This window comes from Euprymna scolopes, chromosome 4, assembly GCF_053919585.1.
Source record: "Euprymna scolopes isolate OS-2025 chromosome 4, ASM5391958v1, whole genome shotgun sequence".
NCBI classification, from domain to species: domain Eukaryota; kingdom Metazoa; phylum Mollusca; class Cephalopoda; order Sepiida; family Sepiolidae; genus Euprymna; species Euprymna scolopes.
In genome coordinates this window covers 138787300-138931478 of record NC_136485.1, presented here as the reverse complement: position 1 = coordinate 138931478, position 144179 = coordinate 138787300, and the positions used below count along the sequence as shown (strand labels likewise).

Genomic DNA, 144179 nt, shown 5'->3' with positions numbered 1-144179 from the left:
GATAACAATGCAGATCAATTGAGTCAATCAGTTTATTTATGCGAGAAACTGTTTCTGACAATGCTATTCTCGTATCATCATCGGCTTTCAAGTGATTTCTGGCCTTTGTTTTTATTGCTACTAAACTTGATTCGCATGAGTACGTAGTAACAAAAGGAAAAAGCACTTGGAAGGCACACAATAACCAAGTCAAAGCCATATTGAACATATTGTTGATATATATTCAATTGCTATAGGGTTATCTGCCCCTTTCCAAAACCCTTTTACTGTGGGGATTGAACATATAAATTCAGGTACGTTTCAAAGAAACATGACACAATCTGAACAAAAAAAGTATTATTTTTAAATTATCAGGTACTTCAATTATTTACCTCCCGACTATATAATTTTTTTACTCCCTTAGGGTAAATTTACCTCTGGTTAAAAACCGCTGCACTAAATATTATGTTCTGATTATAAACAAACTACTACTACTACTACTACTACTACTACTATTATTATTATTATTATTATTATTATTATTATTATAATAATAATAATAAGAAGAAGAAGAAGAAGAAGAAGAAGAAGCAGAAGAAGAAGAAGAAGAAGAAGAAGAAGAAGAAGAAGAAGAAGGCATTTCATGTTTGTCTCTACGTTATTAGCTTTCGAACATATTTTTAATGAAAATCAGCTCAGTGGTAACTGGTTATTAATCTGATAAAAAATAATCTGTAAAAAAAAATTCCATATCTACTTTAAAATAAGTTGTTACAAAATCAAATTATGTCATCCCATCGACTAAAGAAGTACAATTTTAAATTATTCGTATTATTTCGATATTTTCACAACGTTTCGGTCGATGTAACTTCCGGCCTTCTACAGGTGTATCTTGTCAAACTCGGGAATGTTTCTGCTGAACTCGAAATTTCGAACGGAACCCCTTATTTACTTCATGAGGATAGCATGTTCTTGTTCCGTCAGCCATGACTGGATAGAGGTCCTAAATAATTCACAATTGTATTTTTCGGTCATCCACATTGAGAAGTTAACTTTCAACTTTCAGGAGAATATCACTTGTACAATTGATTTTTCCAAGTATTGTAACCACTGCACTATAGGCCCTTGCAGACACTCAACAGTAGTCCGAAGAATCTAAATAATACAAATAACCAAGCCTCATCTAAAAAAATCAGAAACGTAATTGGAAATAAATGTGCTTAAAAAGGGGGTATTTGTCTTATTGACTTGAAGAATATTTTGCTGGCGATGATTTTTTTTATGGTAGAATAGTTAGCTGGAAATGACAATTATTTTTATGGAAGAAGAAAGAATGCTTTTTGTTGTTGTTATAATAGTATTGACAGACATTTTTTATTTCAAAAGAATTATTATTATTATTATTATTATTATTATTATTATTAACAGTTGCATGGAAAGAAATGATAAAAGAATGAGATGATTCACTTGTGATGTCTTAAAGCTCTGATGACCTCAGAGGAAGATCCAATCTGTACAGCATAGCAAGATACATGCAAAACAGGAGACTTTGATAGTATGGCCACGTTGAAAGAATGGATGAGAGTTCTTGGATTATATGAGGAGTAGTTAAGGTAGCATGTCCAGTTTACAGAGAGATTAATTTGGAAGTCAATTTTTAAAGCCATCCAGCACATGCCAGCATGCATAACGGATGCTAAACTGATGATAACGATAAATTAAGAAATATTCGTTACATTAATCGACGGAGTCAGACATAGCTTGAAGTTTATTTGTACCAAAAATAATTGGATTACAGAAAGGATTGTAGAATTTTATTAACGATTCTCTGGGTGGGTGACATTTAATTAGGATTCATGTTTCAGCATTAAATGAACTCAACAAATTATATATATACGACATAATCATGTTAATACACCGGTTCCCATCAGATCACCGAAGTTAAGCAACGATGACCCTGGTCATTACTAAAATAGGTGACCGATTTGGAAATTCCAGGCGCTGTATGTAAGAGGTCGTCAACGCCTCCCTACAAGAGTTGTAAAAACCTAACATCATCATCACCCCAAACGGGGATATACATGCGACTGGGGATCGCTTGTGAATTTCATACTTCCATGGAACTTCCTCCTTTGGAGGAAACCGGTTAAACCCAAAAAGGGTTCGTGCCATTTCAGACACAGACACAGACACACACACACACACAAACACACACGCATACACACACAACAAATTGATTTGTCCAAAAATCTATAGGTCAAATAAACCCTTAATTCTATGAGAAAATTAGAATCGCTCTGACTTCCATCCGGCCCTAATTGAAGTGAATGACTCTCATCTTGAGGAACCATCATGTCCTGACAAGCTTCTGAGACTGACCTTCACTCCTGATCTGAAATGGAACACATACATCAAATCTGTTGCCGAGATTGCTGGAAAAATAGTTGGATCATTCTATTGCTCCAGTAGGTATCTCTCTGCTTATGCAATTCTCTATCAGTATACAAGCAAAATATGTCCTAAAATGAAGTACTGTTGCCATACCTGGAAAGGAGCTGTTCAACATGACCCATCCTGCCTTGACAAAGTTCAAAACCGGCTTCAAAACATAGTAGGTGATGGCCTTTTCATACCCTGCAAATTTTTTTCCCCACAGAAGAGCCTGTCTCTGCACTGTCACTACCTTCATGGCAAGTGCTCTTGTCAAACTTTCACAAAAAACACTCGAGTACCTATAACCACTATCAATAATTTCGTCTACTCTCTATCTGCACTTAAATCTAAAAGCAGATTCCGTGAAGAAAGTTTCTGTTCCACTTGCCTGTTTCCGAATCGATTACAATATGGTAGCCTTCAAGTCCAATGTAAACAAGTTCCTGTTGAGCCGCCCCCTTAAATAATCCAAATTCTACCCAAATTTACACCATTAACGAATACTTCACTACAATCCTATATTCATTAACCTTTATCCTTGCGTGACCTTCGGGCTTTGATAAGTGGTGACTCTCAAGTAAAGAAAAAAAAAAGTAGTTCTAAATGCCACATTCAAAGAAAGAACATTAATTACATTGGTGGACAAGTCTGACATAGACTGGGGTTTATTTGTACCAAAAATGGTTGGATTGCAGAAAGTATTGTAGATTTTATTAACGCTTCCATGGGTGGCATTTTATTGGGGGGGGGGGGCTCTGTATGTTCCAAAATATTTTTGTCTCCTTTTCTTTTTTTAATACAGAGTGGCGAAAATGCTGAATAGAAACTACAACACAAATGATTTTTTTTCTTTTTTTGTTTTTCCTGCAAGCAAAATACGATTGTTTTATAGAAATAAGAAAGACAGGTTTCATATGTTTGTTTTAGTTTCCGTTTTAATTTACTTGGTTCCTATATTCTGCTGACTTTTTGACCAAAGTATCGACAAACCTAGAGTAAGACAGCCTGTTGTTGAAATCTATTTTTTTTCTTTTTCATTCTTCAATAACTCTGTTTTTTTTTTTTTTGCTTTTTTTTGTTTTTGTTTTTTTGTTATTGTTCTTCTGGTTGTCTATGTTCTCTTCAATATCGAATGTTTTTTTCCCCTGACTCCCTTGTGCTTTTTTGTTAATATCATTTGTTATTCAACGGGCAGCTGGTTCATTGTTATTTTCAATGACATGACAAGTATGGTGTTGCTGATTCATCATTAGACTCTATTCCTACCATGTCATCAGCGTCTTTAATTTTTTTTTTTTTTTTTTTACACAGTGATCACCACTTATCAAGGCCCGGAAGCCACTCAGGGATAAGGGTTATTGCAAGTACATTACGTTAGTGTGGAGATTTGATGAAGTGTTTAATTAAGGGGGCGGTTCATTAAGGAATTTGTTAACATTGTACTTGAAGCCATCCAAGTTGTAGTCCGGAGGGAAGCAGGCAGACGGAACAGAGTTCCACAGGCGTGCAGTTCTAAGAAAGAAGCTTTGTTCATGGAATCCGCGTTTTGATTTAGGCACAGATATAGAGTGGGGGAAATTTTTCACAGTGGATTCAGCTAGACGGGTGTTTTTCGTGAAAGATTGGCGAGGGGGGACCAGAGATTGGAGTTCAGACGAGCACCTGCCTTGAAAATAACAATAAAACAAGGATAGGCTCGCAACGTCTCTTCTGTGGGAGAGAGGTTGCAGGGTAGAGAATTTCTTGTGTTCTAAACAAAAATGAAGCGAGCCACAATTGAAACTGCTCTCTAGATATTTTTTGGTGCATATTCAGATTTGCACTCATAATGAAAATTTTAACTAATGAAAATACAGAAAAGTCTTTATGATTTACGTACCCGTCACCGAATGAAGATGGCATATTTCAAAAATCACATAATTTGATCAAGTAATTTTCTTTTTCTTTTTCTTTTTTTTTTGTTTACTTTTTTTGTTTTTTAATCAGATTTTATGAATTTCTCAATGCGAGAGAAACCAGTCGCCATATTTGATTGAATTCGAAATTCATCGCTGGTTACCTCCCCTTAACAACTTCTCCAGAATGAAGGGCTTGTCAATGACTGCTAAAATACTTAATCACTAAAAATCGTAAAATTTGATTTTCTGTAATAAGAATAAAACTACTTGACCAATTTTTGTGATTTTTGGAATATGACATCTTCATTCAGTGACAAGTAGGTACACCATAAAGGTGTTTTCTTTATTTTTGTTTTCCTAAATAAGTGTGAGTCTAAGCAACTACCCACTTTGCTTTCAGATCGGCTGGTACATCTACAAAGAACGAACCGACGACCATTTTCATCTTTTTTTTTCCTTTTATCTATCTATATAATAAAACGATCTCGCTTTTTCTTCTCTAAATTCAGAAATTATAAGAAAATAACCGACCAATTCCTATACACATTTTTCCACTTCTTATAACGTGTTTCACAAAAATATTGTTTAAAACATAATTTTACTAATGATAAAATGAAAAATATATGCTTTCAAATTCCCAGTAAAAACAAAATCTACAGATAGTCCCCTCAAAAGTGTTTTTTTTTATGTTTGTAAAAATATACGCACATATTACATGTGTTTTTACGGTAATCCGAAAAAAAAAACCCTATAGTTCAATATTTATAGATTTTAAAAGAATCGGAATCGGTAATTGTATCAGAATCGGGAAAAATACTGGAAATGTGCTATCATTAATTATTTCATTTATGATTTGCATGTTGTAATATTATGCGTTTTCCTTCTTTTACAGCTGAGTTATAAACTGCAAGAAATTCTACAGCACAATGGTATCTGTATAGCAAATAATATCATGATTCAGTCGGAACATTTTATCAAAGACCGTAAACCAATGTTCGATATGATTGCTTCACGTCTAGTTGAACATCCTTATGCCAGAGGTAAGAAAATCATCTTTATAGAATTGGACATTTTTCTTGTGTGTAGAATTCTTTTTTACTTTTTATATTCTTATATTTCTGAATTTCTGATATGAGGATCGATAATTCTCACCTTTTTTTTTTTTTTACAACGGAGGCACCACTTATCAAGGCCCAGAGGCCACTCGAGGATAAGAGTTAATGAGTGTACAGGGGTCAAGGGGAACATGTCAGTTATCGTTAGTAGTAGTAATTTGGTAAATTGGATTACTTAAGGGGATAGCTCATCAAAAATTTGTTCACATTGGACTTGAAGGCCACCATATTTTAGTCAGTTGGAAAGCAGGAAAATGGAACAGATTCTACAGGTGTGCAGTTCTAAGAAAGAAGATTTCTTCATGGAATCTATGTTTAGGTTTAAGCACAGATAAAGAATGGGGGAAATTATTGGTAGTGGTTTCAGATAGACGAGTGCGTTTCGTGAACGTCAGGCCAGGGGGGACCATAGATTGGAGCTCAGACGAGTACTTGCCATGAAAATAACGATAAAGCAGAGACAGGCTCACGCGTCTCTTCTGCGGGAAAGAGGTTGCAAGGAAGAGGAAACGGCATCCCCCACTAGGCTATAAAGTCTGTCAAAGCAGGATGAGCTGCTTATTTGCACAATGTTTCGGCCGATCTAACCTCCGATCTTTTTCAAGTCTATATTGTCCAACTTGGGAATTTTTATGTCAAACTCGAAAATCTGTCTGGTGAACTCGAGAATCTGCATGGAATTTCAAACAGGACCCTTTATTTAATCCATGGGAGTATATTGCTCTCATTCCATCAGCCATGACAAGGTAGAAGTCTTAGTAATTTGTAATTGCATTCTTCGTATCGCCTGCACCGAAGATTGGACTTTTAATCGCTATAAGAGTGCCATTTACAACCTAGCACTTTATCTGTTATGTCACAAGAGCATGAATTAAATTCTGTGCAGATTCCCTGAGTTCGACAGAAATATTCACGAGTTTGACAAAATATACCTGAGGAAGGTTGGAAGTTACATCGGCCGAAACGTTGTACAAATAATACCAAGAATAAAACAGTAATTCAAATGATACATATTCTATTCTTGTGTTGTTAAACTTCAAGATAAAGAGATTCTTTTATGCATTTCCTTTTTTTTGTGATTTTTCACCCCCAAAAAAGGCACAGTGCCACTTGGATGTAGAAGACTACTATTTGGGACAAAATTTGCAGGGATACAATGTGGGGAGTTGAACAGTAAGATGTCTGTTCACATTGCACTTAACCTTGTGCATGTCAGTACAGTCAGGGAAGCAGGGATCCGGAGGAAAATTCCAAAGTCTTGTAGTCCTGGGGAAGAAACTATTAGAATAGAAAGCTTTCTGGCATCTAGGGATTTCTATTGTGTAGGGGTGTAATTTTTATGCTTGTTGGGTTAGTCGTTAGGTTATTTACGTCAAGGATGTAGAAGGGATTAGAGTTCGTCAGAGCACCTTCCATTAAGATACTTGTAAAACAGGCACAGTAATGTAACATTTCATTGATGGGACAGAGGTTGGAGTTTGATCGACAGTGCGGAATCTATTTGGTTGGTGACTCTTTTCTGAATCCTGAGTTTATACATCCTTGAATAATTCATTTCTTTACTAAAAAGCCACAATTTATGAAGACCCAAAGGCCACTCGAGGATAAGGATCAGGAAGATGGTAAGGCAACATCGTAAGCATTGGTAACATTTGTGGAAATTGGACTGAATTTAATTATTTAAGAGGACAGTTCAACAAGAACTTGTTTACATTGGATTTGAAAACGACTACGTTGTTGTGATCTGAGAAATAGCTCTGCAGTACTGCGTTCCAGGACAGAAACTTTACTCATAAAAAGTCTGTTTAGTTTTGGGTACAAGAAGGGAGAAATGGAAATTATTGGGAGTGGTTATAGCTAGACGAGTTTCTGCCGTGAATGTATGACTTTCAAGTAAATAAAATGATAAAATAGATTGTTGCCATTTTAGTTTTACACCGATTCTACACAACTCATGGGAAATGGTTGTTTTACTTGATATTATTATTTGCAGCTAGTAGGACCCATGTATCAGCGTTGCCCGGTGGAAGTATGACACCAAACCAAAACAGATTTGGTAAAGGACTCCTCGAAAACAAATTAAACTACGGTTGTTAGTGATGTGAACAATTCTAAAAAGATTATTTGCAATAAGGGAAAATATTTTATGTGTTAAGTGTTAATCACATGCTTAACATGCACTGTTTTAAATACATGATACTTAACATGTAAATGGTATTCGTTTTTGTTTTATGATATTTTTTTAATGAATTCAATTATTTATACGAAAGTGCATTTTTACCTAAATGCAAGTTGATAATTAGTCGAAAGTTTTAGGCATACATACATACATACATACATACATACATACATACATTTAAAAAGACAGGTGAGATTTATATAATATTATTATCATTTTTTTTTTTCCATTTGCTCGTCAAATCTTATTTTCAAGATTTTCGTCCAATACATTGATAATAGTAATCGTTTGTAAATTTAAAAGCAGTTCCTCCCCCACCCCAATTGGTATTTATTTTCAATATCTGTAATTGATCAAAAGATAATATTTGATAAAATTATCTAGAACTAAAAAAGTTTTACATGAATGGTATGAAATATGGTTTGTTTTCTATGATTTTATTCATTTCTTTTCCAGGTGTGGTCATTGTAACAGAGAATGGTCGAACTGTATCGCAGCTTCTAGCAGCTATCAAACGAGTTGGAGGGAGCAGAAGGTTGGCATTTATTGGATTGGGTTGGGGAAGAAAAGTGAAATCGGATAAAATTGAAGAAGAGGTAATACACTTTGCTTCAAATCTTGGAAATATATAATCTCTGAGTACAGACACGTATGGACATGGCTACAACAAAAAGAACTGAACATCTTTTTTGTGTGAAATTTGTAAAGTTATAGGATTTATTTTTAACTAGCGGGGGGTACCCGGCGTTGCCCGGGTATTTAGAGGTGTGTGTGTGATCGGGCAGATGGGGGGGGGTAATCAAAACATAAGAATAAGCGAAGTAAATATTTTTAAATAGTAAAGAGTAAATTATTAAATATTTTATATAAAATAAATGTTAAAACTTTAAAAAATCGAAAAAAAACACAAAAAAAACTGACGTAAGGCAAACGAACGATGTTAAATGTAAAAATCGGAAAAACAAAAACAAAAAAAGAAAATGCGAATGTGATAGAAAAAAAACAGAAAAACGAACGTTAAAACTTAACCAAAAAAAAACATAGAACGTGAAAAATGGCTTAAATAACCCTGTTTCAATATTAAACCTTTAAAAATCGAAAAAAAAAGACATCTCACACCACGATTCGAACCCAAAACGTTTAGATAATGAGGCCGCGCTCTAATGAACTGGGCTAAGACGACGTTGACAAAATTAAGTTTGTTTTTTTTAACATTTAAACTAAATCATGTTCCGACGTCATTTGCGCATGCGTAGAAGCGAACTTGTCATGAGAGGACGGTTTTGTTGACCCCTCCCTGTAGAAAACTGATGATTTTAGGGTGAAGGAATTAATGTTTTGGGCCAATTTTTCGATATTTGTCGGGTGAATGATTGAACTTTAATATGGTACCAATCTCATGAAAATCCGTGACCCGTGTCGAACGTTTTTGCGAGACATACAAACACACATACATACATACATACATACACACATTATCGTTTTTATATATATAGATTAGATCTAACAGTCAAAATTATTTCCAAGTAAATGAAGTTGAGATTACACAATCATCATCATCATCATCATCATCATCATCATCATCATCATAATCATCAGTTTAACGTCCGTTTTACATACTGGCTTGCTTTGAACGTCTTTTAGAAATTGACTTCCAAACCAACCTATTTCTGACCAGGTATTTCTCTTTCTCTCAAGCCCATCCTTATCACTTCCTCCCATGTTTTCCTGCACCAGTATGGACTGACCTTGCTACCGCAATTGTTCTACATCTGCTAACCCATTAACATATCATTCTCATATCATTTCTATCCATGCAGCGCATATTCTAAAACATCACTGGCCAGGTTTCATTTCAATACATCATCACACTGTGTACAGATACCTGATAAATTCTTTTCTTGGTCAACAGTCGTAATGCTCCGTTAGTTAATAATACCGGAAGTTCCCTGAACTTGCTCCATTCACTCCTAATTCTTGCTATCATACTAGTACCTGATCTTATCTATGCTAGTATGGTATCATCAAGGTAAGAAAATATCTGACAAACCTCAATAACTTCACCATCCACATATACTCTCTCCACATCCGTCTTCATTGTCTTCCACTTCTTGCACACAAACTGACTATCATCTCTCAGCCCACCAGTAATTTCACTGTATTTCTTGTACACCTATTGCTTGAAAAAAGATGAATTGCCCCGAACTCGCTTTCCACAAACTGAGCAAAGGAACTTTTTCTTTAACATATTTTCAATGAAAATAGTTTTTAATTTAACATTTTAATGATTTGATTCTTTTTAACCGAAGACTACCAACTACGTCATTACATAAAATTATATATATATATATATATATATATATATATATATATATATATATATATATATATATATATATATATATATATATATATATATATATTAGTGCAAAATTTTGTTGAAAATTCAAAGACTCGCGTTTTCTTTTTTATAACCTTCGTTTATTTCCTGGATTTTTTCCATTACAGCTGTTTCATTGATGAGTTGGCAATTTTACGATTTATGTTTCCATAAAAATATCCTGTCCCCACCAACTTCTTCAGATGTTTATCCATTAGATTTTTACAACAAAAAGGTATATTTTTAACATGCTGGATATCGTATTAGGGTAAAAGGAATTCCACAGCCATGTTTCCTCACTTCCTTCATCTTTTGGTGTTATGTAAAGATAATTTTCCGTTTTAACCCGTACTTTCGTATTTTTATTTTTTATTTATTAATTATTTATTTTTGTTTTAATTATCCTTTTTTTGTCTATTTGTTTTTTTTCCAATTATCATATAATATATATATCCGAATGATGAGATAAGTTAAATCACAAATTAATTAATCTTGTGATTTGCAGTCTTATAAAATATTGTTGAGAGGAAATATTTTCATAAGACAATCCCAGCCAAATAAAATAGCTCAATATACAATATATACATATATTATAAGTTTTGGTTTCGGTTTTCATTAATGTTGATGCACCCAAGGCATATGGATATATTTTTTTTATTTTTGAAATCGCAACTTTATAATATATAAAAATCTATAGAACATTAACTCTATATACGAAATCTGCAAGAATTAAAATATCATATTTAAGCATATTTTATCCCGGCCGTCCCTGCTAACTTTGATAAATACTTTGGCAGTTTTAACAAAAGAGCTACAATAATATCAGAGTGTCTTCATTTACATTGAACATCTACAGAATGCTAACATCAATATATTACATATGAATAAGTCCCCTGTGAAATTTCCACAGGTCTTGCATTAAATATTAACCTATTAATATATGAAAGCTCTAATCAGTGTAACCTATTAATTATTGAGCTAATATTACTTGCAGTATTGAAACAACTTATATTAGAATAATATAGAGTCATTCACAGCTCTTGAGTGTGACTAGACAAGAACCCATCCCAAGCCCAGAATCGAACCAACAACCATCGAGTTAATAGTTAGTGGCTGTATCCGTCACTGAGACAGGCGCAGTCAGCAATGATATTTAACAATGTTTTGTACAAACATTACCTGCCACTAACACAGTGCTCTATTTGTTTATTTACAAAGAGTTTTGCATTATGCTAAAGCAATAACAGGCGATATCAATTATCAGGAGTGTTCAACTCGAGAAAGTATCGCTGTATCACAGCCTTTCAGTGTGGCCAGATTAGAACCTATTTCAAGCCCAAGATCGAACCAACAACCAACAAGTTGATAGTCAGTAGCTATATATATATATATATATATATATATATATATATATATATATATATATATATATATATATATATATATACTAGCTGTACCCGGCCACGCATTGCTGTGGCTTAGTTTGTTAAAATGGAACACATTCCTCACGAAAAATTGCATTATGTAGTTTATTTATTTTTATTATTTTTTGCAATTTTTTATCAATAAAAGTTTTTTCCCCCCAAGAAAAGATTAATTTTTGATCATAAATTGTTAGGTGAAAGTTTTTTTTTGTTTTTTTTTTTTCAGGAAAACTTGCATTTTTTTTTTAAGAAAGTTGGCAGTAAACGTTTCTTTTTGAAAACAGAATTTTTATTATAAAAAGAAAAGATGAATGTTTTATATGAACACTGTAAATAGTTAGGTGAAAGTAGAGAAAACTTTGATTTTTTTTTCAAGAGAATGTACAAATTATTTTTTTGTCAACAGATGTTAAGAAAATAAACAGAAAAAATACTCCCATCATTAATTAATTATGTAGAAAAATAAATAAAATGTTGATTTAGTGTTTCAACATTTGAACAATGCTCGGCTGAATCCGGTGATTGCCGGTCAAACCCTAACCATAATTGGAATCCGGGGGGGGGGGTTATATTCTGCATGAGTACCATTCTTTTAATTTAGTCTGTTGTTCAGTTTTTTGAGTGGGCTATCAGCGATTGCAAACTAACAAATTTAACCAAAATGCAAAAAATTCCACAATTAAATAATTTTAATAAGTGCTCAGCTTCTAATACAAATCCTAGTAAATCAATCCCCCTTATTGGAAACACTCAAGTGAATGACGAAACCAAATTACTGCCAGTATGTTTGGGAGAGGTTCTATTCTTTTTTTTTTCAATATTTTAAGCAGATTTGACACTTGGCTACCAGATTTTTATGGGTCGCTTGGTAACTCACGATAAAACTTGCGAAGTATGCGCTGCTTTATGGCTGTTGTAAAAATGGAACGAAAAATTAAATTTCGCTCCGTTATTGCCAGTATGTTTAGAAGATGTTCTTTGTTTTTTTGTTTTTGTTTTTTCAATATTTTAAGCAGATTTGAGAGCTACCAGATTTTTATGGATCGCTCGGTAACTTACGATAAAACTTGCGAAGTATGCACTGGTTTATGGTTTTTGTAAAAATGGAACGAAAAATTAAATTTCGCTCCGTTTTAATCTTTTTGTTTAATTGTGTCCCCCCCCTCAAACGAATATAATCAAAAGAATAACATTCAACAATTGTATTTTATATAATATAAAACACGAAATAAAAAAAAAAACGATTATTAATGAAAGGGAAATAATTCCATTTTTAAACGAAAAATGTCAGTTTGGTATATAAAAGTTCCTTTTAGTGATGTCACATGATGGCAGGCGGTGATAAATATATGTCCCTAAATAAAAAAAAAACGGCCAAATCTTTACGAAGAAATCCACTTATTTATTAAAGAAAGATTAAGTATAATGTTATAATTAAAAAGAGATATATAAAAACACGCATGGGTACAGTAAACATATTATACCAAAATGCTGAATATATCGGCCCAGTGGTTATTTAGACTATTAATAACGAACGAACGATGAATTACATGATTACATTTATATATATATATATATATATATATATATATATATATATATATATATATATATATATATATATATATCTTGGGAGATCAAAGAATATTTTTGCTTATTAACTTGAATAATTCCTAACACACACACACACACACACACACACATGCATACATATATATATATATATATATATATATATATATATATATATATATATATATATATATATCTCAAGTATCAAAAATAATTTTGGTTATGTGTTTTAGGGAAGGTGGAGTTTGATCAACACTGCTAGGAAGCCATGATTTAATACACGGCGTTATTTTTAAATTTCCAGAACAGTGTTTCATGGTAAACAACTGATGATCCCTTTAAGAACATTGGTACTCTAGTTAATTCATGTAAGTAAAATGATTCAGCGATGCAGGAAATTGATTTACTCACAAAATAATTTTTTAATGAAGGACATTATTTTAAAAATAGTTTTAAAGGTTTTAAAAAACTTCCAAGACTATATATATATATATATATATATATATATATATATATATATATATATATATATATATATATATATAAAACTGAATGTGTGTGTGTGTGTGTGTGTGTGTGTGTGTGTGTGGTCACGAATAGGCTCCTATATGGTTGACTATTTTAAAAAACTGATTACATATAATGATAGAAGATGCATCGAGACACAGGAATGGGTATGTTTGATCTGGCAGAACAGTGGTTCATTAAAATTGTGGGGTCTGCATTCGCGCCTGGTCTACAAAGTATGGAAATAAAAAAATTAAAAATTAAAAAAACAAACGTTTACAAGTGTTCTTGATATAGATGTACATAATAATACTTTGATAAGTATGTTTTAACTTGAATAGGGATGGTATAAGAAAATTGTGGGGTCTGCGTTCGCGCCTGGCCTCAATAGAATGAAATTAGGCACAAACTTTAATACAGACTTTTCACATCTATCTGCCTAAGTATTCTTTGATAATTATGTTTCAGTTTGAAGAAATATAGTATAATAAAATTATGCGATGTTCGTTCGCACCTGACCTCCATAGAATGGAAATATGTCACAAAGTTTAACACGGTTTTTTAATATAGATCCACAGAATATTGTGACAAGTGTTTCAGTGTGAACAGATATGGTATAAATTATAGGGTTTATGTATTTTACTTTCATTATATTTTGCTTTGGTTTTGATACCCCCAAATTCGAAGCTATCTCTTTACAACCCTTCCTTTTCATAATCTACCATACTTTCATAAATCAGAGTCCATTTTCTGTAGGCTGTTTTTTTAACCCACTAGTATATATATATATATATATATATATATATATATATATATATATATATATATATGTGTGTGATTACTTCATGTAATCACAGAACTTAATATATGAAGATATAATTTTATGTGTAAAATTTTAAGTATTTACTTCAACAGTGCTCAATACATAGGCTGAGTTAGGTTGTAAGCTATGAAAATATATATGGCAATTAAGCTACACAGAATATTTTGCGTTTCATTCTCGTGAGAATTCGTCAGGCTTATAAATCTGATGAATATATATATATATATATATATATATATATATATATATATATATATATATATAAGATTTGTTTGGGCGTTTTTTTAACGATGGTAACAACTTCGAAACGCTGTTATTTTTATTTAAAAACGCACGTGTCTATGGATGAATTTTACGCATGCAAAATATTTAATAGATATTTGAATGAAAAAATATATTCAAATGTTTAATAAATAAAAAAAACATTTTGTATATATATATATATATATATATATATATATATATATATATATAAATTAAGTTCAAGTATATTGATAATCTGTAATATAAATCTTACGTGCCTGTTTAAATGTATGCATGTATATGTAGATATGCGAATGAACTCTTTTTCTGTGTCAACGGCCAACTAGCACCGTGTATATTTGTGTGTGTGTATATGTGTATTGGGGTAGAGAGGGCTCCCGTAAGCCGTGGTGAAGGCAACCTTTCTAGGAGAAGCAAATCTCTGATTTAAAAAACCATAAAGCGGAAGACCAGTACCCGCATTAAGCTGGTCTGCAGTTTAATTTGTTGTTGGCTATCTTGCTCTTGCTTGTTGCTGGATCTCAACATTTTGAACCGAGAGAGAGACTTAGCTGTCGTACAAAGCTAAGACTCTGTAACATCATATTTGTATAGATACTCCGTCAGACATTTGGGCTCATGGATTTTAAATGTCTGAGGGAGTGGCACTCGTCTGATAAGACGTTGCAATCATCATGTAGATATGCATACCTAAAACTTTCAACAAAGCTGACAGATTTTCACAAGATCGGTATCATTTTGTTCGGACGACAAATATCGAAAAATTGTCCAAAAGCATTAATTCCTTCACCCTCAACTGGATACTTTTTTACAGGGAGGGGTCACTTTTTTCGCCCATATTTTCTAAAGTCATCTCCTCTTTTCGATTGTCTTGCCTTAATTTAAACATTCGTCACTTCCGGTTTCGCGTTGGGCCCAATAGCTAAGACGTCATGTTGTTGTTGTTGTTTTTTTTTGTTTTTTTTTTCACATTGTTTTCCTCCTTCATGGTATGGGTTCAAGCCTGCCTGCCTACTACCCCTTTTTTTTATTTTTGCTCAACACACACCGCCAAGCACCCGGCTAATGCTGGGCACCCAGGCTAGTATGAACTAACAAAAAACAATAAAAACCGGACTTTTTTCATTTCCTAGTTGCCGTTAGTCAACGGCGAATGCTGCCGACTGACGACGCGGGTTCTCTTGTTGTAAATGGAGATGGTTTTGATGTCTGTTTCAATTGGTTGAATTCTAAATAAGAACCCAATCTTCTGTTGACAGATGGAAGGCAGTTTGGTGCTACAACTAATCACCAGTAAAGTTGCCAGCCTCAGAGAATACATTATCCAGTTGACCCCAGCTAAAAATGAACGTAACCCTTGGTTTACGGAATTATGGGAGGAAATCTTCAATTGCAAAATGCCCACGTATGCCAACCAGACGCATCTGAACCTCACCCATACCGTCCGATTGTGCAGTGGAAAGGAAGACCTAAGCCAGTACATCACGTCTTTAAATGAAGATACGGAACACATCAGCAACGCTGTCATGGCGTTTGCACAAACGTTGCATGTAAGTTCTTTGCATTTTGAGGGAGAAGGAAATTGTTAGTGTTGGGACGATTAATCAGAATCGGAATTGGGAATCAGAAAAATCGTAACTTTTTAGGGGTATCGGAATTGGTATCAGAAACGGAAAAATGTGTGCCTATTTTCCGATGCCAAAAACGATTGCTTTTTTTTTTTAATTATTCTGTTGAAAAAAAATCTGTCACGCCTATTAGTAATAATAAAATAATAAATATTTATTGATTTTAATCTACCAATAAAGTTGAAATCTATAGATCACCCCCTTCCCACAAGTGTGTTTTTACATTTGAGAAAATATATGCCCATTTAACATATGTTTTTTTAAGGTAATCAGGTAAAAAATAACAATTTTATAGTTAAATATATACAGATTTATAAAAAAATAGGAATCGGGAATTTAGTATGGGTTCAGTAATTGTATTGGAACCAGGAAAAATATTGGAATCGTCCCACCACTAATAATTTTACAGTTTACGGATTGATAGGATTTTCAAGTTGAATTCAATGTTTACAGTATTATTAAATTGTTAAGTGAAAGTGCAGAATAGTTTAAAAAAAAAAAGCATCCCAAACAATTTTAAGAATCGCTTTCTAAATAATAAAGTTATTATTTCAGCACGATCTATAAACTGCACAAGTATCTATTTTTTAAAAATTATTTTTATGTTTTTTTAGAGTCACCACCTATCACTGTAGACCTTCTTCTGCTGTATATGGTTCTACTCGGGAATCTGCACAGAATTGCAAATGGAATTCTTTATTTAATTTACAGGATAAGCATGTTCTCATTCCGTCAGCCATAACCAGGTAAAAGTCCTAATAATTTGCAGTTGTATTCTTCGTATCAGCCGAACTGAGGATTGAGCCTTCACAACACAAATGAGTGTCACTTAAAACTGAATTACACCTAGTACTTTATCCGTTACGCCACGGGTCCTTGCAAATTAGTTCAGACTTCTACCCAATTATCGTTGATGGAACGATATTAAATAATATGGATTATGTAATGGATTTCACTCGAAATTTCGTGCAGGTTTCTGAATTTGACAAAATACACCAGAAAAAGGATGGAGGTTACATCGGTCGAAACGTTCTAAAATAATATTCAAGATTAGAACCGATTAGAATGTGTATGTCATATATATTCATCTCTATCTCTTCTCTTCCTTCTATATAATAAAACTAGCTGGACGTCCAGCATTGCCTAGTCGTACAATACGCTTAAACATGATGTTTTAATTCATGCAGATTGCATATGTATTATCATAGAATCAGTCCTCTATTGTATATTATGAGCAATAATTTGTCCGGTGGACTAATTTGCAAAAAAAAAAAATAAATAAATAAAAAAAATAAAAAAATAATAATGATAATATTGTTCATCAAATTCCGTCTGTCTTTGTTTACAATATCACGTCAGCTGATATTTGGGCAAAGGTTACACCGGTGTAACGTAAAATATTCCCCTGTAAAAATTCTTATTCATCTATAAGAGAAGAAAGACTATTTTTAAGATGGTTTTTTTTTTTCGATTTTCGATACTTATTGGATGAATTTCTGTACAAAACATATCTAAGAACACTGCCAGACATATAAATTATCTTTGTGTGAAATTTGCAAAAGATAGGCTCAGTCGTTTCGGAACCTATGAGGAAGGAATTCACACACACACACACACACACACACACACCCACACAGTAGAGATGGGAACATTTTCCTCTTTACAAAATGCAAGTACAGCTTTGCAAAACCTGCCTCTAAACATAAATCGAAAATGGTCACAGTACATGTCAGTACTCGATACTCGATGCATGTTTTCCGCCTATTATCATTAGATACCATTCGCTGTCACACATTGTTACATTATTTCCGCAAAGAATAACTATTCAAAATAATTGATATCGAACCGTAGTAGAAGGATAACTTACTCACATAATATTTTCTACTGTGAAAATAAAGAACGGATCCTTTCTAATTCAGTTCTGATTAAAACAACAATTTCATTTGCAGGTCATACATAAACCTTCATTCTCGAATTCGCATTAAGCGATCGTTACAGAATTACTTTATTTACAATAAACATAACGGGCAGTGTGTTCATGAGTTATCCATTTCCGTCTATTACAAATACCGTGTAATGCTGGAGTTAACAGCTTCTATGATGAAATAGAAGCTTAACAAGTTGTTTACTCTAACGACAAATGGCCCTTGCTGCTGTTGTTTTTTTAGACGTAGGGATGCATATCAAAAAAGTACAAGTTAAACATAAAAAGAAAAAATGTTAAAAGAAAAAATATTTGTTTACATTTTTTAATCGTATTTTTTTTCTTTTCTAACTGGATTGTGTCTACCTTTTGTCATTGAGAAAGTAGTATTTTTCAATGGAGAGCAATAACAGCTGTCCTCTTTATATAAATTTCTGAAACAGCTACATGGTAAACGGATGATGATCCCTGTTTTCTACTTAATAATTTAAGTTAAGGTTTATTATTTTTTGTTTTGTTTTTTTTTGCTTTTTTTTATACCGTTATATGGTTAAATCACATTTGGTAATTTTGAATTAACGGTAAGTCAGCTTATGCAAGTGATAAGTCTATGATATGTTGGACTTAGTATTAAGAATTTAAACTGCATTTTTTAATTTATTTATTTTTTTATTAAAGTACTCAAAGCTTCTTTTAGACTATATATATATATATATATATATATATATATATATATATATATATATATATATATACGAGAGTCGTTCCAAAAGTAAAGCTTCCTATTTTTTAACTAAAAATGTTGAAGGGCTATGAAGATATGCGTTATACCATTAAAACGAGCGGCTTTTTGTGCTACAGAATTTATTTTACTACATAGTCATCACCATTCTCAAGAATTCAATGACATTCTCAATGCATTTTGTCAAAAATTCAAGGATGCATCTCTACTTCTGACACATGTCCATACAAGGGGGTTCTTTCATAGAGTCTTACACTGTTAAGATCTGCAATAGAGAGCTGAACTTTCAGGTCATGAATGCATAATTTCAGTCATCATAACAATGAAAATTGAAATCCCCTCTGATCTATTCAGGCGGGATAAAAAAGGAAGCATTACTTTTGAAGCACCCTGTGTGTGTGTGTGTGTGTGTGTGTGTGTGTGTGTGTGTGTGTGTGTGTGTGTGTGTGTGTGTGTGTGTGTGTGTGTGTGTGTGCGGGCGCGCGCGCTTGTATAAAAACAGGTTTAACATTGGCAGAAGTATACATCTGGAATCATTTCTTATTGCTTTTGCTTTGTCATTTTTTTGTGTTTTCTTTTAGGACATCCACTGGAATTATTGCCGGGGCAAACCTGGTTTGTGTGATGCAATGACCGAAGTGACAGGTGAAGAACTAAGTCAACATTTGGAGAAAGTGCGCTTCAAATGTAAGCAACATAATTTAAGTATTCCTTAAAACCTTACAAAGAACTTATACCGATTTAAAAAAAAAAAAGAAACCAAAAATTAACAATAGTGAAACATTTGTTGAAATGGGGTTCCTATTTACAATGCCTCCCCACAGGACAGAGTTGGACACCAAGGTGGTTTTTTAACGTGAAGAAAATGATTTCTCGTCCACTGAAAGAGAACAAGAAATTAAAGTGCAACATCTGAAGAACAGATGGTATTTATTTGCTCCCCCACCGAGCAAATTAGGCACAAGGCCGATTTTTAATGTGAGGAGTGAAAGGAGGGGGAAGGGAAAAAGGGGACCAGCTCCCGAGAGATGGAAAATGGGAGCTGGTTAAAGGTCAGGCATGTGGGGTTGCCCCCACATCTGGTCTTTGCTAGTCATAGCTTGCAGCATCTGTCGGAACAGATACTACACTTTGATCTTGGCTTGAGGCCGAGTTCTGTGGCACAGCTTAGACTAAAAACCTATTGAAAATATTTGATTAATTGACCCCCAACCTCATATTTATTATATAGATGATTTCTTTTACTCTTATTCATCCAAGACAAAGCATAGTTTCACTTGAATGTAGAAGGGTTGCTATTTGGAACCATTGTTGTGGGATTTGAGTTCGTGTATGTGTCACTATTCTCTATCTAGTGGCTCTTCACTATCTGAACCCAACATTTGTGACCTATTGGAGCTCGTTCCGTGATCGTCTAAATGTTCATATGCAGGTGTGTGTGGGTGGGGGTGGTGCATCATACATGTATTCGACATACCTTTTCAACTGCGTCTTTGATCTTGCGGTCCACCTGGGTTTTATCTGTTCTTGTAGGGAAGCTGGAAACTGTTTAAACGAATGCATTTCACTCCAAGACGATGGCTGGTTTTATATTATTTTTTATTCACTTTCCAGGTGTCGAAAGCAGAAGAATGGAAAGTGAGAATCTTTGCTTGGGTGGTTAATTCTAACCTCCAAAGAAGAACTTGTTTATATATATATATATATATATATATATATATATATATATATATATATATATATATATATATATATATTTATATTTATATGTATATATGTGCATAGATCATCGTATAACGATTAGATCACTCTCTGACTGACGTAAATGAACATTTAAAATTAAAATGTTTAAATTCGACGTTATTTCACATGGTTAATGGTAGCCGAATGGATTAGGTCTTCGCTAATCGAGCCAGAGATGTCTCGTGATGCGGGGTTCGAATTGTTCGACTGGTATTAATCGTGACGCCCTGCACTGAAGATTCCCAAAAGGATGAAACACTAGTGTCTATAGGTATTTAATTATTATAGTAAAAAAAATAATTATATATATATGTATGTATGTATATATATATATATATATATATATATATATATATATATATATATATATATATATTATGTTAATTATTTGATATTTTCATTTTTCCCATTATTATTATGAGTTTGAATGTTTATGACGCATTTCGAGCGATTTTAGCACCTTCATCAGTTATTTGGTGATGGAAATTGGTTTAGAGAAGCTATTTAGAGAGCTGATGTTCCTCTCACATATATAAAACTAGCAGGACTTGTTAACCAGCGTTGCTCGGTGATAGCATCCCCCCCCCGTATAAAAAATTAAAGTACGACTTTTGTTGTTGTTGTTGTTGTTGTTGTTGTTGTCCAAACCTCAACCTCCTCATGTTAAGAACGGCTTTCGGAACCTCCCTACATTTAGAACGGCTTTTGGAATAGACACCCTATTTTGTGAATAGTGGTTGGGTTGTCACAAAATTTGCCCGAAATATAACTTTCATAATTGCTATCAGGATTCCCACGTACAAATACTATGAACGAACAACAAAATTTGGTGGTTGCAGTGTCAGTCGGTACGTGCATATTAATCTGGCGGGCAGGATATGGTTCAGGCTATGGTATTTTTATTGGCAAGACTAGAGTTTAGGTGACAAAATACTCTCGAATCCTCTATTACTTAAAAGGAACTAAATTCCTGCAGTCACCTGTACGTTACCATGTAAACATGTAAACGGTATTTTTTTATACATAAGAGTCACCACTTATCAAGGGCCAGAGGCTACTCGAGGATAAGGGTTAAAGAGTGTGCAGTAGCAAATGAGACAATATCGTAGTAATCGTTAGCAATGGAAACTTGTTAAATAAATGTAAATAGCAGCGAGTACCCATGCGAGCACAAAAGAAAAATAGCCGCAGTAGGCAAGCTTGAACGTGTAATGCTAAGAGGAAAATGAGGTGCAAAAATAGGAAACGCGTTAGTTGATTGGCCTACAATGAACTTAGGAAGTTATGTGCCTTTGAAATAACGCCCTTAAAATGTACTATCGTGAAACGTGAATGACGTCCAAGGATGGAATACTGTTGCCATATCTGGGCAGGAGCTGCTAAAAACAGCCTATCCTGCCTTGACAGAGTACAAAATAGACTTCGTGGCTTAGTGGGGGATGCCCTTTTCTCTACCCTGCAACCTCTCTCCCACAGAAGAGACGTTGCGAGCCTATCCTTGTTTTATCGTTATTTCCATGGCAGGTGCTCGTCTGAACTCCAATCTCTGGTCCCCCCTCGCCAATCTTTCACGAAAAACACCCGTCTAGCTGAATCCACTGTGAAAATTTTCCCCACTCTATATCTGTGCCTAAATCAAAATGCGGATTCCAGAACAAAGCTTCTTTCTTAGAACTGCACGCCTGTGGAACTCTGTTCCGTCTGCCTGCTTCCCACCGGACTACAACTTGGATGTCTTCAAGTCCAATGTCAACAAATTCCTAATGAACTGCCCCTTAAGTAAACACTTCATCAAATCTCCACACTAACGTAATGTACTTGCAATAACCCTTAACCTTGAGTGGCTTCCGGGCCTTGATAAGTGGTGATCACTGTGTAAAAAAAAAAAAATGACTTTGCAAAAATGTCAATGCATAAACTGCCCCCACTTTGCAAATAGCGCCCCAGTTGAGGGTGGAAGAAAACGATACCAATTTTGGCAGATTTGCCGCTTACTTGTACAAATATCCTCGAACTATGTAATCACTAAAACGGACTCGTTCGGTCGACACTGGTAACTCGATTAATGTAAACAGAAATTTATCTACTATAAACTTTTTATTTTTATTGTTCAATGTTTTTAAATTTGAATTATAAAATAAAACATATTTAATCATTGTAAAACTTATTGCATTATTTCTTTTCAAGAACAATATCTACTGTAAAATTAAACCAACATTTTATTTTAATTATGCAATGTGTTTACTTTTAAATTATAAAATAAAACACATTTAATCATTGTAAAACTTTATCTTGCGTTATTTCTTTTTATTTGTAAAACAACGTGGTTAATTTTAATTAAATTTGGATCACATAATTATATTTACAATAATCACGTAAATATAAACAAACTTCTGTTTACATTAAACGCGATAGCGGTGTCGACCAAATGAGCCCCTTCTAGAAATTACATGGTTCAAGGATATTTGTACAACTAAACGGCAAATGTGCCCCGATTTTGTCAGTGTATTGAAATCTGATTACACTGTATAAAGAAAAAGCTTTTAAAAATCAAACGTTTTAGACTGTTTAAAAGCTTCCAAAGCACACAAAATCCGGTTTTCAACAGTAATAATTGTGTAGTCAGTTTTTTTTTTGTTTTTTTTTTATTTAGCGTATGAAGAAGGAATTTTAGTCAGTCCTTAAAAAACAGAAAGTTTTGTATAAATGCTAGAAAAGAAAGAAGAAATCAAATGTTTTAAACGGTTTAAAGGCTTCTAAAGCACACACACACACAAAAAGTTTTATCTAGCTTTTAAAAAAAGGAAGAAGAAATAATGGTTACCAATATGGGACGATGTGTCGGCAAACAGTATGTACAGTGTATGTAAACACAGAAGATCTAGCACGGCAGCTAGATGTAATGTAAAAATAAAATCCGTCTTAACTTATGGACATCTTTCGATGTGTTAATATGTAGTAGTATTTAGGGTATTTTAAAGTTACATAATATAGTGGATAATAGTCTAAACATAATAAATTTGTATGTGGCATCTGTTGGAGCAAACCTAGTATACTTTGGTCCAGAGAGGAATTTCTGCAATTAAAATATTAGATATGGTGCATGTATTTTATTTTGAGAAATGGCCAAAAATAATTCATTATCATACTTAAAGGTGATTTAATTATTTTTAACTTGAATTTGTATTCATCAAAATGTCCTAAAGTTTGCCCTAAGTTTTCTGTGAATTAATTTCTATTCTTTTTATTATTCTTTGATTTCAGCTTTGAGCGGTCAAGAATTTGAGTTCCATTCTCAACGCGAACCAAAATCCTTTCACCGTCTTCTAAATTACCAGCAAACAGAACCAGGAGTTTGGCAATGGGTTAATCTTGGAATATCAAAACACCATTTTAAAAATGTTAGTTCCCTGCTATTCATACACTCATTTTTATGCACTTTATGAGTTTGCTTTCTGGTTGGAATTTTTATAAATTTTATTTTCATTGAAATTATTGATTTAAATAATAATGATCAATTCTTTGAATTTACATTTAATTTTTTAATTATTTTTTCATAAAAATCAGATAAAACGCCCCAATGCATTGTATAATTATTAATAATAATAATAATAATAATAATAATAATAATAATAATAATAATAATAATAATTTTCAATGATAAAAGCAACTGAAATATTATAGAAAAATCCTTGAATGCGGAAACCAACCTATATAATCAACAAACGTTTATTAGTTACATGTAAATAAAAGTTGAGGAAAAAATCACATGAGCGCAAAGGAAGTAAAACTGCTAGAAAATCCATAAACTAACTCCATGCTTAGAGAGGAAAGCGGTGGTGCAGAACCTCGGCTGATACTGCACAAAATAGTCACAAAGTGTCAAAGAGGAAAGAAGAGCACCAACCAACCCTCCACTAGAAATGTATGAGAGTATTGGAATCTTGCAGGGGCAAGATAATAAGATAATATAGATATAAGGGATAAATCTTGCAGGGGCTTATTGTCACTTAAATTCCAAAGAAAGATCAACGGTCATTACTCAGGGAAAATCAATGATAAATAGCTGTTGTGATAATGCAAGATTATTTGAAAAGGTTATTGAAAGAAGTGGAGAGGGCTAGGAATCTGAAGAGACTTATTGTCACTTTGAACTCAGGTGGATGCCACTTATTAGTGTCAGTGAGCACTCACTGATAATGACCTGTGTGAGAACTCCTAGTGAGTACAATAATAACAATAATAATAGCAGGAACCAACAAAGTAGAGGTAAGTTGAAATACAAATAGAAGGAAAAAATATAGAGGGTACATGGCATGAGTCCAAGGGTACTGAAACTGGCAGAAATCCCTTAATCTGGCATCCTTCTACAATAACAAAAAAAAAAAAAAAAAAACCCTAACCTCACCCTCCTACAACAAAACACACACACACACACACACACACACACACACACACACACACACACACACACACACACACATGTAATGTCAACAGTCACAGCTGATACCATAAAAAATAATTATCAAGGAGAGTAAAAAAAAAATGGAAAGACCAGGGACAGAGAAGACCATTCACACCTTTATTAGATAGACATAGAGAGTATTGAAACCAGGAGGAGTCTTAGAAGACTAATGGGCATTGCTAATGCAGAATCGATGGTAAATTGTTGCTGCGATAACATAAAATTACTTGGAAAGATTATCGAAAGGAGTGTGAATACTAACCAGACCTCTACTGAATGAGATTGAAGAGTATTGGGATCTTGGGAAAACTTATTGACACTCAGATTCCGGTGAGGGCCAATGGTCATTGTCAGCAAGAAATGAATAGTAAAACGTTTATGGCAATAATGAAAAGTCATTTACAAAGTTTATCAAAAGAAGCAGGGAACATTGGAAATTTGGGAAGTCTTGTTGTCACCCAAACTCCAGGGAAGACTACTAATCATTATCAGTGATTAACCTCCGATAATGACCTGTGTGAGAACTCCTATTGAGTACAAACAATAATAATATTAATAAAGAAGGAGAAAAAGAAGAAATTGCATAATCGTAAACAATTGTTGGTAATATCTATGTATTCATTTTTTCAATATAAAAAATTCTACCGATTTTTTCCATCTATATTTTTTTTGATATATGAAGTTACATTTCTTACACATTGGGTGTTCAGGTAGGCGGATTTACATCCCTTGAGATAGGATGTTTTAAAGTTCATAAATCAATAGAAAATTTTAGACGAGTTCAAATTCAAAGGTTTTCACATGATATATATATATATATATTTGTAGTCATTTGTATTCGTTGTATTATAACTCATCAGTGCCACTAGACTAGCACCTCTCCCAAGTCGAGGATTGAACTTAGAACCATCACGTTGATAATCAGCAGTTTTACTGATCGACCCACTGGAGCGGTACCCGCAAATAACCTTGTCAAATGTCTATTATAAACAAACATTCGTCCACCACTTTTATAGTGCTCAAACTGCTTATTTATAAACAAACAGCAAGCCTCGCATTTTTTTACCAAAACATGCTCATGACTGTGTAGCAGCATATTACTGCTTATGTAAAAGCAAATGAATAGTATATATATATATATATATATATATATATATATATATATATATATATATATATATATACTTCTTAATATAGGAAACTTAGTGTTGGTAGCATTGAACGTTACCATCCATTTTTGTCCCCATTCCACTACAGACTGGAGGTCTTCCTCTAGGGTTTCTGTCATTGCCTTGGATATGTGTTCATTCGTTTTCCCCTCATGTCTGTTATAGAGCATGGTGTCGGCAAATATGCCCATCTAAGAGACAATTTTATCAGGAAGATCTTTTATGAATATCAGAAATAATAACTTTTCTATATCCCATTCCTTGACACAGACGGTAACATTCCTGACCTGTCTCCTAAATCGTCAGGACCAGCAAGCCTCACTTCTGGACATATTTCTGACAACAGTTCCTGAGGATGGTGTAACAATGTCCATTGCCCACTCGGGAATGCTGATCATGCTGTGATAATCACTCTGACATCACTCTAAACTCTCGACCCCAAGTTGATGAGCCATTGCTCAAAACGACAAGGTATGAATGGCTGAATGGAATGCTATCAGAGATACCCTATAATGGCTGCACACATCAATTGAAATGCTGCCGATTTGTATGCTGTGTCTGCGGTGGAAAGGTGACACTGTCTATCTCAAACAAGCGATTATAGACATACATCTGATTCAACAAAGTGAACCGTGTCTGGATATGTAAATGATTTAATTTGCTGATCAATCAATAACATTTTAAGCTTAATACAAACAGGAGTATTTCGTCTATTCTGTTTCTTTTATTTTTAACTCTTATTTTTGTTTTGATAATGCTCCACTCTTGTCCCGAATTAGACAACAGATTGCTTGATTCGTCACAGATACAGGTTACCCTTTAAAATTTTCAAAAGAAGTTGTGGTTTTTATATTATTTGTATTGCTGTTCTCATCTTGAATGTTATTCACACGCCGTTTCAACCAATATAACTTCCAACCTTCTTCATCCGTATCATGTCTATTTTTCATCTAGAATCTGCACGGAACTTTGAATGGAATTCTTTATTTAATCTATGGAATAACATGCACTCATTCCATCAACCATGAACATGTAGAAGTCTTAAGTAATTTGCAATAGTATTCTTCATAGTGCCTGTACTGAAGATGGAACTTGCAACCCACAGAAGAGTGTCATTCACAACTAACTTTTACCTAGTACTTTATTACACCTTAGGATAATTCTAGTATAAATTTTGGGGAGCCTTAAACCTATTTTCGTTTTTCGACGTACAATTTTATTACTTATCACTAGAAATCTGTACTTATTACTATATATATATATATATATATATATATATATATATATATATATATATATATATATATATATATATATATATATATACACTAACAAAGGTACCCGTCGTTGACTGGGTTAAAAAACAGCCTACAGAAAATGGACTCTGATTTATGAAAGTATGATAGGTTATGAAAAGGAAGGGTTGTAAAGAGATAGCTTCGAATTTGGGGGTATCAAAACCAAAGCAAAATAGGATGAAAGTAAAAATAAAATAGATAAATTTATTATACCATACCTGTTCACACTAAAACACTTATCACAATATTCTGTGGATCTATATTAAAAAAACCTTGTTAAACTTTGTGACATATTTCCATTCTATGGAGGTCAGGCGCGAATGAACACCCCATAATTTTATTATACCATATTTCTTCAAACTGAAACATAATTATGAAAGTATACTTATGCAGATAGATATGAAAAGTCTTTATTAAAGTTTGTGCCTATTTCCATTCTATGGAGGCCAGGCGCGAATGCAAACCCCACAATTTTATTATACCATCCCTATTTAAGTTGAAACATAATTATCAAAGTATTATTGTGTACATCTATATAAAAAACACTTGTAAACGTTTTTTTTTTTAATTTTTTATTTTTTATTTTTATACTTTGTGGACAAGGCGTGTATGCAGACCCCACAATTTTAATGAATAATCATTATGCCAGATCAAACATACCTATTCCTGTGTCTCGATACATCTTCTATCATTATATGTGGTCAGTTTTCTATAATAGCCAACCATATAGGAGCCTATTCGTGACCAGACACACACACAGACGTTCAACTTTATATTATATATATATATATATATATATATATATATATATATATATATATATATATATATATATATATATATATAAAATAAGGGGGTAGTCACCAACAATGTGTAATTTTAACATTATTTTATTATTCCGTGTCTTGGTTTTTCATTGAGAATTATGTTTGGATCATTGTAACAATGTTTTTAAATCATTGAAATCGTTTTTACGCGTTTCAGACGTTCTGTGAAGCGTTCTAGTCAGAAATTATTTCTAAATGTGTTGAAGATGTAAAAATGGCATTTTCGTAGTTCATTTGAAGTGTTTCCAAGGGGTGGAGGCGTGAAAGTGTCTATTATTCATTGGCATGTTCAATTTTTATTACTCTTTTATTGGGCTTGTGGAGGCCAGCTGACCTCGGCTGTAGTCTCTCTCGTGTTGTGTTTCTCTCTCTCTCTCTCTCTCTCTCTCTCTCTCTCTCTCTCTCTCTCTCTCTTTCTGCTTTTGTTTTTTCCCTTTTCCTTTAGGGTAGGGTGTGTGTGTGTGTGTGTGTGTTTTCTTTTATTGGTTTGAGAATGTGTGTACTGTTTTATAGTATTATGAGATTATTTGCTTCCCTAGGAAGGTGACTGTGATACAAGGTCGTTACTAATGTGTATGTGAGGAGGGGGGGACCAACTCTTCTGAAATAAGGGTAGGGGTGCTTTCATTCTATTTTGATATTTATTTTTTGGATTCTTGGATTTTAGTATTGTGCTTTCAGTCTTTTCGGGTATTCTTTATATTATGTTTGTTTAGATAGAGGGGTGTATTTAAAAATATGTATAGGGGATTTTTTTCATGTTTCTATTTATTTGTCTCCCCATGTGGGTATGGCCAGACCCAGGATCGGTTCCTAGTGTGGGGAAGATTTTGTTCCCCAGAGGGAGGGGGCAATTGGAGGGGGTATAGGTATGGGAGGGGGATGATAGAAGGGATGATAGTTGTCTCAGTCATGAGGGGGTTCTCTTCCACTGACTGAGGAGGGAGCGAAGTGTTGGAACAGATATTATACTATGGTTCTAGGTGTTTCCTAGTGTTGTTGGTTTCGAGGTTAAGTAGGGTTGGTATTGTTCAGTGTGTTGTATTAGAGATAGGGGTGTTATGTCTGTGTGTGGTTGTATGCGCGCATGTGTGTTTTAATGTGTCGGTTGTGATTTATGTGTGGGTGTGTATATGCATATGTATATGGATGTGCATGCGAGTGTGCCTTGCATTTCATGTTTTTGTGTGTTGATATTAAGCTCTGTTCAGTTCAGGAGTGAATCTGGTGATGAAATTTTTTTCCTGTGTAAGTAAATAAAAATAATTGTCTGTTTGGAAGATTGGCATTATTTTGAAGCTGTTTCCACTGCATACTAAAATCCAAGAATCCAAAAAATAAATATCAAAATAGAATGAAAGCACCCCTGTCTCCTACCCTTATTTCAGAAGAGCTGGTCCCCCCTCCTCACACATACACATTAGTAACGACCTTGTATCACAGTCACCTTCCTAGGGAAGCAAATAATCTCATAATACTATAAAACAGTACACACATTCTCAAACCAATAAAAGAAAACACACACACACACACACACACCCTACCCTAAAGGAAAAGGGAAAAAACACAAGCAGAAAGAGAGAGTGAGAGAGAGAGAGAGAAACACAACACGAGAGTGACTACAGCCGAACGTCTGAAACGCGTAAAAACGATTTCAATGATTTAAAAACATTATTACAATGATCCAAACATAATTCTCAATGAAAAACCAAGACACGGAATAATAAAATAATGTTAAAAAATAAACATTGTTGGTGACTACCCCCTTATTTAAATATACATCTTTCTTTCGTTGGAATTTCTTAACCCATTTTATATATATATATATATATATATATATATATATATATATACATATATATAAAGCTGTGTGTGTGTGTGTGTGTGTGTGTGTGGTTACGAATAAGCTCCTATATGGTTGACTATTTTAAAAAACTGATTACATATAATGATAGAAGATGTATCGAGACACAGGAATGGGTATGTTTGATCTGGCAGAACGGTGGTTCATTAAAATTGTGGGGGTCTGCGTTCGCGTCTGGTCCACAAAGTATGGAAATAAAAAATTTAAAAATTTAAAAAAAAAACGTTTACAAGTGTTTTTGATAAAGATATATATAAGAATACTTTGATAAATATGTTTTAACTTAAATAGGGATGATATAATAAAAATTTTTTACGGCTGGCAAATCTGCATATCTGCCACATTTCCAGAAAAACTAACGTAAAAAAATTTTTCAGCATTGTAAATATTTCATCATTTTTATATATGAAATTTTTATTGCACAAACTCCTCATTGCATATGTCAAGTATGAATGCGGTATTTTGGTGAATGATAGTAATTTAGACAGCACGGTAATCGTTAGTAGTGAAAATTTGGTATAATTTGAATACTTAAATAGACGGTTCAATAAGAACTTGTTTACATTGGACTTGAAGACGACCATACTGTAGTCAGACGGAAAGCAGGCCAGCATAACAGAGTTCCACAGGCGGGCAGTTCTAGGAAAGAAGCTTTTTTCATGGAATCCACATTTAGGTTTAGGCACAGACAGGGAGTGTTGGAAACTATTGATAGTGGTTTCAGCTAGACGAGTATTTTTTCTTTGTGAAAGTTTAGCAAGAGATGGGAGGGAACCATAGATTGGAGCTCATGTAGTTGCACTCTGAATGGGACAAAAATTTAAAATGCCTCAGTCAAGAAGGATTTCTTATCCTCTGACTAAGGACAAAACAGGTAGTACACTTTGATTTATATATTTTATTTCGCAAAACAAAAAGTTTAACAAAACAAAACAAAATTAGGCACAAGGCCAATCAATAAAAAAGTAGGGAGGAGGAGTCTATGGTCATGCTTATCACTGGACCTTTGAATTGTCTACGCTACTCCTAGTTAGAGTTCACAGTCATCAGAATACCACAAACACACCAGGATTCACAAATCAAATCGGTTTTATATATATATATATATATATATATATATATATATATAAATGAAATAAATACTACACTTTGAGTTATATATTTTTTATTTTAAATAATGTATACAAAGCACCCAAAGAAAAACAAAAAATTAGGCACAAGGACACTCAAATATTGGGGAGGGGGTTTCTATGGTCATTCTCGTCACTGTACCTTTGCTAGTCTATGCTTGATTCCTCTGCCTTTTCTACAAGTATTTTAGTGATGAATGCTCTGACAAACTGCAATCACTTGTGCCCCCACGACGTGAGCACCCTCGTCAAACTCGACAGGCTTCTAAATCCCACCCCCACACTGTAGAGATCCCTAGATGTAAAAGATCTTTTTACTCCAATAATTTATTCCCCAGAACCGCTAGACTCTGGAATTCCATTCCAGGTCCTTGCTTCCCCAACAGTACTGACGTGCAGAAGTTCAAGTGTAACGTGAACCGACATCTTGCTGCCCAAATCCCTACATAGTACCCCCATTAGTTGTTGCCCCTGATAGCAGCCCTCTACACCAAAGTGGCAATTTGCCTTGTTTGGAGTGAAATGTAATAAAAAAAAAAAAAAGATAAAGTTCTTATTCAACACAATACCTCAAGCACACTGGGGGGTTGTCCTACTTGAGATTTCCAAATCAAATCGTTTTTTTTTTGTTTGTATTTATTTGTTTGTTTATTGTGTCTTTTTTTTTTTTGATACAATGTAAATATAGGATTTGAATAGAAATAAAATTATCTAATATAATCGTATGTTTATCTCATCGACGTATGCTACACTTTAATTCAGCTAATATTTCTCCCAACGTGAACCACAACTGTCACAATAACCAATTAAACTGCTAATGAACGACTCCTCTTACAGGTGATGGGGGAAAAAAACATTCAAATCAATTTATGTGGTTACAGATGGAGATGAAACCATCAATCATCGTATTGAATTTATTAACAGTTTGCAGTGTGTCACGCCGCATACTTTGAAGAAAGGGACACGAGCCATACTGCTTTAAAATATGAATGTATCATGTTCGTATGATAATTATAATAGATTGCTAGTCAAATATTTGACAATCTGACGTAAGTGATAATATTGACAGGCTATATATTACAGTAGAAGAGGCATCTATTCAAGAATATTTTTTTTTAAATATACACAAAAAGATGTGTAAATAAGAAACTCCAGTGCACGTTTGAACACACATCCGAGGAAGGGAAATACAGGGTGACCCAAAAAAAACGGGCCCCAACTCTAATTAGGCCCCGTTTCTTAGTGTTTTGTCCGAATGAAATGAAACTTTGATCATAACTAGTTTATTATATTCAAAACATCACATCAAAACACTAGGGCCTTTGGCCTTTTTTTTCTCCGTTGACTGTAAAATGCTCAGAAAAACAATTGAATGTCTTCTGTTTATTTTTGGGTCACCCTGTATTTTCCTGAAATATTTTGTTATAGAAAACCTCCATCGAATTTCACTGACGACAGTTAAGATTGTAATATAAAAAATTTGAAAACTATGTTTAAAGATGGAAACTTCAAAACTCATTCCACCGTTATACATCTTAAATTTTCTTCATATCGTTTTTATCCATTACCACCTTGCATTGAATTACCTTCTATAAGTTACTTTTCTATACAGATTAAGCAATGATTCAAGCGAACTATATACACCTGTTATATACACGCATAAACACATGTATATATGTAAGATAAATGACCGATTATAGTCAAGGGCAACCCGAAGGCTCTATTTTCATTAGTTGCCGCACTCAGGTGTAGGGGAAAGCATTACTCCATTCTCAGGATTACTTCAGTTACTCGTGATCCTCTCTTGTTTGGGAAGGGGACATCAAGTACTATTTTAAAGTCTTTAATATGATTTGACCGAAGATTGAACTTCAGTCTCCTGGCCTATTAGCTCATCATGATCAGGCAGTCCTTCATAACTGAAGATAACTAGTCAGGGTTTTGGTGCTTTATCCTATGGTGTTGTAGCATTCCACACTCAGTGTGGAAAGTTTCCCCACAAGTAATGCATGAGTAGTTGTTGCCTTTGGTAATGTTTTTGTTCAAACCTGGCCTTTATTTTTGCCTCTGTTTCTGCCTTTCCTTTGTGAAGACTACTGCGCCAGCAACTTCAGTCTACTGCTAATTCTTTCCAATTTTTTGTGTTCACATTTATTGCTTTTATGTGGCGCTTTATCACATCCTTGTAGCAGAGTTTCTGTCCACCAATCTTTCTGTATCGTATCTCCAATTCTTCATACAGTAGGAGTTTTTGGGATGCGATTGTTTTCCATTCTCGCTACATGTTCAGTTCCAATCCATCACAGTTGTGTGGTGGCGAGTACAGCTTCTATGCTGTCCATGTTAGCTTTTTTGAGTACTTCAACATGTGATATAAAATTATAATTTTTAAATTAATTGTGTTATGTTTGTGTGGATTGCTCTTTAATGCATGTAATTGATACATCTAGTTTGTAATTCTTTGTGAAATGAACTTTGACGACTATCTCTATGTCTGTAATATTTACAATATTGTTTTACAGAAGCTGGTTTAAAAAAAATGCTTGTGTGGGTCTCTAATTGTTGATTATGCGAAATTTGACAACCGTGTCTCTGTTTTAATTAGTGTTGATTAATAATAAGTATTAAATTAATAGGTTCAGTAATTAATGTTCTAATTGGCTGATTTGAATATAAATTAATTTATTTAACCTCTGTTAACCATTATAGTTTATTTTAATTATGTAACTAGATGATTTAGAAAACTGTACAATTTTGGATAAGAAAGATATATATATGTCTCCAGTTTATTAGCTTGTCTAATAAGTACTATTAAAACCCGTGAAAATTCCATGGAATTAGAAATACATTGAATCAACAAATATGATATAATAAATAACGAGAGGTAACGACCTCGAAACACGCGTGTACGTAGATTACCGTTTTAAAAATAATAAATAAATAAAAATGTTATATGCGTCCGAACAAATTAAAAAGGGCGACTTTCTAAGTAAATAAAAAAATGAGCTTCGAGGCGGAGCCAATATTAACCGTATGTATCGCTTGAAAAAAGCAACAATAACAAATCTAAATTTATAAGTGATAAAAATAAACAGTAAAAAATTAATCTAGGGTTTGTGGCCTAACGGTTAAGGCACCGGACTGTGGTAAACATGGCCTGAGGTTCGATCCCTAGAAACAGTTGAACTACGCTGACGAGAGGTAACGACCTCGAAACACACGTGTACGTAGATTACTGTTTTAAAAATAATAAATAAATATAATAAAGCTGATATTTTTCTAGATAGCGCAAAAATTAATTTTCTTTTTTTTTTCTTTTTTTTTGACGTTTTTGAATTTTTGAAATGAGGATTGGTTATTCATATTGTTCTCATCTTAAGTATGATTTTCACAACGTTTCGGTCGATGTAACCTCCGATCTTCTTCAGGTGTATCTTGTCGAACTTTGGAATGTTTTTGTCAAACTCGAGAATTTGGACAGAATTTCGAGCAGAACCTCTTATTTACTTCACGGGAGTAGCATGCTCTTGTTCTGTCAGCCATGACTGAATAGAGGTCCTAAGTAATTCGCAATTGTATTTTTTCGGTTGCCCACACTAAAGATTGAACCTTGAACCTTGAACCTTCAGGAGAATATCACTTTTACAGTTGATTTTTCCAAGTTTTTTTTTTTTTTTGCTGCACAGAAAAACAAATATGAGTTTATTAACATTTCTATTAAAATAACATCTGGGCCAATATTATGTAAATTAGTGCTTCCCAACGTAGAGCCTATGCTCTACAGGGAAAGAAACTTGAGTGTGACTGCAGAGGTCTGTGTTCAAATTTTCAATTTGTATTTTTGGAGATCTTCCGTTATTTTAATATTCTAATTCTAGCATTAGAATCTGTAGAAATTCCACGGAATGAGAAATATATTTAATCAACAAATATGTTTTGATAAAAATGATATTTTTCTGGATAGCACAAAAAAACATTTTTTTTTTTGCCAGAAGAACCAATAACAAGCAGCAAATATGAGTTTATTAATATTTCTATGAAAATAGTGTCCATTGTATTTTAAATATAAAACTGACCCAAATTAGATAAATTAATAAGTACTAATAAATACTCAGAAATTAATATTGTGCTACATAGTTCAATACAAATAATAAAATCGCATTGTAAGAGATAATTTTTAATTTACTGCTTCAATCCAACAACTCTTGACAGACAATATGCTTCTTATTATTATACTATTTCTTTTGAATGGTCCCTTTTTTTACATAACGTTTTGCTGGCTTCTTTTTTCAGTGAAGGATCTCTGCACCTCGAAATTAATAGGAGTTCTTTTCTCACGCCATTACAACAATGACCATACATTATTATAATGACATTCAAAAACGAGGATACATTAAAAGGAAATCACTCTCATATTCTTGTCCAGGGTTTCAATATTGGCCTTTTTAAAGCCAAATTCCACAAATTTGGCCTTTGCATACTGCTGTTCTTAGCTTTGAACCCTATATCACCATATCTATCCTTATTTTTTTTTAATTTCTATAATTGTCAAAGTAAAACGTTGCAGTTTCTTTTTTATGGATGTCAAATGAATATCTCAAAATAATGTTATACTCTCTTTGATCAGAATGAAATATACTTATCCAAGTACCCTGAGTAATATAGTTTCAGTATATACAAGGTGAAACGATAAATTTGTCGTCCTAAAGAAAACAACACTACAGCTTTCTTTTAAAACTTTCAAAACTCAATTCAGGTAACTTGATTATGTAGTAGAGCTGACATCCATTTAATGTAGCCGCTTTCAGCCTCAATCATCGCCTTGATACAAGTCCGGAACTGGGAGCATACCTTTTCCACAAACACTAGCAGGAGCTTGGCGAATACTAGGCAGATGGCGGCAATCAGGCTGGTTTTTGGTGTTGTGGGAGGTCATGTTGGTGATGTTCTTGACATATGACCAAACGAAGTATTCCAACAGAATCAGGTCAAAGAAGGGGGTGGGGCAATGAGAGAAGCCAAGCCTGGGTCTCCTTACACTTGTGGGTCAGTACTGAATTCTGCTGCCACACCCAGGGTCTGTCAGCAGCCACCTGATTGCACCAGAGAATCATCACACTCTTCAGCATATCCAGGTACACTTTGATGTTGACTTTCAAGCCGACTTCGAAGATGTGAAGTGGCATGATGTGGCCCTTTACTTGCAACCACACCAAAGACTATAACCATAGCCAGAAACTTTGTTGAGCTGTTCAATCGTCCGGATTTGCATTTTGAGGGTGCTGGCAATGGTCCTGTTGTCATAACTTGGATCAGTAGAGAGCATGAGTTGTACAGCGGCACATCTCCGATCTCGCTCGTTGAACGTTGTGTCACTTTCAGACATGATAGAAGGTTACCTATTGTTCTTTGGATTTGTACACAACTGACCAACTAGTAGATGGTCTGCAACAAAAAAAGAAAATCAATTTTCATCAAACGGAAATGGAATCATGTCGTCTTTTCTAGGGCAACAATTTTATCATCTCAACCTGCATATGATTATAGGGGTAGTTTATCTCCGAAATGAGACCATAACTTTTCAACAAAGAAATGTACAGGAACTAGATTAGATACATCACAGCCAGCAGACATTCATAAAGATGTATATGCTATTAAGAAAGTCAGAGTACAATTTAGCAATATATAAACACTAGGCTTTTTAGCACGTTAAAAACAGGCATAAGTTATAACCTGTTGACTTAGAATGAGTGCCTTATGTCAAACTGATGGTTGAATAGGGTTAAATTTCTGCTTATTCGTTGCATTGTATACTAGTCCCTATCAACCCCTAACTGTACATCAAATAGATATCATAATAGTTAGCTCCCTGCATCTAATTTAATATTTAAAGTTTAATATTGATAGCTTTTAACTGATTCATTTTAAGTTTAACATAATAAATAATAAAATCATATTGTAACAGACAATCTTAAATTTATTTGTTCAGTCCGGTACCTCTTGGTCTTCTTTTTCTTTGCCCTATTTCTTTCGAATGTTCCCTTTTTTACATAACGTTTCGCTTTGGTGAAGAACTGTTGCATGTCGAACTGTGCCATTACAACAATGATCACATATTATAATGATATTTGAAAACAAGGCTACATTAAAAGGAGGCCGCTTTCATGTTCTTGTCCAGAGTTGCCAGATTGACTTTTTTTTTAAAGGCAAATTCTGTGAATTTATCCTTTTATTTAAGCTTTTAACTGATTCATTGTTTTCTTTATTTTACTTAAAGTTGTTTTTTTATGTGCATCTAATCTTACATGTTTGTTTTTGTTTCTGTTTTCTTTTTTTCAGTCTACCTTGGCTTTGGTCAAATTTCGTGTCCGAGAAGCAAGTTTTCCGCCATCTTTTTGCAGTCTTCCATGTGAACCTGGGGAGATGAAAGCATCTAGGTATAAAGATAGCTGCTGCTGGGTATGTGTCCTTTGTCCACCTGGCCATTATCTTCCCGATGATACCCGCTGTGATATCTGCCCAGGGGGAACAGAACCTAGCTTTGACCGTAGGAGCTGTGTGGCCGTTTCACCTTCATCGAGAAAATCAGCTTCTGCAGCGGAAAGACGTGAGCCGACGAATTCTACAGCAGAAGAAGTAGAACAGGCTGCGTCTCGTAAAAGGCATAAAAAACGGTTGAATGCTGGAAAGAAGAGACGGAACCAAAGTCAGACATCCAGCTCTAAAGGGGACTCTGTTGATGCTCAACAACTGTTGAATCTGACGAGGGAAGATGATAATCAGACCGATGTTAACAGAACATCAGAACTGGAATTTTTGGTGAAATCAATGTTTGAAAATAATTCTACTTCGGTAAAAGAAACAAGTAAAGAGGAAGTTCAGAAAGATGAAGAAGGGGGTTCGGACGGTGACAAATCGCCAAAATCTAATAAGGAAAAGGAAGTTATAAAATTAGAAGAGAAAGCGGAATCAAAATTAAACATGATTAAAAGAGGTCAGAAAAAATTGGGGAAAGAAAGAGATGCTCCGAAAGACAATGCTGATGCGAAAACACATGACAAAAAAGTGTCATTACGAAGGCCGACCAAGCAGTCTAAAGATTCCAACAAAGAAAACCGTTCTAACGCCACTGCAAGAACACAGACAATACATCACCACATCTCCGTCTCAGAAAGAAAAAAGAAATCAGCATCAGAGTTCCATTACAAAGTCACCAAATCACCAATAGAATTATCTTATTTTAAGGATACCAAAAACATAACGATTGCCACTTCTTTTCTGAATAGCACGAATTCAACAACAGCAAATACAACAGACAAAATGGGATTTGAGAACAATTTATAAAGACTTTTGAGATGAAAAAAAATTTGTATCATTTGTGTTATTTGGACCGGTGACGCAACGGGTAAAGGCGTTTATTAACAATCTAAGTAACAGTCTTCTGAAGGTTGAAGATTTGACCCTTACTATCGGCAGTAATAATTGAAAGTAACATAATAAATAATTAACACTTCAAGCTTGTTCTGGCTGACGGAACGAGGACAATATGATTCTGTTGATTAAATAAAGGGTTAAAGTTCGAAATTCAGTATGATTCCCCATGTTCAGCATAAGGATTATCAAGTCCAAAAAGATGCACTTGAAGAAGGAGGATACCGTTATGACAAACATCAGGAACGTGCAGAAGGGGGTTGTTAAGGGTACCCAAACACTTGCCCCTTTTACTTCTGTTTTTAAAGTGCCCTTTTCAGAGGAATATATTATAGGCCTGCGCCCCACTGAGATACCGTTTATTTCACTTGAACATCTGCCTTGAAAAAGTTCTCTGCATGTCATTGAAACACATCCACAGGGTTTAATGCTAAGACAAAGCAACGTGGGCATGTGTCCATGCTGCCCAGAATTCCCCCCTATATTAAGAAAAGTCTGTATAATTTATGTTCCCCTGACGAAACGAAAATCTCATATTTCAAAAATCACATAAATTGATCCAGTAGTTTTATTCTTAAATAAGAAAATCAAATTTTATGAGTATTCAAGGCGCGAGTGACTTGCACGCCATTTTGAAAATAATCTTGCGATAAAAGTAGAGATAATTCAAACTTGCGCTATTTACGTTGTAATACCTACGAATTCCCATTAATCATTTTTAAATGATTTTCTTTATAAGAAATTACACTATTTGATTTGGGGAATATATTTTTGTCTTTGTCATGAGTCCGTTACATAATACAGATTTTTCTTTATTTTGCTTTTGAATATAGGGGGATTTTTGGACAAAAACCGCAACTTGTTACTAATGTTTTATTAACAAAGAAAAGAAGCGCCTCCTAGAACATGCAAGAGCCCTAATTTCAGCTAATGTTTTTTTTTCAAGGGCGACAACTTACGTCCTTGATATATTTACGCCGAAATGTGAAAATAAGAACCAAGAAGATAGTAGTCCGAATAATCCATCTAATACAAATTTGTAATGACTTGATATTTAAAAATCTAAACTTTTTCGAGAACGTGTTTGCTGAAAGTTGTACGAAATAATACAAACTGTCTGGTGTAAATATAAAAATTCTTTGTTCAAAATATTTCTTCATAAAAGTTTTATTTCATTTTGTGCATTTGCTTTTTGTTGTTTTTTTTCCTTTAATTTAAAATTACTCAATTTTTTAAATTTGTATTTAAAGAAAAAATATCTAAAAGAGCTCAAACAATATTGTATGAATTGTAAATAAGTTTTCCGTATGTACATAACTAAAATTTACATTTTTGGCACTTTTACAGAATTGGGACGAGATTTTGTAGTCGATAGAGTTTTCAGATAAAAAAAATAGTTTCAACTGATTTTGTGTGTGTGTGTGTGTGTGTGTGTGTGTGTGTGTGTGTGTGTGTGTGTGTGTGTGTGTGTGAACTCTAATAAGTTACAATGGTAGCTTCCAAATTATGAAGTCGAAATTACACAAATATACTGAATTATTAAACAAAACAACCTTAATCATGTTAGCAGGTGAAAATTTCCGCCATCTTGTTTTAAATCAAAACGGAAAATTACCTCCCTTTTGAATCATCCTATGTTTTACGATCGTTTTCATCAAATTCTATTTCTATTTTCTACCTTATCGATTTTCGTAATTTTTGGATATAATCATCTTAAAAATACGAGGAATACGTAGATACCATTGTTTCATGTGAAATTCAGTTTTATGATTTCCGAAATTTCGTCCCAGTAGTGTAGAAGCGCCACATTTTCTTTTTATATTTGATGGTAGATATTATGATAATAATCTGTGGAGATTTCGTATCTGTCTGTCTGTCTGTCTGAAACTGAATCTCTATTTCTATTTCTATTACTAATCGTCTTATCTTATGTATTACTAATAAAGATTTCATATCTGTCTGAATCGGAAAGTATACAATTATTTCTATATCTGTCACCACCATGTTTTTATAACACATTTCGGGCGTTTCTATTTTAGAAGAGATTTTAGAGGAGAAGAGAGATAACTCTCATTTACTTTAAAAAAAAAAAAGAAAAGAAAAAGGAGCATTTCCAAAACAGTTTATGAAACTGAAACATATTAATTAACAAACTCGTAGTGCTAACTTGGGTAGTCACTAACTTGTAAGGATGTGAGTCGATGTTCACCAATTCATCATCGAGATCTATCAGTTTTCAGGACCGAGGTTGCAGGTGCAGGAATCTCTAGAAGTCGAAAGTAATGGAGTATTTGCAGGATCGTTAAAGTTAAATTTAACGAGATAGGCGATGAACAGAAGGGTGTCACCAAATCACATCCTCACATACATAAAATAAAAATATAAATAACTCCGGAAAATAACGACACATAACAAAGTGTTATATAGCGCCAGGACCCCAGGTTGGGAACGGTCGTAGTTAGTAAGTTCCCAGCTGCAACAAACCAAGCAGCCGTCTTTTATTGATCGTCTATTTTGTTTAGTTTTCTGATTGTTATGGTAACGGCCAAGACAGCAGAGTTATTTCCCCTTTGACCGTGCATTTTTCTCTCTTACTTGCCGTCAGCTGTCAATCGCTTGCCATAACAATGTTGCCGGCTGAAAGAAAATTAATATGCACACAAAGATCAGACGTAACTCAGCATACCAATCAAGACGTAAGACACGCTGGCTTTTTATATAAAAATATATTTTGTGTTAGAAATATTTTTCTCGTTCTGTACATAGAGATTTTTAACAGTTCACAATTTAACGGTGCGGCTTACTGTTCTGTTTCAGTGATGGAGAGAGGGGGAACGTTATGCTCTCGAAAACGCACGTCTCATCTATCGGCGTCTCTCTCTCCTTTTTTTTTCTTCTTCTCCTCTCCTCTCTTCTCTACTCCTGGACTCCAAAAATCACCTCTTTATATTAGCATGTGTTTTTGCTCGGTAATTTTCCACGCCACCTGTCGATCACTCTGTTATCGATAATCGATCACGTATTTCCTGGTCACGTGTCTCAGTTTTCGTTGTACACATGCATTTCTGCATCTGACCCAGAGACATCGTAACTCAATTCTCTTCAGTTGACCGACTATTGACTTTGTTTATACACGTGAGTCCATAACCTCGTGCTAGCTTCATATAACATTCCAAACCTCCATTGTAGTGCAAGGAATGTCACGTTTCAGTCAAAAATGCATCTCCCCCACAAACTTTCATTTTTGTAAACAAAAACATCGTCGTCCGATTTCTCTGTTTGCAACGTAATTATTTTTTCGCTTCGACTGGTGGACAATCGATTATTCGATGCCCACCTTTCAAATATTTTATTATCTTTTTTTAAAGAAGTTTTTCTTTTCAGTTATGTATCGGATGGTCCCAGCCATCCATTACATAACAAAAGAACTCAGGATCGCTGTATTATTTTGAAATAACAACATTTATTTATGTGTTAGAAAAAGTATCTCAATGCGTTCCAGCGTAAGTGTTTTCTTGTAATGAATGTTCATTGTGCAGGATTAGATAAATAATAGTTTCGTGAGAACAGCATGGAGTTTAAAATTGCTGATTTTTATCAACAGAGTGTCACATGTGGCTTAAAATAAATGTGGTTATTTTCTTGGAGAAAAATAGTTATATAAGCGAAATGCTCGTGTTTGTGTGTGTTCATCACATGGGAAAACAGTAGTTCGAAATAACATTGGGATTAATTCTCGTTCGATATGACAACTTTCCATGATGATAATTAAAATACATATTTCCCGGCATTCTCGGCAAAACTGTTCTACGTCTGAATAGACGGAGTCCGGCGTATGTGTTGAGCACTGACAGCGGTGATGTTTACTTGTGAAACTGCATCCTGGACTGTTTGAATTTAGGCGGTTAAATCCTTATATAGAAGTGTTCTCGAACATTCCAGCATGTTTGCTGTATATCTATGCACGGAACATAACGTAGTTAATTTATTGCATGCGTGCGGATGATCAAATGATAACATTGTGTGCTTACGGGTTCTGATATACCTGGGCGTTGAAACGCTGATTGCTACGAAAATGTCTCTGTCGATGATTTGTTCCGGTCGTATGTAACGGTCGCTACAAACTTTAACAAAAACGAATACACGAATTTTTGAATAATAATAATAATAATAATAATAATAATAATAATAATAATAACAACAACAACAACAAAAATGAATACAAATGAAAAATAGTAATACACGAATACTATACCTAAACAATTATCATTAGTTAATCAATCACAAAAGAAAGCAAGTTGGAAACAATTAACACACTAAAAATGAAACCGTGTTAAGTCCTAAAATAATTAAACGTTTTTAATCAAATGTTAAGTAATAGAACAATTAAACTTGTTAATTAACATACATAAAACTAAAAATAAATAAGCTATAACAATGAAACAATGTCAAAACTACAAAAAATAAATGAACTTGTTTGGGAATCTTTCTTTTTTAGCAAATGGGAGTTATCTCTCTTAGATAATCATTCTCTAAAACAGAAGCGCCTTTTTTCAATTTTTTGTCTCTTCACGAGAAAAATAAGTGTCAGGTACAAGGCTTTTAAATGTATAGAACTATGGCTCTTCTAAAAGGACTGCTTACCATTGTGTCTATTTCTTCGTTTAAATAATGATTGCGTATTTGTTTAAAGCCACATTTTTAAATTAACTTCTATTACTAAACTTTTTATTTTATCTGTTACCAATGAAGAGTCTCCATGAAGGATTATATGAGGGGCGTGCGAAAAGTAATGCCTCCAATTTTTTTATTCCGCCCAAATGCATTGTTATGATGACTGAACTTATGTGTTCATGGTCTGAAAATTTAATTTATCTCTCGCAGATATTGACGGCGTCGGACTCTAAGAAAACAACCCTTTTCATGGACGTGCGTCAGAAGCAAAGATGTGTCATTAAATTCATGGCAAAAGTACATTGAAAATGATGGTGACTATGTAGAATAATACATTCTAGAGCACAAAAGTCATTCGTTTTAGAGGTACCACTCCCTTCTTCGTAGCTCTTCAACTTTTTTTAGTTCAGAAAAATAGGCAATTCTTTTGGAACGACCCTCGTATAGTTGTGAAGAACTACACGCAAAACGTAGTTAAAGCTAAATAAATTGTTTGGGACTCTTATTATATTAATTATAAACAAGTTTTTCTTATTCATTTATTTATATTTTTATCGTTTTAATTCATGTTTGGAAACATGACGTAAATCATAAATCAATGACATCATGCCGAAGCTATAATTATTGTGTTAAGGTAATCTTAGAAGCTCACTGTTGCAGAACGTATTCTTTTTTATTGATTTCAAGTGTGAATGCAGATCCTATAGTATTATTGTTATAAATAAGAGAAAAGCAAAAACGTATGTTCTTTATATAGATATCAAGCGCAGACGAAGACCCCACAATATTATCCTTATGAATAAAATAAAAGTAAGACCTATTTCCCTTTTATTAATCTAAAGCAGTGTTATCGTTACAAATAAAATTAAAATAAAACATATACCCATTTTATCACTTTAAAGTTCAAACGCAGACTCCAGAGTATTATTGTTATGAATAAAATGAAAGTAAAAAAATATTTTTTTTATGGATGTTAAACGTGAATGCAGACTCTATTAAATTTTTATGTGTTTGTGCCGTTGAGAACGTCTCTTGGAACGAATCTTTTTGTCCTTGAACGACAATATCAGATTTCTGGTTGTAAACAATAGTCACACACCACTTTTAATGAAGAAGTTAATCTTTCGGCTTGACATGTCTTTGTTCGAGTTCTAAGCGTCATTAATTATCTCTAGAGAATTGACGATCAGAGCCGGAACCATCGATTGAAACTGAACGCTTTTTTAAAAGGGGCGAAAAGCACATATGTTTATTTATAAAAATATACAATCCACTCTTACATTTTGAAGGAATAGATAAATCTTAACACATGGCAGAGCTGGTCCTTACACGACTGCTGTGAACGAAATCGAAATTTTATTGATTTTTTTTGTTTGTTTTTTACAAAGCAGTTACCACTTATCAAGACCCGGAGGCCATTCGAGGATAAGGGTTAATGAGTGTACAGTGACCATAGTAATCGTTAATAGTGGAAATTTGGTAAATTGAATTACTTAAGGGGATGACTCATCAAGAATTTGTTTACGTTTGACTTGAAGACGACCATATTGTAGTCAGTTGGAAAATAGGAAAACGAACAGTACCACAAGCGTGCAGTTCTAAGAAAGAAGCTTTGTTCATGGAATCTACGTTTAGGTTTAGGCACAGATAAAGAGCGTGGGGGGGGGAATTATTGATAGTGGTTTCAGCAAGACGAATGTTTTTCGTGAAAGTCAGGACAGGGGCGACCATAGATTAGAGCTCAGACGAGCACCTGCTATGAAAATAACGAAAGAGATAGGGAAATAAATATGAATACATATGAAAAAAAAAAAAAAGAAACAGAAAAATTACAATCACCAATATTCTTAATTCACGAGTTCCAAGTGACAAATTAGTTGGGTTCTGTCTTTTTTTTTTTTTTTTTACACAGTGATCACCACTTATCAAGGCCTGGAAGCCACTCAGGGATAAGGGTTATTGCAAGTACATTACGTTAGTGTGGAGATTTGATGAAGTGTTTACTTAAGGGGGCGATTCATTAGGAATTTGTTAACATTGGACTTGAAGACATCCAAGTTGTAGTCCGGTGGGAAGCAGCCTTCGATTTGATAAACAACTGTCAAACTTAGGACGAAATCTAATAAATGACGTAAAGCTTTCAACTTTCGCTGAACGAAGAGTTGCTGTCCTTGTTTTAATAACATATTTTCAATTTTGCATGTCTTCCCACGAGAATCATAAAAATCAGGCACAAGGCTTTTAAGCGTTGAGAACTCCAGCTCCTCCAAGAGGTCACTTACTTTTGTGCTACATGTGTCATCCCTTTTTTGTGACCTTTAGTTCAATTAGCAAATGCCATATAGAGTTTTATGTTTTCCTGGTATGATTTGGCATCCGGCATGTTCTCTTCTCCATTATTAATCATCGTTTTAACTTTCTGCTATACCATTTCTTTCTTCTTTTATTTTTATTCCATCGTGTTCTCTCCTGAAAAGGAAGATTATTTAACTCCCTTTGTCAGTTTTTTTTAAATAGTCATTTACTTTTTTATTTTATTATTATTATTATTATTATTATTATTATTATTATTATTATTATTATTATTATTTATTTATTTATTTTTTTATATAATAATGTCATTAATTTTTTTTACATTTCTTGGCAGTGACCTTTCCCTCCGCCCCTAGTGCACTCTTGCTCAAATTTCTCGGCCGTTTCTTTTTTCACTTGCTACTTGCAATTTTATATCGAGTAGTGTAATTTAAGGAACCTTTTAAATTGGGGTATTCTATTCGGGTTTGAAAGTGATTGGCCTTTTGTGAGAGAATCCCTCCTTATCCGGAAAGTTTGGTGGAAAGTTAACAGCGTTTCTGAAGCGCTTATGTCTCACATGAATATGTAGTGTAGGTATGTAAAGGAGCAACTTAATTGCCTCCACCACAGAACTTCCTTTTTGGACTGTGACCCGATACTGACAGGGTGAATTCTTTTTGTTTCTGTTCATTTGAAACCTACTGAAAGAAGTGGTGGTGCATAGCAGCAATTCCGTTTTCTGCGTTGAGAACCCATGAATATTACCATGGAACCCATGGATATTACCATGGAACCCATGGATATTACCACTGGTATTACTAGAATAAAAAAAATATACGGCACAATCACGTTGACACACCTGTTCTCACCAGATCACCAAAGTTAAGCAACGTTGAGCCTGGCTAATACCAGATGGGTAATCATTTGGGAATTCTAGGCGTTGTATGTACCTTCTGGGAAGGTTGGGCGTGGGGCCAGCACCCTCACCTCGTAAAAAGAACTCAGTCACTACAAAAGCATCTACAATGTTGTAGATAGTCTATGCCCCTTAGGGGCTCAAGGCTAAGGGGGTACCATTTAGGAATACTAAGCATTGTATAGGGTGGCAGGACAGCACTACTATCAAAGGAAAAAGTTTGGTGCCTTTTACTCTCTGCTAGTCTGTGGGAGACCCTGTGAGCAAGACTGAGAACCTGCTTCAACCCGCTGATCAGGGTAACACGAGGTCATAGAAAGCGGTGAGTGATGTAATACTGAAACAATCAGGAATAATTCTGTTCATGGTTTCGTATCTCGTTGTGCAGGGCAGAAGATCCCTTTGAGTGCAATGGTTAGAACAATCACCTAGTAAGCTCGGACAGAAAAAAACTGCAACCTACTGTCTGTACAACTGCAAAGAATGATGTGGCAATACATCAAACACTTTCGAAAAAACAGCATGAATGGGGTTGTAAGTGATGAGCAATAATGAATTCTCCTCAAGGGAGAAAGAGATAGGTGGGGGAGTCATAGCCATTAATGCCTCTACCAAGCAGGACACCATTTGAATGAATGGATTACTAGAAAGTGATATATTCACTCATCTTACCTTTACTTATTTGGGCTTTGTTCTGTTATAACCAGTCTACATCCAATATCAACTCCTGAACCAAATCTAGAGCGATATATAGTCTTGACGAAGCGCTAATTTTTTTCATTTTAATGAGTAAATGGGCCATGCTATGTAGTACAAACTTTTGTACGTTTTTAAGGGTAACTGTTAGATTAAAATCTCTTGACTTTCCTTTTTTCGGGAAGTGGTTCTATGAGCTAGACTTCCAATCCAGTATCGATCTGTGTCTCCATCGATCTACCCCTTATTTTCACTATAAAATCCATTCCGGAGCTCTGGTTGGGAAGTCTACGTCACTGTGATCTTGTACTTTTTCGAGTTTTGTTTTTCGATTAATTTCTTTCTTTGGTGGTTCCATTCAAACTACTCTCACCATCTTTCTGATACCCATATCCTCTGGAGTTCGTATTTCTCCAGGGTCGTTCTTTCCTTGAGAACTTGACATGGTTACATGTATGTGCAATTCGCTTCTGAATAAACTGGTGATAGGTAAGTTTCGAGGGTATCAGGATCTTTTCTTTACCTGGGATGAAGCTCTTTACTTCTTTCTTGGGTGATAATATGCAGTCCCGTTCTAGCGTATTATGGTTGAAATGCCCTCGCTGCATTCTCTCCGATTTTGCCAAAATGGACCCACAAAATTTACAACTTTAGTTGATTTGCTACAGCTCTAGCAACTATGGTCCATCTTTCACCATTCCTAGTTGTAGAATTCGCTTTGGAGGACCCTTAATCTACTATGCCTCCCCCCCCCTCTGGTCACTTTTACCAGTGGACGCATTTAATGAGCTATCGTTTAGGATAGTCTGTTCCATGTGGCTACCTTAGAGTCACTCATAAAGCCTTTATACAACAGACGAAGCTTCTGATAACATAGCTGGATTTGATCTATCACATCCGCCTTAAAGAAGAGGTTAATTATACTGTCTGAGAAGAATTCAGCTAACTGCACATTAATTAAGATGATATATATATACAAATCGGAACAGTATAAGCAAAAACAGGACCTTTTAAAAACAATGAAAGCCAATTCTATCAAAATGTAAATGGCGGAAAAACAAAAACAGAACAACCAGATCCGACAGAAACAGAAGTCTAGTGGAGCAAGATATGGGAAGAGAAATAACATCAAAATAGAAACGCCGAATGACTGAAAGACATGAAAGACGAGTTACAGCAATTCGAAGACGATGAAATCAGCAAGGAAACTCTTAAGACAACCCTACGAAAAAATGGCAAACTGGAGAGCGCTAGGTAACGACAGAATACATGCATACTGGTTCAAAAATTCACGACACTACATGAAAGGCTGAATCAAAACCTGAAAAGATGTATCCACGAAGTAGAAGTTTTTTTTTTTTTTTTTTTTTTTTTACACAGTGATCACCACTTATCAAGGCCCGGAACCTACTCAGGGATAAGGGTTATTGCAAGTACATTACGTTAGTGTGGAGATTTGATAAAGTGTTTACTTAAGGAGGCGGTTCATTAGGATTTTGTTAACATTGGACTTGAAGACATCAAAGTTGTAGGTGGGAAGCAGGCAGACGGAACAGAGTTCCACAGGCGTGCAGTTCTAAGAAAGAAGCTTTGTTCATGGAATCCGCGTTTTGATTTAGGCACAGATATAGAGTGGGGGAAATTTTTCACAGTGGATTCAGCTAGACGGGTGTTTTTCGTGAAAGATTGGCGAGGGGGGACCAGAGATTGGAGTTCAGACGAGCACCTGCCATGGAAATAACGATAAAACAATGATAGGCTCGCAACGTCTCTTCTGTGGGAGAGAGGTTGCAAGGTAGAGAAAAGAGCATCCCCCACTAAGCCAGAAAGTCTATTTTGTACTCTGTCAAGGCAGGATAGGCTGTTTTTAACAGCTCCTGTCCAGATATGGCAACAGTATTCCATCCTTGGACGTACTTGGCTTTTATATAGATAGAGAATTGCATCAGTAGTGAGATATCTTCTGGAGCGGTAGAAGGATCCCACCATCTTTCCAGCGACCTTGGCAACAGACTTGATGTACGTGTTCCATTTCAGATCAGGAGTAAAGGTCAAACCCAGAAGCTTGTCAAAACACGGGGCCTCACCAAGACGAGAGCCATCCATCACAATTGATGCCAGATGGGGATCAGAGCGTTGATGATGTAAGGATAGGAGTTTGGTTTTGGATGCATTAAAGGTAACCAGCCACATCTTCCCCCACTGAACCACGCGCTCGAGATCAGAGGAGAGGGAATCAGAGAGAAGTGCCAGAATATTTTTAAAAAGGGAGAACCACACTGATACAAAAAGACATGGAAAAGGGAACCGTCCCCAGCAACAACCATGTGGAAAATACTAAAGGCACAATATTTTATTTATTTATTATTTTTTTTTTTTTTTTTGAGAATATAAATGCATTGCAACCTTTCATCATTCTTCACCAATATTAATATTTAAAGCAGCAACAACTGACATTGACAACTTAAAAACTGAATCCTGAATTGTTGACCGGTATCAAGCTTTAATAAAAGCAACAGCAGCTGCTGATACTCTGTCTACTACCGTTTTTGTTTTCACCTTCTTATTCGTTTCTTTCTCCCTCCCACCTGCTATTCTTTATGTCACGAATTAAGCCGGACACACGTACATTAACTTTTATTATATTTTTGTATGAATTAAATTATTAATAAACTTTGCTTATTATTGCTTATTATTATTAATAAACTTTGCTTATAATTGCTTATTATTATTAAATTGTTATAAACTTTGCTTAGAATATCGGATGAATATAAACATTTTATTTTACACTACAAATATATATATTACTTTCAGCCGTTTTCTCACAGGAGACGTTACTAGTCTCTATTTACTTTATCGTTATTATCGTAGAAGGTATTTGACTGAGCTCCAATCTGTCGTTCCTTCTTATAAGCCATTCACAGCAAGAGCTCGTTTTTCTACCATACAAAAAAAGTTCTTTTACGCCTCAGTATGCCGAGCTGAATTCCCATTGACTCGTTGCAAGGGCTTCCCATCTGTAATACACATTACTTTGGGACTGCTTCTTTACATGATTGCCATCAAATTCAATGTCAACAAATTCTTGTCATAAAACTTCCTCATAAATAATCAAATTTGGTCCGTTCCATAAATCATTTTCAGTGCTCTCGTAATATTGTCCATCTTTAAACTGAGAATTATTCCATCTCTGTAACACTGATTCTCGTACAGCACAATCATATTGACACACCGGTTCTCGCCAAATCACTGAAGTTAAGCAACGTTGAGCCTGGCCAGTACCAGATGGGTGACCATTTGGGAAGGCGAATTGCTATATGTATCTTCTGGGAAGGTTGAGCGTGGGGCCAGCACCCTCACCCTGTAAAAATAACTCCTCGCTGCAAAAACATCTACAAAAAGGTTGTAGATGGCCTATGCCCCTCCAGGGGCTCAAGGGCTATGGATGGAACACTGATCCTCAAGTAACTTTTGGACTTGATAAAGAGACTCATTAGTCAAAAAAATAAAGAAAAAACATTCTCAGCAAATATTTTCTAATCAAATTTGTTTGTTTATTTATTTTTTTTTGTACAAATGAATAAACACTTATCAAGGCCCAAAGGCCACTTGAGGATAAGGATTAATTAAGTTTGATGGAAGAATATCGAGGGGAGATTGCTTTATTTTATGGCATATCAACCCTTTTCAGGTGATTTAATGCCAAAGCCAGTAATTTGGGGGAAAGGTTTTATGGATCTTAGTGCTAATTACAAAACAGAAAGTGACGTTAAATTTGAACTCAACCTCAGATCAAAAGTCTCAAACCCAAATCCAACTGTTCTCTTCTCTCTGCACTTTCCGCACTGACGGCCAAAATAAAGAAGACGGCTCTTTTATAAAGAGACCCAACCACATCTCATTTGCATACCCCCCTCCCCCCTCCCGTCACATCATGTGATTTTCAGTCCATAAATACCAGGGGGCGGCCATTTTTATTTTCTCTTTTTTTTTTTCTTTCCTAACACGAGCCGCACGAAGCATGAGGTAAGGTTCTTTACTTTTAATCACAGAAAGCATTAATTTCGTCATACGTCATTATAAAGAACTAAAAAAAAAAATTCTTCAAATGTTTATTCATGGTGTTTTTTGGGGTTCTTGTTTTGTTTTCTAGGAGAAAATTGTTGTTTTTGCTTTTGACTTTGCAGAACATGATTGAGTTTTGCAAAAGGAAAAAAGAACAATAACATCAATGCGCATATGGCATAATCACGGGATCACACAAGTTAAGCAACATTGAACCTGGTCAGTACTAAATGGGGTGAGCATTTGGGACTTCCACATGCTGTATGTGCTTCCCACTTATCTTGGCATTGTTTCCAGTCGTCCTGGACTTCTTGTTGCCACTGGACTCAAGCAGTGCCGATTCAGGAGAGATGTGGTTGGAGATTGTGCAACCCTTGCTGTACAATTGCATATGCAGCTGCCCCTACAGGAGGTATCTTTTGTCTTTCGAACATCAATAAAAAGGAATTCATTGTTTGAAACACTCAATAATTATTTAAGGTTTAGTCGTTAGAAAGACCAGACGAATGTGAAATTGTATTTAATAAGTATTGCTATTTATTAAAAATAAAACTGAAATTTTCTTTGCTAAACACTAAACCTTATTATATAACATCAATGTTTGATGCATTTTGAGATCAGGAAGCCAGTATCTTCAGACAGCCTGATCTTGTATGCAAATTTGTCAGAATTGACTGTTTAAGACAATGACTCAATAAGAATTTTTTTTTACGAAGGAGTCACCACTTATCAAGGCCTGGAGGCCACTCGAGGATAAGGGTTAATGAGTGTACAGTGGTCAATGGGAACATGCTGTAGTAATCGTTACTAGTGGAAATTTGGTAAATCAGATTACTTAAGGGGATGGCTCATCAAGAATTTGTTCACATTGGACTTGAAGACAACCATATTGTAGTCAGTTTGAAAGTAGGAAAACGCAACAGCGGTCTACAGGCGTGCAGTTCTAAGAAAGAAGCTTTGTTCATGGAATCTACGTTTAGGTTTTGGCACAGATAGATTGAATTTGTTTGCATTCAACTTGAAAACGGCAATGTTATAGTCAGTTGGGAAACAGCCCCTTGGTACTGTGTTCCACAGTCGAGTAGTTCTAGTAAAGAAACTTTGTTCATGGAAGTTTCGTTTAGTTTTAGGTCGAAAAAGATAAAGAAAGTGAAATTATTGACAGTGGTTGTAGCTAGGAATTTTGCTTGAAAACTTGAACCACTCAGGCGGACATTATTTCTAATCTTGTTAATAAAGATTGCAATGGTAAGCAGATTATTTGTTGGTGCTAAGAAGATAAAAAGGTGTTGAACTGGCAGATTAAATAGTGTCTGAGATTACAGCTTCTGCAAGGTTGATCTTTACTACTTCCTCTCACTGAGACAGGAAGAGAAAAACGTTGTGGTCAGTTTGAGCATGGTTTGAAGATGAATTCGTTCTTGAATAAAAGATTTTAAAACATTAATCTTAATCTTTTGACTCCGTCATACTTAGAATGTATTCAAAAGTTTCTTTTCAAAAACAGAAGAAAGGTTTAATCTGACCTACGAGGCATAGAAAACGGTAAATCAGAGTAGGATATAGTAAGAAGTCCATCGTCCTACAATGTTATGCAGACTTGGTAAGATTAAACGATCAATTCCGAAACGTTCTTATCAGCCAATTGAATATTCATGAACTTGAATGGAGCAAGAAGATAAAGATTTACTCCACATATTTGTAGCCAGTGGCGTAGCAACGGGGGGGGCGCGGTCCGCCCCGGGCGGCACGTGCCAGGGGGCGGCATTTTAAGAGGGTAAAGATAAAAATAAAATAAATGAAAGCTAACAAAATATCTGAAATTTCATGCCGAAAAGTTTATCAAACATCGGGACTTTTAGAGATATCGGAATCAGAAAAATGTGTCCCTATTTTATGAGCGGCACATGTCAGGGGCGGCATTTTGAGAAGTCAAAAATAGAAAATAGAAAAATAAATAAAAGCTAGCAAAAAATCGGAATTTTTTACCGAAACTGTTGTAAAAAATCTTAACTTTTGGCGGTATCGGATTCAGAAAATGTGTCCCTATTTTACGAGCGGCCCATCTCAGGGGGCGGCATTTTGAGAGGATAAAATTAGAAAATAGAAAAATTAAATAAAAATAAATAAAAGCTAACAAAATATCTCAAATTTTATACCGAAAGGTTTTTAAAACATCGGAACTTTTGCAGGTATCAGAATCAGAAAAATGGTTCCGTATTTTACGAGCTGCCCATGTCAGGGAGCGGCATTTTGAGAGAATAAAAATAGAAAATAGGAATAAATAAATAAAAATAATTAAAAGCTAACAAAATATTTGTAATTTTTTACCGAAAAGGTTGTAAAAAAAAATCGGAGCTTTTGGAGGTATCGGAATCGGAAAAATGTGTTCCTATTTTACGAGCGGTACATCTCAGGGGCGGCATTTTGTGAAGATAAAAATAGAAAATGAAAAAGAAAATTAAAAATGAAGAAAAGTTAACAAAAAAAATTTAAATTTTTTACCGAAAAGATTGTAAAGACATCGGAACTTTTGGAGGTGTCGGGATCGGAAAAATGTATCCGGCACATGTCAGGGGCAGCATTTTGAGAGGGTAAAAATAGAAAAAAAAAATTTTTTTTAAATAAAAGTTAACAAAAAATTTTAACTTTTTTACTGAAAAGGTTGTAAAAAAATGGGACTTTTGAAGGTATCGGAATGAGAAAAATGTGTCCGTATTTTACGAGCGGCCGATGTCAGAGGGCAGCATTTTGAGCATTAACAAAATATCTTAAATTTGATACCGAAAAGTTTGAAAAAATCGGAATCGAAAAAAATGTGTTCCTATTTTACGAGCAGCACATCTCAGGGGCGGCATTTTGAGAAGGTAAAAATAAAAAATAGAAAAAATAAATAAAAGTTAACAAAAAAATCTTAAATGTTATGCCGAAAATGTAAAAAATCGGAATTTTTGGAGGCATCGGAATCGGAAAAATGTGTCCATAATTTACGATTCTAAAACCGATTGTTTAAATTTTTTGATTTAATTTTTCATTATTGTCAAGAAAAATACTTTCAAACATCACCGATAATTAAATGATACAACGGAAAATTAGCAAAGAAAATTATGTAATTTTGGAATTGTAAAAACATTAAGCAAGTACGGAATAAAAATCGACTGTAAACAGATTTTATGATCGTCATATCAGGGGATATAATTTTAAATGGGAAGTATGCACTACACTTCAAATACTATTTAAGTGGTTTTCTATTTGATAGTTAAAATACTGCCGAATTTCTGTCAAGTTTCAAACAATAACGGAGTAATTGATTTTTTTCAAACTATTAACAAAATTTTATAATCACTGACATATTTATGATTAAACCGAAGTTTATTATGATGAATTAATTCTGGCAATAGGATTTTAATTATTTTTTTGGGGGGGTTAAATACAGAGAGAGTCGAAAAAGTAGTAAAAAAAATCAAATATACAATAAATAAATGTTCCCATTGGCTATAAAGGTTACTTTGCAACCTACCTGAATCATTTATTAGTGTTTTAAAGTAGTTTTAAACGCTCTTTATTTCACTTTAAATATTAACTTTTTAAGAGTCGTAAGAATTTAAAAGGGCGAAACATGCCTGCCTCTTCATCTTCATAGGGTAGGAGCGAAGATCTTCGTTTTCAGATTTGTTTTTGCGCACATATTTGAAAACTGAACCGCTCACAAATAGAAAATAAAATACTCAACAGAATGGAAAAGTGGTCAAAAACATATATAACATTTAAAATAGAAAATAAAATGAAAGACTCTTTTCCCGTAAGTTTCTTGTTTTAGGGGGATAGTGGTGACGGTCTCTCTCTCTCTCTCTCTCTCTCTCTCTCTCTCTCTCTCTCTCTATATATATATATATATATATATATATATATATATATATATATATATATGTATGTATATATATATATATATATATATATCTGAGATAACTTTATAAATATTAATTCTTTAATATTTATAATATACTTTAATTTTACCATCTTGCATCATTTTTGTAAATTTAATTGTAATTTTTATTTTATATATATATATATATATATATATATATATATATATATATATATATATATATATAGTGAGGGTTAGGTATCTCAGAAAATGATTTATGGGGGATATCTCACCTTTTGTGGTATTAGTTCGGAACAATACAAGAAGGTGCTTATGCAGAGAAATGCCGTGCTATTTTTTAAAATAGAATTTTTAATTTTTTTCAGAATATCTGCGTGAATTTTCAAAGAAGGTACCGTAATGAAGAGAACGAAGGAGAATTGTGCGGCATTTCGTAAAAGGCGAAAAACAAAAGAAAATGAAGCAAAAAAGAATAAAGGCACGCTGTTGAAATTCATGGAAAAGACTTCTGTGGCCGAAATGGCCGAAACAAAAGTCGAAAATCATGCTGAAACCGAAGATGAAGTTGATATTACTAACGTTGATACTGTTACTTCGGAAGTCGACATTAACAGTGTTGATACATCAAAAACTGTTAATGATGATGATACACCTGAAGTTGATGAATTGGATAGGTTATGATGGCGCGAAAACATACACTGCAATCGATTTTACAGATGTTGGTTTATGGCCAGTTGAGATTAATCGTAAAATTCGCACTATGCTTGTTCGGCAGGGATCTGCCGCTGTGCAGCACCTTGATCATGAATTCAAGGAATTAATCCGACCAGAAACAACAAAAGACGACGTTAGAAAACTAACTAAAAAATGGTTCTATCGATAATTGTGCAACGGTGAGAAAATTTTGAGAACATGGATGGTGTATTCTCCTTCCAGACAAGCCTTATTTTGTTTCTGCTGCAGACTGTTTTCAACTGGGCTATCGAGTTTTTCTGCTGATGTGGGTTTTACCAATTAATGGAAATTAAACCCGAAAGTATATGAACATAATGCTAGCACATCTCATGCTCAAGCGTTTCTCAACTGGAAGGATCTAGAGATCCGACTTACTGAAGGAAAGATAATTGACAAACTATAGCAACATCTTATTGAGAAGGAAACTAAGAAGTGGCGGGAAATTCTAGCTAGATTGCTGGACATCATCAGGTTTCTCGCCAAGCAGAATCTGGCATTACGGGGTCACCGGGAAGACATCCACAATGATGAAAGAGATCAAGAAAACAAAGGGAATTTTTTAGAATTGGTAAATTTATTGGCCAAGTATGACCCTGTGTTTCGTGAACATTTCGTGAAAGTTTACCTGGGAAAGAAAATCGCTACTTCTTATCTGTCGCCAGAAATTCAAAATGAATTTGTGAGCATTTTGGCAAAGCAGGGGAGAAAGAAAATAATCGATCAGATCAAGGAAAGAAAACATTTTTGCATAATTTTTGATAGCACTTCTGGTGTATCTAACAAGTACCAGATGAGTGAAGTGTTGCACTACGTAAAAATTGACGAAAATAAAGTGACAGTGAAGGAGTCGTTTCTCTGCTTCATTGAGACAAAATAGTAAAAGCGCGGAGGACATTACGCAACTGATTTTGAAAGAATTGGAGAACGATGGGATGTAGATTGGTGACTGTATTGGCCAAGCATTTGACAATGCTGCTATTATGGCAGACCACCGATCGGGTATGCAGAAAAGAATCTCCGAAATCAACCCAAAAGTTCTATTTGTCCCATGCACTAACCATTCATTAAATCTGGCTTGTGTACATGCCGCTTCTGTAGCGGTTCAATCTGTTACATTTTTTGGCATACTGGACCAGCTATTCTCGTTCTTTTCTGCTGAGACGTATTGATTCAGTTGACCGGTCTAAGTATCAAGCGGAATATGGAAACTAGATGGAATAGTCGAGCAAATGCTGTAAATGTTGTGGTAAATAATTATTGGAAGTCGTCATTGCCCTGGAACAGCTCACAGAAGAAGGAGAAATTGCAACCACAAGATTATATGCATCTCTAATTCTCAACTCGGTATTGTCGTTTCGGTTTCTTTTATTTCTGAGCCTTTGGAAAACTATTCTCCCAGAAATCAATGATGCCCAGATGTATCTTCAAGAAAAGGGGATGAATCTGCAACAACGTTCTGTCAGGCTGACGACGTTGAGAGATTGCCTTCTTCAGAATAGAGAAAAGATGGTGGACACTGCAATAGACGAGTCAAAAAACTCTGCTTTGAAATAGGGGTAAGCATGGAGCATCGTATCCGCAAAAAGAAACGAATGGGTGGTGAAAGATTGACTGATGCAGCACTAGGGTTTGATACTGAGTTAAGACGGGAAATGCTGTATGTCATAAACAGGTTGCTGATTTCAACAAATTCACAATCTTGCAAGTAAATACGTTTTTCTTACGCCGTCAAATCTATTTGATGATAATTATGATTGTCAGCTTGATGAAGTTGACGAAGATATAGATAAAGATAAATTCTTTGCCGGAAGGAAGAGATTACAGTATTTTGTGAAAGCTTCAGGAAAAGACAAAATCAATGGACCTCTTGAAGTTTTGAACTTTATACAGAGATTCCGTCTCTAATATTGTGATCTTGCATTTTCCGAGCTATCAGAAGTCGTCATTGTCCTGGAACAGCTCACAGAAGAAGGAGAAATTGCTACCACAAGATTATATGCATCTCTAATTCTCAACTCGGTATTGTCGTTTCGATCAAAAATGAGCCAGACAAGGCTTACAGACTTGGCAATCCTCTCCAGAGCGAGGGAACTTGTCGATAGAGCGAATTTTGATAGAGTTATTGATAACTTTGCTGAAAAAAAAAAGCGAAAAGTATATTAGTAAATTTTCAACTAACTTGATGCCTTGCGATAGTTCTCTCACAAAAAATAAATTTATAGCCTTATTTTCAATTCATGAATACATTTATTTATTTTTTAATTTAAAACTATTTTTAAAAGGATTGGAACATTATAAACAACAACAAATTTCTTAAATTTTGCGCTTAAACCGAGCAATTGCGCATGTTACATATAGGTTTCATTATTAAGAGTGTGTCTTAGAGTCTTAGGGAGAGTCTTATTAAAAGTTATGTTGAGAGTGAGTCTTAGAGAGAGAGATGTGTTGTAAGAGGGATGTTGTTGTAAGAGAGATTGTTGTTGTTATATCGTTCGTTGTTAGGACTTTTTTATAGTGAGAGTCTTAGAGAGTCTTGTTAAGAGTTTGTTGTTGAGAGATTGTTCGTGTTATAAAGTTTCATATATATTAAAAATGTTCATACTTAGAGATGTAATAGAAGCTCTTTGAGTGAGGAAACAGTGTTCAGACAGTCTTAGTGTAGATATGAGATGTCGAGACGTGTATGTAAAGACATTTTAAACCACATGATATACAAGACTTATAATAACAATTTTCACTTTACCTTTTGGTAGAATTACAACACAAATACGACGTTTATAAAAACACATGATGGGTTTATTTCTTCTCACGACCGGCCGTGGTTTTCTGAGTCAAGAATTCAAAGCTTCACATTCTAAGTTTCAAAAGTGACCGTCTCGCTTCTAGACGTTCGAATGTCCATGTCTGGACTGTCGTCTCTCGTCCTCAGACTCTCTCTGAGTTTCTCCCCCAGTTTCTCCTAAGTTTCTAACTATATCTAGAACTTCCCATTTTTCATGACGTCATACACATGTTAAAACATGTGTCTTCTTTTACGTGTTCTGGACATGCGTGTCCAAAACTTTTTCCTTTGTTTACAAAAGGAATTTTAACCTATATTCCCAGTAACCTATATTTTCAATATGTTAAAAAAATGTTTATTAAATTATATTGTAGTTGCATTCTTTCAATTGAATTTTCATAACAAAATTGACAACGCACATTCTTTTCTTGAAACTATTTTATCTCTAATCTAAACAATGGTTTGTTTTACATTCCATTTTCTAATTCTCTCTCGTAATCTATTTCTAAACCTAATTTACGAGGTTCGAATTTCGTCTATGCTATTTCATTTTCATTTTAACTAAATCTCTCTATTTTTATACTTACATGAAAAGGGGACAGCCCTTATCATGTAACACACACACGGATTTCAAAAAGCGCCGATACAAGACGTTTTTTTCTTTTCCAGCGACCTCTTAATAATGACATTATGAAGAAAAAGAAAAGCAAACTACATCGGACTATCCTCTCTTTGATACAGTCATGTTATTTGGCAAAAAAATCGGACTTTGACACTAACAAAAAAGTAAATAAAAATGATTTTATCATTTTATAACATTTTCAGGTTTTCAAATGTTCTCATTTAAATTTATTATTATATTTGTTTGTGTAACCAATTAATTTAATTTAACATTTTTTTATAATTTGAATTATACGTTTTTGTTTTGAAAAAAATATTTGGTTTCTTTTGTTTCATATTAACGTTTACATAATTCCCTTCAGATTAATGTTTACATAAAATAAAATACGCATCAAATGCGCTTGAAATCAAATCACAACATTAATATTAGGAAATAAACAAATATTTTACTTGTTTGAAATTTATGACAAATATATTTTGGAGATATACTCCATCCTCAGTGTGTTGTTTTTTTTCGAAAATATATTTGTGTTATGAATTTCAAACAAGTAAAATATTTGTTTATTTGCTGATATTACATTGCGATTTGGTTCCAAGCGCATCTGATGCGTATTTTATTTTATTCAAATTAAAACAACGTTTCTATATGGAACTCACACCCTTGATGTTAATGCTTACATATTCAAATATTCAAATTATTGAAAAGAAATTCTTATATTAAATTAAAATAAAAAAAGGGAGGGGGGAATTGTGTAAACAGAATATGAAGGGAATTGCGTAAACGTTAGTTCAATGAAAATAAATATTTTGAGGGCTTTTTGGAATTTTGAAGGTTTTAACAGGTTGTCATATGCCAGCAGTGAGTGGGGGGAACAGGTAATCATATGCCAGCGGGGGGGGGAAACATGTAAATATATGCCAGCGGGGGGGGACAGGTAATTATATGCCAGCGAAGGGGGCCAATTTTACAACCGCCCCGGGCGGCAAAAACTGATGCTGTTTGTAGGTTCTCCCTTCTTTCACCTATCTAATTAAAATTTGATACTTTCTGTTGAACAATTTAAACATTTATTTTCTATTTCAACAACTACTGTAGTAGCTGCAATGCAGAAAAACTATGGTCCTGGATAAATCCGATGAACAAAGCTTCTTTCTTAGAACTGCACACCTTGTGTGGTTGACCGAAAAATACAATTGCGAATTACTTAGGATCTTTATCCAGTCATGGCTGACAACAAGAGCATGCTACACCCGTGAAGTAAATAAAAGGTTCTGCTCGAAATTCCGTCCAAATTCCCGAGTTCGAGAGAAACATTCTCGAGTTTGACAAGATACACTTGAAGAAGTTCGGAGGTTACATCGACCGAAACATTGTGAAAATCACACTCAAGATGAGAACAGTAGTCCGAAGACTCCAAATAATACGAATAACCAATCCTCATCTAAAAAATTCAGAAATATCAAGAACCAAGTTGTAATTATTTTTTCAAGTTTAAATATGTGAATTTAAAATTAAATCTTATATGAGTTTTCATTTTTCTGAATGAACTGATGATGCTAACTAATCTGTGTGGTGATGGCTATATTGGATTTTAAATAAAATCTCACATATGTTGTTCTCATATGTAAAAAAAAAAAAATTTTTAATAAATATGATCATAAATAAATTATAAGATTTTTTAAAATGAGAAGTGACTTTTCAATCACCTGTATTTTGCTATCGTGCAATTTATTTTTAACAAAAATTATGCAGTTCCACCTAGACAACGGGGAAAATGGAAGCATTTTCCAATTATGACCCCGCTCCCCCAGCAATGAAAATCGTAAAGGGAGATAATTTATGTTTTAATTGAAGAATATGAAAACAATTGTCCCCTTATAACTGATTTTTCTGTATAAGGTTTAAAAAAATAAGCAAACAAATAATAATTAAAAACTAAAATGACTTCGCTGCATTCTCGACATCCTTGTGTAGGTAGAGTTTATATATCTATATATATATATATATATATATACATATATATATATATATATATATATATATATATATATATATATATATATATATATATATAACGTTCTTAAATCACTGTAGAACTTAATGTAAATTATGAAATCCCATTTCTTGATGTTTTCATTAACACTTATAGTAATACATTCAACATAATAAGTTTTCTAATTATAAAAAATAAAAACAACCAGTTTAAATTCTTGCCTGTTAAATGCTCTTATTATTAGAAAATAGCCTTCATAAGTTAGAAGAAAAGGCCATGAAAATATTGTATACATATACACATTCCCATGCAGTAAAATTAGACTATTTACTAATTTATAACCCTAAATCTTTGTACCGGAACCGGCGATGTTGTTTCACGGGTTTAATAGTTAAACAGCTTTCATTTACAAGCTCAAAGCTGATTGGCGCAGGCATGCAGCTTACCTCCCGGTTTGCCCAATCATATGTCATGTCTCAGGCGAGTTGAGCACATGGCAAAATAAATAAAAAGGTTGAAACCAGACATTTCGCTCTATTTTCCCCCGTCTTCCGTACTTAACCCCCCCCCCCCCGCGTCTTCCGTACTTAAATCCAGAACTGATAGCACACATGCAACAGTGCCCCATCGGAGGTCTGTTGGTATTAAAAAGATGAATAAATTTCATTGCAACTTAACGAACACATACACATAATTTAAACATTCTTTCAATTTCTTTCTAATAATATAAAAAGCAACGAACACCCTCTTTAATAACTTCTAATTAAAAAAAATATAATTCATATAATTAAGTGAAGTTTTGATACAATATTTCAAACCCATGCGACGCATGGCGCTAAAACTGCCGACATCGGAACTCTTCTATATCTCAACTAAAGACTTCGCCTTACTCTACAAGAACTCTTAATATCCAAGAACATTCTATTGCTGTAACCCTCTGTTCCTAAACACATAAAAGATCTCTTGTGTGAATATATTAAGTCTTAAGTCTTTGTTTCGTTTTGTTCTTTTCACTTAACATGTCTCTCGTTTTTCTCCCCTCATAAACACCCCAATAAAAATGGAGATTTTAGAAGTGGTGACACCCAAAACGATCTCCATATCTTCAAGCGCTCATATAACAGCTACCTTTTGAAAATCTTTTCTTTTCTCCAGCTTTTTTATAAATTTGATTTTTCACTTGATGATGATTCGATGAAGAATCGAAAATGTTTATGATACGTATGGAACACACACACACACACAAACACACACACACACACACACACACACACATATATATATATATATATATATATATATATATATATATATATATATATATATATATATATATATATATATATGAAGAATAAAACATGTATAAATAGATTTGAAGCCAAAACTACAACGCGAAATTTTTTATAAAATAAACAGGTGTTTATTTTTAAAGAAATATATTTTGGAGTAAGACTCCTTTACCAATCTGTTTTTTTCTCTTCTTCCTCGACATGATGTAGTGGAAGATAGTTCGATGAAGAGTCCACGTGATGTTGTTAGCTGCGGGTTTTTATGAAGCCGGATAGGTGACGCGTGGTCGCGAATTTTGAAAATCTGGGTAGTTATTTTTGTGCAGAAAATTTCCCTCAACGCTTCTAACGCATATACACAAAAATAACTACCCATATATATATATATATATATATATATATATATATATATATATATATATATATATATATGGTTAGTTACGGGAAACGGGTGTTTTTAAGGAAAACAGAACTGGTAGTATTTCAACAAAAAATTAAAGCAGGTTTAAAGACTACCTTCCTCACTCTCTATCCTTTAGTCAGGTAGAGCAAGGAGCGGTCTAAAAACATCCGTTTCCCGTGACTCACCCCATAAATATATATATATATATATATATATATATATATATATATATATATATATATATATATATATAAGAAAAGGTTATTCCAAAGCTTTAATATATTTAAAATCAAATAAGCAATGGTAATGTACATCAATAAGAATTTAAGCCATGTGAATTGACTCAAATATTAAGCAACATGATTAACATTTCGGTAATCGAGCGTATATATATATATATATATATATATATATATATATATATATGCAAGGAAATGTATTAAAAAAATACGAAAAGTATAAAAGTTTATAACTTTTCTTTATTAGTTTTCAATTGGTGACGTACAGGAATAAAAAATAATATCATGAAAAAAGATTAAAAAACATTTTTTACAGTTTTCGACCGATCCTTCAGTCTTCATCGGTGTAGTGAGAGTATGAGCATTGTTACAACGTATCCCAGTCCTACTGGGGACGGTAGAGATGGGTGACGTAACGAAATATATATTAAAAAAATAAAGTTTCCCAGCTTCCTTGATAATGCGTTGTTATGGGAATGGGACAACCGTCTCGAAGACAACAACAAAATGAAATGTACTGGACAACGAAATCACATAAGAAATAACGAGGACAAATATCGTCGAAAAATTAACAAACTTTTATTTATATAAAAATAAAATAAAATTCAAAAAAAGAAAAGAAAATTAAATATGCCTAACTAAATGAAATTATTTAATGATTCAAATTCTACCGCGAGAAAAATATATTAACAGTCAATGTTCACATAAAACAAGAAATCATCTGCTCAATTAGATACAGGTTCTAGGGTAAGAGAGAGATGTTGGAGAAATGAAAGTTTTGGTTGAAAAAATCACTGAATGTCCTTTGAAATGTGACTTTTCTTTCGTCTCTTTTTTTTTATATATATTTCATTCCTGTAAATCGTTTATATGTGATTACGCGCGCGCAGGTTAATTTTAATATTTTTGTCCTTCGGATTATTTTATGTTTCATTACGTACGTGCGTGTTAATTGCGCCAAGTATTTGTTTCCGAAGCTCATCGAAGCCCTTGATTTATAGTAAAAATTTCACTGCTCCATGGATCCTTCCTTCGCTGGGTTCATTCTTTTCTTCAGTCAATATTCTAACTTTGACCGCCGATCAAAACAGATCTTTACCGTCGCCGCCAACATCGGCTGGTGTCGTTGATATTTACTTCCACGACGCCGCTACCACGCTGCCGTCGCCTTTCGCCGGCTTCGTCACCCCGACCTCCGCTGACTTACGCCTTGTCGCTTTGAAGCGCGAAGCTCCAGTGATTGTTGACAACTTTTTACAGGCCCCTCTCTCTATATATACGGTTTATCTCTCTCTTTGTCTATACAGTTTATCTCTCTATATATACGGTTTAATTCTTTCTATCTTTTCTCTCTCCTCTCTTTCTCGTCCATGAGCTTTCTTTTCTCTTTCCTCTTCCACCCTTCGTTCACAGTATCTCTGTCTCTTCCTTCTCCTCTTGCTTGCAGACCTTCTCCTCCCATTTTTTCTTGTTTTGTTTACAGAATGTGAACGAGCAGACGAGAATGGGTCTTTTTGACGCCAAAAACTGATACAGTAAATAAAATATACTGAAAATATATTTCCTCTCGGCTAAAAATCAATAAAATAATAAATTATACATTTTAATAAATGTATCACAATATATATATATATATATGTATATATATATATATATATATATATATATATATATATATATATATATATATATCGAGCGCATATATATATGTATATACATATCGAGCGCATATATATATATCGATCGCATATATATATGTATATATATCGAGCACACACACACACACACACATATATATATATATATATATATATATATATATATATATATATATATATATATATATACTGGCAAAAACCAAAAACAACAAGAAGGAATAACTTCATGTTTGTATTTTTTCGGATATTACAATTGTTTCGACGTAAACAAGACAATTTTAAATTTTATATTATTTAAAAATATTCGTATTTACATCTCATCAAATATGTTTGAAAAAATACAAAGTTTGTACGTATCTCGACACATTGCAGTATTACCTAGTTTAACATTAAAATCACCGAGTAATACACAAAATACAAAGCTTTCTGTGTGAGAGTTTTGAATTTAGAGTAAAGGTAAAAATATAACCAAATTACTTGAGATCAATAAACAGATAAAACACTAAAAATAATAATTTAAAAGTAAGTTAAAAGATCTTTCTACTCCAGTAGTTTCTTCCCCAGAACCGCTAGACTCTGGAATTCCATTCCAGGTCCCTGCTTCCCCAACTGTACTGACGTGTAGAAGTTCAAGTGCAACTTGAACCAACATCTTGCTGGCCAAATCCCTACATAGTACCCCAGTAGTTGTTGCCCTAGATAGTAGCCCCTACATCAAAGTGGCAATGTGCCTTGTATGGGATGAAAATGTAATAAAATAAAAAAAAGAAACCATAAATCTCATTAATTCATAATTTTTGTCCGGTTTCAAATAGTCCAAATTTAACAAGTCTCGTCGTAATTTAGGACAAATATACGAAAATAGGGTCTATATAAATTTCTTCGACACAGATAGTGGACATGTTAAAAGCACAGGGGGGGGGTATAATCACTGCCCGATGTAGTCTTAACAGAATGAATATGTGTCAACTTTGTATTTTTTAAAACATATTTGATGAGATGTAAATATGGAAATTTTTAAATGATATAAAATTTTAAATTGTCTGGTTTATGTCGAAACAATTGTAATATTCGAAAAATACAAATATGAAGTTATTTCTTCTTGTTGTTTTTGGTTTTTGCCAGTACACACACACATATATATATATATATATATATATATATATATATATATATATATATATATATATATATATATATATATATATATATATAAAATATATATGGCGATTAAGCTACACTGAATATTCGGCGTTTCATCCACTCTAGGATTCCTCAGGCTTATGCGCATAAGCCTGAGGAATCCTAGAGTGGATGAAATGCCGAATATTCAGTGTAGCTTAATCGCCATATATATTTTATAAATTACTAACTAGCTCTACCTACGTATTGAGCACTTTTGAAGTAAATACTTAAAGTTTATGTGAGTAAATGAAGTAGTTATATTTCTATATATATATATATATATATATATATATATATATATATATATATATATATATATTGATTTTAACACAAAAGATCATGGGAAAACCGAAAAAAAAAACATTTAAAAGATATAATTAAGCAGAAACTTTCCGTTATTTTTAATAATATTTGCTTGAATATAAAAAGTTGTTTATATGTAAAAAGAAAGTAGTAGAAAGAAAGAAAGAAAGAAAGAAGGAAAGAAAGAAAGAAGGAAATAAAGAAGGAAAGAAAGAAGGAAAGAACACTAACAAAAGAAGAAATAAAGAAATAACAAACAAAACTCAAATGCATTTATGTTCTGTCTTTTTTGCTTTCTTTCTTCTGTGAATGTTTTTGGTTTTTGTCGCGCTCAATTGAAAAACCGGACTGACTTTCTTCTTTCTGTGCATCTTCTTCTCTTTTCTTTGCTGTCTTAATCACTCGTAACTCAAGGTCACTCCTGGTCAGCGGTTTCAGGTCCTCCTCCCCTACATCACTCTCATCAATACCTTGATATTCATCGCTGAAACACAGATTTTCATCAAAAATTACTGTTAAACAAGGTAAATAAATCACAGTTTTCATAAGTGATGGCATATATTGGAGATTATTCCCCTTTGGTGCAGCATTTTTCGAGTGAGGTTCCCCAAAACCCTAGGGTTTCACAAAAGTGTAATAGCTTATCTGGTTATTCGGAATTTGAACCTAATGTTCTAAGGGAAATAACTCTATTTTACTAAAGTAGTTGAAAAAACCCAACTTTTTTCTCTTACAATTGCTCGAATTTATTATATAAAAAATATTCTGCAAAAACAAGTGAGATAAGCGGTTATTTGTAATTTTAACCTATTATTCTAACTATATTTTACTAAGAATTTTCATCTACTTCATTTTAATGTAATAAAGTTTATAATAAGAATAAAATTTGTAGCAGACGAAAATTGCAACAAACACAAGCGGGAAGAAATTCTTGCGGCTGGAGATTTTGAATCCACTTTCTTCTTGGCTTATCCAATCAGAAGCCAGCTCTCAGTCACGTGACTGAGTGTATAAAACGTTAAACCAGCAACACACTTTCTCTTTCTTCCTAGCTCTTACTGACAGCACACCTCTCTGTTGGAGCACAACTTTGTCCGGGGCCCGTTAGCCCCAGGCTAGCATGAATACAAACAAGCCAGCATGGCTATCTCCACATGTAGTACACACATACTCTCTTTTTTTACCGCCTGCAGAACTCTCTAATCTTTTGCCCCCCGTCCATACATGTGCGCACGCCAATACTACTAACTTCTAGGAGACAAATAATATATCATGGCTAAGCACCACTATTACATACAAAAACATATCTGAACAATATTCTCTTTCAACAGGCCTGCATAATCATCAACGTCTCTACACGGAAACTCTTTCAACGTCTAACCCGCTTCATTATTCTTACTAACGAAGATAACCAATAAAGTTGTTTTACATGTTAGAATGAGACTTCTTGTCTCGTAGTCATTTTACAAATGTAAAATGCAACGATATTGTAATTTTTCTTACACAAAAAATTTGAGTAATTACGAGAAAAAAATCATTTTTTTCAACTACTTTAGTAAAATAGAGTTATCTTGCTCAGAACATAAGGTTCAAATGCTGGACAATCAGATAATCTAATACACTTTTTACATTTTATTAAATTTGAGATACATAATATTCCTGCACAAGGTATTTTTGGTTATAGTAATACAATAATATAGACGTCATCATATCTAACTTTTTATATTATTCAAAACTATAACAACCATTGAGAATGTCTGTATTGCACCGATATGAAGTACTCCCTAAAACTCTTTGATAAACTATTATAAGCAAACAGTATGTATCTTATTTAGCCTTATCAAAAAAATTTGATAAAGGAGTTTTAATTTTTTCTTAAATCACTTATTCAAAAATATATACAACTAGCAGTTCAGCCTGGTTTTGCTCAGCCCCTACGTACTGTTCATAACTTGTCCTACATGTGAATATACTTTGTGTAAGATTTCAAATGTTTAGACCAAAATTTGTCTGAATAATTTCGTAAAGACTGCAGAGGTCAATTTTTTTAACTTTGACCCCCCCTTAACATTTATTATTTTGGTCTCAAATCAAAATACAAAGTTTTACACATGTCAAAGTTACCTACATCTAAAATTTCAAATCTTAAGACCCAAAATTGATGGAGGAATTTGGTAGAGTCTGCAAAGGTCAACTCTTTCAACTTAGACCTTTTAGCAGCAAAATTTTTGCTCTAAAACTGATTAAAATGCGTGCCGCATGTCTCAATACCTGTTATGTATAAATTTCAAATGTTTAGACCCAAAATTAGCTGAGTAGTTTGCCAGAGACCGCAAAGGTAAAATCTTTTGAACGTTGACCCATTGGCAGCTCAAATTTTTGACTCAAACCGATTAAAAAGCTTGCCCTATCTATGAATACTCTTTGTGTAAAATTTCAAATGTTTAGACCAGAAATTGGCTGAGTAATTTAGTAGAGACCGCAGAGGTCAATTTTATTTTTAACTTTGACCCCAATTTTGACCCCTTAACATTTATTGTTTGGGGCTCAAATCAAATTCAAAAGTTTGATCCATGTCCAAGTAACCTACATTTAAAATTTCAAGTGTTTAGATCCAAAATTGGCAGAGGAGTTTGTTAGAGTTTTCAAAGGTCAAATCATTGAACTTTGACATCTTGACAGCCAAATTTCTGTCCGAAAACAGATTAAAAACATTTTCCCAAATCTCAATATGCCTTATGTCAAATCTCGAGTCTCCAGGCCGAAAATTAACAGAGTTATTTAGTAGGGAAATGCACACATAAACACACACACACACACACACACACACACACACACTTTCACTTTTATAGATATATAGATTAAGCTTTTTAGCCCATTAAAAACGGGCAAAAATTATAGCCCGTTGGCTTAAAATGTGTGATTTATGCCAAACTGATTATTGAATATGGTTGAATTTGTATTAATTTTTACATTAAATACTGATCTATTAATCCCTAACTGTTCATCAAACGGGTACCATAATACTGATTTCGCTGCACCTTATCATAACAAACGTTCATGCAAAATTTCAGTTGATCCAAGATATTCTCCTCCTTTCTCAACTGGCATAAATTCATTGTCAGGCAACTGAAAATATAGACAACTACCATCAAAGAAGACATTAGAAAAATCTCTGGCTCATGATCTGTTGGTTTCTGTCTATGCAACAGTAACTGACTTGCCATTTCAGTGAAATTTGTGCATGATTGACTTGTATGGATTACTATGGTCAGATATGCTGTTCAAGCAAAGGAAGAAATTGGTCCAAACCGTTCATAGTGAACGTAATGAAATGTGATGTATTTCTATATATTAGTAGTATGCAACAAAAATCGTCACATGAAAGAATAAAACGAAACCTTTTTTATAACAACAATGAAAAGGCTTATTTAATTACCTACATCTTTCAGTAAAAGTCGCCAGAAAGTTGGACAGACAGTGTTCAAATGAGTAAAATGAAAAGTTGAAACTTATTTGGGTTGTTAAAGGTCTGTCAGCAATCATCTTCAGAGGAAGATAATCGATAATGAAGTATCCAGTAGAGAGGGGCGACTTCTTTCCTTGTTGCTTTTAAGGTTCTCTCTGCAAACCAACTAGGACTTCCATGGGGGTTGAAGTAGGCTTTCAACGGATAGATGGAGTCAATGCGCCCTGCAAGCTAATTGGTAACTGTGTAACCAAATCACCTAGCAGGGACATTTTTCCACAAGAGAAAATAAGTCTTTTAGTATGAATGCTACAAATGAAGAACAAGAGCATACATTAGTATTGATGACAACGATTTTGATTCATAATATAGCTTATGTAGTGAAGTAGAAAAAAAAGAAATAAAAATAAATATATATAAGCCACAGCTGTTCCTTCCAACGTCCAAAAATAATTCACCGTCATAAAAAGAATTCACCGACACTTCTTCCAACCGTCGTTTCACTCTCTGCGCTCTTCACGCCTGCTTTAAAAAAAAAAAAAAAAGTACCGTTTATATGCTGCCCATTTCTCCACTTATGCAAATTGACTATCAACCAGAGCCATCTAGTTTTCCATTTCTCCAAACAGCCAATTTGCAAAGGGGGACAACTCAAACCACAGCTTATTTAATTAATGAGTGGATCACCCTTTCCTTAACTATGAGTTCTATCTGGCTGCCTCATCCCTAAAACAGATTTATGCATCTCAATCTTCTCAGAACTTTATTATGCGTGGGCTACTATGACCGATCCTAATTTTTTAATTAATTAATGATACATGTAGCCATTATTCTAGAAAACTAAGTCATCGCAAAAACCTACCTTCAAATTTGATTTTAAAATGCTATAAAAATACCACTTACCCAATTGATGGCGGAAAAATTGACACCTGACTGTGGGCGGATTTAGGGGTGATTGCAGAATAAACGTGACCTCTTGGATCAAAATTCTTCTGATCCTGAAAAAATTAGCAAATATATTGAAACAAGCAAGTGATTTATCGATTAAATTGATTAGGTGTTATTGAAAAAAAGAAACGAAAAACTACAAATGTGATACAATATTAGAAATGACTCATCAAGGCATACAAAGGTGGTCAGAAATGGGATAGGTAGTCAGCTAGGAGTGGCCGAGAGGAGGAGTTGTTTTCCACTTATTGTTCACTCTTAGACAAAAGACCAGACATAGGCTTTTTTGATTTTTAGTCAATAAATTTAGGAGTCAGAGTTAGTGTTAGGGCAGTTTTGAGTTTGGGACAGTTGAGCCTTGATAAGTGGTGACTCCTATGTAAAAAAAAAAAAGAGAGAGAGATCAGAGAGATTGGGATACTTGAGGACAGTTGGTGACTCAAAGGTCCCCCTCTTGGCCTTGATAAGTGGTGACTCCTATGTAAAAAAAAAAAAACGATTGAAGCCAGAGTCAGGTGAGAGCTGATCAAACTTAGAAAATAATCTGTGGACTAATACAAACAGACAGCTAACAACGGACAATGTTTGGAGATTTTTTTTCTAGACTATGACTATGGGATAGTGTAATACATACACACAAACAGCTCAACTGAACTTTATACAATGTGTTGGGTTTGTTAGAGACATTTGAAACAAGATCGAGCAGCTTTTTGCAGATGAGGAGATGAATTGATCAACTGACTGACTGTGATAGCCCCAACAGACAACTAACATGTCGACATTCGCATTTGAAGTGTCGTTTTCCACAATGATATTACATACGCACACCCACAGTATCACTGATCTACATACAATGTGTCAGAGTCTATACATTTTCTTTTTGTGTTAGTTTGTGTTGCTTTATATTTTTATACTTGTAAACCAGTGTTCGCACCCTCAGCAATCGCTAAGATAGATGATGACAACACTACCAGAATAAGAATGAGGGGAAGAAGAGATGAAGGGGAATAGAAAATCATAGCACACAGCTTTGGGGTTGGGAATTCTCAAGAGGGACATATGGTTTTACACAAGTGCTTCAGCGAAATGGAAACGAAAATGATAAACACCATAATAAATAATTGTAGGGGTTCAAAAAACCTACAGTGAGAGAGGGTGAGAATGATAGATAGGACTTTAATAAGAGATGATTGACTTTGTGCAAATTACGGCTACTTAGAACATTTAAAATGGAGTTGGTTTCAAATATAACGCAGTTTAAAAAAAGTTAAGGAATATTTTAGCATGTATTTTGTGTTAGATTATGGAAAGTTAAAGAAAAAGCGATAGACAATAAAAGAAAGAGAAGGAAAGAAACTAAAAGAAAAAAAAGGAAGAATTTAATTTTTCTTGTCATCTTTTATATCATTTGCAAACAAGCTTGAATTTATTTCTTTATTTCTTTAATTTTTTACTAACAAGGTTACCCGGCGTTGCCCTGAAACATATAAAACAAAGAGAAAAAATGAAACTGTGTTTGAACATTCCTGGTATTCTTTGGATATTGAAAAATTTTTGATGGCTATCTATAACAATTCTGAGCAAAACCATGGATACTCTTGTATAAAAAGTATAAATTCCTGGCAACACCGATATTTTTTTACATAAGCATCACCATTTATCAAGGCCCAGGGGCCACTCGAGGATAAGGGTTAAAAAGTGTACAGTAGTCAATTGGACAATATAGTAACTGTTAGTAATGGAAATTCGGTAAATTTGTTTACTTAAGAAGAACACCTCATCAAGAACTTGTTTATGTTGGACTTGAAGACAACCATATTGTAGTTAGCTGGAAAGCAAGCAAAAGGAAGACAATTCCACAGGCGTGCAGTTCTAAGAAAGAAACTTTGTTCATGGAATCTATATTTCGGTTTAAGCACAGATAAAGAGTGGGAGAAATTATTGATAGTGTTTTCAGCTAGACGAGTGTTTACATTATCTTGTATAAAATAGTATAGCAAACCGGAGTGATGTTGCTATCCACTCGCAAAATATAAAATACGCTTAAATATATTTTAATTCATGGGAAATTACCATTTATACCAGTATTTATTATTACAAAGCCAATTCTCTATTGAATATTAAATTGTATCTAATATAGAGTACTGATCTTAAAAGTTTAAAAAAATGTACTTGGGTGCAATCAACTAGAACTGAAACCAAAATATTCAGTGCTGAAACCGTGTTCCCTACCTGTTGAGCTATCGACAGGAAGATAAGAAAGATTTGAAATTAAATGTCAAGCTATAAAGGAATTTGCATGTGCGTAAAAGTAATAGTACAGAAATATGTCAGCAAGTTGAAATAAACTTTTTTTCATTTTTACTTGCCGATATATTTCTATACATATAGTTCATGCATTCAAACAAATATTTTAGTCATTACAAACCATCCTTGGTGTATGGTGACTATTTCCTGTAAATTTTAGTCTTATGTTTTTTTTTGTTTTTTGTTTTATTACATTTTCACCCCAAACAAGGCACATTGCCACTTTGATGTAGGAGGCTACTATCAGGGACATAAGCTACAGGGGTACTTTGTAGGGAGTTGGACAGCAAGATGTTGGTTCACGTTACACTTGAACTTCTGCATGTCAATACAGTTGGGGACATTAGAACCCGTAAGGGAATTCCAAAGTCTAGCGGTTCTGGGGAAGAAACTACTGGAGTAGAAGGCTCTCTTACATCTAGGGAACTCAACTGTGAAAGGGTGGAATTTTGCTGCTTGTTGAGTTTGTCGGGGGTATTTACGTCGAGGGTGCTTGCAGTTCGTTGGAGCATTCACCATTAAAGTACTTGTAGAACAGGCAGAGGGATGCTACATTTCGTCGATGGGACAGAAGCTGAAGCTTAGATGACAGTTCATGTGAACAGTAGTTTAAGAGTTTATCGGTTAAATATTTATACACAGATAGAATTTGACAGGTTGATTCCTCTTATGCCAAAATCGTTAACCAACTCCAATATCTATTTTGGGTTGTTATTAGGTAACCATTTGTGACCACCTCAAACGCTCCCTTTTGATGGTATTCTGTAGCTAAACTCCGAGCGTTTCTAATGAACTGACCTGACTTTGGTTTGATTTGATTGCACTGTAATACGGGGTGGAACGATATAATTGTCGCCCTAGAAAAGACGACATCATTCCATTTCCATTTGATGAAAAATGGTTTTCTTTTCTTTTTTTTTTTTTGTTACAGAATATCTACTAGTTGGCCAGTTATGTACAAATCCTAAGAGTGATAGGAGCCTTCTATCTTGTCCGAAAGTGACACAATGTTCAACAAGCAAGATCGGAGATGCACGGATGTACAACTTATGCTCTCTACCAATCCAGGTTATGACAACAGGACCATTGCCAACACCCTCAAAATGTAAATCTGGATGGCTCAACACTTGATGGCACAGCTTAAGGACGTTTCCGGCCAAGGTTATGGTCTTTGGTGTGGTTTGAAGTGAGGACAACATCATACCACCTCACATCTTCAAAGTCGGCTTGAAAGTCAACATCAAAGTGTACCTGATTGCACTGAAGAGTGTGGTGATTCTCTAGTGCAATCAGGTAGATGCTGGCAGACCCCGGGTGTGGCAGCAGGATTCAGCACCGGCCCACAAGTCCAAAGAGATCCTGGCGTGGTTTCAGGAGTGCTATGATTTTGTACCCTTCTCCACTGACCCTCCTTCCTTCCCCAACCTGAACCCGCTGAACTACTTCGCTTGGTTATACGTCGAGAACATCACCAACATGACCTCCCACAACACCAAAGCCAGCCTGATCGCTACTATCCTCCAAATATTTGCCGAGCTTCTGCTGGCGCTTGTGGACAAGGCATACTACCAGTTCTGAACCCGTATCAAGGTGATGATTGAGGCTGAAGATGGCTACATTGAATAGATGTCAGCTCTACTACATAAGTTACCTGAATTGATTTTTTCAATAGAAGTTTTTAAATAAACTGTAGTATTGTTTTCTTTGGGGTGTCAAGTTTATCGTTTCACCCTGTATTGCTGAAAATGATCTTTCAAACATCCAACATTTAACATATCTTTTTGACAATTGATCATGTTTGTTGTTTCTTCCTATGCAGTTGTCTGGTGTCAGGTTTATTATTTTTATTCAAATTACCTTTTCATATTATTTTTATAGTAAGTGTTTTTTTGTTGTTGGTTTTTTAATAGTAGATATTTACTCCCAAAAAATGAAAAGTAAATATATTAACAAATTATTTAATTCTCACAAATCTCGACCGTCAGTCTGAAAAAAAAAAGAATACAATAAAATTTGTTTAGCATTTACAAAGATTTTTAGTGGAAAAAACAGCATGCCAGTCTGTCTAAATTAAAGTCGTTTGCTTTTTGATGTTCTTGACATGAGAATCCCAGGTTGCTCGAATGACGTGCTTAAATATCACACGAATAGAGAATCAGCAGCAGCCATTTGTCTTGCGTTGTCGTGCCTTGTTTGTCGTACATAAATATTAAAGGCCATCTAAGGATGTTTATAAAGTAAAATTGAATATTTATAAAAAAAGAGTTGTGAATGGTTGTACACACCTTAGACTGAAGATAAACCTGCATGGCCAACACCTCATTAGCTCTCTGTTCAATTAATCCTAAATACTGGATCATATTCAGCTCACTTACACCCATGGATGAGCCGAGCATGTCAGTAATTGGTGTAGAATCACAGTTAATCTTTAAAAATATGTCTTTTACGGCTGCAAAGAAAGTTATAAAAATTATGAGTACAAAATAGATTTAAACATAAAGAAGGTCATCTCTCTGCGTATGTTTCTCTCTTTTCTTTTTTGAATTTACTTAACATTTTTCTTTGGGGATGGGGCATCCTACTGGATACCAGACATTCACCTGCTATTTCAGAGATTCCAACTAAGAACTCGTTTTAGGATTCTAACTGTCCTTTTAAGCGCAATTATTTCGGATTTCTCTTACACTTAGTCTACCAGATATATTCGACACATACATTTCTTGTTTTTGTTGATACTCGTGTTTACGATTGTCCATCTCCGGCCCACCTTATTTTCTCTTCCCTTCTTTCTCCCCCCCCCCTTTTTTTTCCTTTTTTTTCTCTCGTATTTCTTTTAAAATCGTTCTTCCAAATAATAATAGCCATTTCTGTAAGGTCTGACGAGGCTGCTGGATCGTAAATATGGTCCGGCCACCGAAATATATGTAACTGAACAGATAAAACGGTAATAAAAAATAAAACGCATATTTGCTCTGCAATAGTATTGAGCACTCTCTTTAGGTTTTACTAATTACCATTTTTGCCATATATATATATATATATATATATATATATATATATGGTAAAAATGTTAATTAGTAAAACCTGAAGATATATATATATATATATATATATATATATATATATATATATATATATATATATATATATTTGGTAAAAATGGTAATTAGTAAAACCTGAAGAGAGTGCTCAATACTATTGCAGAGCAAATATGCGTTTTATTTTTTATTACCGTTTTATCTGTTCAGTTACATATCTTTCGGTTGCCGGGCCATATTTACGATCCAGCAGCCTCGTCAGACCTTACACAAATGGCTATTATTATTTGTAAGAATGATTTTAAAAGAAATACGAGAGAAACAAAAAAGGGGGGAGAGAAAGAAGGGAAGAGAAAATAAGGTGAGGCGGAGATCGACAATAATTAAGTTTTGAAGTTTTGAATTCCGCTTTCATAAATAAGCGTTTGTTGCCTGAAGAGGTCTCTAGTTGCTAAACACTAGAAGACCGAAACATGCTCATAACTGTGTAGCAACAAATCACTGCTTATGTAAGAACAAATTGAAAATGTAACTAGCTCTACTTCCGTATTAAGCACTCTTGTATTAACCTCGTTATATTTCATTGGTTACCCTACTTTTGAAAAATAGCAAATATATATATATATATATATATATATATATATATATATATATATATATATATATACTCGGGTTTTTTTACATTCAAAAGTAATGGACTAATGAATTCAACGAGGTTGTTAGATAGTGCTCAATAAAAAGAGCTAAAAATACTTGTTTATTGTTATATAAACATGCTCACATCCCGCTGCTACAAATAGCCACTTGTTTCAATCAAACAACAGATATCATCAGGCAGCGACTTGACTTTTCAAAAGTTCAATGAATAATCCATTATGATTATTCATTGAACTTTTGAATAGTCAAGTCGCTGCCTGATGATATCTGTTGTTTGATTGAAACGAGTGGCTATTTGTAGCAGCGGGATGTGAGCATGTTTATATAACAATAAACAAGTATATATATATATATATATATATATATATATATATATATATATATATATATATACTAGATTACTGATTCTGTTTTAAGGTCTGGATTCAGGTACAGTTACTGATTCTGATTCCAATTCTTTCAAATTTCTAATGATAGAGTTTTTTTTTTGAGGGGGGGGGCTCAGGGATAGTTACCGCAAAAACCATGAAATATGTATATATAACTTCCTAAACGTAGAAACACATTAATGGTGATGATCTATTGATTTTAGTTTTACTGGCAATTTAAAATCAATAAATATTTATCATTTCATCATTAATATGCGCCATGCAAAATCAAGTGTTAACAAACAAAAATAAAAACAATGAAAAGAATCGTTTTTGACATCGGAAAATAGGCACAAATTTTTCCGATTCCAATACCCCAAAACTTTTGAGTTTTTCGATTCCCGATTCTGATTAATCGTCCTAACACCGATATATACACAGTGGTATTGACCCTAAGTGGATTAAATCAGCTTCCTCCTAAGGAGGAAGTTTATAGGGAATGTCAAATTCAAAAGCAGTGTCCAGTCACATGTATATCACAATCAGAGGAGATGAGTTCATTAAGATTTTGTGGTTTTTGCAGGGAGGTGTCAGTGCCCTCCTACATACAGCGCCTAGTATTCCCAAATAGTCACCTATTTAGTACTAAGTTCAATATCACTTAACTTTTCTGACATAACAGGAACTGGTGTGTTAACATGATTATACCGTATTGTCATTAAATATAGGAAAAATTAAATATAGAAAATATGAATAGAATTATTGAAATTATGCTGCAAACTATTTACAAACTCTCAATATTAAACATCCTATAAAAAAAAAAACTTCTACTGTCATGAACTACACAGATTCTATTTAAGGAATAATTATTATTATACTCACTTTAAAACGTTCTCATGAATAATATTCTTCTTCCGATCATTTCCTTCTAAACGAAACGATTTCAAGATATATAGAACATAATACAAATTGTGGTGCTTGTCCAGCATTCACGCCTCATGAAAAAACAAAACAAAGTAAAGAAAAATGTTTTTTTATAAAGAAAATCGTATTTAAGCGAATTTAAGTCTTTCCAATGCTCCCCTCCCCATGTTTAGAATAGCTTTCTAAAACCATGCAAGTTTGAATAATTTGGAATTATCTCCCTTGTTCTTTCAGCCTGTTTTGAAGGTGGCGTCGCAAGGTTGTCGATCATTCTTTAATCATAAAATTTGATTTTCTTATTCAGAAATAAAACCATTTGATCAATTTACATAATTTGTATTGTCAGTGAACGATATTTTCTTTCCGTCACAGATGCGTATATAATACAGATTCTTTTTTGTTGTTGTCGTTTTTTTGTTTTTTGTTTTGTTTTTTATTTTTTTTTAAAGATAATTTTGGACAAGCACTGAACTTTTTTTTTAAATCTGATCATATGAAGCACTACAAGGTTTTCGGAAATCACAGAAATAACAAAAAAAAAATAATTGTACCAATTTTTAGCTGATCAAATATTTTGGTGATTTCTTTAATCATTTCTTCTTTGACTTGTATATCTTTTCGAACTTCCATTTGCATCTCTTCCAAATCATTTAAAATCTTCTTGCGCTCAGAATCCAGTTGAGCTCCCTGGTTTTCAAAATCTTCAATTTCATTTCGAATCTGCAGTTAAAAAAAAAAAAATGACCAATTATATCATTTTTATTGAACACTGTTTTATACAGATGTAGTTTTTTTTATATCTAGAAAAAGTTCCAGACAAAGCATGAAGCCACTTGACGTAAGGAGCTAACAAGAACAAAAGATGAGAATTTGTGTTACTATACACGTAGATGCGAAAAAGTGGTTAAAAAAACAAATATATAACAAATAAATGTTATCAAAGGCAAGGTAAGTTACTCTTCTACCTATCTGGAAAAGTTTTTAGTGGTTTTACTCACTTTAAAATGTGTAAACGGTTCGAAAATCATACAGTGTTTATCAATATATTTTAAAAAGAAAAATGGCGTCATGCTCGCTAACGGTAAGTTTGGGAAAATGAGTTCAAACAAACAAATTATACAAAATATTGTTAGAAACCCACCGAATATATGTCCGCCTATGTAACGGTAACATATATTGAGTGAGTTTCTAACAGTATTTTGTATAATTTTTTTGTTTAAACTCGTTTTCCCAAACTTACTGTGTTCAACAGCGAACATGCCGCCATTTGCATTTTTCAAATACATTGGTAAACACTGTATGTTTTTCGAGCCGAATGAACACGTTACATTAAATAAAAACACTAAAAATTTATCCAGTTAGGTAGAAAAGTAACTTATCTTGCCTTTTGTAACATATATTGTTATATATCTGTGTTTTTTTTGACAACTTTTTCGAATCTACGTGTATAGTAAAACAAACCCAAAGACGGTTCTCACACCGACAGAGGATGCTTATTGGCATTAGTCTTGGAAAACCAAAGCTATAGGTAAAAGGAAAACAATCAGCAGGAAAAGAGTTACACAAGCTTGCAGTTCTTAGGAAGAAGCCAATGGAATAAGAAGCTGTATAGCAACAGTTCGCATTTACATAAAGGTATCATATTTTATAAGAAGAAGAATAGGAATTCTTCTATCTTCACTGCTGGGCTCTGTGATGAAACATGCAACGACCAACACCATAACCAATTGAGACACCTGTTTTTTCTTCTTTTGTGAAACCACAGAACAACACTTTATATTTTTTTAAAATATAAATTTATTTCAGCTGTCTCAGTGGTCTTCACAAGGAGTTTGCATTACGTGTCTACATGCTTGTTCTTTCCAGCCCTGCTTCCTGTCTTTGAAGCACGTCTGCTCACTTTCGTGACCAAACTCCAACTCCTAATCTCTAATAGTTTGGACCTCTTGACCTGCCAGTTCCGTTATGCCATCATGAAAAGTACACGTCTCCTAACGTGTGACTTCTGTCACGTACGCAACTGTTGAAGGTCATTTTGTTTATTTAACTTAGCTAATATATGTAAACACCTTAAACTTAACAATAAATAACTCCCAATCTAAACTATTTTAACAATATCACTGGATAGATAAATAGATAGGTAGACAGATAAATAGATCGATAATAACTAATTTAACTTTTAATCATATTATTATCTAAAAAAATTTATTCATAAGCCACCTGCCTCTGTTGACTATATCATCTAATGACTCATTAGATTTCTGTCTGTATGACATTAATTTTAGACCATTTATTCTAAAATTCTCTGTAGGTTTGAGGTGTTCAATGAACTTATTAAAATAATTTGAGGGGAACATTCTTTCACCGTTTGCGACCACTTGTTGAATTTTTTATTTTTTAGTCCTTTATTATCGACTTGTAGTAAAATATATTTTGTTTGTTGTTCTGTTTTTATTTTACTAATTATAAAATAAAATTCCAATCTTTGTTTAAACAATTGAAATGTTTCTACCAGATTTGTAGAATTCCTGCCAAATCATAAAATATTGTTGCTATAAGACATCACAACTATTGCTATGTTGACACAGAAAAAAAAAATTCAGTATGGCGTCGATATGAGAAAAACTATATCACACGTGTGCAAATTAAAAAAAAAAAGCCTGTTATTCCCAGTACTATTCTGTAAAAGACACGTTTTATATGTGTTTATTTCATTATTTTCTGTGAGAATTTCGCTGTTATGTTTTTTGATGCAGAGGCTCGTATTTTTAAAAGAGAATCTTCTAATATGCATTTCCTTTTCATTGTTTGTATCCCATGCTGCCACCATGCAATGAGAAAGGAGGCAATGTTGTTATATTAATGGATTATTAACATATATACATAAGATAACATCAGACATGTTTATTACAGCATGTTGTTAATATTGAAACCTAATGACTGTGTTCGTATGTTTCTACGCCAAAGGGTTAAAATCCTTGCACATAGGAAAGTAGTTCTATGATATCATTACAACCACTAGACTAACGAGTCAAACGAGCTGAAACAAAAGAAGCAGGGAATAGATAAACCAATTCTGAAGAACAAATGCCATAATAGTATTTATAAAAAATAGACTGAGACTAACAACATCACATCTGTGAAAAAGAGAGAGCAGCAAGGAAAAGAAGAAGGGCGACGAGGATGGGGGGGGGCAATCAAATTACAAAATACCTTTCTGCAATTTATAAAGAACTTATAAATAGAACGGCATAATCATGTTGACATACCGGTTCCTGTTGGGTCGCCGAAGTTAAGCAACGTTGAACCTGGTCAGTACTAAAATGGGTGACCCTTTAAGACTTCCAGGTGCTGTATGTGCTCTCCGCTTATCTCGGCATTGTTTCCAGTCGTCTTGAACTTCCTCTTGCCACTGAACTAAAACAGTGCCGATTCAGGAGAGGTGTGGTTGGTGATTGCGCAACCCTTGCCTCACAATTACACACGCAGCTGCCCCTACATCGGGTATTCTTTGTCTTTCGAAACTGAACAGAGGCATCGTAAATACAGTAGCCCATTAGTAGTGGTCTGATAGTAGATCAGTAGAAAGAGAATAGAGTCAAATGTGAGAAAACTGATTTTCCGAGAATCAGAAGGAGCAATGGATCTAGTGCATAAACTCACAGCAACAAAAACTTGATGAGAAAGAAAAACTAAGTTTTAGAATCATCTCCATGAAAATGGACTCATGATAATTTCGAGCATGAAACCTAATCAAAATTTGATGTTAATTTCTTTGGTTATATATCTCCACAAGCACGGCTACCGGCGTTGCCCGGTGGGGTGGGGGAGAGACATAAAATAGAAGAGTAAAAAAAGGATGTACGTATCTTCAGTCTTTTAAAACTTCGTCCTCTCTTCCTCCGATCTATATATCTTCCTTTTTTCTCTCCCTCTTTCTATCTTACCTCCCCTTCTCTCTCCCAGCACCCTCTCTCATTCCATCACTCTCTATGTATATTATCTCTCTCTCTCTTTCTTTATCTTCCCTCTACACCCCTTTCTCTCTCCCCTATCTCCCTTTCTCTCGCTCTAACTGCTAGCTCCGACATCCCTCCTCTCTCTCTCTCTCTCTCTCTCTCTCTCTCTCTCTCTCTCTCTCTCTCTCATATATTCTCTCTTTCCTATATTCACTTCTCTCTTCCTCTCTCCTATATCTCCTCTCTTTCTTTGTATCCTCTCTCTCTCTCATATATCTCCCTTCTTTCTCCCTCATATATCCTTTCTCTCTCTTGTATATCCCCCTCTTTTTCTCTAATATATTCCTTTCTCTCTCTCACACACTCTCTCTCTCTTTCTCTCTCTCTCTCTCTCTCTCTCTCTCTCTCTATATATATATATATATATATATATAGAGAGAGAGAGAGAGAGAGAGAGAGAAAGAGGGAGGGAAATAAATAAAAAGGAACAAACCGTGTTATGTGTTCATCAACGTTTCGTCTTTGTTTCGAGACTTCGTCTGGATGAAATAAAGACGAAACGTTGATGAACACATAATACGGTTTGTTCCTTTTTATTTCTCTATTTTGTCGGAATACTATTTCCATTATTTTCATCATATATATATATATATATATATATATATATATATATATATATATATATATATATATATATATATATATATATATATATCAGGTTGACAAGAAAGTTCTTGCGGTTTTTAAATTTTAAATTAGATGAACATACTCGCCCAGACAAAGATTTATTGATCGAAATAAGCACTATTAGAATCAACCCATTTTGCCAACGCAAATCATGTGTATTTATGCCAGTAACGTAAAAATCTTGCGTTCTGGTGACAATGAAGTTGCTGAAGACGTTTTTGATATCGCATAGGTTTTTTAAGCATTTCTCACACAGAAAGTTGTCGAGATGCTTGAAAAAGTGGTAGTTGGTAAGTGAGTGGTCTGGAAAGTATGGTGGATAAGGCAGAGTTTCATAGCCCTAGTTGTTCAACTTCTGCAGGGTCGGTTTTACAACATGCCGTCAGGCATTGTCGTGGAGGAGAATTGGGCCTTTTTGTTGTTTAATGCTGGGTGCTGTTGTCGAATTTTCTGATGCATTTCATCCATTTGTTGACAGTACTTGTCTGCCATAATTGTTTCGCCGACATTCAATAAACTGTAATAGATTAGACCAGTCACAGACCATCAAACAGTCAGAATGACCTTCTTTTGGTGCAACTCTGGCTTCGGGAAGTGTCATGGAGCTTCATCAGCATCTAATCACTGAGCTGAGCGTCACCAGTTGTCGTAAAGGACCCACTTTTTATTGCAAGTCACAACACGGTTGAGAAACGGATTGATCTTGCTGCGTAAAAGAAGAGAAGATGACACTTCATAATGGCGTTTCTTTCGGTTGTCGTTCAATTCATGAAGCATCCATTTATCAAGTTTTTTTGTCTTTCCAATCTTTCTCAAGTGGTTGGAAATCGTCGTATACATTACATCTAATTTAGAAGGAAATTCTCGAACAGTTGTGTGTGGCTTGGCTTCGATTAAGGCTCTTAATTGATCGGTGTCAAGATCTGATGGCCGATCACTATATTCTGCATCTTCAAGACTCTTGTCGCCGCCACAAAATTTTTTAAACAATTATTGTGCTGTGCGTTCAGTAGTGGTTCCTGTGTCAAATACTTCGTTAATATCGCAAGTTGCTTCAGCAGCTTTTCGGCCTAGCTTGAATTGAAATGAGAAATTTGTGTGAATTTGCTTTTTTTCCATCTTGTATTCAATATTCTGAAAAGAAGACATAATCGTTTTAAAACGATTGTAATTTAAACGATTAATGCTTTCTTCTGTTATTATTGATGCTAATTTCTTGAAATTTATAAAACACATATTCAGTTAAAACATCGTAAAGTCTATAAGATGAGATTGAAAGTCAGATATTGATATCTTAAAAACTACTGCCTTAATAAAGTGTACTCTGTCGATTCCTTTTTGTCCAACTAATCACGTTTCCATTTGCATAAAAAAACTCCAAAAAACGCCATAACTTAAGCTTCACTTCAATAACAGTAATTTGTAAACTAATAATCCGATTGCGCTCAAGTTTTGACATGTGCCATTTGAAGGTTAGTGCTTTATGAAAATCATATAGACTTTATATTAGTGGCGCCATCTATATGTCAGGCCCGGAATTATTGAGCGATATATTATGTAGTAAAATCACGAAATCGAATGTTTCAATAATAATTAAAGTATTCAAACCTCTTTCATTTGATCCTGTAGCATTTCAATTTCATTGTTCATTTCATTCACATAATTAAAAAGAGCAAAATTTCTGTCTTCCACTTCAATAAATCGAGGAACATCGAGATCGAGATTGTCTTCTCCGGTCATTTCTTTAATCTTCTGCACCGCCATTTCGTATCGCTCCACGGAATCTTCTTGACTTTCCATTTTCTTATCAGCTTCTAAAGACTCTACAAAGATAAAAAAAAAAAAAAAAATTATGAACCACTTTCAAAAACAGTGGTGCTCTGCCTAAGGATTGAACTTGCAGCCGCTAGAAGACTATCAGTGATTGCTAACCAACGCTATTAACCGTTAGGACACATATGTCTATGTGGATAATTCGAGAAAGTGATCCAGAACATAACTCGAGGTCGTATCAGCATCTTCCGGTGAGTTGACGAAAAAGAAGCTGGAAAAAGCCGACATGATTAGCCAATCAGCAATCGGCTATTAGCAATCAGATATCAGCAGACGATGTCTTCGTTAATAGAAAAAAAATCACTTATCTGATACTATTCGTGAAAAAAAAAAGATTGTTTTCGATTATAGTTGTTTCATGAAAAAAAAATATGTTTCTCTTATTACAAAATACAAAAAAAAGTTGTTTTTTTGTATTTTGTAATAAGAGAAACATATTTTTTTCATGAAACAACTATAATCGTTTTTTTTTTTTTTTACTTTTCTTGCAAAAAAAGAAAAACAGCAAAAAAGAACTACATAGATACTTTTCATTGAAAGAAACTGACACATTCCACCAATGCATTATTAACTCCAACCGACTAAGTACTACTTATTTTTTTTATTGCAGTTTCCAGCTTTTTTCCTTTTCTTCTATATCTATTTTTTTCTGTTTTTTTCCAATTTTTCACATGTGCTGCACTGCATATTTTCAAATAGTCATGCATGTAATATTATCTTCACTATATATATATATATATATATATATATATATATATATATATATATATATATATATATATATATAAATTGGTTGGTTGCTGTTTGAAAGCGTTGGTAAATATGCAATCAAATATAATGCGTATACTTTTAAAGCCACGCAAAAAAGAATAAGCAATTTAAAATTACTGTTATTCGATGTATTTCGGCGAAGAGATTCACCTTTGTCAATTTTTTTTTTCTTACTCCTCATGATGGTAATTTAGGTGGTTCACGTCCGCTTATCTGTTATTCAACTTTTTTTTGTTGTTTTTTGTATTTTTTATAGTCCAGGAAATGCACATGGCACGTGTTAAAGGAATAATTGGTTGGTTCCTGTTTAAAAGCGTTGGTAAATATGAAATCAAATATAATATATATACGGAATACGTTTTAAAGCTATCGCAACGCAAAAAAAAAAAAAAATAAGCAATTCAAAATTACTTTGCATTTCCTGAACTATATATAAAAAAAAGTTTTTTTACATTTTTTTTACTTTTTTATTTGGCAATTTATAACTACAATAAATTGCGGTTTCACTTTATGCCTTAACTAGCAAATTCTAGCATTGCTACAAATATAATTTGCTGATTTCTTTATGTTCTCTAATGAGAAGAACAACAAGAATAGCATTCTTTGAAACTCCGTGGAATAAGAACTTTGTAAATTGTTTTTGGAGTATTCAGTCGAACAATAAATTTTGATTGTAAAGTTCAACTTACAGTTTTAATTTTCTTTCTTTAATATATATACACACATACACACACAAACACACACACACACATATATATATTTGTCTTTACATAAGCAGTAATTTGTTGCTACACAGTCATGAGCATGTTTCGGTCTACTAGTATTTACTAACTAGAGACCTCATCAGGCAACAACTCTTATTTTCGAAAACGGAATTCTAAATTCTCGCTTTTAATTCCGTTTTTCGAAAATAAGGGTTGTTTCCTAATGAGGTCTCTAGTTAGTAAATACTAGTAGACCGAAACATGCTCATGACTGTGTAGCAACAAATTACTGCTTATGTAAAGACAAATGTAACCTGCTCTACTTCTGTATTGAGCACTCTTGTATGAACCTCGTTATATTTCACTGGTTACTCTACCTTTGGAAAATAGCAACCTCAAATTATATATATATATATATATATATATATATATATATATATATATATATATATATATATATATATATATATATATAGGGTGGCCCAAAAAAAGCTGATTTGATCAAATATAAGATGGAACAACAGAAGCAACAAATCAGTAAAAAAAAAAGATTTTAGAGCATCTAGAATAACGCTTACGAAGTCATCAGAGGTCGTTACACCACTGACGAGCGGATATTTATCATAGAGTGGTACTTTTGGTCAAATTCAAATTTAAAATCCGTCAGCTTCTTTTGGGACACCCTGTATATAAACTTTCTATGTGAGGGTTTTGAATCTAGAGTAAACGTTAAAATCTAACCAAATTACTTGAGATTGATTAACAAATAAATCGCTAAAAAAAATAATTTAAAAGTAAGTAACCATAAATCTCATTAATTCAGAATTTTTGCCCGGTTTCAAAATAGTCCAAATTTAACAATTCTCGCCGTAATTTAGAACAGATATACGAAAATAGGGCCCATATAAATATCTTCGACACAGATGGTCGACTTATTAAAAGCACGAGGAGGAGTACTTACTGCCCGATGTAGTTTTAACAGAATGATAATGTGTCAAGATACATACAAACTTTGTGTTGTTTTTTGTTTTGTTTTTTTTTTCAAACATATCCGATGAGATGTAACTACGAAAAATTTTTGATAACATAAAATTTAAAATTGTCTGGTTTATGTCGAAACAATTGTAATATCCGAAAAAATACAAATATAAAGTTATTCCTTCTTGTTGTGTTTGATTTTGCCAGTGTGTGTGTGTGTGTGTGTGTGTGTGTGTGTGTGCGTGTGTTTATATATATATATATATATATATATATATATATATATATATATATATATATATATATATATGTCAGGTCAGGTCAGGTCATATGCTACTGGTACCATGTAACCCAGTACTACCTGCCTCATGGTCGGGTCACCGGCGACTAAACTGGTACCCCCAACAGACTTGTTTGGTGAGGAGAGTGGCTAATCTCCCTGAAGGATTAAAAACAAGACCTTCCAAAGGGCGAATGAACCCTTTTTCGGGGTCAACGGCCAACTAGCACCGTGTGTGTTTGTGTGTGTGTTGGGGTGGAGAAGACACCTGTAAGTCGTGGTGAAGGCAACCTTTCTAGGAGAAGCAAATCTCTGATTTAAAAAACCACAAAGCGGGAGATCAGTACCCGCATTAAGCTGGTCTGCAGTTTAACTTGTTGATGGCTATCTTGCTCTTGTTTGTTGCTGGATCTCAACATTTTGAACCGAGAGAGAGACTTAGCTGTCGTACAAAGGTAAGACTCTGTAACATCATCTATGTATAGATACTCACTCAGGCATTTGTCTATAAAAGTGGTCCTGTGGCGATGGAAAAGTTGTGACACGTGGAGGCTTGAAATGCTGGAAGTATGTAATAATTGATCTCAATGACCATCTTCAGTGTCATGCCTGCTTGAGCGCGTGAATTCACCAGTAGGACTAAAAAAAAAGGTCATTTTTGGATTCATGGACTTTAAGTGTCTGAGGGAGTGACACTCGTCTTACAAGACGTTGCAATCATATATATATATATATATATATATATATATATATATATATATATATATATATATAGTTTGGACAATGTTTGAACATTGTTAATTTACATACGTATCTTAGCAATAGCCAAATTACATAACGGTTAGAGGGTTGAGTTTCAAGCCTGGCTTGAGGTAGTTGCATTTTTGCTGCACTGATGAGCTGTGATACAGCGAAACAGTACTGTATGTGGATGACTATATATATATATATATATATATATATATATATATATATATATATATATATATATATATATATAGGGTCAGCTTTTGAGGGTAATTCGTGGTCTGAAGACGTAATCTCCCCAGCACGGGTGATTACAGAAACATGTTTATGCACATATGTAGCCATTAATGTTTGTATAAATAAATTTTATATATATATATATATATATATATATATATATATATATATATATATATATATATATATATATATATATATATATATATATATATATATATATATATATATATATATATATATATATATATATATATATATATATGATGAAAATAATGGAAATAGTATTCCGACAAAATAGAGAAATAAAAAGGAACAAACCGTATTATGTGTTCATCAACGTTTTGTCTTTATTTCGAGACTTCCTCTGGAAGAACACATAATACGGTTTGTTCTTTTTATTTCTCTCTCTCTCTCTCTCTCTCTCTCTATATATATATATATATATATATATATATATATATATATATATATATATACTAGCAAAAGTACCCGTTGTTGACTGGGTTCAAAAACAGCCTACAGAAAATAGACTCTGATTTATGAAAGTATGATAGGTTATGAAAAGGAAGGGTTGTAAATTTGGGTTGAATTTGGGGGTATCAAAACCAAAGCAAAATATGATGAAAGTAAAAATAAAATAGATAAACCCCATAATTTATTATACAATATCTGTTCACACTGAAACACTTATCACAATATTCTGTGGATCTATATTAAAAAACCTTGTTAAACTTTGTGACATATTTCCATTCTAGGTCAGGTGCGAAGGAACACCCCATAATTTTATTATACCATATTTCTTCAAACTGAAACATAATTATCAAAGTATACTTACGCAGATAGATATGAAAAGTCTTTATTAAAGTTTGTGCCTATTTCCATTCTATGGAGTCCAGGCGCGAACACAGACCCCACAATTTTATTATAGCATCCCTATTTAAGTTAAAACATACTTATCAAAGTATTCTTAGGTACATCTATATCAAAAACACTTGTAAACGTTTTTTTTTTTTTTTTTTAATTTTTTATTTCCATACTTTGTGGACCAGGCGCAAACGCAGACCCCACAATTTTAATGAACCCCCATTCTGCCAGATCAAATATACCCATTCCTGTGTCTCGATACATCTTCTATCATTATGTGCAATCAGTTTTTTTTAAAATAGTCAACTATATAGGGGCCTATTCGTGACCAGACACCCCCCCCACACACACACACACACACACATTCAGCTTTATATTATAGATATTACTCCGGCACAATCACGTTGACACACTGGTTCTCGCTAGATCTCCGAAGTCAAGCAACGATGAGCCTGGCCAGAACCAGATGGGTGACCATTTGGGAAGGCTAGGCGCTGTATGTACCGCGTCGAGTTGTAGAAATTTGAAGGTTGGTATCTGGGAGCGCATTAATACACTACGAGAGATGCACCCCCCCCCCTCCAGTCATCATTGAGACATGCGTCTATGAGAAGGAAAACTGATTTAAAAACCTTCGATATACTCTATGCTCTCTCTTGTAGCAATCATCTGCACTGACAAAGATTAGCAGTAATACCAAAAAGTGTGGTTGGTTCTACACAAAGCCTTCAACACTATAAACAAATCATGTGGTGAATTTCCGAAGACTTAGTTATTGTGGCGGATCCTCATATCGACTGGAGAGTCCATTTTTACTTTCTTTTTTTTTATTACCCGGTAGATAGATAGTTTATATCTTCCAACAGTTATTTGCAATTTGTTTCATGTGCATTTGATATTTTAGAAAATTTATTTCCTGCTTAAAAGCTTAAAATCAGAATCAATTTTATCAATAATCAATTTACTTTCTAACATCATTCGTCACCAAATTAGAAAGAATTGTGTCATTTTTTTTTTTTAATTCACCTTTTTTCTGTCTCCAAGCTACCAACTGATGATCTTCAAGTCGTTCCCGTGCTTTGAGACCCATAAAATTACGCAGTTTTCGGTCATGGTCGATGATTCTCTCAAGTTCCTTCATGTCGGCATGATGTTGCTGAATGTCTTTTTCTAATTTCTCTTTCAGCGTACTAATTCGGTTTTGGGCTTCTTCTCTGCAAGATGAGAAATTAATTTATTGATTTCAATGAAATTGTGTTACATTTCGAAATGACTTTATCGTGTCATCAGAATGTAAAGACATATATTCTTAGTGACCAAGAGAACATGATATACTGAGTTGTCATGAAATAACCGTATATTTTGCTATCCTGTAATTTATGAATAATTGTTAACTACTGGAGCGGGGGGGGGTAAGTTTGCTAGTATAAATATTAACGAAAATGGTCGTTTTCAAGTCTAATGTAAACAATTTCTTTTTCTCCCTTTAACAACTGGATAATTATAATAACAAATTTTTCACATGTGCTACATATTTCCAAATAATTATGCATGTAATATTATATTCATTAGTGAAATTGTCTGTGTGTGTGTGTGTGTGTGTGTGTGTGCGTGTGTGTGTGTGTACACTTCCCTACTAAACTACTCTGTCAATTTTTAGTCTACAGACTTGAGAGTTGACATAAGGAGTATTGTATTTTCAAGTTTAATGTAAACAAGTTCTTTCTCTCTCTCTTTAACAACCGGATAATTATAATAACAAATTTTTCCCATGTGCAACACATTTTTAAATAGTTATAACTAATAGTTCATATTTTCAAATAGTCATAACTAATAGTTCATATTTTCAAATATGCATGTGATGCATACGAGTGAAAAATTTACTTTCACCATGACTAACGTTCGTGCAAAATTTCAAAAAATCCAAGGCATGCTTATTGAGAAAATTGTGAACAAATGAACAGATAAATGATTTGGGAGCAATTTTACCCCTATAATGCCCCCTAGTGGGATGGGGGGGGCTACTAATGTTATCCCGGAAAATCAGTTCTGGCAAAAATTTACTTTCACCTTGAGTAATGTTTCTGGAAAATTAAAAAAAAAAAAATCCAAGGTGTGGCTATTGAGAAAAGTGTGAACAGACAAACGGGAGTGAGTTACTGAGTCCATTTCCTCCTTTGTCGGGGAACCAAAAAACAATCGGTTTTAATTTAAGATTTGCATGCTTTTTTTTTTTTTTCGCTAAAATTTTTGTAAGAAGTGAACAAGTTTTTTTTTCTTTTTTTTTTTTTAGACTGACGGGCCGAGATTTGGGGAATTAAATAATTTATTAATATATGTACTTTTCATCGTCACTATTTTACTATTAAAAAAATGATTTAGGATTTTATAAAGTAAACTTTTTTTCTTTTAATAGAAGGAACATTCCTTTTTATGTAGGAACCTCCAAAAGTCACCACAGAATTATCCCCTCCCCTATATGTAAAACCATGTAACTTTATTATAAATTAATATCATCAATATAACTTTTGAACCATTTAAAAGAAGAAAGCCAAAATAAACAATTAATAATTTTAAAAAAAAATTTTCATCGTACGAAAATAATGAAATTGCGAGACGAAAATCGTGTTTACATAATTGGCGCTTTAAAATAACGTTCCCGTGTAGTAAGCATTTCGAACGTAAAAACATACCCGTGTTAATAAATCTAGCAAAAATCAACTAATGGTAAGATTTTCGTGAAATTTTCGTTACTTATCCATTTTAGAATGAAATTACATATAAAATGCAGTTTCCGTAAAATATACGAGAGAAAATAATTTTTTAGTGTGTGTCCCCCCCCCATATTTATTTTTTTTCGAAATTTGAACAAAATATATTTAAATCTATCGACATTTCTATTTATTATGAAATATAAGAGTTCAAATAAGTAAACATGTTTATTTTTTTTTAATTTAAATACACGTATTGAACAAAAATTTACGAGGGGCGTGCAATAAGTAATGCCCCTGACCCACTTCCAATTGTCTGATCTAGCTGAAATTTTGCATGTGCAATGATTTATATCTGTACGGGTTATGTGGCAAATTACAGCTCTGAACTAATTGTGGTTTCTGTGGAAACTATCATTCATGACCATTTGTATGTGCATAAGGTGTCTGCCAGATGGATTCCCAGGTTGCTCACACCATTCCAGAAGCGAGAACGCATCAAGTGCTCGAGGATGAATTTGAAGATGTGCCAAAAAGAAGTGAAAGTTTTTCAAAAGACTGATTACACAGGATGAAACGTAGGTCCAAAGCCCAGTCAATGCAGTGGAAGCACTTGGACTCACCACCTCCAAAGAAGGCAAGGGTGCAGCCCTCAGCTGGCAAGGTCATGCTCACAGTCTTCTGGGACCAGAACGGAGTAGTGATGACAGATTTCCTGCCAAAGGATATTATAATTACAGGAGCCTATTATGCTTCACTTTTGAGGAAATTAAGGGAAGCTATCAAAATCAAGAGGCGGGGCAAGATCAGCAAAGGTACTTTCCCCCTGCAAGACAACGCTCCGGTCCACAACTCGTATGTCGCCAGATCAGAAGCACGGGCAAGTGGTTATGAAATCTTCCCTTATCCTCCCTACTCTCCTGACCTTTCACCCTCTGACTTTCACCTCTTTCCAGCCATGAAGTTTTTTTTTAAAGGAAAGCGTTTCCCAGATGATGCAGCCATGATTTCTGAAGTCACGTCGTGGTTGGGGGACCAACCTGGGGTGTTCTACAAACACAGTCTCCAGAGCTGCATCAAACGAGGGAGAAATGCATAACTCTGGGTGATTCCTATGTAGAGAAAGACTAATAACTGTGCCAAGTTTCGTTGCTCTACTGCTATGGGAAGTGGATCAGGGGCATATTGCACGCCCCTCGTACCTTGAAGTTGCAATTAAAAAATGATATAAATTTAATATTATTATGTTTTTTAAAATAGCGTTTTTTCGAATTAATATATACTATAATCAGTTGAACTAACAAGAAAAAGAAACTTCCTAAAAATTAATTTATTTTAAAAGATTAAAACGATTAAAATTCCATTATTTCAAAATGTTCCGTTACAACATAGATTTTTAATTAATTGTGTTTAATTTTTTTTTTTAATATAATGTTTTAATATAAAAATGACTCTTGTCAGTTATTTTATCGCCAGATTAAAACCAATTTGAAAATATCATTGCACAAATATTAAGCATTTTGTAGCCCCCCCCTCATATTTTGTTTGTCTCTTTTAATCGAACAAAATATGGAAGCCCCTAGGTAACCAAACGAACATTCAGTAAAACTGTATTTCATATTTAATATGCAAATGTTTATAATATTATTAATCGTTGAACTGTGTAAATCTTAAAACCTAACAAAAATATAACAAAGATTAATTATTAATTGCAGTTTGAAGAAGATAAAGAAAGGTTTTAAAAAATCATTAAGTTGCTTCTGGTTTTCCATAATTCCTATAGTTAACACAAATCTGACGTCACGGAAACATGCGGTCCATTTTTCACAATCGTTTGGCAGACTACTTTTTATGTTTGACATTTTTTTTTAAATTCCTCCTAAGTCTGTTGATCGTTTATAAAGATTTTTAGTGAAAAAGAAGAAAAGAAAACAAGAGCAATTTGTTGTGACTAAATATCACACAAATAGAGAACAGCAGGAGCAGTTGTGTTTTGTTGCACATTTGTCGTAACTAATTAGTGAAATCGGCCTTTCTATCACATATACTAACAAACGCCGGCAGCATGCAAAAGTACTGCTGCATTGTCCTGCAATGGAAATCCCCCCCCCCCAGCTATATCTTATTTCTGAGCGGGGGAGGGGGGGAGCTCATCTAATTAATGCTTTGTTGTAATCACCAATGCAGTATTTATATGAATTGCCACCTTTATAAAGTTTGATATATGTATATGTTTATATGTATATATGTATGTGTATATGTGTATATGTTAATATGTATATATGTATGTACAGGATTCACTCCTAAACTAATTAACTGATCACTATGAATTTTGGAACACAGCTGCTGGGCGTAAAAGGTTTTATTTCGATTAATTTATTTTTATGAAACGGGAGTAAATACGGGATAGGAGCACTTTGTTAAAATTTAGACGATTTTTGTGAAATTCGGCAATCTGTATCGGTCATCAATTAATAATTCCCTAGTATTCAGGGTTTTTTGGGGGGTTTTTCTTTTTTTGTAATATTTTATAGAGATTAGGGAGCATAGTCTTGGTACAACTCTTATTTGAAAATTCCATGATTTCGTAGATTCCATGATTCCATGAACAAAGCTTCTTTCTTAGAACTGCACGCCTGTGGAATTGTCTTCCGTTTTCCTGCTTTCCGGCTGACTACAATATGGTTGTGTTCAAGTCTAAAGTAAATAAGTTCTTGATGGGCCGTTCCATATAGGTTATTAAATTTGCCAAATGTTCATTACTAATGATTACTATATTGACCAATTTCTACTGTACACTCTTTAACCCTTATCCTTGAGTGGCCTCTGGGCCTTGATAATGTGGTGATGCCTTGTAAAAAAAAAAAAAATTCAAAAATATCAAATTTGCGTTAAATTTGATCCATAGTTGTCAACTAAGCAAGATTCCGCGAATTTCATTTTCTTCTTACGCTTAAGCCTTAAATTTGAGACATTTTCTCGAACAAAAGTCATATAATGAACTTTGATCAAAATTGCAATAAGGATTCTAGACATGAGGTTTAGTATTATCATATTTTGTTAAATAGTAGAAAATCTGCTGTTCATAGTAAAGCACTATTGATATTGAAATATAGCATTAAAAAAATTTAATTCGATATTTCGATTTATAACAGAATCTTCATCAGGAAAATCCAGTTTGGGGGATTTTTTTTAAGTACCGTGGTGATGGTAATGCTTGGCACGTCTTCAGATGATGGTGTAGTATAAGGTTTAAATGTCCGATACAGTGTAAGGCGCTGGTCGAGAGGAGACATAAAATAGATGTAAAACTATTCTGCTTAAGAAATTAATATTACTTATTCTAGTAATGGTATTTTTTTTTAGTTTGTTATAAGAAACTTAAGAGATTTGTGTTGCATAGTCTGGAATTCGTCATCGAGTTGACCACTGTATAATCATTTACCTACAAAATATCATTTAGTAATCAATATTTCAATCAGCTTATAATTATACATTCCCTTGCTGACCATTGGCATCCTGCTTACATGTGTGGTTGCTACTCATTAAAGACCGAGTCTTAAACAAAGACTATAGCAGACATTTTACACTAATCATAATTATGCAATGAATTAAAACAAAAAAAATCCCTTAAAAGATGAATGATTTATTCATATCAGCCGCACTTGATCGTCCATTGGCTGAAAAGTCAAAAGGCAGAGAGGAGTGAATAGCGTGAAAGAGGACGCAACTTCAATGTGATTAAATAATTATTGTTTTGTAAGCTCCTCTTTAAAATGGGTATCATCAGTTCAGCTGCTACATCAAAATTCATAGGAGTTGGAACCTGCTACTCTCTTCTTTGTATATCTGACGTCATATCCGCTTAATTTTCATAGATTTCCTTTCTCACGAATCCTAACTGACTTTTAGGAAGGGTCAACTCCATGATCTATTCTTGATCTTTGTCTAGACTCGACCAGAATGATTATATATATATATATATATATATATATATATATATATATATATATATATATATATATATATATATAGACTATCCACTTATCTAGTGTTTCCTTTTCAGATAAATATGTTTTTAACTCATTTCAAAGTGTTTTTAACATGATTTATTAACTGTTTGCTCGTATATATATATATATATATATATATATATATATATATATATATATATAGTCATCCACATACAATACTGTTTCGCTGTATCACAGCTCATCAGTGCAGCTAGACAAACAACTACCTCAAGCCAGGATCGATACCGCCCGTATGACAGTCAAGGCTTTGGACCATTATGCCAATCAGTAGCTGCTATGCGGGCAATGAATTAACGATATTTTGACATCGTCCGAATACCTAAGCTCGATTTGTTTACACAAAGAGCATCGCTTTATACGCTAATGGTATATCGTGTATCACTTCCCAATATGCTCAGCTCAAGATAAAGAGCATTATATATATATCTATAACTCAAGATAAGGAGCATTATATATATATATATATATATATATATATATATATATATATATATATATATATATATATATATATATATATGGATATATATATGGATATATATATATATATATATATATGGATATATATATATGGATATATATATATATATATATATATATATATATGGATATATATATATATATATATATATATGGATATATATATATATATATATGGATATATATATATGGATATATATATATATATATATATATATATATATATATATATATGGATATATATATGGATATATATATATATATATATATATATATGGAGATATATATATATATATATATATATATAAAACTACTTAATTTACTCACATAAAATTAATATACGAAAGTATTTACTTCAAAAGTGCTCAATACGTAGGTAGAGCTAGTTAGTAATTTATAAAATATATATGGCGGTTAAGTTACACTGAATATTCCGCGTTTCATCCACTCTAGGACTCTTCAGGCGTATACGCGAATTCTGTGGTTGTTTGTTGTTTTTATATGCTCATCTTCTATTGAGATTTTAGTTAGCCAATCAGCTTTCTAGTATCCACCGCGCCCTTCCTATCAGCCATGATTTCGAAACTGGCTTTGTATCCTATCGAGGCAGGAAAGATGGGGAAAAAGTACTCAATCTTATGATGTACCTGGCTCTTTTCCAAATAGAGGATTGCGTCAGAAGTGAGGTATCTTCTGTAGAGAGAGAGAGAGAGAGAGAGAGAGAGAGAGAGAGAGAGAGAGAGAGAGAGAGAGAGAGAGGGGGGGTAGAATTAATATATTACACACGTTTTGTTTTTTTTAACTCTTCTATTCTGTCATCCATACCTTCGGGCAATGCCAGGTAGCCTTACTAGTTATGAATGCAAACAGCTAATGTCAAGTGTTTATTGATCGACATTAAAAATCAAGAATACTTCACACCTTGTGCTGTATGCCTGGGTGGAGCCTTCAATCAACTGGGAAATCTGTTGTCGGATTTGAGCATATTCTTTTTCTAATCTGTGGTGCAATCCATCAAACTTTTCTTTCTCTGTGCGCATTATATCAATGTCCTGCCGTAAGTACTTGTTTTCTGTCAGTTGCTGATTGAATTTCTTTAGCGCCTGCAATGTACATAAACGGAGAAATTATGATTAATTGTGAAAAGGTCAGCAGCAAATAAGTTCAACTTGCAATGATTTGGTTGTTTTTGTTTTACGGCATATCAACCCTTTTCAGATTATTTAATGCCGAATCCAGTAATTTTGGAAAAAACTTTTATGCTTCAAGTTCTTTATATAATCAATTATTTATTTATGATATTTGGTTTGGTTGTTTTGCTTTACGGCATATCAACCGATTTTGTATCATTTAATGCAAAATCAAGCAATTTTGGAAAAAGGTTTTATACATGCTCCAAGTTATTTATATATTCAAATACTTATTCATGGAATTTGGTTAAATTGCTGGGTTTTACGGCATAGGAACCCATTTCAGGTTATTTAATGGTGCATCCTGTAGTTCGGGGAAAAGTGTTTATGCTTCAAGTTCTTTATATCTTCAAATATTTATTTATGGTGTTTGGTTTGGTTGTTTTGTAGAAAAAAATTGTTGCTTCTGTTTTCGACTTTGCAGAACATGGTTGAGTTTTTAAGGAAAAGGAACAAAACAATAACATGAATGCTTGGTGCAGTTTAGGTCAAGCAGCCAACATCTTCAAACAGCCTGATCTGGTTGCACTAGATCAACTTATAATGAAGGATTGCGTCTACATGATGACTTCCGCTCTTCCCACCCTCGTGAAATCGTTAATAAAATTCTTAATATCCTTTGTGCAATCCAACCATATTTGGTACAAATAAACTTCAGTCTATATCTGACTTGCCCATTAAGTTTCAGTTATGAATGTTCAGCAGTATTCATTCAATAGCAAAGCCATTCTTACATTTTCAAAACTATTTTCTGACTAGTAGGTAGCCCAGCGTTGCGTGGTTGTAAAATATGCTTAAATATGATATTTTTATTTATGCAGATTTCGTATTTATTATTATAGAGCTAATTCTCTATCGATTATTATATTGTACCCAATATAGAATAGTGATTTCAAAAGTAAAAAAAAAAAAAAAAAAAAAAAAAATGACATGGGTGCCATCAGTTAGAATCGAAACCAAAACGTTCAGCTCTCTAGTGGTGTTTACTAGTATATGAACTAATGTATGGGTTAAAAAGATATTTTTCTTCATCGAGCCTGGACTTAATTTGGAATATCTTTTTGACCCATACATTTTTGCATTATCAGCAACTGTCACACAAATATGAAATCTTGCATGATATATAGTTTTTTAATTTATGCGCTAAGAGCAAAAATTTATAGCTTGCCTATGAATATCATTTTGATAACCATTTTCCTCTGAGGATAAGAGCCATTTGGATCTCCATGGAATAATGATTTTTTTTTAAATTGTTGTAATTTCTAATTTATACAGTTTATACTGAATTCCCATATCAATGCTTATCTTGAGTATTGAGCATTTTTATCTGGTTGGGATTGTCATATAAATATCAGTATTAATATATATATTTGTTTTAAGTTCATTATTCCATTTGTAAACTTTTAAAAAATTTGGAATTATATATATATATATATATATATATATATATATATATATATATATATATATATATATGGCATAATCGCGTTGACACACCGATTTTTGTCAGATCATGAAAGTTAAGCAACGCTGAGCCTGGTTAGTACCAGATAGGTGACTATTTGGGAATTCTAGGTGCTGTATGTGCTCTCCGCTAATCTCGGCATTTGTTTCCAGTTGTCCTGTACATACACTTCACTTGCCACTGGTATTTAATGATGTCGTCTCAGGAGAGGTGTGGTGGGAGAGATTGCACACCTCCTGCCACAAAAATTTCAAAGGCACCTCTTTGTGAGTATCCATAGTCTGTCAAAATACTGAAGGAGCTTTTATATATATATATATATATATATATATATATATATATATATATATATATATATATATATATATATTATCAATACAACGGAAAAGAAATGTTTACCAGATATAATCAGAGGTAAACTTCAATTTAATATATATATTAATATTTATATATTAATGAATTATTCCTAACCAAATAAAAAAGCTGAATACAGACACATCGAAAGTAGGGCTTATTATATGGGAAAATAAAAAAATTTAAAGCTGTAAATAAAAATTTACAATTAAATTTATTATTTGACAGAATACTCCAAAAACAATTTTCCAAGTCCTAAGACTAGGACTTGGAAAATTGTTTTTTGGAGTATTCTGTCGAATAATAAATTTAATTGTAAATTTTTATTTACAGTTTTAAATTCTTTTATTTTTTACACACACACACATATATAAGGGATGGGACGATTCCAGTATTTTTACCGATTCCGATACAATTACTGATTCCTTATTAAATTCCCGATTCCGATACAATTACCAATTCCGATAGCGATTCTTTCTAAATCTGTACATATTTAACTATAAAGTTGTTATTTTTCACGATTACCGTAAAAACACATGTTAAATGTGCAAATATTTTCTTTAACATAATCATACACTTGTGAGGGATGATCTATCGATTTTAGTTTTACTAATAGGTTAAAATCAACCGATATTCACTATTTTAGTATTATTATCAACGGTAGAATATTTTTCTTTAAAGAAAATCAAATAAAAAAGTCAATAAAATGAATCGTTGTTGGCATCGGAAAATAGGCACAATTTTTTCCGATGCCAATACCGATTCCGATACCCAAAAAATTTCCGATTTTTTCGATTCCCGATTCCAATTAATCGACCCAACACTAATATATATACACAGAAGGAGGGTTTGTAAACACATGGATTCACGTGAACTGTTAAAAGTTGTGCACGCTTCGACTCCAACAATTGTCGCTTTTTCTGATTTAGGAAGGTTTTGTTTGTGGTTGGGGGATTTGTAATTATGCAGTCGACTGTTAACCAACGTTAATCACAGTAATGGATATGAAAACAAAAAAAAACAAAACAAAAAAAAACAGGTTGGGCTTTAAGCGTTTCAGTTCATGGTTATGATCCTTAAGGGAAGGGTTATTGGCTATAGCTTTTGATCAAGTCATGTGACCATTAAAGGAGCAAGGGAAGACAACCACATTGAATTAATTTACAAGTGTTTTATACATTCCAATGACATTTATGACAGAATTCTTTGGGTTTTTTTTTCTTTATGAAACTACAGCAAATTAATAATAATGTTACCCACTTGGTCCAGTCGATTTTCCAGCACTCGGATCTGTTTTCCCATGACAGTTGAATGGTTTAGTGTTTTTTGTAAGCCACCACTAGCTTGTTGCTCGTCCTTCAGTTTCTTGTTCATTGTTGATATTTCCCGTTCCAGAGACGCCAAACAATCTCGCTGCTTTTGGATTTCCTCTTTGGTTGTATCTAAACAAGATATTAAGGAAGAGACTTGATTTTAAGATAGTAGCAATGATTAAGTATATTTTATTGGATTTTTTTTTATTTTGTTTTGAATAAATGTTTTTTTTTTTTTTCGGTGGAAGTATTATGTTATACAGGTACCTGTGCACAATTTGAACTAGACATAATTCAACGTCCGATCAGCTTTGCTTAGAACATGACGTCATGCACTCGGGTTTGATTGTAATCTGACGTAGACGTCGATCAGCCAATCAATGCACTCCAGAGTAGCAGAAGAACTTTTGGCAAAAAATTTGGAAGAAAAATATCAATAAATTCACTAAGCAACACATATCTCAAACAGCCGTTTTCTGACAAGTGTGTACAAAAATGAATATCTCAAGTTTGGAAAAATTGTTGATGATGCCGGAATAAGTCGCATCCTACTGTCAAGAAGTTGAATTTCCTCTTTGGCTGTATCTAAAGAAAACATTAAAGAAGAGACTCGATTTCAAGATAGTAGCAGTGATTAAGTGTATTTTATTGCATTTGTTTTCTGATTAAATATATTTTTATTTGGTGGAAGTATTATATTGTCGAGATAAATTAATGGAAGTGTGAGCCAATCAAAACCTTTGGCGGAGTGGTACAAGCAACCGAACTATTTTAGACAAGATAACGGAATCAAATTTTAAAAAAATAGACTGTCGAATCCACAACTTCCTGCTATCTAGATGGTGGATCTTTGAAAAGAAACAACCCTATTCCTTCTTATCTCCACAGGAAGTAGTTTAAAATAATTTCTCACGATATGAAGACTTCCAACTATTCTTGTTTATAATTATGATTTAGTTGTTTAATAAAAGGGACTATATTTTATTATAGATTGCGTCAATATACATCAGTAGATTGGTTGGTTGGTTGGTTGGTTGGTTGTTTTTGTTTTACGGCATATCAACCCTTTTCGGGTTATTTAATGCCGAATCCAAAGATTTTGAAGAAAAAATTTTTTTTAATAGAATATATTTGTTGTTTTCATGTCTGTTTCTATTTAACCCATAGTTGGGACCCTAACAGGTACTACCACTCCGGGTCAGAGTGGACCTGGGAGCAATGGTAATTAAAGGGTGGCTCCACACTCCCCAAAGCTCACAAGTTGGGGCCTCACCACTGGATATAGTTTAAGGTCATATCCAGGACCCCCATTGAGGGACTTTTACCCTCTGCAGGGGGGCAGTCGGCGTATTCTAATGCCCCACCGACAGGGCCATATACATCAGTAGAATAATACTTGTCATGAATGAAAGAAAAAAAGTGGAGGTGATGCTGTTAATAAACGCGTCCCGTATGGATTGATTTTTGTTTTCCTCGACCGTGACGACTTGAAAGTTGCATGATTTCACAATAACTTCCAATTTGAATATAAACTCATCCATAGTTTCGGCAGGCTATAGTCTGAGAGTTAGTGGCTGATGTCTATTAACTGTGAAGTTTAATGATTTCATATGTGCAGCGTCTATTGGTTTCATAGCACTATGGTAGTCGTTGGTGTCGCTTATTATCTCATATACAGCTGCAGATATAGAGTTGATCAGTGCAAAATATTTTTTTAGAGATATTCCACGCTGTCATTACCAAAGACACAAGTAATTTTCGAATATCAGTTTCCAATGTTTGTACTGCCTTTCTGATTGTGGAGTTGATGGTTCCACGTCAAATCTCTCCGATCACAGTATTCTATCCATTTTTTTTTCTTTTGACTTTTAGCGAATAAAATTGTCGTGAATTAAATAATGAAGTCAAGTTTAATTCACGACAATACTAATCAGAAAAAGGCTGTAGCAGTAATTAACGGTATTTTATTGTGTGTTGCTTTGTGGTTAAATGTATTTCCCTTTGGTGGGAAAATTATGTTTAATTGGCTGAGATATGAGCCAATGAAAACTTTTTGCAAAAAGGATACAAATTATACCAGACTAATTAGACCAGACTAATTAGACCAGACAAATTAGACCAGACTAATTAGACCTGACAAATTAGACCAGACTAATTAGACCTGACAAATTAGACCAGATTAATTAGACCAGACTAATTAGACCAGACTAATTAGACCTGACTAATTAGACCAGACAAATAAGACCAGACTAATTAGACCAGACAAATTAGACCAGACTAATTAGACCAGACAAATTAGACCAGACTAATTAGACCAGACTAATTAGACCAGACAAATTAGACCAGACTAATTAGACCAGACAAATTAGACCAGACTAATTAGACCTGACAAATTACACCAGACTAATTAGACCAGACTAATTAGACCAGACTAATTAGACCTGACTAATTAGACCAGACAAATTAGACCAGACTAATTAGACCAGACAAATTAAACCAGACTAATTAGACCAGACAAATTAGACCAGACAAATTAGACCAGACTAATTAGACCAGACTAATTAGACCAGACAAATTAGACCAGACTAATTAGACCAGACAAATTAGACCAGACTAATTAGACCAGACTAATTAGACCAGACTAATTAGACCAGACTACTTAGACCAGACTACTTAGAGCTGACTAATTAGACCAGACAAATTAGACCAGACTAATTAGACCAGACAAATTAGACCAGACTAATTAGACCAGACTAATTAGACCAGACTAATTAGACCTGACTAATAAGACCTGACTAATTAGACCAGACTACTTAGACCTGACTAATTAGACCAGACTAATTAGACCAGACTAATTAGACCAGACAAATTAGACCAGACTAATTAGACCTGACTAATTAGACCTGACTAATTAGACCAGACTAATTACACCAGACTAATTAGACCAGACTAATTAGACCTGACTAATTAGACCTGACTAATTAGACCAGACAAATTAGACCAGACTAATTAGACCAGACTAATTAGACCAGACTAATTAGACCTGACTAATTAGACCTGACTAATTAGACCTGACAAATTAGACCAGACTAATTAGACCAGACTAATTAGACCTGACTAATTAGACCAGACAAATTAGACCAGACTAATTAGACCAGACAAATTAGACCAGACTAATTAGACCAGACTAATTAGACCAGACAAATTAGACCAGACAAATTAGACCAGACTGATTAGACCAGACTAATTAGACCAGACAAATTAGACCAGACAAATTAGACCAGACTAATTAGACCAGACAAATTAGACCAGACTAATTAGACCAGACAAATTAGACCAGACTAATTAGACCAGACAAATTAGACCAGACAAATTAGACCAGACTAATTAGACCAGATTAATTAGACCAGACAAATAAGACCAGACTAATTAGACCAGACTAATTAGACCAGACAAATTAGACCAGATTAATTAGACCTGACAAATTAGACCAGACTAATTAGACCTGACAAATTAGACCAGACTAATTAGACCAGACTAATTAGACCAGACTAATTAGACCAGACTAATTAGACCTGACAAATTAGACCAGACTAATTAGACCAGACAAATTAGACCAGACTAATTAGACCAGACTAATTAGACCAGACTAATTAGACCTGACTAATTAGACCAGACAAATTAGACCAGAGAAATTAGACCAGACTAATTAGACCTGACAAATTAGACCAGACTAATTAGACCAGACTAATTAGACCAGACTAATTAGACCAGACTAATTAGACCAGACTAATAAGACCTGACTAATTAGACCAGACTAATTAGACCTGACTAATTAGACCAGACTAATTAGACCAGACTAATTAGACCAGACAAATTAGACCAGACTAATTAGACCTGACTAATTAGACCTGACTAATTAGACCAGACTAATTACACCAGACTAATTAGACCAGACTAATTAGACCTGACTAATTAGACCTGACTAATTAGACCAGACAAATTAGACCAGACTAATTAGACCAGACTAATTAGACCAGACTAATTAGACCTGACTAATTAGACCTGACTAATTAGACCTGACAAATTAGACCAGACTAATTAGACCAGACTAATTATACCTGACTAATTAGACCTGACTAATTAGACCAGACAAATTAGACCAGACTAATTAGACCAGACAAATTAGACCAGACTAATTAGACCAGACAAATTAGACCAGACAAATTAGACCAGACAAATTAGACCAGACTAATTAGACCAGACTGATTAGACCAGACTAATTAGACCTGACTAATTAGACCTGACTAATTAGACCAGACAAATTAGACCAGACTAATTAGACCAGACTAATTAGACCTGACTAATTAGACCTGACTAATTAGACCTGACAAATTAGACCAGACTAATTAGACCAGATTAATTAGACCAGACAAATTAGACCAGACTAATTAGACCAGACTAATTAGACCAGACAAATTAGACCAGACAAATTAGACCAGACTAATTAGACCAGACTGATTAGACCAGACTAATTAGACCTGACTAATTAGACCTGACTAATTAGACCAGACAAATTAGACCAGACTAATTAGACCAGACTAATTAGACCTGACTAATTAGACCTGATTAATTAGACCAGACAAATTAGACCAGACTAATTAGACCAGACTAATTAGACCTGACTAATTAGACCTGACTAATTAGACCTGACAAATTAGACCAGACTAATTAGACCAGACTAATTAGACCAGACAAATTAGACCAGACTAATTAGACCAGACTAATTAGACCAGACAAATTAGACCAGACAAATTAGACCAGACTAATTAGACCAGACTGATTAGACCAGACTAATTAGACCTGACTAATTAGACCTGACTAATTAGACCAGACAAATTAGACCAGACTAATTAGACCAGACTAATTAGACCTGACTAATTAGACCTGACTAATTAGACCTGACAAATTAGACCAGACTAATTAGACCAGACTAATTAGACCAGACTAATTAGACCTGACTAATTAGACCTGACTAATTAGACCAGACAAATTAGACCAGACTAATTAGACCAGACTAATTAGACCAGACTAATTAGACCAGACTAATTAGACCAGACAAATTAGACCAGACTAATTGGACCAGACAAATTAGACCAGACTAATTAGACCAGACTAATTAGACCAGACAACATCATTGAATTGAAAAAGACAATGTGCTGCACTACTTGCTATCATCAACACATTTCTTCAAATCTCCACAAAGACACTAACAATAATTTTCCTCAGTGTGAGGACGTCCGACTGTTCTTGTTTAGAACTGTGATTCCACTGTTGTACCATAAATAAAAAAGATTACATTTTATTATAGACTAGCCTGGGTGCCCGGCGTTGTCCGGGTATTTGGAAGTGTGTGTTGAGCAAAAAAAAAAAAAAAAGGAAAAGTGGTAGTATCCAGGCAGGCTCGAACCCGTACCACAAAGGAGTAAGTATATAAAAAAAACACCTGACGTCTTTGCTGTTGCGTCCATCGTCCAACCGGAAGTGGCGAAGGTTTAAAATAAGGCTTGGTAACCGAAAAGAGGGGATGACTTTCAAAAACATCGGCGAAAAAAACGACCCCTCCTTGTAGAAAAGTTCCCAGCCGAGGGTGAAGGAATTAATGTTTTTAGCCAATTTTTCGATATTTGTCGTCCGAAGGGTCGAGCTTCAAAACGATACCGATCTGGTGAAAATCCGTCGCCTCTGCCGAAGTGTTAGGCAGGTAGGCATACATACATGCATATATACATACTAACATGCATACTTTTAAACACACGGGTGAGTTTATATTATAGATTATATCAACATGGTCATCCCAGGACGGGTAAAATTAATTTTCAACAGTTTTGCATCCTCACAAAGATTATAATTAAGATATAATGATACTAAAATTCATGTCTAGAATCCTTATTCAAATTTTGATCAAAATTTTAATAAATGATTTTGATTCTTGAAAATATCTAAAATTTAATTCTTAAGCTTAAGGGGTTTTAATAAGAAATTTAAATTCATGAAATTTGTATCTAATGACTAGCAGGAGGGGGGTGGGGTGCTTGCTGGGACGTAAAATACATTTAAATATATTTTAATTCATGCAGATTTCGTCTTTATTATTACAGGGTCGATTCTCTATAGAATATTATATTGTACCTAATATATAGTAGTGATTTCCAAAAGTTAAAAAAAAAATGACTTGGGTGCCATCAGCTAGAATCGAAACCAAAACATTTAGCGCTTCAGCCACATGTCTTACCGATGTAGCTATTGAAAGATAGGCAAGAAAGATTTAATATTAAACAACTTGGAGAAATGAATTGAATTTGGGCATGCACAGAAAGAAATAAAATTATGTTGATCAGTTGAAATGAACATTTTGCATTTCATCTTGCTGATATATGTCTGCACATGTTATACATCCATCCAAACCAAGATTTTACTCGTTATAAACCATACGTTGTTCTTGGCCTTTGGGCCAAGATACTGAACATGAGGTCATTACTGCGTTGAAGCAGGTCGGCTACAACAAATCCCCGGGGCTCGATGGTTTACCCTACGAGTTCTACTTGAGGCTGTCGCCCATGTTGGTCCCTATTGTGAAGGATATGTTCAACTATTGGTTTGCTCAGGGTTCCATCCCTGGACAGGTGACCAAGGGAGTGATCACATTGCTGAGGAAAGGTCAACGGCATGGTGGGGTGGAAAATTTCGACGATTTTAGGCCCTTGACTCTGCTAAACACAGAGTTAAAGATTTTGGCAAAGATTCTTGCGAATCGTTTGCAGGTTGTCATCACTGACTTGATCGAACCGGACCAGACTTATGCTGTGAAGGGGAGATCGATTCAAGACAATTTGCATTTGATACGCTCGATCATAGAGGGGACAGAAGACGACACCGAAGCCGCGCTGATCAGTTTAGATCAGTCCAAGGCATTCGATAGGGTCGACCATCGGTTCCTGGGAGCTGTGCTAGAGGCCGCCGGATTTAATCCGGACTTCCGCAAGTGGATCTTTGTCCTGTATGATAGGCCGACAGTAGCAGTAGTAGTGCAGATCAACGGTAAGCTGTCGGAGTCATTTGCTGTCTCTCGGTTGGTGCGTCAGGGTTGTCCGCTGTTGCCTCTGTTGTACGTCCTGGCGTTGGAACCCCTCCTTCACAAGTTAAGGGACGAGGCGGCTACACCAGTCCTGCGCGGAATAGCCCTCCCTGGAGGCACACGAGCCAGGGTTTCCGCGTTCGCTGATGACGTCACCGTGTTCGTGTCTTGCCACACGGACGTTCAAGCGGTGGTCGAGGCGCTCGCTCGATACGAAGAAGTCACAGGGGCCATCTTCAACCGCAGCAAGTCTGTCGGCCTGCGGTTGGAGGCCTGGACCGGGGTAAACTCGCTTCCAGGTATTTTCAGCTGGACCGATGGACTGGTCCGTATTCTTGGTGTCTGGTTTGGACCGGGACTTCAACTGGAAAAGAATTGGTCGGAAGTATATGGCAAGGTCAAATCGTCGGTGAAGACTTGGATTGGAAGGAAATTGTCCTTGAAGGGTCGGGCGGAGGCGTGTGCTACATACGTCTTTCCGCTCATCCTTTACCGATTGTCTGTACTTCCTCTCCCTGCGGAACGACTAACCCGCTTGCAAGGGCACCTCGATTCACTATTGTGGAACGATGGTAAGCATTATGTCTGAATAAAATAAAGTGTTTCATTCAAAATTCCATGCAGATTCCTAGGTTTGAAAGAAAAATTCCTAAGTTTGATAAGATAGACCTGAAGAAGATCGGAGGGCACATCAGCTGAAACGCTGTGAAGATAACACTTTAGGTGAGAACAGTAGTCCAAATAATCAAAATAATACAAATATTTGAATTTTCAAATGTGAAGTTGTGCCTATATTTTTGACCCCCCCTCTCCAATCTCATTAGTATACTCCCAAGCAACTGAAATTTGGAGAATAAAAACTAAATTAAACTAAATATAGCCCACATTTTGACTCTTTATGCTTAGTAGCTGTGTTCCACGATTCATAATGATCGGTTAATTAGTTTAAGAATTAACACGTGCATACAAATATATATTTACAAATTGTTGTGGAGACGCCCACTAATTAGCATACGTGGGTGAACAAGATATAGATAAAGGTATCAAGTCAGCAAGACCGCAGAGCTGTATTCAAACGCCAGATAGGCAAGACGCATGTGCCGGTTGCTTCATGAAAGACTTTAACACGCCCTCTGCCGGACAATCTTCCAACTGCAGTACAACTGCACCTTTGTAAATATGTATTTTATTTTCGTCTTAATATATTTGTTTTACCTTTACTTTCTGCGTTCGTGTTGTTATTGATACAGACACAACACAAATATATAAACCTATACACATACATGACTTTATATAAATAAAAATATATTTTTAAGATCATTATTATTTGTTAGATTACATTAGACTCTTTCTTATCTGTGATATTATGTTATATTAGACCATTATTTTTTGTGATATTGTATTAGACATTTATTATTCGTGATATTATTTTCGATCATTATGTTATGTGATATTCTTTTAGACATTTATTATCCATGATATTATTTTTGGCTATTATTTTCCAAGATATCATATTAGATCCTTATTATCTCTCATGTAATATAAAACCATTATTATCTGTGGTATTATATTAGACACATATTATCTGTGATATTAGGTTAAACCATTATTATCGGTGATAATATATTAGACCCTTATTATTTCTATATTATTTCTTATATTGTTATATTAGACCATTATTATCCATTGTAGTATATTAGATACTTATTCTCTGTAATATTATTTTAGACATTTATTTTCAATGATATATTAACCTGTTATTATTTGTAATATTATATTAGACCATTATTATTGTGATAATATATAAAACAATTATTATCTGTAATAGTATATTTTATATCATTATTACATGTCATATTAGACAATTCTTATGTAATGTTATGTCATATTCCATCATTATTATATGTAAAATTTCTCATAAAAGAAAACGTTCTTTGATATTTATGGAATTTCTGGACGTGTGTTTGTCCTGCAGAAAATCCAAACAGCATTAGTTACCTTTAGCCACTGCAAGTGACATTAAATGGTCAGAATTCTTGCAGTCTTTTCGGTAGTTGCTAAGACTCTCGGCTAATTGGTATTCCTTCATCATCTCTTGACGTTCGGCCTCCAAAATGGAAATTTCATATCTGAAAAAGAATAAGTAAAAACAAAAAATAATGAAAACACGCTGAACAATTTTGGATGCTTTTCAATAGAAAGAGAAATGTATTTGAAGAAGATATAAGGCTATCAGTCGAAAATGTACAATCTATATTATATTTCTTTTAATCTGTATTTCTTTCTCTCACTTTTTCTTGAAAACTACCAAGTCGATCCTGCTGAAATTTTGTATGGACCTTTCTTTATAATAAGGTGCAGCAGGCTAAGTATTATGATACCCGTTCAATACAGAGTTCGGGATTAATATGGATAACTATTTAATACAGAAATTGCATCTAACCATATTCAACTCTTAATTTGGCATAAAGCACTCAGTCTTACTCAACGGGCTATAACTTTTGCCCTTTTTTAATGGGCTGAGACGTTTAGTTTAAAATAATGAAGAAATTTAGGAAATATTGCAAAGAAAGGTTTTTGAATTTAGAATTTCAGAAAATAGTTGTACAACTCCCTTTCTGGCTTGGACTAAGTGTCTTTCTGATACTATATTTAAGCTTACCCGTCTTTCATCAGTGATAGAGAAATCCTTTTTGACTGTGACAATTTTAAGTTTTGTCACAATTCAGTCTGCCAATGCCCCTTTCTGGGGAACTGGATTTTATTCTACATTAAAAACCGACCTTGTGTCTAACTCTGCCCTCGCGGAAAGGCAAATCAATAAACTCACCTCCTGAAAAATTCTACTGGAAAGAAAGTACTTTTGCAGTATGAGAATTGTGCTATCGTTGGAATTGTCCCGGCGGTTTACAGAAAACGGCTAAACCTACTAAAATGCTGAGCCCTAATATAAAAAGCATAAAGAAAACGTTTCTTTGCTATCATTAGTTTATTATATAAGAAAAATCTAAATATTTACCTTGATTTTAATACAAAAATATGTGTTAAATAATAAAAGGGTTATAAGTGTTAATTAGCTATTATCTATCTATCTATCTATCTATCTATCTATCTAAATATCTATCAAGTGATACGTGGATAACAGCAGTGACCTTTCTAGGCTAAAAAAGGAAATATTGCTTTGGTAAAATAAGTTTAGTTTAAAGTTAATTATGCAAATAGTTAAGTGATATGTTTATAGATTTGGCTGTAGTTAGGTATAAACATAAGAATTTAGAAATCCAAAACAATAAGTGATAAGTGACAGTGATCACGCAATATTTAGATAGGTGACTGGAAGTCACGTTAAGGAGACGTGTCCTTTAATCGGCTACGTAACCGGAACTGACAGGTCAAAATGATTACAACAGGGAATTTGGGGTTTTGTTACCATGGTGTGTGGATATGCTCAGAAGACCAGGAAGCAAGGCTAGACAAACACAACATGTAGACACGTAGCAGACTCCTAGGTGAAACACTGAGACATCTGAAATAAATTTATATTTATAAAATATAAAGTCGTTGCCTTGTGGTTCACAAAGATGTCCAAGAATGGAATACTGCTGCCATATCTGGGCAGGAGCTGCTAAAAACAGCCTGTCCTGCCTTGACAGAGTACAAAATAGACTTTGTGGCTTAGTGCAGGATGCCCTTTTCTCTACCTTGCAACCTCTCTCCCACAAAAGAGACGTGGCGAGCCTATCCTTGTTTTATCGTTATTTCCATGGCAAGTGCTCGTCTGAACTCCAATCTCTGGTCCCCCCCCCCGCTAATCTTTCAAGAAAAACACCCGTCTAGCTGAATCCACTGTGAAAAATTTCCCCCACTCTTTATCTGTGCCTAAATCAAAACGTAGATTCCATGAACAAAGCTTCTTTCTTAGAACTGCACGCCTGTGGAACTCTGTTCCGTCTGTCTGCTTCCCACCTGACTACAACTTGGATGTCTTCAAGTCCAACGTTAACAAATTCCTAATGAACCGCCCCCTTAAGTAAACACTTCATCAAATCTCCACAATAACGTACTGTACTTGCAATAACACTTATCCCTGAGTGGCTTCCGGGCCTTGATAAGTGGTGACCACCGTGTAAAAAAAAAAAAAAAAGAAGAAAAAGTCAGGTATGTCTCAATCGTCTTATTATCTCAGTCATCACAGCGGCCAGCAGAAAGAAGACAAAGGATCTCCAGACAGAAATATATAAAGCATAATTCTATCATATATCACCTTCTTCTTCTATATACTTCCGGTTAAGTAAATACAAACAATTCTGGTACTCCACTATACAACAAATCATTAAAAAATCATTAAAAATAAAATGATACATATATATATATATATATATATATATATAAAGTTTTTGACTTAGAATGGGGGTATATATTTAAATGCTGCCCACATCAGCATTATGCGGCACAAGGCCGGAAAGTGGGAACCCCACAGGCTCCCCTAAAGAAGGGGCACTCCTGCAATTTTAAAAATTGCCTGAGTAACCCCATCGGCATTCCCCGGTCGGGGCGCCTCAGGCAGCAAGCAATAAACTTGCCCCACCGGAAAGCCCGGTGGCAAGGCCTGGGAGGGTGGACCTCCTAAGTATTACCCAGGCGGCGTACCTCAGTCCAACAGGTGCTGGGCCGGTTCCCGGCCCTTCACCTGTTGGGCTGAGTGTCAAGTGATTAATCCTTGACATGTACTACCCTGTCTCCCTGCAGGCGAAGTCGCTAGGAGACTTTCCCCATCAGACTTCTAATGGGGGTATGAGACGAATGGATTCGCCAATCATTTTTATAACCAACGGCTGTGCTAAACAACCAATCAAAACGTCGCAAAATTATTATAAAAATCGTCGAATTTTGGATTCAATCAGTTCGCCATTTGCTACGTCACAGACCACATTTAATTCTTCGCCGCCATCTTGGTTACTGATCTGAACTACACCGCCATCTTTGTTCAACATAATATCTCAGAACTTAAGAGGTTAACTACGCGACGGACCGCATTTGATTCTTGGTCGCCATCTTGGTTACTGGTCTGAACTAAGCCGCCATCTTTGTTCAACACAAATGTCTCAAAACTTAACATATATATATATATATATTTATTTATTTATTTAAATTTTGATTGCTATCAGTTGTTTATTATTCAAATAATAAATATTTATTCATGAGACTTACCTTATAATGAGTGTTACTTTTTCCTTGATTTGAAGTTTGATTTTCTAAAAGTTTGGTAAAAATTGCCCAATAATTATTCAACAATATTGTTTTAATTTTGAATTAATTTTTCATTTGATTAACTAGTTTTACACTGACAGAAATAATACATTTTTCACTGATAAAATTGCCCAGTGTTTTTGCGAAAAAAAAAAAAAAATCGAAGTTTTTCATTTGGCACCTCCCAAGATTTTTCGTAAACCACCCAGATGATTCTGACGATAGTACGGTCGTTATACTGCATTAGTACCGAAAAGAAGGTTAATCTGAATCAGCTGCTTGATTCTTTAGTTTGGAATCTTTGAGATTTGTTGTTTTAAAACAATGATTTTCTCACAGAGAGAAAAGCAAATTAAGATGCCTCCATGCATATTAAAAGAATATTTTGCTTTTATTATTTTATCTTAAAAAAAAGATTTTAAACATAAAAAATAAAGTGGGGCAGGGCAGACGTGTGCAACACTTTGGATGGATACAATAAATTTGGATGAAGATAATAAGTGGACTATTATAGCTTGTGTAATGAATGCGTGCCAACTGAACCACCAAGTGATTCCTACAACCCCTAAAACACAAATGACTCTTTCCTTTGCTGCTTAGCCTCTTTCCTTTGCTGTTTCGTTGGAATTTGCTTTCCTCCTCACTCTTAAAAGCAAGGAAGTTTTAACATGAACGTTTAAACTAAAAAATATTTTCAACTAATGAAAATCCTTCCAAACTCTAAAAAGTCACACATACATGTGAAAATAGTAAGTAAATAAACTTCTAGATAACAAACAACCAAAATTTAAGGACCCAGAGATTCTCAAACTAGTGTAACAGAGTGTGGACGCATGTATGGCAGTTGTATGCAAATGACTGAGCCGTGTGTGTGGTGACGTCACGGCAAGGAAGAAGAAAAAAGATTATGAAAAGAAGAATGTGTGCACAGACCAATGATCACGTTTGAGAGAGGACAGAGATAGACATGTTACACACATGGGTTGAGCACGACATGTTTAAACAAGAGAGAAGGCGTTATTCTGGAAAGCACCTGGAAATAAATGTCTGTTGTTTCAATGGAATAAAGTGAGTCAAGCTATTTTCTGTGTTGGTTTCCTTGCCACTATCTTCATACAACGTGTGGGTCCTGAGTGTGAACATGTAATGACTATGTTACACTGAGACACACCTGAAAGACACCAGAACAAATGATAGTCTAACCCTCTTTCCAGCCTTTAGAGAGGGGAGGCAGAAATGGCTCAATGACTTACATACCAAACTCTTCATCTCGCACACATGCTTGCACACTAACGAGAAGGTGAACAGAAACAAATTGCTACTCACAGCTATATACACTGGAATCTTAAAGAGATATCAATCATACCAGTTATTATAGGTGCCGTACGGCTTATAAAGAAGAACCTGAAGTCCTACCTAACTAATATTCCTGGTGAACCAAGGGCAAAAGAGATCCAGACAATTGCGCTTAAGGGAACAACAAAGATACTAAAAAGAGCTCTCGGCTGGTTTCAATAAAAAGAAGGGGAATCTTGGCAGCTTCTTTGGCTGCCTCATGCCGAACGTTACAATCTTCAACGGAAGAAAATTAAAAAAAATAAAAGCAGAAATGACCCAATGACTCACATACAAGTTTCATTAACTTGTGCACATCATACACTAACAAAAACATACTCCCACACATACACAATGCCACGCTGCCAAATACTCACATACATATATTACTTTCACATGCATATTAACACTATGAACATATCGACCTACGCATTTCTAAGCCTTGTTACAATTTATTGAACTTTCTTTAGAAAACACTTGTTTGCATAACTAAACATTTTATTATTGAAAGAACTTTTAAATTGTTATCTCTTGTATAAAAATGTTTTGCTATAAAATTTTCGTTTTCCTCAATTTTGCATTTATAAAACTGTTGCAATATGTCCGGCATATTAGAAGGTTATGCCCTCATAAATTTGATCAATAAGGTTCTTTTTATAACCATGAGTGATAACGAACGAACCAATCAGATGCCAGAACAGTTTTAAAAAATAACTGAATCTTATTTTTTATTTTACTAGTAGTTCAGCCCGGCTTTGCTCGGGTCCTATGTATTGTTCATAACTTGTCCTACATGTGAATACACTTTATGTAAGATTTCAAATGCTAAGACCAAAATTTGTCTGAGTAATTTCGTAGAGACCGCAGAGGTCAATTTTTTTAAACTTTGACCCCAATTTTGATCCCTTAACATTTATTATGTTGGTCTCAAATTAAAATAAAAAGTTTGGCGGAGGAATTTGGTAGAATCTACAAGGGTCATCTCTTTCAACTTTGACCTTTTTGCAGCCAAATTTTCGCCCTAAAACTGATTAAAAAGCTTGCTGCATGTCTAAATACCCCTTTTGAAAATTTTCAAAAGTTTAGACCCAAAATTGGCTGAATAGCTTGCTAGAAACTGCAAAGGAAAAATCTTTTGAACTTTAACCCCTTGGAAGCCAAATTTTCAGCAAAAAAAAACGATTAAAAAGCTTGCCCTATCTCTGAATACCCTTTATGTAAAATTTCAAATGTTTAGACCAGAAATTGGTTGAGTAATTTGGTAGAGACTGCAGAGGTCAAATTTTTTAAAAACTTTGACCTCAATTATGACCCCTTAACATTTATTCTCTTGGGTTCAAATCAAATTATAAAGTTAGATGCATATCCAAGTAACTTGTATCTAAAATTTCAAATGTTGAGACCCAAAACTGACCGAGGAGTTTGGTAGAGTTTTCAAAGGTCAAATCGTTGAACTTTGACCCCTTGACAGACACATTTCTAGCCGAAAACCAATTAAAAAATTTTTTCCAAATCTCAATACTCCTCATGTCAAATCTCGAGTCTCTAGACCAAAACTTGGCAGAGTTATTTGGTAGGGAAATGTACACACACACACACACACACACACACACACACACACACACACACGCGCGCGTTTTCAATTTTATAGATACTTGCATGAGTTCCCGGCGTTGCCCGGGTGTTTGGAGGTGTGTGTTGAGCAAAAAAAAAAGTGGTAGTAGGAAGGCAGGCTCGAACCCATACCGCGAAGGCGGAAAAGAACGGGAAAAAAACCTGACGTCTTTGCTGTTACAACCACCACCAAACTGGAGGTGATGTAGGTTTAAATTAAAGCTAGACAATCGAAAAGAGGGGATGACTTTCGAAAATATCGGCGAAAAAGGCGACCCCTCCCAATAAAAAAGTGCCCAGTTGAGGATGAAGAAATTAATGTTTTTAGCCAATTTTTATATATTTGGCGTCCGAAGGGTCGAGTTTCAAAACAATACTTATCTTGTGAAAATCTGTCGCCTCTGTCGAAAGTTTTATGCAGACATGCAAACATACATACATAGATTTATATCTTTGTAGCTCAAATTTTCGACCCAAACCAATTAAAAAGCTTGCCCTATCTCTGAATACCCTTTATGTAAAATTTCAAATGTTTAGACCAGAAATTGTCTGAGTAATTTGTTAGAGACCGCAGAGGCCAATGTTTTTAAAATTTTGACGGCTATTATGACCCTTTAACATTTATTGTTTTGGGATCAAATCAAGTTATTAAGTTAGATCCATGTCCAAAGAACCTATATCTAAAATTTCACGTGTTTAGACCCAAAATTGGCGGAGAAGTTTGGTAGAGTTCTCAAGGGTCAAATCGTTGAACTTTGACCCCTTAACAGCCAAATTTCTGGTAGAAAACTGATTACAAAGATTTTCCCAAACCTCCATACCCTGTATATCAAATTTCGAGTCTGTAGACTGAAAATTGACAGAGTTATTGCGTAGGGAAATGTACACAAACAGACAGACAGACAGAAAGACACTTTCACTTTTAGAGATATATAGATATAGATTATTGGAATCCTTTGAGATTCTATGATTTTGTAAGCTGGTTTTGAACTCTATCAAGGCAGGATAGGTGATGCCGAGTAACTCCTGCCCAGATGTGGCAACAGTACTCCATTGTAGGGTGCACCTGGCTCTTATGCAGATAGAGGATCGCATTGCTAGTGACATACTTACTGGAGCGGTAGAGTGATCCAACCATCTTTCCAGCGATCTTGGCAACCGATTTATTTCCATTTTTATATGCACGCTGTTTATATACCCTTCATTTTCTTCCTTTGCTGAAATACAACCTTATAGCCCAATTTAAATTAAATGTAGGTGTGGTTCTTGGCAATACCTAGATCTGCTGTCGTCATTCAAAATGGCCTCTACAAAAGCCAGAAACCACGCTACACACACATACACAGACGCACGTTCAAAGATTTGGCTTTCCATTACGATCCCGTATCTTGTTACTAATAAGCACCACTTCACTGCCAGTCTTTTCATGGACATTTTGTGTTTAATTTGATACTTTTTTTATTCTTGCAAACCTTTTATTTCGGGCATTATCTTAATTAATTAATGCGCTGTCAAAATAACTTTTACTACATTGAAATGTTAACTTATATTTCTTTTTTTAGTTTCCATTTACAGTAGAAACATGTTTTATTTTTAAATGGGCATTTTTTTTTTTTTCCTTAAAATGTCCAACACCACAGCCATAACATTGGTTGAATGTAATACTTTCTTTTTTAACAACTTTTCTTTTTTTTTTTTACAACTATTTGTACCTTAATTTTGGCTGTGTTATTGTTTTAAATTAAACATTCATTGAAATTTGTTCTATAAGTATGCATAAATTAGAATACCCGTCCCAGGGCGGATAAAATTAATGCCCTGAACAGAATAGTTTTGCACCATTTTTATGTCTTCTCAAAATCAAGAATATAATGTGACTAAATCTAACTACAATCCTTTTTTCCAATGTGGATCAAAATTAATTGCATCATTTTGATTCTAGAAAACATCTAAAATTTAAAGCTCAAGAGATCTTATGAAGAAATTGAAACCCGGGGAATCTTTCTTAATTGGTGTATAATAACTAGGGCTATGACAACAGCATATTCTTTTCATTGTTTTGACTCTCGAGTATATATCCGACACAGACACAATTAATCAACCAAGAACCACATCACTCTACATAAAAAACATATAAGATATCAATGGATATATACCTGAGAATCAAAAAAAGGGAAAAGAATATGCTGTTGTCATATCCCTAATAATAACTTTGGATCAAATTCAATGCAAATCTAAAAAGGTTGAAGGGAAATTGCATCATATTATGCCTCCTAAAACTCCTTAAAATACATTAAAAAAAACTGAAATTTGGGGAATCTTTATTGATTGATGTCTAATTAATATCTATTTTTTGTTATTGCTATTTCACTCCAAACAAGGCACAGTGTCACTTGGATGTAGGGGATTACTATTTGGGACACAATTTGCAGGGACATTATGTAGGGAGTTGAATAGCAATATGCCTGTTCATATTATACTAGAACTCCCGTATGTCAGGGAAGCAGGAACTCGGGAGGGAATTCCAAAGTTTAGCAGTTCAAAGGAAGAAACTATTAGAGTAGAAGGCTTTCTGAGATCTAGGAATCTCTACAGTGTAATGGTGGGATTTTGAGGTTTGTCAGGGGTATTTATGCTATTGTTAAAATTTCACAAAAATTAGAGGTATCTGAATTTTCATGAAGAGTAGCCGCTCTCTTTTTAGTTTAAGAGTGAATCCCGTACATGGAAGTTTATAAACATGCATATATACTTGCTTGTTTGTTTGCTTGTACCCGTGCATATTAGATGACGTCATCATAATATAACATTAAAGCGATCAATTACGTTACAAGGACCCCCCCCCCCCAACAAAATAAGCAAAACAAAAGGAACATCTTCAGGTTAACACCGGTTAATTTTCAATGCATGTGACATCCGTAAACAAACTCATAAGAAAACTGTTACATGATAAGGGCTGTCCCCTTTTCATGTAAGTATAAAAATAGAGAGTTTAGTTAAAATGAAAATGAAATAGCAATAGACGAAATTCGAACCTCGTAATTTAGGTTTAGAAATAGATTACGTGTGAGAATTTAAAAATGTAAAACAAACGTTTGTTTAGAATATAGATAAAATATTTCAAGAAAAGAATGTGAACTGTCAAGTTTGTTATGAAATTTTAAATTGAAAGAATGCAGCTTATAAGATAATGTTTTTAACATATTGGAAAAATAGGTTACTGAGTATAGGTTAAAATTCCTTTTGTAGAAATCGGAAAAGTTTTGGACACGTATGTCCAGAACACGTGAAAGAAAGCACATGTTTTAACATGTGTATGACGTCACGGAAAATAGAAAGTTCTAGGAATAGAGAAAAAAACTTTAGAGTTGGTCAGTCGGGGAGAAACTCGGAGAGAGACAGTCAGTCGTCTAGGAAGCGAGACGTCACTTTGAAACTAAAATGTGAAACTTTGAATTCTTGGTGAGAAAGCCACGACCGGTCGTGTGAAGAATAAACCTCATCATGTGTTTTATAAAAACGTCGTCTTGTCTTATGATTCTTACAAAAAGGTAAAGTGAAATTGTATTATATATTTGTGTTATAAAATATCTTTTCATACACATCTCGACTTCTCATATTACAATGTGAATCTACATCAGCATGTCTACACAATGTCTGAACAGTGAACACTATCCCCTTCACTCAAAGAGCTTCCCCTTCCTCAACACGTCTAAGTAATGAACATTTAATATATAAGAATAATAACATGAACAATCTCTCTAAGTCTCTTACAATAAAATGAACAATCTCTCTCTCTCTCTGAGTCTTTCAACATTCCTCTTAAACCCTCTCACCAAGATACAACAAGCTATATAATAAGACTCTTACTTTAGTCATAACATGAATAAGTATATGTAACAAAACTGCATGTTTGTTTTTTCGCTATAAAGTCAATTTTTAATATAAGGAAAGATTCATTTTAAGAAAAGGAGGAAATATAAATTAAATATTTATTTTTTTAATGTAAATTAAAATAACAGGGGAAATTAACTACTTTATGGTATAGAACATATATAATGGTCAATGAAATAGGGGAAAATTGACTTTATTATATAAACAAAATCCAATCAAATAGGAGAGTAGAAAACGTGTAGTGGATGTATTTTCAGCAGCCCCAAAACTCTCGCTTCCCCTATTTTGTCTCTCAGTCCTTATTTACAATGAGTGATGCTTCTAACAAATGGAGAAGAAAAAGCTATATACTAAGCTAGCAGTCTTTTTCCTCAGCAGTCTCTTGAGATGTTCTTATTTTCACTTCCTATTTCTAGTTTTGTGGCCTTGTCATTAATATGGTGTCTTTTTCCTGAGCAGTCTGGCCCTGTCGGTGGGGCATTAGAATACACCGACTGCCCCCCTGCATAAAGTAAAAGTCCCTCAATGGAGGTCCTGGATATGACCTTAAACTATATCCAATGGTGAAGCCCCAGCTTGTGGGCTTTGGGGAGTGTAGAGCCACCCTTTAATTACCATTGCTCCAAGGTCCACTCTGATCCAGAGTGGTAGTACCTGTTAGGGTTCCAACTATGGGTTAAATAGAAACCGACTTGAAAACAACAAATATATTCTATTAAAAATTTTTTCTTCAAAATCTTTGAATTCGGCATTAAATAACCCGAAAAGGGTTGATATGCTGTAAAACAAAAACAACCAACCAACCAACCTGAGCAGTTTCTTGAGATGTTTTTATTTTCACTTCCTATTTCTAGTTTTGTGGTCTTGTCACTAATATGGTGCTGGAGGTAAACATTTTAACTGAGCTGAAGTTATCTGTCTCATAGTCAGTGACCGAACCTAGGATTAACCACAAAAATCTCTGCTATATTGTTAATTTTATGGTAAGTGCTCATCTGAGCTCAAATCTATGGTGCCCCTTGTCAAACTTTCACAAAAGACACTTTACTAGCTATAACTACTATCAACAATTTCCTCCACTCCTTATCGGTGCCTAAATCTAAAGCAGATTCCATGAACAAAGCTTCTTTCCTAGAGCTGCCTGCCTGTGGAACACTGTTCCACTAGCCCACTTCCTTATACAATAGGGCAACATTCAAGTCCCATGTAAACAAGTTTTTTTTTAGCCTTCCTCTTAAATAATCCAAATTCTACCCAACCTACACCATTAACGATTACTACACTATCACCTTGCATTCATTAATCCATATTCTCGAGTGGCCTTCAGGCCTTGATAAGTGGTGACTCCTTTATAAAAAAAAAATGAAAGTTTTTTTTGGCAACAAAATCGGAAAAATGCATAATGCCTTGTAAATAAAGTGAGTTGTAAGAAGGTTATGTATATACATCTTCAAAACAGTTGTCCAAGTGATGGTGGAATGCTATCTAGATTGCATCATGAGAAAATCTGTTCCATGAAGCTGCAATGTGGACAGAGTAAGCAGCCTTTGACCTGTAAACCCATAATGATTAACAGTACAGTTTGTGCTTATAACCATGGTGGAACCTCAACAAACAAGCATACTAGATGAAAGATTTATAAATCCAGCAAAATTCTTCCAAGATTGTCTTAATAGATGGTGTTTAATAGATACGCTGCAATTGATTTTACTGAATGTTTGTGAGTCTCTTATAAAATAAATATAAATTGAATCAACTTATTTCAGTCATGCTGGGAATATGTTCGGCTGGGAATAGATATACCACAAGGTAAAAATACCAGGTTGAGAAACTGGCGCAGTCTATCCTTCTCTCGAAGGTAGATGGGACTCTCTTAAGCTGTGGTAGGCACCCCGTCTAGTAATGGCGTTACAATAAAAAATACTCTTGATATCCCTGGTGAAGCATCAAGTATTCAGCTACCGACAATTACACTACAAACTCATGTAGTGAGTTCAATCTCGGCTGCGGCTGCACTGTCTGGCTTGGAATACCTTCTCAGCAATCAGTCCGACAGTGACTTTGTTGCTTTCTGATTAAGGTATAGTCCTGTTAAGTTTCAGGTTGTCTTCCCTCCCAGGCTTTACTTTCCTTTTGAAAAGAGTTTAGTTCATCACTAATCGCTTGAAGTGCTTCTAACAGAAAATGTCGACGGAGCTGCTCAGTCATTTTTTGTAGGTCAGAGTGCACTAATCCTAGTGCACTTTGACCTTTTCATCTTAATACCTGACCTTGTGTTTAACTTCTTGGAGAGGTAAATAACATTTTGGCTATGACGTTTCTGAATTTTTGAGATGAGGATTGGTTATTCATATTATTTGGATTCCTGGGACTACTGTTCTCATCTTGAGTGTGATTTTCACGTTTCGGTCGATGTAACCCCCGACCTTCTTCAGGTGTATCTTGTCGAACTCGGGAATGTTTCTGTCAAACTCCATCCAAATTCCCGAGTTCGACATAAACATTCCCGAGTTCGACAAGATACACCTGAAGAAGGTCAGAGATTACATCGACCGAACGTTGTGAAAATCACATTCAAGATGAGAACAGTAGTCTAATGATTTCAAATAATATAAATAGTTGTTGATTTTATTCTCACAGCCATCTTGAGACGTTTCTTCTCTGTAAATGGAAATAGTGTTTGTTTTTTGATAAGGGGAGAGTTTCTCATGAAATATCAAAAAATTTTCCACCATCCTGGACTCTATCAACAACAAGTGAAAGATTTACTGAAAAATAAATCGACAAGTTTTTGAATAAAAATATTGCATCAATTGACTTCAATTATTTGATTTTTGCCATCACTTCTTTCACTGTTCCAATTTTTGCCCTCATTGCAAGCTGCTTTATTAAATACTTATACACTTGAATAAATTTAAAGGCGAGAAAATTCGTTTACCTGAGTTTTTGTAGACATCTTTTGGTCATTTCAGTTACGCCATTCCGATTCAACTCTGTCTTCCGATATTCCTTCTTGAGATTCTGGAGGAGTTCATTCTCCATTTGACTGTCAATGTCCGGGTCTGTGATGTCTGTCCGTGCAGAGAAGCCTCGAGGCATGTTAACTGTGCTTATTCAAAATATACAACAAAAAAAGTTAGTATAGACAAGAATTAATTTTGAATATATAAAGAAATTTTGGTATTTAAATGCACTGAGATAATTGTGTAGCAAGACTTACATGAGATGTGTGGTTAGATAAAAAACAAAATTTCACTTAAAAAAAAATTGAGTTAACATGTCAAATGAAATAACATAAGAAAGGAAGTATGTTGCAAAACGAAAGACTAATCCTCGGTTCTTGGCTTTGTGTTAGAGGACAGACATGTTTCAGAGATCTTATTCCTCACCATATGAGACATGGATCGAGTGAAAGATTAATCTATATTATATTTCTCTTAGTCTATATGCCTGTCTATCTGTTCCCCTTTTTCTCAGAAACTACTGGACCGATCTGGCTGAAATATTGTATGGACCTTTTGATATGATAAGGTGCAGCGATCTGAATATTATGGTATCTATGCAATGCAAAGTTAGGGATTAATATGAATTAGTAATTAAATTCCACTTTTTCTTGGAAACTACTGAACTGATCTTACTGAAATATTGTATGGACCTTAGGTGCAGTGAAATTAATATTATGGTATCCATTCAAGGGATTAATCAGCATTTATATTTAGTGCAAAAATGAGCAGAAATTTAACCATATTCAACCATCAATTTGGGCATAAAGCACTTATTCTAAGTCAAGCGGGCTATAACTTTGGCTCGGTTATAAAGGGCTAAAAAATTAAATTTTGTACATAATAGAAATAAATGCTGTTTGCTGTTTTGTGAACATGAGCAATTCTGAATGTTTATGAATGCAGACGCCAGACCGATGATTGGAAAAAATATCTAGCTCAGCATTTGATCACATTAAATGAATGATTAAATGTGTTTCTGTGGTTTATAAGATGGAAAAATCCAAGTTGTCCAAAAAGGGACACTCTGAATTGAAACAAAATAACAATTATCCTTTTTTAATGGCTAAAAGTCTCATATTATAAATTATGCTGAGAAAAATGTCAGGAAAAATAAATTTTAAAAAGTATATATATTAAACCCAAAACGGATAGGTGCAGTTGTTCCTATTTATTTGTCAGTGAATGAGAAATATTTTTAGACTGAGGCAGTTTCTATTTCTCTTCCAATCTAGTGCCCTTTTTAGAGGAGATGGATTTTCACCACATTAAAATCCGACCTTGTGTCTAATGCTGCTCTCGTGGGAAGGCAATACCCGCATGATAATTTTAGTTTCACTATAAAACAACAGAACATATTGACATAACCTTTATACAAAATATTTCTCGAGATGATTGAAAAAAAGATGAAACGGTGATGAACATATGATTTGGTTTGCTTCCTTTTTCATCTCTCTGTCACGTCGGAATATTATTTCTATAACTTGCATCATAAAAAATTATATGTCCACTAGTGTACACCTACGAATGTTAGGAAAAAAGTATGCTTCACCAGTGCCTGCATTCGCTATTTCTCTAGATGTATTACAAATCATGAAATTATGTCAGTAATTTAATTTTTCCTGTATATATCATTATTATCATTTCTGATGACCTAAAGGCCAAAAGAAATCACGGTTGACATTTTATTATAGAGTGGAGTATTTCTTTCTGAATTTAATTCAGGCAGCAGTGTTAGTCTGAGGTGGTTGTCTGACTTGCTATTTGTTTTGTCGCTTCCCTTCACTATTTGAAATAGTTTCGTTCCAGGTATAGAAAAAGTCACATATTTTGCTCACAAACTTTTGCATGACTGGAAGTAAGTATCGGTTAGGTTTTTTTTGTTTGATGGCATATCAACCGTTTTTGAGTTATTCAATACTGAATCCAATAATTTTGAAAAAAAGGTTTTATGCTTCAAGGTGTTTGTATTTTCAAATATTCATTCATGATGTGGGGTTTGATTGTTTTGTTTTACGGCATATCAACCCTTTCTGGGTTCAATAATTTTTTACAAAAGTTTTTATGCTTCCAGTTCAAATATTTATTCATGATGTTTGGTTTGGTTGTTTAGTAGAGAAAAATGTTTGGTTTTGTTTTATGTTTTTAACTTTGCTGAACATGATTGAGTTCTGCAAAGGGAAAAGAAAAAACTATCAATGTTTGGTGCATTTAAGTCAAGAAATTAATATCTTCAAACAGCCTGTAGTCCAGTCAAAATGTGGCTGAATCTCAAACGAATTGCTAACAAAGGTTTTTACCTTGCATGTTGGGCATGAATAACCTCTCTTTCAGATAAAAAAAAAGTTTACCACAAGTAACCTTGTCAATATGGGTCAATGGCCGTCATCTTTAAAATCAAACTGAACAATATTAAAATTTTGGGACATAAAATTCCTGACATTTCTTGACAAGTAGGTATGTCCATTATTCCTAACAATCACTGACAAAAATAAACGTTTTTCCTGACAAAAAAACCTTGAAATTAGAAATAACAAAATATTTTTTGCATGAACACCCACACGGGGTGGGGATGAGGGCCCACCTCAAGCCAGCTTGACATTTTCTTGGTGTTTTAAATTGTAATAATACCTAGCTATATACTTAATAATAAACTAACACCAGAAATTGACTAGCCATGCCATTGTTTTCATGCCTTTTTTTATATCTTATACAAATATGAATATAAAAGGTACAAAAACAGACCAAGTAGTCTTTTTTCAACGCAACAACTTTCACATTAATTCCTGACATTTAATAAAAAAAATAGGTACCAATTTGTCGAATGCTGGGGCAAGGCTCTTACATAACCACCACAGAACAAGTTTATGAACGGATCAAAGAACATTTCCTGTCAAGAACTAGTCAAAGGTAACTTCATCATCATCATAAGCAACAAATTTACAAGACCAGGTGGCAAATCAATCTTGATTCGTTGTAATTTACCATCTGAAAGTTTCCATCCTTACTCGTCAGGTTTTAGCTGGTTTCTACTTTTCCATTCCTGAATTTGGAAGTAAACTCAAAGGCTGTGGAATTTTGTACCTGCTCTTGTTGGCGGCAATGATTTGGCCTTAACATACTTTGAGCTTTTTGAAACCTTTTCCTTAAAGCACCTCAGTTGGAGATGATTGATGTTTTCATCATCATTACCATTGTACAGGCACACTAAAACCTTCTCCCCAACTTCAATAACCTCTTCTGCACTGATATCCTTGTCAAACACTTCTGCCAATTTGAGGAAGTTTTTATTGTTCATCACCTTTCGAAGTTGCCCTCCCAATTCCAATGAACACTGGATGTAGAATCATAACCCAGTAGTGCATGGATGAAAAGAATGTTGGAATAGATCACATCTCCCAAAGATTTCTCATCTCTTTGATGTTCCAGACTTTCACACTTTTTGCACTAGCCTTTGGGTGTGGTGTGAAGATGTTGTAACCATCGTATTGGCATGATAACATAGAAGGACCAATAGGCCAGTGTTATAAGTTATCAAAATGGTTTATCCTGTCTTTGCCAGTTCTAGAGCAGCCTTCCTAATTACTACATCAGCATCTCCAGATGCAATGGACTACTTTATAACCTTCAAACTCTTTCTCAGCAAGTTGATAAACAATCGTTTGTTTTGTTGATTAGCAAGGAAAACATCCTTTTTTAATTTGAACACCATTAAAGGAGTCAGTGACACATTAACACCAACAGAGCCCCCTGCTTGGAGTTAGTGAGTCGCGTCTTTAATGGATGGACCATTTTCTTACCAATCAAAAACAATGCATGTTTTTCCATATCTGCAGTATTGAGCACAGATCTCATTAAATGTGTGACCTTTTTGCCATCGGAGGCATTGAAATAGTCCTCCACCATCTAAGAAATACTGCGGATCTGAAGACTGGACATGATTGTACAGAGGAAGTCAGTTCCTATATTGCGCCTGCACTTTGACCCCTTGAAAGACAAATTTTCGGACAAAATTGATTAAAAAGCTTGCCCTATATCTAAATATACTTTATGTAAAATTTCAAATGCTTAGACCAGAAATTGGCTGAGTAATTTGATAGAGACTGCCGAGGTCAAATTTTTTTAAACTTTGATCCCAATTTTAACCTCTTAGCATTTATTGTTTTGGGCTCAAATTAAATTAAAAAGTTTGACTCATGTCCAAGTAACCTACATCTAAAATTTCAAGTGTTTAAACCCAAAATTGGAGGAGTTTGGTAGAGTTTTGAAAGGTCAAATCGTTGAACTTTGACAGCTAAATTTCTGGCCAAAAACTGATTAAAAAGATTTTCCCAAATCTCAATATCCATTGTGTCAAATCAGGAGTCTGTAGACTGAAAATTGACAGAGTAGTTTGGTAGAGAAATGTACACACACACACACATACAGACATTTTCACTTTTATAGATATATAGATAGATAGATAAAGGTTTTATTTTCTTTCGTTTGACAATCCTTCTATTACACAAAATATTATAGTAGCTTGTTTTATAGTCCACCTAAAAATAGGCTGGGTAGTCCATTAACGGAAGGAGTCTAATGTCGTTCGGGGTTATAAATCCGGGTGGGCAGAAAATAGGCCCATGGGAGAAAGTGATATTCCCATATAGCGAAAGTGTACTGCTCTTTATTGATATTTCGAAAAGTATACCAGACAGCCTTATTCGTTCGAACGACATTAGACTCCTTCCATTAATGGACTACCCAGTTTGTATCAACTTCTCTTTTCATATAATTTTCTCCATATAATTATCCACATCCACTCGAAAAACTATTTTCAATAATTGTGCTGAAAAGCAAAATAGCGTCCATTCGCAGCTGAACATTTTGCTAACTGCATTTCATTTCCTCTGATGATATGGGCCATTGTTGAAAATCCATCGATTAAGGAAATTAAAATAAGCCTTTCTATAGATTCCTTTTGTCAAGCAATAAATTCTTAAATCGAATATATGTCTCTATATGTTGTTTTTTCAGAATTTAAAATTGAACCACGAAACTTATATATTGCTCTATTCTTAAATATTGAGCTTTTCCTTTTTGGCTAGGATCTCCTTGAAAGTATTACTTCAAGTAATATCTATCAGGATTTTTCGTCTGAATTCTATCAGTGTCTTATCTCGCTTATATATATATATATATATATATATATATATATATATATATATATATATATATATATATAATTATTTTTTTACTATAATAATTAAATACCTACAGACACTAGTGTTTCATCCTTTCGGGATTCTTCAGTGCAGGGTGTCACGATTACTACCAGTCGAACGATTCGAACACCACGACACGAGACATCTCTGGCTCGATTAGCGGAGGCCGTATCCATTCGGCTACCATTAACCGTGTGAAATAGCGTTGAATTTTAAACATTTTAATTTAAATGTTCATTACGTCAGACAGACAGTGATCAAATCGTTATACGATGATCTACGCATAAGAGCTAAATTGACCGACTTTTTAATTCAACTGAAAGTGCTCAACGATAAGAAACAAATTTCTTAAAGGGGCTGTCATAATTATTTTTTTACTATAATAATTAAATACCTTCAGACACTAGTGTTTCATCCTTTCGGGATTCTTCAGTGCAGGGTGTCACGATTACTACCAGTCGAACGATTCGAACACCACGACACAAGACATCTCTGGCTCGATTAGCGGAGGCCGTATCTATATATTAGAAGAGAAGTTGCAATTACTTTTTCTTTTATTATGCCATTTTTAAAGGTAATTGCAACTTCTCTCCCAATTTTCGGATTTTGTAGTCATGTCCATATGCATTTTATTTTCTTTTAATGAATTAATAGGTGCTATTTCTTCTGAGGAGTTAATAGCAAAATAGATTGATTGATTGATATAATAATTAAATGAATGATTTTGTGCTACGAAACAGGTGCTGTCAAGAATTGTGAATATCAGCGTACTTAAAGGAATAAATTATAAGATGGTCAGCATCATGAAAATTGGAATATAGAATTTTGTGATTTATTTCTTGAACATTTTATATATATATATATATATATATATATATATATAAAATGAACACATAACTCTGTTCCTTTTATTTCTCTATTTGGTCGGAATACTATTTCCAATTATTCTCAACATATATATATATATATATATATATATATATTTACTATAATAATTATTAAATACTTACAAATACTAGTGTTTCATCCTTTTGGAATCATCAGTGCAGGGTGACCAGAAAACAAGCTTTATATATATATATATATATATATATATATATATATATATATATATATATATATATATATATATCCCATCATAACGAACATTTCTGTAAAAGTCTGAGGAAGCTACAGACGGCCAAAAAAAAAACGGCCGAGTAGCTGAAACAATAATGTAACTTAACAGAAAGATGAGGTAATAAAAATAAAACGTATATATATATATATATATATATATATATATATATATATATATATATATATATATATATATATATATATATATATATATAAGCTTGTTTCCTGGTCATTAAGCTCTTTTCTCAAAATTAGTTATTCTCCGTCAATACTCGGAACTGACTCTGAAAGTATTGAGATCCTCTCGAGACTCATTTATTACAAGTATCAGAAACATTTTTAGTACTTCTGCTGAAACGGACGGTGCTATTTTTTTTAGATAGGATGTTCAAGTTAAATTCAGTTTTTACTGTATCTTTTGTTCATTAAAATTGGTAGGTGAAAGTACAGAATAGTTAACCACCCTCCCCATGTTAAGAATGAATGTCTAAATAATTACGTTATTATTTCAGCACGGCCCATATTCTGCATAAGTACCACAAACACTTAAATAATAATAATAATGATAATAATAATAATAAAGATGGGGGAGGCATACACTCGTCAATTAAGCAATTAATGAATTACACAGTTGTTAATTAACGACACTTTCGTGAAGCATTTCCCTTAAACAAATAATTAAACAAATCGATTCCTCTTGAGGGGTTGTTGCCAAATTAGATTTTCTACTCAACAAGTAAAGACGTGTTAATTAATTAATGATCATCATCGCAACAAAATCAAACGAATTCTTACTCTAAATAAATGTTCCTTAAGCACAAGTAACGACTAAATCCATGCCATAAAAATACTTACTTATTTATGGGCGAGAAGCAAATTTCGTTATAAAAGAAAAGTGTGTGTCAATATTTTATTTTCGCCTAAACATTGCTTTGATCGCTAATAGCAACTTGGTTGTCAAGCAGATCTCATACAAGGGGAGGTAACTATGAAATCTCATTCAAGGGGAGTAACTATTAAAACTAAATGCTACGGAATTTTCATACAAAAAGATGAGTTGAAGTTTAAACGTGTTTTTTTTTTTTGTCTGTTTGTTTGCTTTTTTTTTCTTTTAATAAGAATATATCGTTCAAATCATGGGAATAAACAGGTGCTTTGGTCCACGTAAACTTTTCTTAAGTTTGCGAAAAAAAGAAACAAAAATGAATTTGCAATATTTTATTATTATTTAAAGTTCATGTATACACAAGAGAAATGTATTGAACACTTTAAAATACATTAAATCTATCGTACAGCAATATACTGAAAATAATGTCAATCTTTAAAAATAAACAAATAAAATATAAATATAAAATATGGTGTGTTGCAAGAGTTACAACTAGATGAATTGTTGTCATTACTAACCAGCAAAGCATTACCACTGTTGACCAAGATCCTATCAGACATGTATACACAGTATGACGATGTATAGAAGTGAAACTTGACCAGTGATGGTTGAAGACATGTGTTGCATGAAAAGAAATATCTGAATTATATAGTGAATCTATAATATGAGACAGGCTTAGATATGATGACTTCAGATAAAGATTAAATCTGGATAGTATAGGGAGATGTGAGCAGAACAGAAGACTTCAAATGTAATGGCCATCTTGAAAGAATAGAACCTACATCTAAAATTTTAAGTAACCTACATCTAAAATTTCAAGTATTTAGATCCAAAATTGGCAGAGGAGTTTGGTAGAGATTGCAAAGGTTAACTCTTTCAACTTTGATCCCTTGGCAGCCAAATTTTCGCCCAAACACTGATCAAAAAGCTTGCTGCATGTCTGAATACCCTTCATGTAAAATTTCAAATTTTTAGACCCAAAATTGACTGAATAGTTTACTAGAGACCGTAGAGGCCAAATCTTTTGCACTTTGACCCCTTGAAAGCAAAATTTTCGGCCAAAATTGATTAAAAAGCTTGCCCTATATCTAAATATACTTTATGTAAAATTTTAAATGTTTAGACCAGAAATTGGCTGAGTAATTTGATAGAGACTGCCGAGGTCAAATTTTTTTAAACTTTCATCCCAATTTTAACCTTTTAGCATTTATTGTTTTGGGCTCAAATTAAATTAAAAAGTTTGACTCATGTCCAAGTAACCTACATCTAAAATTTCAAGTATTTAAACCCAAAATTGGAGGAGTTTGGTAGAGTTTTGAAAGGTCAAATCGTTGAACTTTGACCCCTTGACAGCTAAATTTCTGGCCAAAAACTGATTAAAAAGATTTTCCCAAATCTTAATATCCCTTATGTCAAATCAGGAGTCTGTAGACTGAAAATTGACAGAGTAGTTTGGTAGAGAAATGTACACACACACACAATTTCACTTTTATAGATATACTAGCAGTTCAGTTTGGCTTTGCTCGGGCTCTATGTACTGTTCATAACTTGCCCTACGTGTGAATACACTTTATGTAAGATTTCAAATGTTTAGACCAAAATTTGTCTGAGTAATTTTGTAGAGACTTCAGCAGTCAATTTTTTGAAACTTTGACCCTAATTTTGACCACTTAACATTTATTATTTTGGTATCAAATCAAAATACAAAGTTTTACACATGTCCAAGTTACCTACATTTAACATTTCAAGTGTTTAGACCCAAAATTGGCGGGAGAATTTGGTAGAATCTGTTAAGGTCAACTCTTTCAACTTTGACCTTTTGGCAGCCAAATATTTCACCCCAAAACTGATTAAAATGCTTGCCACAGGTCTGAATACCCATTATGTATAAACTTGAAATGTTTACACCCAAAATTGGCTGAGTAGTTTGCTAGACACCGCAAAGATCAGATCTTTTGAACTTTGACTCCTTGGCAGCTCAAATTTTCAACCCAAACTGATTAAAAAGCTTGCCCTGTCACTGAATACCATTTATGTAAAATTTCAAATGTTTAGACCAGAAATTGGCTGGGTAATTTGGTACAGACCACAGAGGTCAATTTTTTTTTAACTTTGACCCTGATTTTGACCCCTTAATATTTATTGTCTTGGACTCAAATCAAATTAAAAAGTTTGATCCATGTTCAAGTAACCTACATTTAAAATTTCATGTGTTTAGATCCAAAATTGGCAGAGGAGTTTGATAGAGTTTTGAAAGGTCAAATCGTTGAACTTGGACCCCTTAACAGCAAAATTTCTGGCCGAATCCGATTAAAAAGATTTTCCCAAATCTCAATACTCCTTATGTCAAATCTCAAGTCTCTTGACCGAAAATTGACAGAGTTATTTGGTAGGGAAATGTACACACACACACACACACACACACACACATTTTAACTTTTATAGATATATAAACTGTGTCCATCGCTTTATTGCAGATTACAAAATAATCAATATTTCAGTAAATATAAGTTATAAAAAGCTGAAAATTACACCATCCAAGGACTGTATTAAGGTGAGATAAATCCTAAAATTTCATCAAAATTCATGTTATATTTAAAAAGTTATGTTATTTTTTTAATATTCAAGGAATTTTCACCATCCATCGCTTTATTGCAAGTCTTCTAAGATAATGTTTTAGCTCAATAAAACAATACCAAAGCATCATAAATTTATATTGAACACATTTTCTGGGGAAAATTAACAAAAACAAAGGCACATCCCGAGGGCTAAGTGTCAAACAAACGAATTATTTGTCCACATATCCCCCATGTTTTGAAATTACATTAAACAACCTTTTGTCCACCGAGGAGGTCAATTGTTTGATCTGAGATGGAGTAATGGTTCTGGCAACGTCGACTATTTTGTTCCAAAGGGCATCCTTCGAAGAAAACTGCTCTCCTCCCTCATAAACTCCTCGTTTCAATATTGACCATAGGTGTTCGATGGGGTTAAGGTCCGGAGAATGCGGTGGCCAGGACATGAGGGTTTCTCCAACAAAGCCCTGAGATCCAAGGAAGGATGTAGTTGCCCTAGCAGCATCAGATGGGGCATTGTCATCCATAAAAATAATCTCCTGGACTTGATGTTGGGGTTCTTGACGAATGTAGCTAAAGTTCGGGGATCCCTTTTTAGTTCTGTGGCTAAATTTATGATCGAGAGTCCTTCTGCTAGTCCTGCAATAATCCTCTGCTTCTCGGTAGCTGTTAAACGTCCTTTTTTTGGCATTTTATGAGACCTGCAATAAAGCGATGGACGGTGAAAATTCATTGAATATTAAAAAAATAACATAACTTTTTAAATATAACATGAATTTTGATGAAATTTTAGGATTTATCTCACCTTAATACAGTCCTTGGATGGTGTAATTTTCAGCTTTTTATAACTTATATTTACTGAAATATTGATTATTTTGTAATCTGCAATAAAGTGATGGACACAGTTTAGATAGATAGGTAGATTTATAGAAAGGTTTTATTTTCTTTCGTTTAACAATCCTTCTATTACACAAAATATTATAGTAGCTTGTTTTATAGTCCACGTAAAAATAGGCTTTTATAAATTCACCTCGTATTTATTTCCAGAAATATTTTTTTATGCAGGTTTAATCACAAATGAAAACTGAAAACACAAAAAAAACATTTTAAATTGAATACTTTATATCTGTATGTTGTGCAACTGGTCCTGACAAAAGTGTTTTCAGTACAAAAATAACCAGAGTCTCTCCAGCGTGACTTGATATTTGACCTTTTGTTGCAGTTATATTGATACTATAGTCGCCCCCAAGTATTAGGAAGTAGTAGAGAAACTTTTAACTATTTACACCCAGTGGTATAAGTCACTTGTATAAATATATTGTGGTTGCTTACAAAAACTGGAATGGAGAAAGGGATGGTGTAGCATCTTTTATCTTTAATAATTTTCAGACCCCCTCCCCTCCCGTTCAAGAAAAAAGAAATACAAAAGTGAAACCATCAAACGGAATCAAAAATCAAGATTATTTTTTGTTATTTATAAAAGGACTTCATTTTTTTTTATTTTTGTTGGACAACCTACGCAAAAATATCAAAGGAGCTTTTATGAATTAACTTAGTATTTTCAGTATTTTTTTTTTTAACCACAAATGAAGATTGAAAATCCAAAAAGAAAAACACTGCAATCTATATTATACTAGCCTGGGTGCCCGGGTGTTTGGAGGTGTGTGTTGAGGAAAAAAATAAATAAATAAATAAAATAAAAGTGGTAGTAGGCAGGCTCGAACCCATACCGCGAAGGAGGAAAAGAACGTGAAAAAAAAGTGACATCTTTGCCATTGTGTCCATCGCTAAACCGGAGGTGGCGAAGGTTTAAATTAAAGTTAGTCAATTGAAAAGAAGGAATGACTTTCGAAAATATTGGCGAAAATAGCGACCCCTCCCTGTAGAAAACTGCCCAGCTGAGGGTAAAGGAATTAATGCTTTTAGCCAATTTTTCGATATTTGTTGTCTGAAGGGTTGAGCTTTAAATTGATACTGATCTCATGAAAATCTATCGCCTCTGTTGAAAGTTTTAGGCAGACATATAAACATACATTTAAACAGGTGAGATTTATATAGATTTTTTTAGTCTGTTTGTTACACTGTTTCTTGGAAACGACTGGATCAATCTGGCTGAACTTTTGTATGGATCTTTGCTATGATGAGGTGTAACGAACAAAGTATTATGATATCTATTTGATGCACAGTTAAGGTGTAATAGGAATTAATATTTAAGTTCCACTTTTTCCCCTAGAACTACTAGGTCAATCTAATTGAAATTTTGTATGGACCTTTGTTATGATAAGGTACAACAAACTAAGTATTATGGTATCTGTTTGATGCACAGTTAAGAATTAATAGGAATTAGTATTTAAGTTCCACTTTTTTGGTTATTTATAAAACGGCTTTGTTTTCCTTTCGTTTGACGATCTTTTTATTACACAAAATATTATAATAGTTTGTCTTACAATCCATGCAAAAATAGGCTTTTATAAATTCGTCTAATATTTCCAGAAGTATTTTGTTTTAAGGTTTAACCACAAATGAAGACTGAAAATGAAAAAAGTATTTTAAATTGTATACTTTTATCTGTATGTTGCACAACTAGTCCTGAAAAAAGTTCTTTCAATATGAAAATAACCAGCATGACTGTATGTTTGACCTTGTAGCAGTTATATTGTGATACTATAGTCAACCCCAAGTGCTAGGAAGTAGGAGAAAAAAGAACAAAGATATATAACAAAAGAAATCGGAAATAGGGTTTATCACTTGGACATAGTAAGGTAGACAAAAGAAACTTGACATAGGATTGTTGATCAGGACAGTAATAAAAGGGATCAAACAATGGATATGTTTAGATTTGGTTTGCGGTTAGTTTATGATTGACAACTAGTATTTACAATCGTTGGGAATGTTTTTACAATACTGTCCGATGGATAACTTTGGGAGTAGTTTTTGGCAAGGATCGACTGACAGTAGTTATGTTGGACTTTGATGTCAGTTGCAGTTAGGATGCAGTAGTAGACGGATCAGGAGTCGGATCAGATGGGGATATGAACTGACAATAACTGACTCATGGCTTTAACACAACATACATGTGGATTAGCATTTAGAGGAACAATGATAACAAACACACACAGAGTCCAACCGACATATATGTAGAGCACCAGAGTCTGTGATTTCTTTTGTTCCTCTTGTTTGATTTTATTTTCATACTTATGAACCCATGTGTTCCACTTGGCAGTCGCTAGTTCGTAAAAGACGACACAACCAGAACCAGAATGACAGAAGATAAAAGGAAAGATCCATATCACACAGAGTTGAGGTTGGTGGGGCCACATGATGTCACAATATAGATTGGCTGAACAGAGGATCGCCTCACTATGATCAGGACAGAATGATAATTGCTGCCTAAGATCAAAGCTTGATGACCAATGCTTTTAAAAAAATGAGTGGTCTCAGTAATAACACCAAGTGCAGGTTCTACCACAGAAGTAGAGAGTGTGAGCTGCCTGACATCCAGCTGTAAAGTTCTGCTGGGGTGGGGGTGGGGGCTATTATACAATGCAACACAATGGCATGTGCAAATAACTCTATTGAAAAATCTGTAAAACACTGAATATTCAGTGCAGCAGAAAGTTATGTTATACTGTAGTTCTTAACCATGTCGTCTATTTAATGTGAATGAATGTATATAAGACAATTAGTTGTTTCACAAAAAACACTCAACGTAAGTTTATAAAAAGGAATGATAAGTTATTTTCTGTTCAAGTCTTTCTCAATGTGCTATGAAGAGAGAGAGAGAGAGAGAGAGAGAGAGAGAGAGAGAGATGGGGCGTGGTAGAGTGTTGTGGATGACACAAAATGACGTGTCGGTGCCCTTCTCTCTAACTGACTCTTCCTTGGCTGGCATTTGCTTTTATTTACAAAAACTTTAGATAGGAATTTCATTTTTCCATGCTGCATTCCACTGGCCATTAATAAATTCGTCCAAGGCCAAATTTCAAAACTTGTCAGTTGAAGAATGTTGATTTCAAAGCTTCTGCACACTTCTTGCAATTGTTATGACTTTTGATGACATTTGTTGGTTTGAAGATTTCCACAATATTTACGTGTGTGCATCCAGCTCCACATGCATGTGCGAGTTGGAAATAAGTTATATACCATCCACTATGACTATGAAATTCCTACAGCTACGTATCTAGAAAATGGAGCTAATAAGCCTGATATAGTGATATGGAACAAGGAGAAAGTAGCAACCCTAGTTGAAGTAAGTGCCCCTAACGATGCTGGCCTTAACAAACCTGAGAGGGAGAAGATAACGAAATACCAAGGCCTCATGTATGATATGAAAATAAATTAGAATCTTAAGATCTCCATCATTCCAGTAATTATAGGAGCAACCAGACTCATGAAAAAGAATTTCAAAAACTTCTGAATAGACCTGGTGAACCACGAACAAGAGAAATATAAACAAAGGGTTAGAATCTTAAAAAGATCTCTCGGTTGGAGTGACTGAAATTATGGGTGAATGTCTATCATCTAGTAAGGTGCCACATCCTAATAAAAAATAAAATAAGCAAATCAAAACAAAAGATGTTTCTTTTTATTACATATACATGCAATATCTTTGCATGATAATCAGTTGTAATTCAGTCAGCAAAAAATAAAAACTAAATATCTAAATTCACACATTGATACTCAGGTGATTAGCACTTCACTGCATAATAACACTACGATTTCTGTTCAAATTTTACTTTCTTCAGGTGGGTTTATTTGATTTTCAACAAGTTGTGATTTATTTTTAAGCTAGTCTGGGTGCCTAGCATTGAACCAATCATGATGTTTACGCTCACAATAACCTAATACTCTCTCACATACCTCATAAACAGACTCCCTAAAAGCAGGCCAAGAGTTTTCACAATCTCTTCCATTTCCTTGACTAGTTTCTCCCTCACAATATTGTCCTTTAGACAATCAACATTAAATCGCTTTGGGATAGCCACACCAGCTCCCCTCACCTTGGGCTTCACAACAAAATTAACCTTTGCTGGGCCTATGGTTGGTCCAGCACTCTGCACTACGCATGACACGAACACTGCAGATGTCCCTAATCTCACGTTTTCTGACTAACACATGGTCTATCAAGTGCCATTGCTTGGAACCAGGATGCATCCAAGTCATCTGGAATTTGTCCTTCTGCTGAAACATAGTGTTACAGATTTTAAAACCCATATCTGAACAAAACTGCAAGAACATCAGACCATTGCTATTACATTTGCCCACTCCGTGTTTACCCAACACATCTCAGGCTACAAAATTTCTTCCCACCCTAGCATTAAAATCTCCAAGAATGACAATCTTGTCAGCAGAGGGAATGCATCTAACTACGCTGCACAATGCAAGGTAGAAAGCAACCTTTCCATCCATAGTGGGTGCATAGACACTCAACAGAATCGTAAAATGACCACTTACCAGAGGTAGCCTCATAGTCATGATCCAGTCACTCACTCAACAGGAAAGTTCTTCCAGGTTTGAAAGAATTGATGTTTTTACAGCAAAAGCCACACCTAATTCCCCCTTACATCCATCTGCTCTACCACTCCAGAAAAGAGTGTGGCCCCCAGCCAACTCAGAAAACTGTCCCTCATTAGACAGTCTGGTCTCAGATAGCGCAACTATGTCCATGTCATAATGCTGAGTTGCTTAGATACAAAAGCAGATCTACACTCAGGGCGCATTATTGCTGATGGCAAGTCAAGCAGCATCCACACATTTCAACAGCTGATGTTCATTAGCATATATTTCCTCGCAGTAGCATGACGACAACCACATCCAGGCTGTGGTGCCCTGAGACACCTGCTGGACCAGACCCTGGAAGCTCCAGAGCCCTTATTGCCATTGGCGTTCATATCTGTATTAACCTTTATTGAATGTTTGTTTGCCGTTTTAGGCTACAGACAGCCTTTTGTTATCAAGATACATACTGATTGCAAAATGTGTATTCCATGCATATCAAGTAATGCCTGTGCCTGAAGCTTTTTATAGTGAGGAAAGACTTTGCACCAAGCCAATCTCACTCTCTGAAGAGCTGCAACATTTAAAAAAAAGAAAAAAAAGCAAGTCAACATCATTGGATGCAGCAGCCGCCGCAGGTTTAATATGTTTTTTTTTTTCTCCTAGAGAGGTTGCCTTCACCACGGCTTACGGGAGCCCTCTCCACCCCCATACCATTTGATCCATGACTGGAATTAAGGTTGACGGGCACTAGAACATATTCCACACGCCGGTGGGTCATGTATGCCGCAGCTGACAGGGCCTACGCTTCTCTGGAGGTTTGTCAGGGTTAGTTCACCTTAGCCTTTGCCCACAAGAACCTTGCCCCACAAGGCAGTAGAGGTTCAGTTCTATGGCGTAGGACATCAGTGTGCTTTTAACACATGTCCACACCAAACCATGACCATTAAATATATATACTATCATGGGGATGTGCTGCCCGGCTTTGCCCAGGTGTAAAATACGCTTAAATATATTTATTTATTGTCCAGATTTCGTATATATTATTATAGAGTCGCGATTTGAAAAGGGAAAAAAGTATTTGGGTGCCATCAGTGTTATATAGCGCCAGGACCCCTAGGTTGGGAACGGTCGTAATTAGTAAGTTCCCCGCTGCAACAAAAACCCAGTAGCCGTCTCTTATTGATCGTCTCGTTGTTTAGTTTCTGGTTGTTATGGTAACGGCTAAGACGACAGAGTTATTTCCCCCTTGACTGTGAATTTTTCATTTCTCGACTTTCTGTAGCTGTCATACCTGTCAAAATAATGATTCCGGCTAACCAGAATTTGATATGCACACAAAGGTCAGACGTAACTCAGCATAACAAATCAAGACGTAAGACACACTGGCTTTTTATATAAAAATATATTTTGTTTTCAAATTATTTTTCTCGTTTACACAGATTGTCAATAGTTCAAACTTTAACAGTGTGGCTTACTGTTCATTTCAGTGATGGAGAGGGGTGTGTGGAAACGTTATTCTCTCGACAGTCGCACGTCCTATCGGCGTCTCTTTCCTCTTCTTCTTCTCTCTTCCTTCTTCTTCTTCTGGTTAAACTCCAAAAAATCACCTCTTATATTAGCATGATTTTTCCCATCCACGCGATCTATCAATCATATTGCTCGATACCGGGGCGCGTGTTTCTTGGTTACGTTTTGACAACTTTTCGCTGCCTCCTGACCTCGAACCATCGTCCGATTTATCTTCAGCTGACAGACACGTGAATTTATCACTCATGCTAAATTCTATACATTCCAGAGTTACGAGGAATGTCATGTTTCCTTGTTTTGTAAACAAAAAAAAAAAAACGTCGTCCGATTTCTCTGTTTACGACGTAAGCACTTTCTCATTTCGACTGGTGGACAATCGATTATTCGATGCCCACTCTTTTAAATCTTTTATTAAAGAAGTTTGTTCTTTTCAGTTATGTATCGGATGGTTCCAGCCATCCATTACATAACATCAGCTAGAATCGAAACCGAAACTGTAGCGTGAAAAGCTGTTGACGTTACCACTTTACCAACAAGACATGCATGTGAACTGATTAAAAATAAACTAAGATAAATGTACAAAATATACAACAATTTTTTCAATTTTTACCCCATAAAATCTATTTTAACCGCTAAAAACCCATAAAAAAAAAAAAACGGTCCATAAAAAATCCAATCATTTGAGGCCCTTAGCGCCATTCTGTGACTTTTAGTTTCAGAGGAGATAGAGTTTGAAAATATGGAGACAGACAGACATACAGCCTTTTATATATTAGAGAAAGAGAGATAGAGATGATAAAAAACACTCAAGCATACCAAATAACGACATTGCGAAAACATAGGTATTAGCAGACAAGCTTAACATACCAAAATTCACAAGCATCAATGGCAGCATATATTATTCTTAGCTTTTTATTTCCTTCAAAATTCAGCACATACTTTCCTAAACCTGAAAATAAAATACCAGTACAATATTTGAAGATATAGTTGTTGTGAATACAAATATTGTACTAGCATTTTATTTTCTTCAAATTATTAATTTTGAGGAAGTCATGAAATAAAGACGAAACGCTGATGAACATATACACTAGAACCCCGGGATACAGAATTAAAAATTATTACCAAAATACAGTACAATATATAATACACATGTATATAATCAAATAACATTATAAATAACACCATTAGGTGGATCAAATACTGTAACCAGGGGCCGGAAAAACATTGTATTCCACATCATAAACTGAAAAAAAAAAAAAAAAAACACGTATTCTAGGGCCACCGTATCCCAGGGTTCTACTGTAATTTGGTTTGTTCATTTTTAATCTCTCCATCATGCTGAAATATTATTTCCATAATTTTCTTAATATATATACACGTGACATTATGGTGTCATGAATGCATGCAGTGAGGTGCATATTGTAGTGGGGGGGGGCAGACAGGATGGGGTGGAGGAGTGCAGAGAAATGCAAAGACTTGTTAGCAAAATAGGACCAACCGCCGAGCTGTCATTATGAGCTTGTTACAGGCAAACCAGATGGTATATTGTCTCAAAAATGGGGACAAAATTGGAATTATCTCAGAGATGTCAGAGGAGAGATTTGTATTTAAAGAGCCATTTGCTGATAAGAGCTGCACTCAGTGCTGGGTGAAGAAACCCAGACTTTCTGCCAATAGATATCAGTGTGAGCAACCACCATCACCCCCTTCCCAGGAAAGAGAGAGAGAGAGAGGTGTTAAGTGGTTGAAACAAGGAGAGGCTCTGAGAGGAAGAGAGAAATGATGTTTTTAACGACTCTCCAAGAGAGAGGGGTGAGGAAAAAGGGTTGGATTCAGAAAAAAGAATTCTAAAAGAATTAGAGTCGTAGCCAGCAAACTGAATCGCTGGGCTGGTAAAGCGCCCCAAACTGGGGGCCTCAGGGCCTGATGTTATAATGTTAACTAGCCTGTGTTAATGGGAAATCTGTGACTTTACTTGTCTGGTCGTACATCGTTCACTGCTATAGTCAGTCATCTCAATTTAGACAGTAGCCATTGTGAAGTAATGAAATTAATAAATAGTTTGTTATTGTTATGAACCAGAGTTCTGTTTGTTTGTGGTGAGGACACTTCATTTTGCAGCGAGCAGGGACCAGCAGAGGGATTAATGAACCCAGAGACTACACAGGATAGGAGACGATTTGGTCGAGAGGGGAAGCGCCCCACCATGGAAACACAACGTTTGAATTTGATCAATGTACGATTGAAAGAGCACCTGTCATATTGAGTGCAGTTCAACGAGGTTAGAGATACCCGGTATGGAGAGTGTGGTACGGGCCCGTTATACACACACATATATATAGAGTGAGAAATAGCAAGACCACATATCTAAAACAATAGGTTTAAGACGCCTAAAATTCATAGTAGAATTGTCTACTTGGATCTGTGGCATAATCGATATACATGCTAAGTAATAATCTAATTTATAAAACTCACTAGTTTTGTCTGTCTGTCTCCATATTTTCAAACTCTATCTCTCCGAAACTAGAAGTCGCAGAGTGGCGTTAGGGGTCTCAAATGATTGGATTTTTTATGGACTGTTCTTTTATGGGTATTTAACCGGTTAAAATAATTTTTAAGGGGTAAAAATTGAAAAAAAATCGTTATACATTTTGTACATTCATCTTAGTTTATTTTTAATCAGTTCATATGCGTGTCACATTGGTACAGTGTTAACGTCACTCACTTTGAATTGTACAGATTTGCTTTCGGTTTCAATTCTAGCTGATGGCACCTAAATACTTTTTTTAACTTTTGAAATCACGACTACATAATAATATATACAAAATCTGGACAAATTAAAATATCATATTTAAGCGTATTTTACAACTGGGCAAAGCCGGCACCACCCTGCTAGTCAGTTCTAAGTGACAGTAAAAATGTAATCGCGTGATTAAAATTTAATTTAAATTAACCACGTGTGGTCACTTCGGTCAACACCGGTATCTCGTTTAATGTAAACAGAATGTAATAGTTACATATAATCATAATTGTTTAACAAATAAAAAAAAAGAAATAATGAAAGATGAAGTTTTAAAATGATTAAATGCGTTTCCAATAATCACTTGATTAAACTTTACCCATTTAAAACTTGTGAAACATTTCTAATATACCCATATTGTTCATTTCATAAATGTAAACAAACTTCTGTTTACATTAAGCTGGGAGTATAGTTTTGCATTGCAGAAGATAAAAAGGATGAGAAGTACAATGCTTTACTGGCCAAGAAATAGGATGGAATGCGGAATATTATCATTTGGTTGTGGGAGTTTGATGGTATGTTGAGTGAAAGCTAATCAACATAACGTGAAATTGTTTTTGTTGTAGGAACGCAGAAGTAAATAAATTTCTTAAAAATTCAATTACAGGAACTATTGAAAATACAGAAAATTATGGCTAGAATAAATCAAAAAAACATTAACAATCATATTTTTTTTTCTATTTGTCAGACAATTATAATAAAATAAGATTCATTTATTGAATAAAACAATCAATACAGACAGACAAGTTTAAACATTTTTTGGTGCATATCCACAAGTCCCCCATATTTAAAAAAAAAACAAAAAACAAAAAAAACAAGTAAAATCTGTATGATGTTCATACTTGTGATGCAAAGAAAATATCGTACTCCAAAAATCATGTAAATTGATAAAATAACGTTTTTTCGCATAAGAAAATCAAGTTTTGTGGCTAAGCGAACAGTGACAATATTGCAATGCTATCTTTAAAACAGGCTTGTACAAAGGAGAGAACGCCAAATAATTCAAATTTTAGAAAACTATTTTTAACATGGGAACATTGGAAAACCTCAAATATGCTTAAAAATTATTTTATTTATAAAAATAAAATTACTTGATCAATTTATGTGATGTTTGGAATATGATATGTTCTTTCAGTCACTGGTACATACACTGTAAAGATTTTTTTTTTTATAATATAGTGAGAATTTTTATTAAGCAACCATTTTTTATTGTCTAGTACATTTGGCATTTTTGCTTGTTTTTCAATTTAATCAATTTTTTTCTTAAGAAAAAAATGGGTTTGTATTATTATACACAGATTTGAAAAAGTTGTCAAATAACAAATATATAACAAATAAATGTTATCAAAGTCAAGATAAATTACTTTTCTACCTAACTGGATAAATTTTAGTGTTTTTATTTAAGGTAACATGTTTATTCAGCTTGAGAAACACTGTTTACCAATGTATTTGAAAATTACAAATGGCGCCCTACT

The 144179-nt window shown here is 34.2% G+C and overlaps 2 protein-coding genes across 3 annotated transcripts in view; one reads left to right on the top strand and one right to left on the bottom strand.

The window, feature by feature from the left end:
* LOC145269462 (metabotropic glutamate receptor 7-like) overlaps positions 1 to 39979 on the top strand; it is a 202931-nt gene extending 162952 nt beyond the window's left edge. The window contains exons 4-9 of the mRNA XM_080125159.1: positions 5203 to 5350; positions 8061 to 8200; positions 15834 to 16124; positions 19450 to 19555; positions 23876 to 24012; positions 37704 to 39979. Coding sequence (XP_079981285.1) covers positions 5203 to 5350; positions 8061 to 8200; positions 15834 to 16124; positions 19450 to 19555; positions 23876 to 24012; positions 37704 to 38708 — 1827 coding nt within the window. The 3' untranslated portion in view covers positions 38709 to 39979. The remainder of the gene's footprint in view (positions 1 to 5202; positions 5351 to 8060; positions 8201 to 15833; positions 16125 to 19449; positions 19556 to 23875; positions 24013 to 37703) is intronic.
* A 26634-nt stretch (positions 39980 to 66613) lies between these two features.
* LOC145269455 (coiled-coil domain-containing protein 63-like) lies at positions 66614 to 130390 on the bottom strand. 2 transcript variants are annotated; one of them, XM_080125144.1, is made up of 11 exons: positions 130272 to 130390; positions 123030 to 123195; positions 109997 to 110127; positions 100808 to 100989; positions 97460 to 97641; positions 90340 to 90527; positions 84505 to 84719; positions 78802 to 78970; positions 75549 to 75712; positions 70912 to 71006; positions 66614 to 67023 (listed from the first exon to the last, which is right to left on the bottom strand). In XM_080125144.1, the coding sequence occupies exons 2-11, from the start codon at positions 123188 to 123190 to the stop codon at positions 66813 to 66815; spliced, it is 1698 nt and encodes a 565-aa protein (XP_079981270.1). In that variant the 5' UTR covers positions 123191 to 123195; positions 130272 to 130390; the 3' UTR covers positions 66614 to 66812. The 2 variants fall into 2 exon arrangements, with proteins under 2 accessions (XP_079981270.1, XP_079981260.1); XM_080125134.1 differs by having other exon boundaries at positions 123030 to 123200; positions 130272 to 130387.
* Positions 130391 to 144179: the final 13789 nt, after the last annotated feature.

Excerpts from the sequence above, each read along its gene's own strand:
- LOC145269455 (XM_080125144.1), bottom strand. The coding sequence starts at position 123,190 with ATGCCTCGAGGCTTCTCTGCACGGACAGACATCACAGACCCGGACATT. Across the intron at positions 90,528-97,459 it reads ACCCAGGCATACAGCACAAG|AGAAGAAGCCCAAAACCGAA; the intron begins GTGTGAAGTATT and ends CTCATCTTGCAG. Across the intron at positions 84,720-90,339 it reads AGCTTGGAGACAGAAAAAAG|AGTCTTTAGAAGCTGATAAG; the intron begins GTGAATTAAAAA and ends TTATCTTTGTAG.